Genomic DNA, 144,179 nt, shown 5'->3' with positions numbered 1-144,179 from the left:
AATATTGCATAAAAGAACTTAAATAGTGCAGTTAGAACTTAGCAAAAAACAAAACTAATTTTTAAATTTTATACAACAGAATTATTCCAATTAACAAAATTTGTCATTGACATGAAAATAATAAAGAATTTTTTCCGTACTGAGGTTGAAATTTTGGTGCTTCGAGTAACATCCATCGAACAAGGATGTTAGCCAGCCGAGGCAGACCTGGAAGAGGTAATTGGACTTACCTTTGATCCTTTAGCCCGTCTGGATGTTCTGCATACTCTTGAAAAAAGAATAAGCAGTTTCCTTTTGGATTATTTCACAAAATAAAATCCAAGTTTTTTATTTTTTTAAGATTTTAAAAATAACAAAATTATTATTAAAAATAATTGACACAGGTCACATTAAATGCTTAAATTCACTAAAGCGAATATATATATATATATATATATATATATATATATATATATATATATATATATATATATATATATATATATATATATATATATATATATATATATATATATATATATATATATATATATATATATATATATATATATATATATATATATATATATATATATATATATATATATATATATGACAGAAATTGTGAAATACGTACATGATCCAGCATTCAATTAGTTTGACTTGCGAAATATATATCCTGCAGAATTCGTCGAGAAGTCAATTATCTTTCAATTTTGCTGAGAAGTTCACTCAGAATTGCTGTTAGCCGTGTCATTATTAACGGCGACTTAGCTAACTGCACGCTTTGAGTCAGCGTGGAAAAAGTAATTGATTCTTAAACAGGTACGTTGTTATATTTCAAGTAACTAGTAATTACCATCAAGATGACGGAATCAACGGAAGTCCAGCTACAGATTTTAAAGAAATTAAATGAAACGTCAATAGAGCTTAAAAACCTGGATCCCCTGTGCGAAAATGTAGAAATATTATCTATAAAATTTTCGTCAATTTCGGAATCTCTAGTTCGTTCCCTAATGTAATTATAAACTAGAAAAAACCTATGGCTTTTTCATAATCGTTGGAATAGTAAGAGACAACCTGGCTACAATCTACGATCATGACATCATTAATCAATCTTTAACATGACTTAATGAAAAATGCACCATCATTTTCACCGTATCAGAAAACCTTACTGTAGAGGTTCCAAACTCCTATCTGCAAAAATGTGGAATTTGGTATTTTTAGCAAAATTCCTTAGAAAAATCAAATATCTTTGAAAAGACTACAATATAAAAAGACAAGTGATAAAAGTGAAGACAAGTGATAAAAAGGACTAAAATTCAGTTTTTTAAAAAGTGATTCTATTTTTTTATTATTATAAAAAAAGCACTAGAACTTTTAATTTCTGTTCAAATAAGCCATCTCGTAAAACTCTAGGACCTCTGGGTCGATCTGATCACCCTTGGTAAAAAAGAAAAAAGGCAAATAAACACGCATCCGTGATCTTTCTTCTTGCAAAAAATACAAACTTCTACATTTGTGCAGATAGGAGCTCGAAACCTCTACAGCAAGGTTCTCTGATACACTGAAACTGATTGTGTGCTTTTCATTAAGATTCTAATAATTTTAGGGGAAGTTTTGCTCTTTTTTGAAAATAATGCCAATTTTCTCAGGCTCTTAACTGTTGATGGATATGAGTAAACTTGATGAAAATTATATATTTTAAATCAGCATAAAAATTCAATTCCTTTGATATATTTATTGATACCAAATTTCCATTTCTTAGAGTTTCGGTTACTATTGAGACGAGTCACTCTTCTTATAACACTTTTTTCAAAGCTTTGAAGAAAAGCAAAAAAGGCTAAATACCCCTAACTACGCTTAAAAGCTATTTTAAAAAGAAACTCTTTGGAGATTTCCATGGAAATGACCATAGCAGAAGCTTTGAACCTGGGTGGGGATCAAAGAGGAGTCTTTGAGTATTTTGACCACAGGGAATTATTGTTGTGACTTTCTTAAATTTGATAATTTTTGTGAGCATTTGGAAATCAAAGCTTAAACTCAATAACTGATACTAAGTCTTCAAACATTTTGCTTGGCTTAAAAGTGACGAACAAGGAAGAAAATATCAACATCTTCCTGGAGATACGTCAGTCTGCATATTATTTCATTTATTTACATTTAAAACGAATGAGCTTTTCATTTTTTACCTAAGAAAATAGCTGGCACTTCATGTTTCTTCATACCGAATAAACCATTAAGTGTTTTCTGTTTCATTGTAATTTAAGTGTTCTCATGTGAAGGGTTCATCATGCATTTTTCAATTTGATAAATTTACTCCTTTTAGATGCAGTTGATAATTTAGCTGATATTAGGTATTTATGAGTTTATAATTTGGAATGAATCTCCCCCCCCCCAAAAAAAAAAAATGAATAATATCCAAAAGAGCAGCCAAAAGCAATAAAAAAAAGCAGCAGTTCAGCCTTAGCCTGCATGATATATTCTGTAAAGAAGCGAAAAAAAATTTAAATAAATTTTTTTAAATTGCTAAATTGCATTATTTTTTTTTATAGTTCATAAAAAGCGTTCACATAGTTAATATTCAAAGAGTTAATAGTTGACGAATCTACCTATAAATCTTGATAGAAGGTCTTGGTCCTTATAGCAAAGTACAAGGACTCCAAAGATGCTTCGTTTCTACCAGATTTCTACTTCTCTTGGTGAATAACTAATAAGACCAGTTTCCAGCCAGCGACTTGTGAAGTTTTGAACTCATGAATAGGCCCGAATCTGATGTAAATTTAAGCTCTGATCTGAGAAAGACTGATGAAAACATTTATGTTTGCGGTCAACATTGATCGCGCCGGTGGCACGCCACCGACATCTTATCGGTGGCACACCACCGACATCTTATCGGCGGCGTGGCGGCAGCGCGCTGTTCTTGGTCCCACCGCCGCCGGTCTTCCCTAATCGGTGCTGTGCCGGGGTCAAATTTCAAGGTCACTTGCTTGTTTGATTCACACACTTCGAATGTTATATGGTGAGTGAATGCCCGTGAATAGTTCAAAGGATTCGTTGGAGCCAGCTCACCTATTCCCTGCAATTTTAGGGACAACCTGGCAGGTACACCGGCATTACTGTTTAGACGGAGAAAGCTCCCCTCTTGCGTCGAATATGGTAGTTTACTTTGGATAATTATATTTTATTTTGAAAAGCTAAGACACTGAAAAATCTCCTTCTCTAAAAGCACTGTTCTGCAAAGTTAAATTTTGATTTTAAGATTCGGGCTTAAGGAAGTGGTAGCCCTTCTTATAGTTAGAATAACGCTAGATATTGTTTTAAGAACGAACAGCAATTAAATAAAGAGTACAAGTTTTTCTTAAATGGAATTAAAGAGTGATATTAACACCCAAAACCAATTGAAAATACCGTATTCTGTAAATTACGTGAGCTACTCCCTCCTTAACTCCCGTTCTTCAAGCAAAAGTTTGAACTTCTGTTCCCAATGCTTAACGAATGACTGCTCAAATACAAATAAATTGGAATTGGATAAAAAATATTTTTCACAATACCACAAGAAATGAAGTTCTTATTAATGAGCATGATTCTTCAAACGATAAGTCTTCAGTTCAATTTTTTTAAAAAGACAATCAGGTAATATGCACATAGTAAATACACATTTCTTATAAAAATGTTTTGCTACGAGGTTATATTAATATCTTGACCAGCACTCTATATTGTGTCCTAAACAATTTAGATTCTGTAGTGGCTATACTACAGAGCAAGTTATAATTCACTTTAAAAGTATTGCAAATTCAGCTCATGATCTTGAGCAAAAGTTTGTGCTGTTTTCTTCGATATTATTAAGACTTTAACACTATAAGCCATAGGATTTTGCATAGTAAGAGCCAGTTTTAAGGGATACACAAACATCTCAAGTTTTTTTTTTAAAGTTCCGTATTATATTGAATCCAGCTGTATTGACAATAATCTGTCATCAAAGCTGTGTATTGAATGTGGCTTACCCCAAGGTTCTGTCCTTGGACCTTTACTTTTCTCAGTTTTGGTGAACAAGCTATGGTATGTTTTTTTTAGCAATATCAATTTAAACCCTGGGGATTTAGGTTCATGGAATGAGAAAAGTAGCACTGATAGAGCTTGCAGTGTTATCATTTAACCAAATTTCTACTTGGCTTCGGGTGAACTGATTAAGGTAAAATCCAAAAAAATCAAGCATTTTTTTATATTTTCGAAGAATAATCGCTTAGACCCATGGATACAAGGAACGTATTCTAGTGGGGTGGGGGAGCTAACTTGAAGTAAAAATCAGTCCGATACGTGGGTGCGCTGGCGATGAAATGTTAATATTTAATGACTATATTGTGTCAGAGTTCCGAATTCTATATAACATTGTGGGTATTGCGTAAACTGGTACATTTATTCACATTTCTGTACCTTTTTCACTTTATTTCTCTATTATTTATCCTAAATTTTTTTAAATGTGGATTGGATGATAGAATTCCCAATCTATATAATAACATTCTGAAATTTTTGAATATAGATTGGAATATATTTACCATATATACAAATCCTTTTAAAATTCCTTTTTAATCCTTTTTAAATTTGTTTTCTTTTTTTAATAAAGGATTTTCTCAGCAGCAACATGCCATTACCCAATAACTGCATTATTTGCATTCGTCAGTGTTTTCAGGAGAGTACTATGAAATTCTACTTCAAAGGCCAGGAATCTTAGGGTGCCTTCTTCATATACAGAATATTTTCTCTTCGTTTTGGCTTTAATATCATTCTTTACTCTCATTTGAAAACCTTTTTTTTCTTGAATAGCTTTAAACTGGATTAGAAGATCAGAAGAATCAGTGATGGGGTACTGATCTAAGTTTATCTCAATTGGTCTGTTAGCAGTCAGGTTAAGCAGGTGCTTGGAAAATAAGTTCATTTGAAATTACAGGTCAGGGTTGCCACCGTCAGTAGGATTTTACTAGATCTAGTAAAAAAAAAATCTAGTAAATTTAGAGGATCTAGTAAATTTTCCGAAATCTAGTAAAAGAATTTGTAAAAAATCATGGTTTATAGTAAACAAAACTTTTTACTTTTCATGAATTCAGGGAAAACAACTATCGTCAAAATATGACAATTTAGAGTTTTTGTTTATTTGTTTAACGATTTTCATTTTTGCCTGTCTGTCTCAGAGACAGACAAGCAGTCACCTATTTTCATAATCAGATACTTCACTTCTGGCGTCTAAAGGTCGACAAAATCAGCTTTCTGTGTATCAAATCTTACCAACTAAAAATGAAGCTATAATGACACTTTGATTTGTGATGATTGGGAATCGATCATAATAAAAAAAAAAAACAACCACCCAAGGTGATCAGGTGAATCTCCTCAGTTGGAAAATTTTTATTGAGTAAAAAGGAGCCTGCTGAGAGAAATTAAAAGTAAGCAAAAATGGAACATTATATATATATATATATATATATATATATATATATATATATATATATATATATATATATATATATATATATATATATATATACTATAAGAAGGGCTACTCAATAAAAATTTTCAAACTGAGGAGTTTCACCTAATCACCTTGGGTGGTTGGTTTATTTTTTATTCTGATAGATTCCCAATATATATATATATATATATATATATATATATATATATATATATATATATATATATATATATATATATATATATATATGCGCTATGAAAATGAAAGAAAATATATATATATGCTATGAAATATATATATACATAGCATATATATATGAAATATATATATACATAGCATATATATATGCTATGAAAGCATATATCCTGCTATGAAAATAAAAGAAAAAGGAAAAGAGAAAAAAAGAAGAAAAAAGATTGTGAAAATCGTATTGATTATCCTCCTATAGTAAAAATCGATGCTTGATGGTACAGATTATTTTTTTAATCATTTAGTAAGAACAGATGCGATCTAGTAATTTTTTTCTCTCCGAATTAGTAAATTCTTCCGGTTCCGGATGGCAACCCTGTTACAGGTTTTTGGCAGAAGCAATTGCTCTACCTGCAACTCTATCTCGGTTTAGCACATTCCCAAAATGCTATGCCCATCTCTTTTTAACTCCTTCCTTATCACTAATTGTATCCCTTTCCTATCTTAAACTGGGGCAGGTCCACATTTGACTATTCACTCTCAATCTATTAACATCCCGGTTCAATATTTTACTATCATGCCATCTAGCTACATCTTCTGGATCCTCTTCGCTGCTATGCAGTATTCACGAAATCCCACATGAATAATGACGTCTTCAGAATCCTTATCTTTAGAAGATCGGAAGAACCAGTTATGGGGTACTGATCTAAGCTTATCTCATAATGTCAGTTAGCAGTCAGATGAAGCAGGTGGTTGGAAAATAAGTTTATTTGAAACTACAGGTTCATGGCAGAAGCCATTGCTCTACCACTGTTTAATTAAAGAGCCATATGCCTTCAATGTGTTACTTTTTATTATGTTTTATTCCGAGCCTCACTGTTTGGAAGGGATGTTCATAGAAACTTTGGAGGGGGCTCTTTCAATTTGAAATTCAAATTACTAATGTCCTTTTTAAGAGACAAAATTTACTTGAGGGCAGCCAGCCCCCCCCCCCCCGCCCAAGACATTCCCTTTTTGCTTTTGTTGAGAATATTCAAAAGGTCCAGTAAATACACGCGCAGGAATGACAAGACCCTCATAGCCTATTTTCTGTTATAGAAAAATATATATTTTTACAATGGAAAAAGATGGGCTTGTTAGATGCAGGTTATGCCATTGGCATGGAACTTTTGAGGATCATTCTCTGAGTCAAAGGAATCGAACACTTTGTTTTGAGAGAGAGGGGGTTGTGATGCCCGGAAATGGACGGGCGAACTTTTTGTCTTTAATCAATTTGAAACCTACAGCTTTGGTTTACTGGGTCAAGGGAAACATAGCGCACAAAATTTTCTGGGGTCATGACCTCCCCCCCAAAAAAAGAGGCCTAAAAGGAGACCAAAAACCTTTTTCCTGGTCAGCTCAAAACTTAAAACGTAAGTTCATTTGGTATGGCAATCCTAATGCATGAGTGAAAATAGAAAAAAAAATATTACCCCCCCCCCCCCAAAAAAAAACAGGAGCCGGATAAAGGACGAGAAAAGGACCACCAAAATTTTTTCGCGGTCACTTCATGTAAAAAGGGTGGTCATAGACTTTAGAGGGGATCACCTTATTGAGAATTGAATGTTCTAGTACCTTATTTGAGAGACTAAAGGCATAGGAGGGCTAACAACCTTCCTTCCATGCCTTTTTCCGCTGCCAGGTCCCTTTAGCTGTTTTGATATTATAAAAAACGTTTGGATTGTCATTTTGTTTAGAAATCAGAAATTCGTTTAGAAAATTACAAAAAAGCGCGGTTGATTGACTAAAAATTTCCAAAAAATGGGTAGGGGGAAGTCAAGTAAACTTAAAATTTTGACTCAGGAGAAGGTAAGGTAAGTGTAAAGGTACTATGTGCATCCAGATCATCCAAATATTACATTTGTAATATTTTTTGAATAGCTTCGGGAATGAACTTTCAGGCACTGTTGGGGAAAGGAAACCGAAAAGTTGGTATAAAGGGATTTCAAATTTTGTGTTTCGAGAGGGAAAGGGGCTAAACAACTTAATTATTTGATCTACCGAAACATTCTGGCACTATAAGCTTTTATGGGGCTTCTAATCTAAGCACAGTCAAGTAGTGAGGCAAATATAAAGACATTATGTGTTGCTAGATTATCAAAATGGCGTATCGGCGATATCTCAGGAACGGCTTAGGGTGTCTTGTCCTAACCCGACTATTATATAAAGAAAGAAATAGAACAAAAAAAGTTGGCAGCTTTTTTCTCTAGTACACTTTTTAGTCAAACCATTCATAATAAATACCCTTTCTACCGTGGAATAACGGTAATAAAGGATAATTAATATCCTTTCTATTCGTTCCTAAGTCCTGTCTGTAGACTCTTGTTCCTTTTCAGCTACTTAAACAGCCACTGAAAAATTTTCCTATAGCACTGCTTAAGTTATTTTGGGCTATTAATTACGATGTTTATCAGATTTAGCTATGCATCCACAGTTTTATCTGCTATCTTTGCGCTCGATGTGATTATTCACTTTAGTTTCTGTTTCTTTTACGTTAAGTCAGTTCATTAAAACTAATTTCTTTTAGTTTTAAATTTGAACCATCAAATGACATTATTTCTTCTCGTCTTAGGGTTTAATATGGATATTTATTTTTCTTTTAAAGTTTTTTTTGGGGATTTTTTTTACAGTATTTCCCGATATAACAGTTCTTATCCAAGTTCTATCATTACAGAAATATTGAAATTTTTTTTAATTTTCGACTGGCTGACCTAGAGGTGCAAATTTGGTGGAAATATGCTAATGGAGGGTAGGAGATACTCTCAATTGTAAGAGGGAAATACCTTACATTTGACCCTTTAGCTGGAAGACCTAGAGTTTTAAAATCGGGGGAAATATGGCATTTGGGGGAAATATGCTAACTTTTAGGAACAGTTTAACCAATCTTGCTTCACCATTGAAACTCATAGGAACGACCCTCTTAAAAATACTTCGGGTGGCCATTTAGCTATTTGTGGTAAATTATGGATTTACTAAGTAGAAGAAGAATAATAACAGAATTGATAATATTTAATTCTGCTTGAAGTTCAGCTAAGGCCTATATGCAGCAAGAGCTCGGGAGGTGCCTCCTCCGTCTCCCTGAAATCCTCTTATATTATTATAATTTTCCTTATAATTTCTTTTGTTTTCTATATGAAATGTTTATTCCTATGCTGTCCAAAAATATCAACCCATTACAAAATTTCGATCTGCTATGAATACGTTCACGCTTCCGGGAACGTAAGTAGTGGGGCCTTCAGTGATTCTATGACAGCCCACCCCCATTGAATCACGATCCGGACTCTTTTTTTTAAGTTCTAGGTATTAGGCTATTCCCTGGGAGCCCTGTTACGTCACGGCAGCCATGGGAAAATTAACATATTGTTGTTGGTTATTACTGTTGGTTGTTGGTTATGTTTGTTGGTTGTGGGTTATGTTTGTTGGTTATGATTAATGGTTGCTGGTTATGGTTGTTGGTCATGTTTGGCGGTTATGTTGGTTAAGTTTGCTGGTTATTAATGTCGATTTTGGTTATGTTTGTTGATTGTTGGTTATGGTTGTGGGCTATGGTTGTTGGTTGTTGGTTATATATGTTTGTTGTTGGTTATGATTATTGGTTATGTTTGTAGGAAGTGATTTTTGGTTATGTTTGTTGGTTTGGATATGGTTTTACACATGTTTGTTGGTTATGTTTGTTGGTTATGTTTGCTGGATATGAGTGTTGGTTATGTTTGATGCTTGTTGGGTATGTGGTTTGTTTCTTGATGATTATTGGTTGTTGGTTTTGATTGTTGGTTATGTTTGCTGGTTATGTGGTTTGTTGGTTATGTTTTCTTGTTGTTGGTTATGTTTGTTGCTTGTTGGTTATGATTGTTGTTTGTTGGTTATGATTCTTGGATTTGGGTTTGGATATATTTGATAATAAATAGAGCTACTAGCCAATACCACCCCTGTTTCTATTCCCCCACGATGTTTTTTTTCAAAACCTTAGTCGTTTGTAAGAAATCATTTCTAACCATGTTTCCAGGTGGTAAAAGCCATTTATATTGTTCGAGAGTCAGTTTCTTTTTAGCGTCTAGAGAGGACTGTTAGGATTAAAATGAACGAAGTGGACAGACAGAAAATTTTAGGTTATCTTGTTACTTTGGAGAAATAGTTAATTTTAGATGATAATTTTAAAAGATTATCAGTGCAGAAGAAAATCTTCACTAGGAGAATGATTGATAATATTATGAGAAATGAATCCCCATCGCTGGACTATTGCCTGAGACTTATGTCTTGCAGCCCCAATGCTTTTACTCAATTTATAGATATATTAATTGAGACGAAACAAAATGATATTGCACGTCTATTTGAAGAATACACAGAGTTTCAGTTACTTCTCCCATTTCTCTAGTGACCTGACAAGTTAAAACTAATAGCACAGAACATTCATTTTCCCCAATCATTTTCTTTTTGGAAGTGAGACATTCAACATCGAAAAGTTTCTTACACATGCCCATTATGCTTGTATACTTTGGGCAGCTGGTCATCCTGTGAGAACTGTACTTTTGCTGTTGACTATAATGCAAAGTGTAAATTATGCAATCCATGTAAATTGCATAGATGATATGAAGTGCAAATTAAAGACTCTAATTTATGTCGTGAAGAGATTTGTAACTCTCATAATAGAGGATTCTTATGGTCCAATTATCACAACAATAAATTTGATCAATGGGGAAATACTTACCCTGGCATGATTGCAAAAAACCCTAAACGTCAGTTCAGTTTATTTTTAAGAGACTGGTATCGTCGTGGCTTTAAATTGTTTTTGGCCTCAATTGCAGGAATAATAAAAGAGTTTGGTTTTTACGACATCGCTGTGAATATACTGACTACTTTGATTATAAGCCCACATACTTTTATTTGGCTGTTACAGAAAGTGATTCCTTATATGAGAACTTTGTATGTAAAATTGCTTCAAATAAGCAAATTGAAACATGTGAATTTTATAAAATGAATCAGAGCAGCATTATTAACTTTATAAAGAGATATAATAAAAATGAAGTTACATTATATTGTAGAAAGTGTGACCCTGTCTTTGCACCTCAAGATGAATACAAGGTGAGTCCTGATGAGCTGTTACCACTTATCATTTCTGATGATTACCCATACGTAAAAGAGGAAATCTAAATAAGGACACAATGTTTTGTATATATATGTGCGAACTTCATATTTCCCTTTTGGGGCACCAAAATTTATATTATAAAGGTAGGAAAGAGTATTTTCAACAAGAAAGTCGTTCAATCAAGGATTGTCGAAATAAATCTTGAGGAATTCTATGTAAGTATGTCCACGACATCGTAAAACAAAATATAATAGTGCATGAAAACCGCAGCTTTTCGTAGATAGATCTTGTACCTGGTTCTAATTTTCAATAATAGATTTTCCGCTCTGCTCAAAAAAATTTTTGATGCGAGGTGTGTAGAATGTATATGGTAGGCCAAGCGGATCAGAATATTCTATATTCTTTCTTGTTTGAAATATGCATAACCAATGCCCGTCTTTACAATTGATGGACAACTATTAACAGTAATAACGGTATGACCAACATGTTGACTATGCTCCAGGAAATCCAAAGGTATGCAATAGGATTTATATTTGGACATGTAATGATCCATATTGAATACTTTGATTATTTGATTCGTGTTCATGGTGCCAAGTCTAATCAAACGCTGCCATCAGGGGTAATTTCCCAATAAATTTGAAAAGATTTAGCAAGATAAATGCTATACTTTCTTCCAATGGCTCGGCAAAGGTAAACTCTAAACGTACATTCCACTTCTGGACAATACTCATATGTTGAGTACGGGAAAAATCCAATAGAATGATGCCATGAGTTTTCACAAACATTTCTTCACGTATACCATTTTTGAATAATTGTGAATCTCGATCTGGGGATTGCATTGTCAATTTATAAAGGGTCCTGTCGGATTTATTAAAGGATAAATTGTAGAGAGGAATTCCATCTACCCTACCTACAAGCGATGAAAGTCCAAACAGTTCAAATTTATGCAAGGAATCTGTCCAAAATCCAATAACGCTAGCACTTTTTACAAAAGTCAATGCCAATTTTGAAGCAATTCCGCCATTGATAAATGATGAATCGATATAGGTACGCGTACCTTTAGCAATATAACATAAATTCGTGATTGTTTGAGGCACGAGCAATATGATATTATTTCCAGAAGCTCTTAATTTTTTTATCGCCAAAGCAACAGAACTCATAACTTTTTGTTTTTGTACATTGAGTTTTGCCGACGTGAGAGAGACTGTTACAACGGGTGAAGTGCCCAGTACTTTTTGCATAATATAATTGGACAGTGCAAGTTGTAGCTTTATATTAATCTTTATGTTGGGAGGTAGCCATTGAGGTACCTTAAATACTCATGATTTAGTTTCCCAACTAAATGTAAATCTTTAGCTGTCGCATCTCTAAGAATATTAGTAGCGTCAGTATCTATTTTATATTCATAACTCCGTGCTTGTCCCCTCAGTAGCCTATCAGACGTTGAAGTAATCAACATGACTTTTATATAGCTTGCATAATTTAAAAGATAATTGCTCGTGCTCACCAATGTTTGATTTATGTAGACACTTATTTGTCTAAATAAATTGTGTAGTACACAACTTTCATAGGACAACCCCTCGGCTGCACTTGGGTTGTTGCGGGTAAAATTGTTCATAGTATTCATATTTTACACTGACATCTACATTCTCCGTATTGAAGAGATTTAGAGATGAGGTGACTGAGGGGTGAGAAACTTTATGTGGTAGATATGCCATTTTTCTAGGAAAAGAAATCCTTTTTAGATTTTTTTACTTTCTTTTTGATGCTTTACGCTTCCGGGCTGACTTGAGACTGATGAGTGTTGAGGTCTTTTGCACCTTTTTTAAACGTTTTCCCTTTTGTTTCAATCGCTCACCAAGGGATCGTGCGCTCAACCTGATATTTTGCGAAACGCTTTCTTGAATATCCTTCCCAGAGCCAAAATCATGTAATGTAGAGGACTCAAAATCCGCTGCAACCGGAGCAATATATTTTTTAGCCAAGGGTAGTGCAGAGCAAAACAACTTAGAAAACCAATTACCGAGACCGTAACCGGACATTAACGAACGACCCCTGTAATGGTCCATTCCATGTCCCAATTGCCGAGGTCGAAGAGTAGCAACGTAGCAATCAATATCAGGACATACAAACTGAGTTCTATTAGCCATTTCACTGAATGGGTCGAAAATGACATGTAATTACAGCCAATCATGTTGTTATTGCTAGAGGATCACCCAATTTGCTTCTTAATGTTAACTGACAGAGCTCCAAATACAAGGTGTTCACTGGAATGTATTGAAGGTGCTTTATATAGTAAAGCTGAATGTAGTCATTAGAGGTTTTTAGTTTTAGAACAAGTAGAAGGGGCACATTGGTATTACCAACTCTTTGATCTCTCAAAGAAGGAAATGTGAAGAAATATATAACTGTGCAAGGAGAAGACGGCTGGATACTCTGCGAAAATTACACAATTCATAACACTAGGTGCTTCCTGCACTTTTACCATGGATTATATTATGTTTAAAACCAAGAACTTCACGTAAATCTTCATTGAGAATAACATTTTTCTTGTGAATGGGTGAATTAATGTAGATTTTGCCCTCTTCCTTTGAATTAATTAAACAACTTTCCAAAAAATGAGTTTTTCAACGAAAAGTAAAGGCCATTTTAAACTTAAGCTGAGCAGATACAAATACCTGTTAAAATTATGACTCAAAATGACCAGAAATTACTATTACAGAATAAATGATACCGAAAAAGAACATAAATTAAATAAACAATCATAGGAAAAAAATACAACAAGTAATAAAATAAATTAATAAATAGATCTTAAAGCGAGCAATGCTTGGATTGAATATGAAAAACAAGCTTAAAACAAAAAAAAAATATGTTGCAATTGGAGTATAAGTGAAAATTGAAACGAACCGAAAATCAATGAACAATCAGTTCAAACAAATATATAATATATATTAATGTAAATGAATAAATAAATCTTAAAACGATCGAAACTTAAATTGAATATGCCCCTCGGCTGCACTTGGGTTGTTGCGGGTAAAATTTTTCATAGTATAAAACTGACATCTACATTCTCCGTATTGAAGAGATTTAGAGATGAGGTGACTGAAGGGTGAGAATCTTCATGTGGTAGATATGACATATTTTCTAGAAAAAGAAATCCTTTTTGGATCTTTTTATTTTCTTTGATGCTTTACGCTTCCGGGCTGACTTGAGACTGATGAGTGTTGTGGTCTTTTGCACCTTTTTTAAACGTTTTCTTAATGTTAACTGACAGAGCTCCAAATACGAAGTGTTCACTGGAATGTATTGAAGGTGCTTTATATAGTAAAGCTGAATGTAGTCATTAGAGGTTTTTAGTTTTTGAACAAGTAGAAGGGGCACATTGGTATTACCAACTCTTTGATCTCTCAAAAAAGGAAATGTGAAGAAATATATAACTGTGGAAGGAGAAGACGGCTGGATACTCTGCGAAAATGACACAATTCATAACACTAGGTGCTTCCTGCACTTTTACCATGGATTATATTATGTTTAAAACCAAGAACTTCACGTAAATCTTCATTGAGAATAACATTTTTCTTGTGAATGGGTGAATTAATATAGATTTTGCCCTCTACTTTTGAATTAATTAAAAAACTTTCCAAAAAATAAGTTTTTCAATGAAAAGTAAAGGCCATCTTAAACTTAAGCTGAGCAGATACAAATACCTGTTAAAATTATAACTCAAAACGACCAGAAATTACTATTACAGAATAAATGAAACCCAAAAAGAACATAAATTAAATAAACAATCATAGGAAAAAACATGCAAGAAGTAATAAAATAAATTAATAAATGGATCTTAAAGCAAGTAATACTTAGATTGAATATGAAAATCAAGCTTAAAACAAAAAAAATATTTTGCTATTGAAGTATAAATGACACTTAAAACGAACCGAAATTAAATAAACAATCAATGCAAACAAACATACAATAGATATTAATTTCTGGTCGTTTTGAGTTTGAATTTTAACAGGTATTTGTATCTGCTGAGATTAAGTTTAAAATGACCTTTAATTTCCCTTGAAAAACTCATTTTTCGGAAAGCTTTTTTCATTCATTTTTGTTCGTTTTTGATTGAAAAAAGTTTCAAGTTTTTAAAAATTCCTTATTTCAAAATCAAATTAAAAAAATCAAATGTTTGTCACAGTATGAAAACTGGTATCAGAATAACCGTATCAAAGTGAAAAAAGTTTTCCCCCTTTGGAACGAGCCCCTTTTTAAGTTTATACGACGACCCCTTCTATATGTACAGGCTCTGAGAAAAAAATAAATGAAGTTTGGGGGGAGGCTAGCTGCCCTCCGATAACTTTTTACTCTTAAAAAGTGAATTACAACTTTCAATTTCCAATCAAATGAGCCCTCTATCAAGTTTATTCGAGCATTCCTTCAATAATATAATATATGCCACCTGGCTATAACTTACAACACCTACCCTCTGGCCCTGGGGGGGGGGTGTTGGGTTTTAAGATTGACAAGGGAATCTTTCGACCATTCTATACTTCTTTCTATTCATTTACATTTTATTCAGCTGTCTTGCGTAAAAAGGTTGCAAGGCCATACCCAGAGGAAGGGTTTGGGGAGTTTGAGCCCCCCCCCCCCCAATGTTTGTTTGACTCGTAAAAACGTAACAAAAATGGATATAAACAAATTTTGAGTGCGTTTTTTTTAGTTTTTTTTTGTGTATAACCCTCCCGAAAAAAAATCTTCGAGTAAAACCCCCTCCAAAAAAAATCCTAGGTACGGCCTTGCTAGATGATAGAGTCAAATGAGAGGAAACTTACAAGGGTAAAGGGTTATAATAAGTACCAAATTCATCTCTTCATTACATCAGCCGAATTGAGAGACCAATTCAGAAAATCCATACTAACGAATGTTTTCGCTACTGAATACTCTCCTATAACAACCCACCAGCAATCCAAAATAGTAAAAAAAAATATGTGTGCGCTACAGAATGGTTATGAAATATGGTATGACTTCCCTACAATTTTATTTTTATTTTTGTAAAACTTCTAGAGGAAAGTAAGTATTTTTTGCTTTTTAATGCATTTGGAGATAAAACACGGTTTTTCTTTTGTTTTAGTCTTTTATTATAATAAAGAACGAATATTCTACCGATTATTCTAATATCATATATTTCTACTATATTTCTACATATTCTACTTTTAATAATCATATATTACGTTATAAGTTACATGACCGCAATATATAATACTGATTGTGTACTAATAACCATATATGACGTAATGAGTGACGTGATTTAAAAAATTGAAAAAATAAATTTTTATTTTGTTTTAGTTTTCAGTTCAAAATCACTAAAGTTATAATCCGGGTTGCAGCGGTGGCTAGCAACCTCCGGGTTGCAGCGGTAGCTAGCAACCTAGTAAGAGACGATCACGTCCAATGTTAATAAATATAAAAACCCATAGTTCCTAAAAAAGGAGTCAGATCAAAACAAAAAGTACACCATTAGAACCGCCTTGTCCGAAACCCCTGTATAGGAAACTTTCTGTCCCTTGGCTTGAACAGCAAGGGAAATATATTGGCTTGAAAATCAAGAAAATTGACTTAAACCACGTTATTCTCCCCAAACGGGAAATTTTTTTCTCTTTTTTTTTTGTATCCAGAGATAGCTTGGCACTGGAACATCGTAGAGGGTTGTTCAATAGCTCATTTTAAAGAAAATTAATTGGGTTAAAAATCTATAGTAACTAAAATAAATTATTTCTAAAAGAGAATAAATTTTTCCACCAAAAACTGCATTTTCGATGTCTTTTCACACTGCAGTCTTTCAAACATAATCGTATACCAGCGGCAAGATTTGAACCCACGCCTCCGAAGAGACTGGTGGCTAACACCAGTGCCTTGGACCACTTGGCCAGGCTGCCTCTCATAAATAAATATATATGTGAATTTGGGTTGCAGCAGTAGCTAGCAACCTAGTAAGAGACGATCAGTCCAATGCTAAGAAATATAACAAAACTCCTAAAAATAAAGTCAGATCAAAACAAAAGTACATCATTAGAATTACCTTGTCTGAAACCCTACTAGATAAATAATGAATGTCATCATAGTTTTATATTAGAGCTATGACGTGAATAGAAAAACACGAAATTATATTGTTGTTTCTGATGACGTCATGAAATAATATCATTGCGCCATGACGTCAATAAAATCATTACGCCGTGACGTCATAATTACTACTTAAGAACGACAAAGATGTAAATCCTCTCTTTCTGGATTAGATAATGGTTAGATCAAAGCAAGCTATACGCAAGTTGAAAAAACAGTACTACACAGACAACAGAGATAGTAACTTGAAAAGAAAAAAGCAAAGGTATTCAACCGACCAGGCGTATCGAGAAGTAATAATTGAGAGAGCAAAACAAAGGTATTCAACCGACCAGGCGTATCGAGAAGTAATAATTGAGAGAGCAAAACAAAACAGCAAGATGTGTTATCACAATGATGAAGATTATAGACATGCAAAAATTGAGACAGCCAAACAAAAGTTCAAGGAGAGTTATCACAATGATGAAGATTACCGCATCAAATATAAGAAAAACCAAAAGCAAAGGTATTCAACCGTCCAGGTGTATCGAGAAGTAAAAATTGAGACAGCCAAATATAATATAGAACGACCTCTTGCCTATATTAAACTTTATAGGCCACTTAACTGTAGTATAGGTTAGTAAAGTCCAGGTCGCAGCGGTAGCTAGCACCATCATCTGGGTTGCAGCGGTAGCTATCCTATATCCGGGTTGCAGCGGTAGCTAGCAACCTAGTAAGAGACGATCACGTCCAATGTTAAGAAATATAAAAACCCATAGTTCCTAACAGAGGAGTCAGATCAAATTCAAAAGTACACCATTAGAACCGCCTTGTCCGAAACCCCTGTATAGGAAACTTTCTGTCCCTTGGCTTGAAACAGCAAGGGAAATATATTGGCTTGAAAATCAAGAAAAGTGGCAGCTACTACAACATTCTGCCTAAACGGGATATTTTTTTCTTTTTTTTCTTTTTTCTTTGTATCCAGAGACAGCTTGGCACTGGAACATCGTAGAGAGTTGTTCAATGGCTCATTTTAAAGGAAAATTAATTGGGTTAAAAATCTACATAAAGGATCGATCTGAAAACTAGTAAATAACACACAACAACATGTAATTGAATAGCTTAGTTGCCTGATTTTCTGTGGTTTTTTAATTTAAAACACGAGAAAGAGTATAGTTGAAAACAAAGGTGGTAAAAAATTCCTTCGGTCTGGATTTGAACCAGCGACATGCGTCCGTTTGCCGTCCGACGACTCTAACACTGAGCTACTGAAGGCTTACACTATTATTTGACTAAACGTTATATCATGTATATCCGGGTTGCAGCGGTAGCTAGCAACCTAGTAAGAGACGATCACGTCCGATGTTAATATCCGGGTTGCAGCGGTAGCTAGCAACCTAGTAAGAGACGATCATCCGGGTTGCAGTGGTAGCTAGCAACCTAGTAAGAGACGATCACGTCCAATGTTAAGAAATATAAAAACCCATAGTTCCTAACTGAGGAGTCAGATCAAATTCAAAAGTACACCATTAGAACCGCCTTGTCCGTAACCCCTGTATAGGAAACTTTCTGTCCCTTGGCTTGAAACAGCAAGGGAAATATATTGGCTTGAAAATCAAGAAAAGTGGCAGCTACTACAACATTCTGCCTAAACGGGATATTTTTTTTTCTTTTTTCTTTGTTTCCAGAGACAGCTTGGCACTGGAAGATCGTAGAGAGTTGTTCAATGGCTCATTTTAAAGGAAATTAATTGGGTTAAAAATCTTTTGTAACTAAAATAATCCGGGTTGCAGCGGTAGCTAGCAACCTAGTAAGAGACGATCACCTCCAATGTAAAGAAATATAAAACCCCTAACTCCTAAAAAAAGATCCAGATCAAAGCAAAAAGTATACCATTAGAACCACCTTGTCCGAAACCCCTATTAAGGAAACTTACCGCCCTTTGGCTTTAATAACAAAGAAAATATATTGGCTTGAAAATCAAGAAAATTGACTTTTACCACGTTATTCTCCACGAACGGGATATTTTTTTCTTTCCGCTTGATTTTTCTTCTCAGCTAGCTGGGCACTGGAAAATCATAGAGAGCTGTATAATAGCTCATTTGAAAGGAAATTGCAACATCTAGTCACTTTTGTAATTAAAAATAAAATACTTTTTAAAGTAGAATCAATTTTGTCAAAAAAATTGCATTTTTGATGTATTTTCATGCTGCAGTCTTTTCAAAGATATTTCAATTTTGAAGCAATCAAACAGTTCATGGTAATGAAATCTATAGTAATAATAGCTAGGCTACTTGTCTCAATAGTAACCGAAACTCCTGGAACCAAAATTTTCTTTTTTGGCTTAATCGCTAAAATTATTATGTAAACTGCAAAAATATCTATGATGCCTAATCAGTAATAGTAATTTCTTAATTTAAACAACAAAAATACATGAAAATTTTATAATTAGTTTTACTTTTGTCTCCTGGAAGAAAATTTTTTTTCATCTCAGTTCAAAGTTATTATTGTATCCTGGAACCAAAATTTTTTTGGTTTGTAACCCGTAAAGTACGTATCTCCATATTATTGTCTTATAATTGCAATTATTTTAGTTTTCATTCCAGAATCGCTAAACTTATTATGTAAACTGCAAAAATATTTATGGTGTCTAACCAATAATACTAATTTTGTAATTCAAACAAGATAAATCCCTGAAAATTTAAAAATTAGTTTTTTTTATGCTAGGTTTTAGACACTCGACACGGGGTATTTTGTACTTAATAATTTTAAACCTTGAAAAAATAGGGTCTCACGCGAGTGGAAAAAAAGAAAGAATAACCAAAAAAACTATCAAAATATAGCAATCCAAATTTATACTAATAGAAAACTTTACTACACAAAAAAAAAAGCTAACATCCTGAAATATAGGAAAAGTCTATTTAAAAGAGATAAAAATGCCACCGAACTCAATAAAGCTCGAGAACGCGTAAGGATTGCTACTAAGATGTCTTGTGATCCAGAATTTAAGAAAATGAAATATGACAGAGCAAAACAGAGGTATGTTACGGATCAGGGGTATCGAGAAGGGAAAATTGAGACAGTCAAACAAAAGAGCAAGGAACGGTATGATAACGATATAGATTACCGAAACAAACATAAGAAAAAAGGTTCCTACCAGAATAATGGGTAGATACTGGGGTGACAAAAGCTGTAATGAAAAAATTAAATTCTCTGCGAGGTTGTACCGAAGAACGCATAAGGACAAAGGGAAAAATTACATTCAGAAATACAAGAAGATGGCAAAAATGCAGACTGATCTTTGTAAATTGAGAAACATTTTACGCATGTTTTATCGGGATCACGAAAAGTATTCAAAATTACAGATTAAAATTCTCTTTGAAAGAGCGAATGCTGTTGAAAAGTCGGCTAGAAATGCTTTGGCAAAGCTTCATAGCAATATCCAAAAGAAATGTTGTCAGTTTAATGAAAAGCTTCCAAGGTATGGACTGGCAACTGCGGAACAGTTTATAGTTTACATAAAGGATCGATATAGTTCATCATCAATAGTGTTAGTCAAGCAGTTATAATTTTTATTACATAAGGGATCTATATAGTTCATTATAAATGGGGACTATGTAAGTTTCATCAGTTGTATTGTTAGAGCGACCCGTCTCAATAGTATTAAAAACGGAATTTTTATATCAATAGATATATCAATAGAATCGGATTTTTATGCTGACTTAAAAAAATTTCATCAAGGTTACTCTAACCCATCAAAAGTTACGAGCCTGAGAAAATTTGCCTTATTTTCAGAAAAAGGAAAATACATCCCCTAAAAGTCATATAATCTTCAGGAAAAACACACCATCAGATTCAGCGTATCAGAAAACCTTACTGTAGAGGTTTTAAGATCCTATCTTCCAAAATTTAGAATTTAGTATTTTTCGCCAGAAGAAAGGATCGATACAGTAAGTTGAAATTTTGTAAGTATCAGCGATATCATGGTTTTATTTATATCTGAATTAAAAACTTAAAGAAATCGACCCCGGGTGGCCTTGCACCATCTACCTTTCGATTAATGCCCGATTGTGCAAGCCACTTGCACTATGATGTCATTAATTACAGTTGTAAAATTAACAATACGTTGCATAAAAGATGGATATAGTTCATTATAAATCGGGACTGTGTAAGTTTCGTCGTATGTAGCTGAAACCTAGTAAAGAACAAACCACGGCTCATAGTAACTAAAAGTTAAGATAGCAAAAACATTGTCTCTTGCTACTCCAACTAATAAAAAGCCGTAGGCTTCTTCCTGTTTGTAATCAAACAGTTCGTGGTAATCCGGGATGCAGCGGTAGCTAGCAACCTAGTAAGAGACGATCATGTCCAATGTCAAGAAATATTTTAACCCATAACTCCTAAAAATAGAGTCAGATAAAAAAAAGTACACCATTAGAAACGCCTTGCCCGAAACCACGACAAATAAAAAACTATATAAGAAATTTTCTGTCCCTTGGCTTAAAATGCAAAAAATCAAGAAAAATGGCAGCTACTACAGCATTCTGCCTAAGCAGCATCTGTTTTCACTCTCTCTTTCCTTTTCCACAGATAGCTTGGCACTGGAACATCGTAGAGAGTTGTTCAATGATTATATAGCATAGGACGAACCCCAGTTGCAACTGACGTCATTAGATAAAAGCTAGATTTAGTTCATTAAACCTGGGGATTTGATAACTTTCATCGGTTTCATGGCTGTAGAGATAGCTGAAACCTAGTAAAGAACAAACCATGGCATAGTAACTAGAAACTTTACTAAGTGCTGTGGTTCATCCTTTACTAGGTTGCAGCTACCCCTGCAACCATGATGGCTGCAACATCTGGTTATGACATCTTACATAATTTTTTAACAAATTTACGTTAATCCCGGTTGCAGCGGTAGCTAGCAACCTAGTAAGAGACGATAACATCCAGTATTGAGAAATATAATAATCGGTAACTCCTAATAATAGAGTTGGATCGAAACAAAAAAGTACACCATTAAAAACCGCCTTGTCCAAAACCCCCACTTAGGAAAATTTATGCCCCTTGGCTTGTAGCGATGAAGATTTTGTTATTTGTAGCGATGAAAAAATAGGCTGGCTATACTAAATGTGGTACTAAATACTGACCGCGTCAAAGGCAATATTATGCCCAAAGGTCATGAACTTACACCTTGTAGTTTCTCCGATAGCGCCGCTTGTAGCGCTAAAGATTGTGCAAACAAGGCCTGCGCCACGCTCAATTATTGGGTGAAAATAAAATGTACAGCCATGTAAACGTGACCTATTTATCTCGAGCTATCTGGAGATCCGATTCCCTGGGAGCGTTTACCTTGGATACAGGCGAACTAATTACCTTTTATTAGACTCGATGCAGACATATAAAATGAAATAAACACAGATAAAAAAGGCAATAGATTTATTGAACTTACATACTCAGGTGCACAGCAATGGGTCACTTCAAAATGACAATAACGATGACAACGATGGAAGAATATAAGAATTTTGTCTGAGTGGTTTTGACTCTGACTTTCCAATAATCTCAAAAAAGCACTTCTACCCCACTATCAAACATAGCTCTCCAGTCCTGCGACGTGAGAACTGGCTCACCATTGGCCCGAGTGGACCAAGGATGTGAACCCGTCGTCCAATAATCTTTCTTAACTATTTTTGATGATTTAGACGTTCACACGAATCCTATCGTTTAAACTTCCTTAGAAATATTGTGCTTAGCATATTTTTCCTTACTTACTCTTTTAGAGAATTCTAGGGTCTGGATAGTGCCGTTCTTCGTGTGGGAGTGACCGAACATTTTCTCTTTGCTGATTAAGATCTTCATTTTTGAAAATAGGTTTAACTTAGTTACATGAAATCGGAATTATCTTTAGAAAGAAGGAACTTTATTTCGGAATTTTAAATACATCGCATTTTACGCATGGTACATATTACCCTTCCCATCAGTTAATGACGCCCCGTCAGTAGTAATTGCTTGCCTTCGGTCATTTAAAATGTCCTCCATTTAATAAGTTTTTCTTTTGCATAATTATTTTATATTTATGTTATGGCTTAATCAGGAGTGCTAAAAATTTTCTCTATTACTTTTCTTTTTCTTTTTTTTTCTACATCCCTATCTAAAATTCATCTACCAGACTAAGATTATTCATGGTTCTAGGCTAGCTACTATACAAAAGTCTTTCTTTCTACATCTAACACTGATTACTTTTACAATTCTAATTAGGTTGTGGCTATTCTACCTTTACATTAGTTTTTCTGAGTTCACTTTTTTTTGATGTCTATGTGGCACACTACTTTCTATCTAGGCTACATTAAATGAATAGCTTGACAACGCTACACATAACTATCTGGACATTTAACACTAAATACAAAAATGAATCAAAAAACATAATATTGTGTTTACCATGTTCACTGGTAATTTTAAAACACCTTCACTATTGGGATTTTTGAGTTATCAAAGTTATTAAGAAGTAACATATGTAAATTTACATCTATTCCATCACCTTCGTGTCTTTAATGTACTCAATCTTTCTGTTTTAAATTATTGTCTTTCACTTTTTTTGTCTTGGTAAAAATTTTGAAGCATTTACATTATGGTTTCTTCATGGAACAATTCGAGCCTGATTGTGTTCACACGACAAGTTTTTTCTAATTGTCAACTGGGAAATGATGCTTCCCACTACAGGTGTTGGCATATGCTATCAGGGTTCATTCTCACCTGCCTTTTTTTGATAGTTCATAGGGTGCCTTATCATTAAGGGGTCGAACACTGAGAGTGCGTTTATTTTTTTCTCAGCATATCATTTTTAGGATATTTTGAGGCACATAGAGGATTGCTCTCGTGAAAAATTGTTTATTTATGCCTTTTATAAAATTGTTTGTTCATACCTTTTGTTACCTATCCCTTGCGGTGATTCCTAGGTTAGTCATGGAGTAGCTAAAGTTTTGATTTAAAACGGGTTGACGTCAAACTATAGTGACTCTTTAAACATATTGTCTTTAAGTTCGACTTCAAACATCTTCAAATATCATTTAACTTCAAATATTGTTAAATATCGTTTATCTTGTACTGATCGATGGGTTTATCAGAATTAAACTTCAAATTGTCTTTAACTTCAACTTCAAATATCTTCAAATATCATTTAACTTCAAATATCTTTAAATATCGTTTATCTTGTACTGATCAATGGGGTTCTCAGAATTAAACTTCAAATTGTCTTTAACTTTAAATTCAAATATCTTCAAATGTCTTTAAATATAATTTAACTTCAAATGTCGTTAAATACCATTTAGCTTAAAATATCATCACTATACTGTCAAATGATTCTGGGGTCCATAATGAGTATCAAAGGCGATATCTATGTATTTATATCTTGTACTGACCGATGGGGCTCTCAGCATTTATGTGATTATATAGTTCGTTAAAGCACTGGATACTGAGATTCAAATATAGTGTTACCTGATACGTAATATGGTTCATGGTCGAAGAAACAACGATCAAAGGTAACTCTTGTTTTCGTAGACGAAGCTGGGATGAAAATTGCCTGGAGTCTATGGTGAGTACTCTTCGTTGGTTGAGGTATGATGAAAATAGATGCTACTAGGTTGTATCTGCCCTGGGCAACTCATTGTAATGCTCTATATCCAATGTGTCCATCCACTTCCTGTAATAAAAATAACGAGGCAGAATCACACGTTCTTTGAAGTAGATACTCATAGTACAAATAAGTCACGTATTAATTGGGTATATGAATTTTTACGCTATGAGACAGAGTTAAATAAATACACTAATATTAGTACAAAAACTAAATTTTTATCGTTTTGGTTATAATAAAACGACATGATTCCCATTGTGAAATTCAATACATAGAAGTTTCTTCTAAGATGTAATGGCCTAACGGTGTCATAAAATATTAATTCTTCAACTTTAAGTGTGGTCTCTTATTATACTTTCTAATATACACTACTGTATACACTTTATTTTAAATTCTTTCAATACTTAGTTTATTTTACATTTGATTTAAAGTAATCATTTAAACAGAGTTTATGCTACATGGTTAATCTTTTGAGGTATAATTTTACAACATATTTCATGCTTACATTGTTCACGCAAGTCCGTGCTGTTGAAGAAACGCATGTTGCAGCGTCATAACCACACAGTTTTACGTAAACGATGCTGAAATGAGGGAATAAGACATAACAAGGACGAGTGGAGACCTCTATACCCACTCGTTTTCTATTGTTTTCCCTATTTTTTGGCTTAGACGTTCTCATGGGGCTCCGGGTTTAACCTCTGCATTTCAGCTGTTTCCCCGTGTTCTTCTCTTGGTTTTCGTCTTCTTAGTCTTAGGATTTTTTCGGAATTAGAAGTCAACATTGGTGCCTCATATTCGCCTTTCGAATAAGGTAATTAGATGCAGGATTTCCAAGCTTGTCCGCGTAGATTCCAGTTGATGCTTGGCAAAGAATATAAGCGTAATGAAGAACTGACATCAATATCTTTTTAGAAGGCTATTGTTTGAGCAAACCCTTCAGCACTAAATAAATAAATATGATATTAAAGTCTTATTAGAATCTATTAGGCGAAAAACACCTTAACATTAATAGGGAATTCCTTGTGGGTTTTTACTTGGTCGCCATTGGACATACACAAGGTTTCAATCCATATATCTTAACTGATCAAATGGTTTTAAAATTTTACATATTATTATTATTGAGATATAATTACACATCCGCCGTGAAATTCTACATATAAAACGTACCAATAGCCAACTATAGTTAAAGCTCGGATCGGATTTTTTGTATCCCTCCGCTTAAAAGTATTTTTGTTTTTTTTGCCCCTAATAGTGACTGATGGCCCATACATTAGGACTGCCTTTATACATTCTCCAGCTTATAATTTGTAACCCTAATGAGTCATACTTAGTTACCATTTGATGTATACAGGGTTTTCTTACGCAAACTTCAACCAATCAAATGATTTCAAAATTTAAGCATCACTTTTGAGCTTTATTCTGGTCGTGATATACCTCTATGACTGGTTGAGATATAACTTTAAAGCGTAGCTAGTAATCGTTATACAATTTAATTTTACATTATATTTCTCGAGTAAGAAACACATGAATAAGCAAACTTGCAGCACATAATTACACTGGTATCCTATTTTTTTTTGGGGTAGGCCTAAAATAATTATAGTCTGCACTAAGATAAAATATTTCATATAATTAGACGCTTCTGTACTGGTAATTTCTTGTTTTGGATAATATCCATCTTGGTTAGGACATGGGTCGATTTTTCATAGAAAATCCGAGGGGACCGCCAAAACCCAACAAATTAAAAGCTACATGGGCTTTGAGTTTCTCCCCAGGCTTCCCACAAAACTTGGTCCATCTATTTAGATTTGATTACATAACTTAATACTGAGTAGGGGATCATTTCCATAGTTCATTTGTAGAATATAAGTTGAAATCCATGGAGGAGTATGAATTCAAAGTATGAATATCACCGATTCACATTAGAATAGATGATATTGACTTCGAAAACACGACCTCCCCTCTCCATGATATAAGTTCCGTTATTGATCTCAATAACTGGGTACATTATAGGTTATCCAACTGATTAATTCGCATTTATAGGGGCATAGTTGATTTTTGTAAGGTAGCTACCTAGTAGGCAGAACGTGCAACACAGGACCTAAAAATACTATTTGTCACCATCGGTCGACCACGAGCTTCCTACTTTGGGCCTTTCTCGTTAGCCACTTATATCTTGAATTAAACTATATTGCCTTACGGTTGATCTTACTGCTTTGGGGGTATAATTTAGGAGTGCAATATGAGATATTGTTATTTTTATTAAAACTCTTAGTTCGACCTTTGGGTTGTTCCTCCTAGTTAACAGTGCCTCTACTATTTTCAATTTAACTTCACTTGAAATGTTTTTTTTTGGAACGGGGAATTGTCCTGGAATTTGGAGATTTGGGAGCCAGTTTTGCGGTTCGAAGTATGGCCGGAGTACGACAACGATCATATCATTAACCCCCACACTCCGAACCACCAGAACGCTCCGGCTTCTTTCAGTTGGATTGGATGCATCGTACTGGGATGGTACGTGTATCTTTTTGTATCCAAGGAAATTATTCGAATTAATCATATGCATTATTGCTTTTTAATTAGAATTTGTTTTCGGGAACTTATATATGTTGAACGGAATTTCTCTACAGCATTTTTTTTTTTTATAATTGTATAATGTTTACTTGTAAATTAAAAGTTTTTAAATTATTATTCCTTTATGACGCCTATCCATTAAAATCTTTTAATCCTGTGCTGATTAAGTGTAATTCCATCTATCGGGTTTTTTAACCGTTCTACCTGATTGTGTCGTTACATTCTCCTCGACTTCTTGCGGTTTTTTCTTTTTCGGTTTTTCTAATGAAATAAGATCAAATTTTTTATATTGTTTTTTCCTAAATTCTTGCCCTTTTAATTTCGTTTGTTTCCTGTGTGCGGCTGCTGAGGTCGGTCTTGATTGTCCTGTTTCTTTAACTACTCTAGGATCTGATTCACCGTCAGACTATTCGGAATTGGTTTCCGACAAATCTGGATTAGAACTTTTAGAGGTGGTACTTTTTGAGGTGTCACCTGCCCTTCCTTCGTAAATTTCTAGTACCACTTGGTCGATACAATCACTCCTGGTAAAAAGAAAAAGCCAAACAAATAAACACGCATCCGCGATTTTTGTTCTGGCAAAAAATGCAATAGACGAGGCCAACAGCAGCTGATCCAGATAAAAACAAAATAAAATAGTCATAGCAAAAATAAATATACAAAACAACCAAAACATGTTTAACAAAGTTGACTTGTCGAGTAGCAAGCCAATGTCACACGTCGAGTAGCAAGAACCTAACAAAAAACAAAAATAATTTTAAAATTTTCCAGTATTTTTCCAGTTTGAAATAAAAAATATAAATTATTGCTCTAACCCCATAAATATTTTTGCAATTTACATAATGAGCTGAAAACTAAAATATAATAAAAAAATGAATTTTTTTCTACGGAAATATAGCACAAACGATAGGCACTTTACAATTTGAGCCAAAAAAAGTTTGGTTCCAGGAAACAATTATAACTTTGAAGTGAGAGATGAAATTTCGTTGATTAAATCAAAGAAATAACAAAACTAATTTAAAAATTTTCAGGTATATTTCTGGTTTAAATTAAAAAATTAATATTATTGGCTATACACCATAAATATTTTTGGAGTTTACATAATAACCTTAGCAATTTTGAACTGAAAACTAAAAAATAAACAATTGAGTTTTTTCTACGGAAGTATAGCACAAAATACACGCACTTTAGAAGTTGAGCCAAAAAAAGTTTGGATCCAGGAGACAATTATAACTTTAAAGTGAGAGATGAAATAAAACTTTCGCTGATTAAATCGAACAAAAAAAAATAATTTTTAAATTTGCAGGTATTTTTTCTAGTTTTAATTAAAAAATTAATATTATTGCTCAGCCATCACAAGTTGCGAGCCTGAGGAAATTTTTCCTTATTTTCAAAAAAAAGGTAAATCACCCCCTAAAAGTCATAGAATCTTAATAAAAATCACACCATCAGATTCAGCGTATCAGCGAACCCTATTGTAGAGGTTTCAAGCTCCTATCTACAAAAATGTGGAATTTTGTATTTTTTGCCAGAAGAAAGGTCACGGATGTGTGTTTATTTGTTTGCCTTTTTTTTACCAGGGGTGATAGTTTCGACCCAGAGGTCCTACAATTTTGAGAGAGGGCCTATTTGAACATAAATTAAAAGTTCTAGTGGCTTTCTTAATCAAAAAACAAAAAAAATAAAGATAGTCATTTTTTACAAAAAAACTGCATTTTTGATGTCTTTTTATACTGCAGTCTTTTCAAAGATATTTGATTTTTTAACTAATCGCATACATTAAAAAACTATCATTCGAAGAACATACCATTGCATATATTGGACTTAGTTAGCTGCTCGATTCCTTGAAAATAAATCTTATTTGTCAACTGGAGGTAAAATAATAACTGAACATTTTGCTTCAATTGAGTTGCTACGCCATTTTTTTACGCCATTAATTTTATTTCGCCTCAGTTCAAAGTTATTATTGTATCCTGGAACCAAAATTTTTTGGCTTAAGCCGTAAAGTACGTATCTCTATATTATTGTCCTATATTTCCAATGATAAATATTCAATTTTTTTCATTTTAGTTTTTAGTTAAGAATCGCTAAAGTTATTATATAAACTGCAAAAATATTTATGATGTCTTACCAATAATATTAATTTTTTCATTCAAACTGGAAATATACCTGGCAATTTTAGAATTAGTTTAGTTTTTTGTATCTTGGAACCAAATTTTTTTTCGGCTTAACCCGTAAAGTACATATCTCTATATTGTCGTCCTATCAATGGCTCTGCCTTTTTCTACATATCCCTATAGTAGTACATATCCCTATAGTAGAAAGTGTTATTTGTAATATTATAAAAAGTACTTAGATATAGGTATGTAAAATGCAGAAATTCTTTTAGAAGTTTTAACAAAAAAATTGATTTGTGATTTGTAACTACAGTAATTCCTGTAAATTTTAATAAAATAATTAAATTTCATCTCAGTTCAAAGTTATTATTTTATCCTGGAACCAAAGTTTTTTGGTTTAACCTGTAAAGTACGTATCTCTGTATTGTTGTCGTATATTTCCAAAGAAAAAAAATCAAATATTTTTATTTTAGTTTTCAGTTCAGAATCTCTAAATTTATTATGTATTTATATTAAAGAGCGATCTTTACCCCTTAGTAATTGCTTTATCAGAGTTTCATCCGGGTTTTACATTAAGTTACAATAATTATAAAAATTCTGCTTAAACGGCATCTTTTTTTTTCTTTTTAACATAAAGGATTGATACAGTTCATCAAACAGTTTGTTAAGAGCGACTCATCTCAATAGTAGCCGAAACTTTAAAAAAATGGAATTTTAATATCAATAGATACATCAAAAGAATTGTATTTTTATGCTGATTATAAATATATAAGTTTCATCAAGTTTACTCATATCCATCAAAAGCCATCCATCATATTCATCAAAAGCCTGAGAAAAGTTTCCTTATTTTCAAAAAAAGGGGGAAACATCCCCTGAGAGTCAGCATAAAATCAGCATAAGAATCCAATTCTGTTGATGTAGCTATTGATATTAAAATTCCGTTTCTTAGGGTTTCGGTTACTATTGAGACGAGTCGCTGTTACTATACAGTTCGTTACCTCAAACTGTTTGATGTGGAAAAGAAAAGAAAAAAAATGTTCTCGATACAGAATGTCCTGGCTACAGCCAGGAGATTCTGCTTAAAAAATGATAATTTTCAAGAAAATGATGGTTTTTTCTTCCTTGAAAGAGTAAGAGACGAACCTCAAGCAATCAAGTAGCTAACTAAGTCCAATGTATGCAATGGTTTGTTATTCCAATGATCGTCTTTTAATGTAATTTATTTAAAATCAAATGCAACATCGTATGACGTCATATATACCACAGACCTCTTTTTCTTTTCCCTGTAGCATCAGTTACTATGAGATTGACTTCGGTCCTTACTGTAAAAAGGGAGAAAGACGTCGGAAGATAATTCTCAGAAGTACTTTAGATATGACTGGGAGAAATGAAATAGGACGATAATTACTTATCTCACGCGGATCGCCCTTTTTGTGAATGCGGAGAAAAAAAGGAAATAAAAGATGCCCTCGATGCAGCATATCCTGGTTGCAGCCACTTTTCTTGATTTTCAAGTCAATATATTTCCCTTGCTGTTCGAGCCAAGGGACAGTAAATTTCCTATTTAGGGGTTTTCTGATAAGGCGATTCTAATAGCCTACTTTTTGCTTTGATCTGACTCTATTTATAGAAGTAATAGGTTATTAAATTTCTGAGTATTGGACGTGATTGTCTCTTACTGGGTTGCTAGCTACCGCTGCAACCCGGAGTGTACTACTACTGTTAATTAATATTTTAGTCTCTATGGCCGGTGTTTGTTCTTTATAGTTAACCCCCCCCCCAAACAATACTGTATTTTACATAATAATGGATAATTATATAAAATGAAACTGTAGTGACAAACACCATTTATGATGAACTATATCGGTCCTTTATGTAGACTCTTACTATACAGTTCGTTACCACGAACTGTTTGATTACTAACCAATACTATAGTTAAGTGACCTATAAAATTTAGTATAGTCAAAAGGTCGTTATTTATTATAATGAATTATTCAAACTATTGCTCGGATACCATGGATATATTTGCAGTTTAAACAAGCTGCAAAGAACGTATAAGGAAAAAAATAAAATTATATTCAGAAGTCCAAAAAGATGGCAACAATGCAGGCTGATCTTTGTAAATTGAGAAACATTTTACGAATGTTTTACCGGGATTACGAAAAATATTCAAAATTAAAGATTAAAATTATCTCTGAAAAAATGGATTTTGTTGAAAAGTCAGCTAGAGATGCTTTCATAAAACTTCATAGTAATATCCAAAAGAAATGTTGCATGTTTAGTGAAAAGCTTCCAAGGTATGGACCGGCAACTGTGGAACAGTTTACAGATGTAATGGGAAATCTTATACATCACTGTGAATATATGGAGGCATAATTGTCCTTTACTTAGTTTCAGCTTAAATTCGATGATCGAGCCTTTATGTACTAACTACATCCAACGACTATGACGTCATTTATCAATATTGTATATAAAAAATTAAGTTTATCGTAAAAAATAATTCATAAAAAAAAATTATGTACAAATAGCACTAGATCTAGAGATTTCCTTTAAAATGAGCCATTGAACAACTCTCCACGATGTTCCAGTGCCAAGCTATCTGTGGAAAAGAAGAAGAAAGAAAAAAATATCCCGTTTGTGGAGAATAACATGGTTAAAGTCAATTTTCTTGATTTTCAAGCCAATATATTTTCTTTGTTATTCAAGCCAAAGGGCGGTAAGTTTCCTTAATAGGGATTTCGGAAAAGGCGGTTCTAATGGTGTACTTTTTGTTTTGATCTTTTTTTTAGGAGTTAGGGTTTTTGTATTTCTTAACATTTGACGTGATCGTCCAATGCAGCGGTAGCTAGTAATAACCTAGTAAGAGACGATCACGTCTAATGTTAAAAAATATTAAAACCCCTAACTCCTAAAAAAGAGTCAGATCAAAACAAAAAGTACACCATTAGAACCGCCTTTTCTGAAACCCCTATAAAGGAAACTTACAGCACTTTGGCTTGAATAACAAAGAAAATATATTGGCTTGAAAATCAAGAAAATTGACTTTAACCACGTTATTCTCCACAAACGGGATATTTTTTTCTTTCTTCTTCTTTTCCACAGATACCTTGGCACTGGAACATCTTAGAGAGTTTTTCAATGGCTCATTTTAAAGAAAATCTCTAGATCTAGTGCTATTTGTACTCAATTTTTTTTATTAAATTAATTATTTCTTACGAAAAACTTAATTTTTTATATACAATATTGATCAATGACGTCATAGTCGTTGGATGTAGTTATCCGGGTTGCAGCGGTAGCAATATTTTTAATCCTTTAATTTAGACAAGCAAAATACCTGAAAATTTTAAAATTACAAAATGTACAAAAATGAATATGAACAAGTTATTTATGCGTTTTTGAAGTTTGTATAATAAAGAACAAATATTCTACCGATTGTGTAATAACTATATATGACGTAATAAGTGACTTGACGTAATATCTAAAACCTATTGTGTACTAATATATGACGTAATGAGTGACTTGACGTAAAAATTGAAAAGATCAATTTATTTGATTTCAGTTCAAATAAATTTTTGAACTATTTTTATTTTTGTTTTCAGCTCAGAATCGCTAAAGTTATAAACTGCAAAAATATTTATGGTATCTGAGCAATAGTTTTAATCTTTTAATTTAGACTAGAAAAATACCTAAAAATTTTTAAATTAGTTTAATTTTTTGTTATGTTCTTGGTACTTGAATCGTGACTTAAACATTCAACTAATGGTTACATAATGTATTCAATCAAGCAAGCTACACGAAAGTAAAAAAAAGTACTACACAAAAAACAGAGATAACATCTTGAAAAGAGAAAAGTAAAGGTACTCAACCGACCAGGTGTATCAAGAAGCAAAAATTGAGAGCCAAACATAACAGCCAGGAGTGTTATCAGAATGATGAAGATTATAGGGAAGCAAAAATTGAGGGAAGCGAAAACCTCTGCGAGGCTTTACCAAAAAACGTTATTCTACACAAACGGCATCTTTTTTCTTTCTTCTTTTCCAAGGATAGCTCGGCAATGGAACATCGTAGAGTTGTTCGTAGAGCTCATTTTAAAGGAAATTAATTGGGTTAAAAAACCTTTTGTAAATAAAACAAATTATTTTTAAAACAGGATAAATTTTTCCACTAAAAACTGTATTTTTGATGTCTTTTCATTCTTCTGTCTTTTCAAAGATATTGATTTTTGAAGCAATCAAACAGTTCGTGGTAAAGTTGTATTTAAACTTTATATTCCATAGACAGCTTGGCACTGGAAAATAGTAGAAAGTTGTTCAATGGATCATTTTAAAGTAAATTAATCCGGGTTGCAGCGGTAGCTAGCAACCTAGTAAGAGACGATCACGTCCAATGTTAAGAAATATAAAAACCCATAGCTCCTAAAAAAGGAGTCAGATCAAAACAAAAAGTACACCTTTAGAACCGCCTTGTCCAAAACCCCTGTATAGGAAACTTTCTGTTCCTTGGCTTGAACAGCAAGGGAAATATATTGCCTTGAAAATCAAGAAAATTGACTTTAACCACGTTAGTCTCCCCAAACGGGATATTTTTTTTTCTTTTTTTGTATCCAGAGATAGCTTGGCACTGGAACATCGTAGAGGGTTGTTCAATAGCTCATTTTAAAGGAAATTAATTGGGTTAAAAATCTATAGTAACTAAAATAAATTATTTCTAAAAGAGAATAAATTTTTCCAATAAAAACTGTATTTTTGATGCAGTGACGTCATAATTACTATATAAGAAACGTCAAAACTGTAAATGGTCTCATTCATGAATACATAATGGCTAGATCAAAGCAAGCTACACGCAAGTTAAAAAATCAGTACTAAAAAATCAAGAAAAGTGGCAGCTACTACAACATTCTGCCTAATCGGGATATTTTTTTCTCTTTTCTTTGTTTCCAGTATAATAAAGATCAAACTCTTCCCTATACTAACTTGTATACGCAACTTCACTATAGTTAAGATTACAGTATTTATATTTTTTTTTACATCCGGGTTGCAGCGGTAGCTAGCAACCTAGTAAGAGACGATCACCTCCAATGTCAAGAAATATAAAACCCCCCAACTCCTAAAAACAGAGTCAGATCAAAACAAAAAGTACACCATTAGAACCGCCTTGTCCGAATCCTCTATAAAGGAAACTTACCTCCCTTTGGCTTGAATAACAAAGAAAATATATTGGCTTGAAAATCAAGAAAATTGACTTTTACCACGTTATTCTCCACAAACGGGATATTTTTTTCTTTCCGCTTTTTCTTTCTGCTCAGCTAGCTGGGCACTGGAAAATCATAGAGAGCTGTATAATAGCTCATTTTAAAGGAAATTGCAACATCTAGTCACTTTTGTATTTAAAAATAAAATACTTTTTAAAGTAGAATCAATTTTGTCAAAAAAATTGCATTTTTGATGTATTTTCATACTGCAGTCTTTTCAAAGATATTTGAATTTTGAAGCAATAAAACAGTCCATGTAATGAACTCTATAGTAATAATAGCTACTTGTCTCAATAGTAACCGAAACTCCTGGAACCAAAATTTTCTTTTTTGGCTTAATCGCTAAAATTATTATGTAAACTGCAAAAATATTTATGATGCCTAATCAGTAATAGTAATTTTTTAATTTAAACAACAAAAATACATGAAAATTCTAAAATTAGTTTTGCTTTTTGTCTCCTGGAAGAAATTTTTTTTTCATCTCAGTTCAAATTTATTATTGTATCCTGTAACCCGTAAAGTACATATCTCCATATTATTGTCTCATAATTGCAATTATTTTAGTTTTCAGTCCAGAATCACTAAACTTATTATTTAAACTGCAAAAATATTTATGGTGTCTAACCAATAATACTAATTTTGTAATTCAAACAAGATAAATACCTGAAAATTTTAAAATTAGTTTTGTTTTATGCTAGGTTTTAGATACTCGACACGGGATTTTGTGTGCTTAATAATTTTAAATCTTGAAAAAATTATAATAAAGAATTACAATAAAAAACGATCATTGGAATAACAAAAATTGCATACCTTTGGAATTAGCTGACTACTTGATTATTTGAGACTCGTCTCTTACTATTTAAAAGAAGAAAAAGCCGTAGGCTTTTTCCTGTGTGTAATCAGTTGATTATTATAGGCAGCGCGCTAGCACTGCCTGAGTAAAGAACGATGTGGGCACAATGTGTTTTTTTCCGGGTTTTATATAATAAAGATCGAATTCTTCCCTATACTAACTTGCATAGGCAACTTCACTATAGTTAAGATTATATAATATAGAACGACCTCTTGCCTATATTAAACTTTATAGGCCACTTAACTGTAGTATAGGTTAGTAAAGTCCAGGTTGCAGCGGTAGCTAGCACCATCATCTGGGTTGCAACGGTAGCTAGCAAACTAGTAAGAGACGATCACGCCCCATATTAGAAACTAATGTAACCGATAACTCCTGAAAAAAGATTAAGATCAAAACAAAAAGTACACTTTTAGAACCGCCTTTACCAAAACTTCTATATAAAAAACTTCCCGTCCTTTGGCTTGAATAATTACATAAAGGCTCGATTATCGAATTTAAGCTGAAACTAAGTAAAGGACCGTTATGCCTCCATAAATTCACAGTGATGTATAAGATTTTCCATTATCGGGTTGCAGCGGTAGCTAGCAACCTAGTAAGAAACGATCACGTCCAATGTTAAGAAATATAAAAACCCATAGTTCCTAACAGAGGAGTCAGATCAAAACAAAAACTACACCATTAGAACCGCCTTGTCCGAAACCCCTGTATAGGAAACTTTCTGTCCCTTGGCTTGAACAGCAAGGGAAATATATTGGCTTGAAATTATAATAAAGATCGAACTCTTCCCTATACTAACTTGCATACGCAACTTCACTATAGTTAAGATTACAGTATTTATATTATGCATCATTATAAACTATAAAAGGTTCAAATGTTCGAAGATTATAGAGTTAAAAATTTTCCCACCCCGGGAATCGAACCCGAGCCTGTTAAGTGAAAGTTAACTATCCTAGCCACTAGACCATATTGAACCATAAAGAAGTATGATTTAAGAGCCATATGCGTATTATTATTTCACCATACCAATTATAATAAGGCCAAAACAAAATCGTCGACTTGCAACTTTACTTTTGACACATTAGTTAAATCTTCATCAGGCTTAAAAAATGTTTTGCTAGTTTTACATGAAAGAACGAACCTTAGTCCATATACAATAAAGAACGACACCTTGCCCATGTTAACTAAAACATAAATAGGGATTATGTAATTTCCAATAGTATCATGGCTGTAGAGATGGCTGAAACCTAGTTACAATAAAAAACAATCATTGGAATAACAAAAATTGCATACCTTTGGAATTAGCTAGCTACTTGATTATTTGAGACTCGTCTCTTACTATTTAAAAGAAGAAAAAGCCGTAGGCTTTTTCCTGTGTGTAATCAGTTTATTATCATAGGCAGCGCGCTAGCACTGCCTGAGTAAAGAACGATGTGGGCACAATGTGTTTTTTTCCGGGTTGCAGCGATAGCTAGCAACCTAGTAAGAGACGATCACGTCCAATGTTAAGAAATATAAAAACCCATAGTTCCTAACAAAGGAGTCAGATCAAAACAAAAAGTACACCATTAGAACCGCCTTGTCCGAAACCCCTGTATATGAAACTTTCTGTCCCTTGGCTTGAACAGCATGGGAAATATATTGGCTTGAAAATCAAGAAAATTGACTTTAACCACGTTATTCTCCCCAAACGGGATATTGTTTTCTCTTTTCTTTTTTTTTTCTTTTCCACAGATAGCTTGGCACTGGAACATCGTAGAGGGTTGTTCAATAGCTCATTTTAAAGGAAATTAATTGGGTTAAAAATCTATAGTAACTAAAATAAATTATTTCTAAAAGAGAATAAATTTTTCCACCAAAAACTGCATTTTTGATGTCTTTTCACACTGCAGTCTTTCAAACATAATCGTATACCAGCGGTAAGATTTGAACCCACGCCTCCGAAGAGACTGGTGGCTAACACCAGTGTCTTGGACCACTCGGCCAGGCTGCCTCTCATAAATAAATATATATGTGAATTTGGGTTGCAGCAGTAGCTAGCAACCTAGTAAGAGACGATCAGTCCCATGCTAAGAAATATAACAAAACTCCTAAAAATAGAGTAAGATCAAAACAAAAGTACATCATTAGAACTACCTTGTCTGAAACCCTACTAGATAAATAATGAATGTCGTAGCTTTATATTAGAGCTATGACGTGAATAGAAAAACACGAAATTATATTGTTGTTTCTGATGACGTCATGAAATAATATCATTGCGCCTTGACGTCAATAAAATCATTACGCCGTGACGTCATAATTACTACTTAAGAACGACACAGATGTAAATTCTCTCATTCTTGATTAGAATAATGGTTAGATCGAAGCAAGCTATACGCAATTTGAAAAAACAGTACTACACAAACAACAGAGATAGTATCTTGAAAAGAGAAAAGCAAAGGTATTCAACCGACCAGGCGCATCGAGAAGTAAAAATTGAGAGAGCAAAACAAAGGTATTCAACCGACCAGGCGTATCGAGAAGTAATAATTGAGAGAGCAAAACAAAGGTATTCAACCGACCAGGCGTATCGAGAAGTAATAATTGAGAGAGCAAAACAAAACAGCAAGATGTGTTATCACAATGATGAAGATTATAGACATGCAAAAATTGAGACAGCCAAACAAAAGATCAAGGAGCGTTACTGGGGTGACAAAATCTATAATGAAAAAATTAAATTCTCTGCGAGGTTGTACCGAAGAACGCATAAGGACAAAGGGAAAAATTACATTCAGAAATACAAGAAGATGGCAAAAATGCAGGCTGATCTTTGTAAATTGAGTAACATTTTACGCATGTTTTATCGGGATCACAAAAAGTATTCAAAATTACAGATTAAAATTCTCTTTGAAAGAGCGGATGCTGTTGAAAAGTCGGCTAGAAATTCCTTGGCAAAGCTTCATAGTAATATCCAAAAGAAATGTTGTCAGTTTAACGAAAAGCTTCCAAGGTATGGATTGGCAACTGCGGAACAGTTTATAGATGCAATGGAAAATGTTCGACAACACAGTGAATATACGGAGGCGTACTTCTTAGAAAATTCGTATATTAATTTTGGAAGGAGCAATTGCAGTTTATGTAGCAGCAATAAAAATATATATATGCAAGCATACCTATCAACAGCGAAGGAAAAGCAATGTTTTTCAATTATGGCGAAAACGAGCCTGTTAGGGTTATTAGTAAATGTGTTTGTAAGACTAATGATTTAGAACAAATTCCTGGAACACCGACTCAAGAAAAAAGCATTTCTAACTGTGTTTTAAACAGTTCGTTTAGTTCTACTGAATATTTGGCAAAAAATTCTCTGTGTAGTAGAACAAACTGTCCTGAAAAGTACGAGACAACTATTGAAAAATGCTCTAAAACTAGATCTGACAAGGAAATTATGATGGCTGAAGTCACCTATAACAATCTGAGTAAACATTCAAAACCAAAAATTGGGCAGCAGGTTACTTGGCAATGTCACCCTGATATCTGCAAGCTCTATCCGACGGATATTGAATTATGTCAAATTCTTTTTGATATCCTTGAAAATAATATAGCATTAAAATTTTCAACTGACAAAGTGGTTAAGTTCTACCTTGGCGGCTTGGATTATTGTGAAATCAATTACAGGGACACAAGAAAGCATGGGCATTCGTTATACTGTAGCCCAAATGAGGGATGTCAGAGCTATTTGCGTTCTCTAAGGGCACTAGCTCCACATTTTCCTGTCTTGAACTGTTTCATTAATAGCGTATATAAGGCAGTATCAAAATGTAAGATTATACAACATATTAATCTACTAAAAGTCGAGGGCTCGTACAAGGAATTATAATAAAGAACGACCTCTTGCCTATACTAAATTTTATACGCCACTTAATTATAGTATAGGTTGGTAATTCAACAGATAGCATGGCACTGGAACATCGTAGAGAGTTGTTCAATGGCTCATTTTAAAGGAAATTAATTGGGTTAAAAACCTTTTGTAATTAAAACAAATTATTTTTATTACATTAAGAAATTTTAATTATGTTCCTTAAGAAATCATCATAAGTAAAAATTTCCTGTACGGAAATTGAACTCAAGCCTGCTGGGTGACAGCTATCCCAACCTCTAGACCATATAGGATATATTAAAATATCCGATTAATGAAGTTTATGTTAAAGAACAAATTATAAACATAATTAGCTGCCTGATTATTTGAGGATCGTCTCTTACTATTCCAAAGAAGAAAAAGCCGTAGGCTTTTTCCTGTTTGTAATTTATTTTATAATAAAGGATGAACTTCAGGCTTTACTAACTGAAAAGTTTAGTATTTTTATATAGTAAAGAACGAGCTCTAAATGATAGTTGTAGCTATAGCTGCAATCAAGTGAAAGACAAACCGAAGCATATAGTAACTAAAAGTTTTAAATATGTTTTGGAAAATCATAATTGCTATAGATGGCAAAACCTAGTGAAAGGCGAACCAGAGCCCATAGTAACTAAAAATTGAAAAAACGCGCTTTGAAAACACGCTTTGAAAACATTAAAAGACGATCATTGGAATAACAAACCATTGCATACATTGGACCTAATTAGCTACTTGATTGTTTGACGTTCGTCTCTTTCAAAGAAAAAAGCCGTAAGCTTTTTCCTGTTTGTTTTACATTAAAGAAATTAGCTAATTTCGGTTTTTAGAGTTTCGGTTACTATTGAGACGGATCGCTCTTACTATTTACATAAAGAATCAATAACGTTTATGATAAATGGGGCCTAAGCTGCTTTCAGTGGATATAGCTGAAACCGAGTAAAGTCTGGGTTGCAGCGGTAGCTAGCAACCTAGTAAGAGACGATCACGTCCAATGTTAAGAAATATAAAACCCATAGTTCCTAACAAAGGAGTCAGATCAAAACAAAAAGTACACCATTAGAACCACCTTGTCCGAAACCCCTGTATAGGAAACTTTCTGTCCCTTGGCTTGAACAGCAAGGGAAATATATTGGCTTGAAAATCAAGAAAATTGACTTTAACCACGTTATTCTCCCAAACCGGGATATTTTTTTCTTTTTTTCTTTTTTTTTCTTTTCCAAAGATAGCTTGGCACTGGAACATCGTAGAGGGTTGTTCAATAGCTCATTTTAAAGGAAATTAATTGGGTTAAAAATCTATAGTAACTAAAATAAATTATTTCTAAAAGAGAATAAATTTTTCCACCAAAAACTGCATTTTTGATGTCTTTTCACACTGCAGTCTTTCAAACATAATCGTATACCAGCGGTAAGATTTGAACCCACGCCTCCGAAGAGACTGGTGGCTAACACCAGTGTCTTGGACCACTCGGCCAGGCTGCCTCTCATAAATAAATATATATGTGAATTTGGGTTGCAGCAGTAGCTATCAATATAGAAATATATAAAACTCCTAAAAATAGAGTCAAAAATAGAGTCAGAAAAGAAATATAACAAAACTCCTAAAAATAGAGTCAGATCAAAACAAAAGTACATCATTAGAACTACCTTGTCTGAAACCCTACTAGATAAATAATGAATGTCGTCATAGCTTTATATTAGGCTGTAGAGATGGCTGAAAACTATTCTGGGTTGCAGCGGTAGCTAGCAACCTAGTAAGATACATTGAACTTAGTTAGCTACTGGATCTGTTAAGATTCGTCTCTTACTATTTCAAAGAAGAAAAAGCCGTAGGCTTTTTCCTGTTTGTAATATGGTTTATTTTGTTAATTATAGGAAATCCTGTGTAAGGGTATCGGACAAGGCGGTTCTAAAAGTAAACTTTTTGTACCGTGAGTAATATGTAATATGTACTTAAAATAAAAAAAAACTTATTTCCTTCTAATCCGGGTTGCAGCGGTAGCTAGCAACCTAGTTAGAGACGATCGCGTCCAATGTTAAGAAATATAAAAACCCATAGTTTCTAAAAAAGGAGTCAGATCAAAACAAAAAGTACATTACAGTAAGGACCGAAGTCTATTCGTAGCATTGATAGTTACTATAACTACCACTATAACTACCATAACTACCACTGGGTTGCAGTGGTAGTTATAATAAAGAACGAATATTTTACCGATTATCTACTTATAACCATATATGACGTAATAAGTGACATGACGTAATATCTAAAACCTATTGTGTACTAATAACCATATATGACTTAATTAGCGACGTGACGTAAAAATTAAAAAAATTAATTTTTATTTTATAATAAAGAACGACCTCTTGCCTATACTAAATTATATAGTTATAATAAAGAGTATGTTAGTAAATCACTGAAATAACAAACCATTCCATACATTGGACTTAGTTAGCTACTTGATTGTTTGAGTTTCGTCTCTTACTATTTAAAAGAAGAAAAAGCCATAGGCTTTTTCCTGTTTGTATTTATAGTTAAAAAACGAACTCAAGTCAAAAGAAACTGAACCCTGTGGTTCATTCATATTATCTTCATTATTTTAGCTAGAAGGTAAATAAGTAAGTTTATTTTTTAAATTTAAAATTGAAAAGATAGTGTTTTTAATTCAACATATTAAAACTTCTCCCCTACGGGGAATCGAACCCCCTTCTCCCAGGTAACAAGTAGGTATGCTTACCATTGGACTATCGAAGACTTGTAAAAGTTATTTTTTTTATATTTCTATTTTTTTTATATTTCTTAGCATTGGACTGATCGTATCTTACTAGGTTGCTAGCTACTGCTGCAACCCGGATTCACATATATAGTTATGAGAGACAGCGTGGCCGAGTAGTCCAAGGCGCTGGTGTTTGCCACCAGTCTCTTCGGAGTCGTGGGTTCAAATCTTACCGCTGGTATACGATTATGATTTATGTACAGAAATCAAATATCTTTCATAAGACTGAAGTATGAAAAGACATCAAAAATGCAGTTTTTTGTGGAAAAATTTATTCTCTTTTAGAAATAATTTATTTTAGTTACAAAAGATTTTTAACCCAATTAATTTACTTCAAAATGAGCCATTGAAAAACTCTCTACGATGTTCCAGTGCCAAGCTATCTGGAAAAGAAAAAGAAAGAAAAAAATATACCGTTTAGGCAGAATGTTGTAGTAGCCGCCACTTTTCTTGATTTTCAAGCCAATATATGTTTAGCTACCTTCTAGCCAAATATAAAAACTTTCATAGAAATTAATATAGGCAAGAGGTCGTTCTTTATTATATTTATTATAAAAACTTCAAAAACGCATAAGAAACTTGTTCATTTTCATTTTTGTACATTTTGTTTATTTCAATTTTGCTTTATTCATTTTATATTCGTTATTATGAGCCGGAAAAACATTTCGAGGGAGGGGGGTTCAAACCCACTAAACCCTCTGGATACGTCCTTTAATGTTACTACTTTAAAAACTATTTATTTTTAATTACAAAAGGCACTAAATGTAGCAATTTCATTTAGAATGAGCTATTATACAGCTCTCAATAACTTTCCAGTGCCCAACTAGCTGAGGAGAAAAAAAAGCGGAAAGAAAGAAAGATGCCGTTTGTGGAGAACATCGTGGTTAAAGTCAATTTTCTTGATTTTCAAGCCAATATGTTTTCTTTGTTCTTCAAGCCAAAGGACGGTAAGTTTGCTATATAGACGTTTTTGACAAGGCGGTTCTAATAGTGTACTTCTTGTTTTGATCTGAATCTTTTTTAAGGAGTTATGGGTTACTTTAATTTTTACTATGGGGCGTGATCGTCTCTTACTAGGTTGCTAGCTACCGCTGCAACCCGGATAAATTGCTTCTTCCCTCCCTTAGTGATAGATACCAAAATCCTTACTGTATTAAAAACAGGTTAGGTTAGGCTCTTTATTATAATTTAGGAGCTATGGGTTTTTATATTTCTTAACATTGGACGTGATCGTCTCTTACTAGGTTGCTAGCTACCGCTGCAACCCGGATATATAATTTTGTAATTAAAAATAAATAGTTTTTAAAGTAGTAACATTAAAGGACGTATCCAGAGGGTTTAGTGGGTTTGAACCCCCCTCCCTCGAAATGTTTTTCCGGCTCATAATAACGAATATAAAATGAATAAAGCAAAATTGAAATAAACAAAATGTACAAAAATGAAAATGAACAAGTTTCTTATGCGTTTTTGAAGTTTTTATAATAAATATAATAAAGAACGACCTCTTGCCTATATTAATTTCTATGAAAGTTTTTATATTTGGCTAGAAGGTAGCTAAACATATATTGGCTTGAAAATCAAGAAAAGTGGCGGCTACTACAACATTCTGCCTAAACGGTATATTTTTTTCTTTCTTCTTTCTTTTTCTTTTCCAGATAGCTTGGCACTGGAACATCGTAGAGAGTTTTTCAATGGCTCATTTTGAAGTAAATTAATTGGGTTAAAAATCTTTTGTAACTAAAATAAATTATTTCTAAAAGAGAATAAATTTTTCCACAAAAAACTGCATTTTTGATGTCTTTTCATACTTCAGTCTTATGAAAGATATTTGATTTCTGTACATAAATCATAATCGTATACCAGCGGTAAGATTTGAACCCACGACTCCGAAGAGACTGGTGGCAAACACCAGCGCCTTGGACTACTCGGCCACGCTGCCTCTCATAGCTATATATGTGAATCCGGGTTGCAGCAGTAGCTAGCAACCTAGTAAGATACGATCAGTCCAATGCTAAGAAATATAAAAAAAATAGAGTCAGATGAAAACAAAAGTACCTCATTAGAACCACCTTGTCTGAAACCCTACTAGATAAATAATGAATGTCGTCGTAGTTTTATTAGAGCTATGACGTGTATAGAAAACACAACATTATGTTGTTATTTCTGAAGACGTCATGAAATAATATCATTACGCCATGTCGTCATGAAATAAAATCATTACGCCAAGACGTCATGATTACTATATAGTAGGCCACAAAGAGACAATGGTCTCATTCATGGTTACATAATGGTTAAATCGAAGCAAGCTACACGCAAGTTAAAAAAAAACAGTACTACACAAAAAACCGAGATAGCATCTTGAAAAGATTTTATTATAATAAAGAACGACATCTTGCCTATACTAAATTTTATAGGCCACTTAACTATAGAGTATAGGCTAGTACAGTTATATTTAAGGTCATTACATAAAGGCTCGATCATCGAATTTAAGCTGAAACTAAGTAAAGGACAATTATGCCTCCATATATTCACAGTGATGTATGAGATTTCCCATTACATCTGTAAACTGTTCCACAGTTGCCGGTCCTATAATAAAAAACGACCCTCTTGCCTATACTAAATTTTATACGCCACTTAATTATAGTATAGGTTAGTAATTTAACAGATAGCATGGCACTGGAACATAGTAGAGAGTTGTTCAATGACTCATTTTAAAGGAATTACATTAAAAGGCGATCATTGGAATAAGAAACAATTGCATACATTGGAATTAGTTAGCTACTTGATTTTTTGAGGTTCATCTCTTACTGATTCAATGAAAAATACAGTAAAGAACGAACCTTAGCCCATGGTAACAGAATAAGAGTTGCATACACAAAGGATCGATCATCGTTATCCCGGTTGTAGTCGTTATATAAATAAAGAATAAGATGCCTTCTAAGCCAGTTATACGTAATTTAAAAAAAACAGTACTACAAAAAAAGCAGAGATAGCATCTTGAAAAGAGATCCGGGTTGCAGCCGTAGCTAGCAACCTAGTAAGAGACGATCACGTCCAATGTTAAGAAATGTAATTACATTAAAACATGATCATTAGAATAATCCGGGTTGCAGCGGTAGCTAGCAACCTAGTAAGAGACGATCACGTCCGGGTTGCAGCGGTAGCTAGCAGCCTAGTAAGAGACGATCACGTCCAATGTTATCCGGGTTGCAGCGGTAGCTAGCAATCCGGGTTGCAGCGATAGCTAGCAACCGATTAAGAGGCGATCACGTCCAATGTTAAGAAATATAAAAACCCATAGTTCCTAAAAAAGGAGTCAGATCAAAACAAAAAGTACACCATTAGAACCGCCTTGTCCGAAACCCTTACATAGGAAACTTTCTGTCCCTTGGCTTGATTAGCAAGGGAAATATATTGGCTTGAAAATCAAGAAAAGTGGCAGCTACTACAACATTCGGCCTAAACGGGATATTTTTTTTTCTTCTTTTCCACAGATAGCTTGGCACTGGAACATCGTAGAAAGTTGTTCAATGGCTCATTTTAAAGGAAATTAATTGGGTTAAAAATCTCTTGTAACTAAAATAACTTATTTCTAAGAGAGAATAAATTTTTCCACTAAAAACTGCATTTTTGAAGTCTTTTCATACTGCAGTCTTTTCAAAGATATTTTATTTTTGTACATAAATCATAATCGTATACCAGCGGTAAGATTTGAACCCACGCCTCCAAAGAGACTGGTGGCTAACACCAGCGCCTTGGCCCACTCAGTCACGCTGCCTCTCATAGCTACAAATGTGTATCCAGGTTGCAGCAGTAGCTAGCAACCTAGTAAGAGACGGTCAATCCAATGCTAAGAAATATAAGAACCCAAAACTCCTAAAAATAGAGTCAGATCAAAACAAAAGTACATCATTAGAACTACCTTGTCTGAAACCCTACTAGATAAATAATGAATGTCGTCTTAGTTTTATTAGAGCTATGACGTGAATAGAAAAACACGTCATTATGCTGTTGTTTCTGAAGACGTTATGAAATAATATCATTATACCATGACATCATGAAATAAAATCATTACGCCATGACGTCATAATTACTATATAAGAAACGTCAAAAGTGTAAATGGTCTCATTCGTGATTACTTAATGGTTAGATCAAAGCAAGCTACACGCAAATTAAAAAACAGTACTACCAAAAAAACAGAGATAGCATCTTGAAAAGAGAAAAGCAAAGGTATTCTACCGACCAGGCGTATCGAGAAGTAAAAATTGATAGTGACAAACAGCGTTATTATAATGATGTAGTTTATAGACATGCGAAAATTGAGACAGCCAAACAGAACATCAAGGAGCATTATCAAAATGATAAACTTTTTAGAGAAGCAACAATTGAGGAGGCTAGACAAAAGATCCAGGAGCGTTATCACGATGATGAAGATTACCGAAAAATATATAAGAAAAAAGTTGCTAATAGAATAATGGGTAAATACTGGGGTGACAAAACCTATAATGAAAAAATTAAATTCTCTGCGAGGTTGTACTGAAGAACACATAAGGACAAAGGGAAAAATTACATTCAGAAATACAAGAAGATGACAAAAATGCAGGCTGATCTTCGTAAATTGAGAAACATTTTACGCATGTTTTACCAGGATCACGAAAAGTTACAATAAAGAACGAACTAAAATTAGCGGTAGATTATAATAAATAATCTGGGTTGCAGCGGTAGCTAGCTACCTAGTAAGAGACGATCACACCCCATAGTAAAAAATAAAATAGCTAATAATTTCTAAAAATAGAGTCAGATCAAAACAAGAATTACACTATCAGAACCGCCTTATCCGAAACCCCTGTATAGAAATTTTACTGTCTCTTGGCTTGAACAACAAGGAATGTATATTGTTTTGAAAATCAAGAATACAGTAAAGAACGATCTCTTGCCCATAGTAACTGATATACGGCGGTTCCAAGGGTAGCTACAAGCTATCCAAATTGTAGCGGTATCCAGGTTGCAGCAGCAGCTGTAACCCGGAGTCTCTTTGCTTAACAACAAAGAAAATATGTCGGCTTATAAAATATTTTTTTTAAAATAGAACTAATTTTTAAATTTTCAGGTATTTTCCCAATTTTTACATAAGGGATCGATAAAGTTATCATAAATGGTGTCAGTCAAAAAGATTATAATAAAGAACGAACTCTAGCCTATATTAACTGAAATGTTTAGAATAAAGAGCAACTTTAGAGATTCGTGAATTATATTATCATAGGCAGTGCAATAGTGTTACCTAAGTAAAGAGCAATGTGGGCATATTGTATTATTTATCCGAGTTAAAGCGGTAGCTAGCAACCTAGTAAGAGATGATCACGTCCTATACTAAGAAATACAATAACCAATAACTCCTAAAAATAGTGTCATATAGAAACATAAAGTACACTATCAGAACCACCTTTTCCGAAACTCTTACATAGAAAACTTACAGCCTCTTGGCTTGAACAACAAAGAAAAAATGTGAACAACAAAAAATTTTCGGGGGGATATATCCCCGTTATCCCCCTGGGTTCTTCTCTGAGCTACAGAGATATAAGATAATTAGCTTGTTTATTATTTAGTTTTGTTAAAAAAAAATCTGGAGAGCCTAATTTGAAAAACCTCAATAGTCGTTGTAACAAGGTCCCTTCGGTAAAAGAATTAAAAGATCATTTGCATATAAATTCCAACTCACTGTAACCTAATACTGGTGAAATCATCCTTGCAAAGAGCAAGAGGCTCTATCTATCTACCCTCCCCCCCCCCCCCGTCAATGGGTTTGGCCTTTGTGGTCGTGCATATCATAGGCAGCGCGATATCGCTGCCTAAGTAATGAACGATGTGGGCACAATGTATTATTTATTTTTCTTTTTTCTTCTTCTCCATCCCCGGGCCCTTCGTATCTAAGGAGTTGTTATAGAAACTTCGAAAAGGGCTCATTCAATTGGAAATTGTTGTGGCTAGTGCCCTTTTTAATAGTCAAAATTACATAAAGGATCGATCCCTGGATATAGCTGAAGCCTAGTAAAGAAAAAACCACGGGACATAGTCCGGGTTGCAGCGGTAGCTAGCAACCTAGTAAGCGACGATCACGTCCAATGTTAAGAAATATAAAAACCCATAGTTCCTAAAAAAAAGGAGTCAGATCAAAACAAAAAGTACACCATTAGAATCGCCTTATCCGAAATCCCCGTATAGGAAACTTTCTGTCCCTTGGCTTGAACAGCAAGGGAAATATATTGGCTTGAAAATCAAGAAAAGTGGCAGCTACTACAGCATTCTGCCTGTAGTAGAACATTGGCTAGATGTCGTTCTTTACTATAAATATTTAAAAAAAATAATTTGTTTTAATTACAAAAGACTTTAAACCCCACTGATTTCCTTTAAAATGAGCCATTGAACAACTCTTTTCGATTTTCCAGTGCCAAGCTATCTATGGAATATAAAGTTTTAATACAACTTTACCACGAACTGTTTGATTGCTTCAAAAATCCGATATCTTTGAAAAGGCTGCAGTATGAAAACACATCAAAAATGCAGTTTTTTGACAAACTGGATTATGTTTTAAAAATAATTTGTTTTTATTACAAAATGTTTTTAATCCAATTAATTTGCTTTAAAATGAGCCATTGAACGACTCTTTACGATGTTCCAGTGCCAAGCTATCGGTAGAAAAGAAAGAAGAAAAATGAAAAAAAAAGATGCCGATAGGCAGAATGATGTAGTAGCTGCCACTTTTCTTGATTTTCAAGCCAAAACACAAACAATCACACAAAATCACAAACAGGAAAAAGCCTATGACGTTTTCTTATTTGGAAATGTAAGAGACAAACCTTCACTGGACAAATTTTCCAGTGAACATTGGCTAGATGTCGTTCTTTACTATAAATATTTTTAAAATAATCTTTTTTAATTACAAAAGATTTTTAACACCATTAATTTTCTTTAAAATGAGCAATTGAACAACTCTCCACAATTTTCCAGTGCCAAGCTATCTATGGAATATAAAGTTTTAATATAGCTTTACCACGAACTTTTTAATTGCTTCAAAAATTCAATATCCTTGAAAAGACTGCAGTATAAAAAGACGTGATCGTCTCTTACTAGGTTGCTAGCTACCGCTGCAACCCCGATTTCCTATAAACTGTTTGAAAGCAACCCGGAAAAATCACAAACAGGAAAAAGCCTATGGCGTTTTCTTATTTGGAATAGTAAGAGACAAACCTTCGAAGAGTCAGGCATCAAACCAAGTCTAATATGTCCCATGGTTTGTTCTTTTTTAGGTTTATGGTACCGATAAAAATTACATAATCCCCATTTATTTTCCAGTGAACATTGGCTAGATGTCGTTCTTTACTATAAATATTAAAAAAAATAATTTGTTTTAATTACAAAAGATTTTTAACCCCATTAATTTCCTTTAAAATGAGCCATTGAACAACTCTCTACGATTTTCCAGTGCCAAGCTATCAATGGAATATAACGTTTTAATACAACTTTACCACGAACTGTTTGATTGCTTCAAAAATCCAATATCTTTGAAAAGACTGCAGTGTGAAAAGACATAAAAATTCATTTTGTTTTTGACAAAATTGATTAAAATTTCTCACGTTAATTTTGATGGGTAAATTTAAACTTCATTAAACTTATATATTTTAAATCAGAATTAAAATATGATTCTTTTGATTTATCTATCGGTATCAAAATTCCGTTTTTTAGAGTTTCGTTTACCATTGAGCCGAGTCGCTCCTTACGTACAGTTCGTTACCACAAACTGTTTGAAATTCATCTACGTCACTAGTATCTCCGTCAGCCCGTTCTACAGGGACATGTACTACTATAACTGATACCCTGAACTCTTTAGTCATAAAATGAGCAATTATTATTCTATTATTAATACCTTCCCAGCCTAAACAAGACTTAGCAGCTTCCTTGTTCATAATGGGCCCTACTCCCTGTCCATGTACCCCATTCTTCCTGCCTAAGTAAACAAATTCTATATCACCTAATTTCATGCTTAAAACCCCTGGGATATGAGTTTCTGAAACTCCTAATAAGTCCAGTTCGAAATGTCTGAATTCATCAGTCAAATAGTCAATTCAAATTCAAAGTCAATTTATTTTTTAATGCCGTAACATTCCATGTTTCTAATTTTCATGTTTTTAAATCATTGAAATTATTTTGGCCTCAGGAAAAGCAATGATCCCTGTATGAATGGAGGTTTTGTGCAATCCTGGGCAATCAAATTATTCAATGAGGCTTCTTTTAAGCTGATTTTTAGTGTTTTCCAAGCAGGTATACTTGAATACCTGCTTGAGAATTTTAGGGACTGCCCTTTCCGGAACCTTAAAATAAAAATTCTGCTCTCTAAAAAAAAAGAAAAAAGGATTTAAAATTTCATTAAATTTGAAAATCTTGATCTCTGACACAAAAGTAGAAAAGTTAAATGATTTTTCTAAGATATTTGGGAAAGTATGTGTCGGCTTAGTTTTCTGTTGTTTACTCGGATCGGATCAACATGCCCTTTTAAGCAGGGCAGTGTATTAATAATTGTTTATCTTTATTTCTGTTTATTAAATAAACTATTGAATCTTGAACCATGCCAATGTTTGAATTATTTTTCTTATTTATTACTTAGTTATTTTAATTTTATTTAATTTTTCTAATATTATTTTTTATTCATTTCTCAATTATTTTACTTAGTTTTAACGTTCTTTACTGTAATTGATGAAACTTAAATATTTAAAATCAGCATAAAAATCCAATTCTTTAATATCAATGTATCTATTGATATCAAAATTCCGTTTTTCAGAGTTGCGGTTACTATTGAGACCAGTCACTCTTGGTACACAGTTCGTTATGACGAGGGCTATAATTCGTTCCTTAATGTAAAAGAGAAAAAATTCCGTTTAGGCAGAATGCTGTAGTAGCTGCCAGTTTTCTTGATTATCAAGCCAATATAAATCCCTTGCTTTTCAACCCGCATTATTGCAGTTACTATGGGCTACAGTTCTTTCCTTAATGTAACACTAGGTTGCTAGCTACCGCTGCAACCCTGATATATAATAATTCAGTTACTATGGAATATAGCTCATTCTTTAATGTAATTTAGTATGAAATGTGCAGTTTTTCGTACAAAAACTTATTCTATTTTTAAAAATAATTTGTTTTAATTACAAAAGGTTTTTAACCCCAATACTTTCCTTTAAAATTAGCTATTGAACAATTCTACGATGTTCCAGTGCCAAGCTATCAGTGGAAGAAAATATCTGTTGCAGAAAAAAGAAAAAAAAGACGCCGTTTAGGCAGAATGCTGTAGTAGCTGTCACTTCTTTTGATTTTCAAGCCAAAATATTTCCCTTGCTGTTCAAGCCAAGGAACAGATAGTTTCCTATGTAGGGGTTTCGGACAAGGTGGTTCTAATGGTGCACTTTTTGTTTTGATCAGAATTTTTTTGGAGTTATGGGTATGTATATTTCTTAACATTGGACGTGATCGTCTCTTACTAGGTTGCTAGCTACCGCTGCAACCCGGATAAAGCTCAGCTATCTCTACGACCATGATACAGATGAAGCTTAAATAATCTGTATTTATAGTGAACTATTTCGATCCTTTATGTAATCTTTGGAAAGAGTGCAGTATGAAAAGACATCAAAAATGCAGTTTTTAATTGAAAATTTTATTCTCTCTTAGAAATAATTTATTTTAGCTAAAAAAATTTTTTAACCCATTGGCTTGAACAGCAAGGAAAATATATTGGCTTGAAAATCAAGAAAAGTGGCGGCTACTACAACATTCTGCCTACACGGCATATTTTTTTTCTTTCTTCTTTCTTTTCCACAGATAGCTTGGCACTGGAACATCGTAGAGAGTTGTTCAATGGCTCATTTTAAAGGAAATTAATTGGGTTAAAAATCTTTTGTAACAAACATTTTTTTTCTTATCTTTGTTTCGGTAATCTTTATCATTATCATACCATTCCTTGCTCTTTGGTTTGGCTGTCTCAATTTGTACTTCTCGATACACCTGGTCGTGTTAATACCGTTGCTTTTCTTTTTTCTTATATTTGATTAGGTAATCTTCATCATTATCATACCGATCCTTGACCTTTTGTTTTGCTCCCTCAATTTTTGCATGTCTATAAACTTCATCATTGTGATAACACTCCTTGCTGTTTAGTTTTGCTCTCTCAATTGTTACTTCTCGATACGCCTGGTCGGTTGAATACCTTTGCTTTTCTCTTTTCAATATACTATCTCTGTTTTTTGTGCAGTACTGTTTTTTAACTTGCGTGTAGCTTGCTTCGATTTAACCATTATGTAACCATGAATGAGAGCACTGTTTGTTTGTGGCATTTTATATAGTAATCATGACGTCATGGCGTAATGATTTTATTTCATGACGTAATGGCGTAAAGATATTAGTTCATGATGTCTTCAGAAATAACAACATAATGTCAGAACATCCAGACGGGCTAAAGGAACAAATGTCGGCTGGCATGATCGATCTTAAATGATATATTCAAGAATATCCAGAACATCCAGACGGGCTAAAGGAACAAATGTAAGTCCAATTACCTCTGCCAGGTCTGCCTCGGCTGGCATATCTTGTTAGCTGGATGTTACTCGTTTAATTAAATGTTAATTGAATGCTGGATCATGTATTTCACATGATTACCTCTGCCAGGAGATGAACTTGTCATTCTGCTAAGAAGGATTTGAGTTCAAAACACTGTGTGGTAACGATCGATCTTAAATGATAAACATTGGACGTGATCGTCTCTTACTTGGTTGCTAGCTACCGCTGCAACCCGGATATATTCAAGAATATATAGAACATCCAGACGGGCTAAAGGAACAAATGTACGTCCAATTACCTTTGCTAGGTCTGCCTCGGCTGGCATGTCTTGTTAGCTTGATGTTACTCGTTTAATTAAATGTTAATTGAATGCTGGATCATGTATTTCCCATGATTACCTCTGCCAGGAGATGAGCTTGTGATTCTGCTAAGAAGGATATGAGTTCAAAACACTGTGTGGTAACGATCGATCTTAAATGATAAACATTGGACGTGATCGTCTCTTACTAGGTTGCTAGCTACCGCTGCAACCCGGATATATTCAAGAATATCTAGAACATCCAGACGGGCTAAAGGAACAAATGGAAGTCCAATTACCTCTGCCAGGTCTGCCTCGGCTGGCATGCCTTGTTAGCTGGATGTTACTCGTTTAATTAAATGCTAAGGCGGTTCTAATGGTGTTCTTTTTGTTTTGATCTGACTCTTTTTTGAGGAGTTACGGGTTTTTATATTTCTTAACATTGGACGTGATCGTCTCTTACTAGGTTGCTAGCTACCGCTGCAACCCCGATTTCCTATAAACTGTTTGAAAGCAACCCGGAAAAATCACAAACAGGAAAAAGCCTATGGCGTTTTCTTATTTGGAATAGTAAGAGACAAACCTTCGAAGAGTCAGGCATCAAACTAAGTCTAATATGTCCCATGGTTTGTTCTTTTTTAGGTTTATCATACCGATGAAAATTACATAATCCCCATTTATTTTCCAGTGAACATTGCTAGATGTCGTTCTTTACTATAAATATTTAAAAAAATAATTTGTTTTAATTACAAAAGATTTTTAACCCCATTAATTTCCTTTAAAATGAGCCATTGAACGACTCTCTACGATTTTCCAGTGCCAAGCTATCTATGGAATATAAAGTTTTATTATAACTTTACCACGAACTGTTTGATTGCTTCAAAAATCCAATACCTTTCAAAAGACTGCAGTACGAAAAGACATCAAAAATGCAGTTTTTTTGACAAAATTTATTATGTTTTAAAAATAATTTGTTTTTTTTTACAAAAAGTTTTTAACCCAATTAATTTTATTTAAAATGAGCCATTGAACGACTCTTTACGATGTTCCAGTGCCAAGCTATCGGTAGAAAAGAAAGAAGAAAAAAGAAAAAAAGATGCCGTTAGGCAGAATGATGTAATAGCTGCCACTTTTCTTGATTTTCAAGCCAAATCACAAACAATCACAAAAAATCTCAAACAGGAAAAAGCCTATGGTGTTTTCTTATTTGGAATAGTAAGAGACAAACCTTCGAAGAGTCAGGCATCAAACTAAGTCTAATATGTCCCATGGTTTGTTCTTTTTTAGGTTCATGATACCGATGAAAATTACATAATCCCTATTTATTTTCCGGTGAACATTGGCTAGATGTCGTTCTTTACTATAAATATTTTAAAAATAATTTGTTTTAATTACAAAAGATTTTTAACCCCATTAATTTTCTTTAAAATGAGCCATTGAACAACTCTCTACGATTTTCCAGTGCCAAGCTATCTATGGAATATAAAGTTTTAATATAACTTTACCACGAACTGTTTGATTTCTTCAAAAATTCAATATCCTTGAAAAGACTGCAGTATAAAAAGACATCAAAAATGTAGTTTTTTTGACAAAATTGATTATGTTTTAAAAATAATTTGTTTTTATTACAAAAGGTTTTTAATCCAATTAATTTCCTTTAAAATGAGCCATTGAACAACTCTTTACGATGTTCCAGTACCAAGCTATCGGTGGAAAAGAAAGAAGGAAAAAGGAAAAAAAGATGTCGTTAGGCAGAATGCTGCCTAATACAACCCTGCTTAACTCTTGATTTAGTAAGAAATCAGCTACTAAACTCATTTCCTACCTTAACCGCAGCAGTGTTATTCTCGTACATAGCACTAATCACTTTAATGTATTTGTCTGGTATACCATACAAGGGTAAAACCTTTGCTAAACCTCTTCTATCAACAGAATCGATGGCTTGCTCATAATCTATAACACTGAGGACCAAAGGTGTTTGACAACTCAGGCTCTTCTTAATTATTAACCTAAGATTGAAAATTTGGTCAACACATCCTCTACCTTTTGTAAAACCACACTGTTCTTCTCTTAAAACTTTGTCTACGGCATCTCTCAGTCTAAAGAGCATCATATTACTAAGTAATTAGCTACATACAGAGACCAGACTAATGCCTCGATTATCACCACAATCACTCTTATATTTTTCTTATAAAGTGGCTTAATTACGGTTTTCCAAAAATGGTTAGGTACTTCCCCCTTTTCAAAAATCATATTCATAATTTTCAGTAACTACTACTACTACTAACAACTCATCGCAGCACCAAGCCGCCTGAGCCCAATACAGCCACGCACGCTCCTCCTCCACCCCAATCTATTCAAAGCCTCCCTTTTTACACCCGCCCACGAAGTTCCCATTTCCTTTAAATCTTTCTTTATTACGTCCTCCCACCCCAGACGGGGACGACCTGCTTTCCGTTTAGCCCTAGATGGATGGCTGAAAAGAACAATCTTCGGCAATCTGTCATCCTTCATCCGCACAACATGCCCTAACCACCTCAACCTTTCTTTCATTATAGACCTAGAAAGCGGTATTGAACCACATTTTTCGTATAGCCTATTGTTTGAAATACGGTCAGTCAGCCGGGTACCCAGAACAATCCTTAAGCAATTTCTCTGGAAAACATCTAGCAAATCTTCATCCGCTTTTCGGAGCGTCCATGCTTCAGAGCCAAATTTGACCACTGTCATCACTGTAGCTTCTAATATTCTAATCTTGGTTTGCAGACTTATCTTCCAATTCTTCCAGATTTTTTTTAACTGTGAAAAAACACCCTGAGCCTTGGCTATTCTATATTTAACATCTTCACTGCTCCCACCATCTTTACTAATAATACTACCAAGGTAAGTGAAGCTGCCCACCTGATCAATCTTGTTCCTGGAAAGTTTCTCTCAAATTCTCATCCTGGAGTCTACTAACATCATAACTTCCCGGGAGGTAATTACCCTTCCGATATTTCAGCTTTAAATTAACCCTTGACACTACTAGACATGGTGATCTTTACTTTTAACATTAATAAAAGCGCTCCTATATACCCTAGTATCTTGTATTGATCCTGACAGTCTCTGGTTTACTATAACATCAAGGAGGCACACTTGTGCCTCTATAAAGAGGCGACCCACCACAATGTTAAGCGATTTCAGGTCCTAGAGGTTGCAGAGAGACGGCGGTAATCGTATTTTGTAGCCCAAGCTCAAACTAAGAAACTTGCAAAATTTCATCCTCCTCCGACTTTATCTTCATGGGGTAAACTGGGCCGGAAGTTTCGACCCTCCCACCACAGCCCCCCGTTAACGTTGTCCGATTGGGCTGAAATTTAGAAGTTAAGCTTTCCTAGGGCCCGGAAGCGTATCCTCAAAATTTCATCTCAATCCGATCACTCCTTCCCTGTTTTCAAAAAACCAAATATAGCCACTTAAAATTCATCATTTCTTTTTTTTTTCTTAGCCACGCCAACAGGCCCCCGTTGGCAACGGATCCGGTTGAATGAGGACTCATTCGAAGCAGAATTCGACCTGTTAGGGCCTTTTGATATTTTCAGACCGAAAAAATTATCCCCCGAATTTACATTTACGAAAAACCTTGTTTTCCTATAATAGCCCATGTTAATTTTTCCCACCACAACCCCCTTTTAACGGTGTCTGATTAGGCTGAAATTTAGAGGATAAGCTTTCCTGGGGCCTGGGAGCTTTTCCTCGAAATTTCAGCTCAATCTGATCACTCCTTCCCTGTTTTCCAAAAACCAAATATCAAGTTTTGCTTGCGTCAAAAAGATTCATCACCTCACTAAAAAACAATTTCAATTAAGTCTCTTTAGTGTAGCGGTGAGAGTTCTGGGTGTTAGGCGGAAAACCCGAGTTCGATTCAACGTTGGATCAAATTTTTTATATACTGAATTTAAATTTAAAAAAAAAATTCAGTTTCTTTTTTAAATTATTTGAAAAAAATTATGTTTTCTAAAGAGTTAAAAAAAATGAGTTACAAGGTCGACCCTTAAAACACCCTGTCGAGAAAGAAAAGAATAATACACAATCATCTAACAGTTAGTCAAGCAATAATAAGTAATAAACTGTACAAAAACGTGCAGAAATTATTTGAAAAAAACTACGTTTTCTAAAGAGTTAAAGAGGCTGAGTTACAAGGTCGAACCTTAAAACGTACAGGGATTAGGAGGCACAGTTGGGGGCTGCCGCCCTCAAACCCCCGCTTTCGCAGCCTTTAAATAAAAAAAAAGTTTTTTAAACTGAAAGTAAGGAGCGACATTAAATCTTAAAACGAACAGAAATTATTCCGTATATGAAAGAGGCTGTGCCCTCCTCAACGCCTCGCTCTTTACGCTAAAGTTTGACTTTCTCACAACTCTTTTTTTAAACAATAAAAACTTTAGCGTAAAGAGCGAGGCGTTGAGGAGGGCACAGCCTCTTTCATATACGGAATAATTTCTGTTCGTTTTAAGATTTAATGTCGCTCCTTACTTTCAGTTTAAAAAACTTTTTTTTTATTTAAAGGCTGCGAAAGCGGGGGTTTGGGGGCGGCAGCCCCCCAACTGTGCCTCCTAATCCCTGTACGTTTTAAGGTTCGACCTTGTAACTCAGCCTCTTTAACTCTTTAGAAAACGTAGTTTTTTTCAAATAATAATCAGTAAGGTTTGCTGTCTTACCATCACGTGAATACCATGTTAGCTTATGAGCCATTTTATGACCAAACACCGTATTGGTTATAACTAGATTGTTATACCTACAAAATTGCAAAAGTCAGTATCCATTACTGTTTTCTTTTCCTACACCAAATTTACCTAAGCTGGGATACCATCTATCCTTATTTCTACCAACCTGGGCGTTAAAATCTCCCAGTAATAACATCATATTTCTACCTGGGACCTTGTCTATTTGCTCCTGTAACTGTAAGTAAAATTCATCTGAGTCACTAGTATCTCCATCAGTCGGTTCTACAGGGGCGTATACTACTATAACTGATACCCTGAACTTTCTAGTCATAAAATTAGCAATTAGTATTCTATTACTAATACCGTCCCAGCCTAAACAATACTTAGCAGCTCCCTTATTCATCATCAACCCTACTCCCTATCTATGAACCCCATCCTACCTGCCTGAGTAAAAAAATTCTTTAACACCTAATTTCATGCTTCCTATCCCTGCGATATGAGTTTCTGAAACTCCTAATAAGTCCAGTTAGAGTCTTCTGAATTCGTCAGTCTAAGTGTCGATATGATCGTCATTTTCTAATGTCGTAACATTCCAAGTTCCAATTTTCTTGTTCTTTAAGTCATTGAAATTATTTTCGCCTCAGGAAAAGCAATGATCCCGAATACCAGTGTAGGACGGGGATCACATATCTTCTCAAGTCTACACCGAAATGCTTAAGCCGGCCTAGAACCGGACAGCAAGAAGTCTCTGGGACCTCCATGAATGGGAGCTTTGTCGCAACATGGTTTTCAGCACTTGGCGATGCTCTTCTATCAACAAGAGTCGAAATCCTGCACAGACAATCTCAAGCATATTCCCTCCGACTCATTATGTATTCATGCCTACAAATATTATGTAACTTATTTCTAATCTTAGAGCCACCATATTTAAGACTTATTTATCAAAATATCAGCACTTGGAGCCTTATTATTTTTTAATCCTTTTAGTACTGTCACTAATTCTTCCTCAGAGAACATATCTTCCTTCACATCCTAGGTATCACAAACTTTTTCATATTCCTCTATATCTTTTCCTGCAACTCTATCTCGGTTTAGCAAATTCTCAAAATGTTCTTCCCATCTCTCTTTAACTCTTTCCTTATGACAAATTGTAGCACCGTTCCTATCTTTAACTTGGACATGTCAGGATTGAATCCCCTTTCTCAGTTTACTAACGTACCAGTAGAATAATTTACTACCATTTCGTCTAGCTGCATATTTCAGATCCTCCGCGATTTTATCCATGGCCTCCACTTCACACCTCCGTAGTTCATATTTTAATGCTTTCTCCACTTTCTTTACATTTTTTTTGTTTTTATATGATCGATCACTCAGATAATTCTTGTACATGTCCTTTCTCCTTTCTATTAAACATAAAGCCTTTTTACTAATATTCTTAGCTGCAGTTCTAGCTTTCTTCCCTAAGACACCTTCAGCAATTTCACAAATTATTTTTCTAAAATTATTCCAACCATCTTCCACATTGTCAAATTTTAAACTCTCAAGTTTAGTAGTCAACTGTTCCTCGAAAGTTTCTTTCAAATTCTCGTCCTGGAGTCTACCAACATCATAGCTTCCCGGGAGGGAGTTACCTTTTTAAAATTTCAGCTTTAAATTAACCCTACATGGTGATCTTTGATCCTCATTGCCTACTAGATGGTGATCTTTACTTTTATCATCAATAATGGCACTCCTATATACCCTAGTATTTTGTATTGATACTACCAGTCTTCGGTTTACTATAACATAATCATTAAGGTTTGTTGTCTTACCTCACGTGCATACCATGTTAACTTATGAGCCATTTTATGACCAAACACGTACTGGTTATAACTAAATTGTTATACCTACAAAATAGCAAAAGTCTGTATCCATTACTGTTTTCTTTTCCTACACCAAATTTGCCTAAGCTAGGATACCATCTATCCCTGTTTCTACCGACCTGGGCCTTAAATCTCCTAATAAAAACACCATATTTCTACCTGGGACCCTGTCTATTTGCTCCTGAGACTGTAAGTAAAATTCATCTACGTCACTAGTATCTCCATCAGTCGGTTCAACAGGGACATGTACTACTATAACTGATACCCTGAACTTTTTAGTCATAAAATGAGCAATTAGTATTCTATTATTAATACCTTCCCAGCTTAAACAAGACTTAGCAGCTTCCTTATTCATCATGAACCCTACTCCCTGTCTATGTACCCCATCCTTCCTGCCTAAGTAAACAAATTCTATATCACCTAATTTCATGCTTAAAACCCCTGGGATATGAGTTTCTGAAACTCCTAATAAGTCCAGTTCAAATTATCTGAATTCATCAGTCAAATAGTCAATTCAAATTCAAAGTCAATTTATTTTTTTAATGCCGTAACATTCCATGTTTCTAATTTTCATGTTTTCAAATCATTGAAATTATTTTGGCCTCAGGAAAAGCTCGCGGATAACACTCCAGGACGGGAAACTCATATCTTCTCAAGTCTACAGCGAAGTGCTTAAGCTGGCTTAGAGACGGACAGTAAGAAATCCCAGGGACCTCCAGTATGAATGGAGGCTTTGTGCAATCCTGGGCAATCAAATTATTCAATGAGGCTTCTTTTAAGCTGATTTTTAGTGTTTTCCAAGCAGGTATACTTGAATACCTGCATGGGAATTTTAGGGACTGTCCTTTCCGGAACCTTAAAATAAAAATTCTGCTCTGTAAAAAAAAAAAAAAAAAAAAAACATAAAAATAAAACTAAAAATTATTTTAAAAAAAAAATCATGAAATTCGAAAATCTTGATTTTGACACAAAACTAGAAAAGTTAAATGATTTTTCTAAGATATTTGGGAAAGTATGTGTCGGCTTAGTTTTCTGTTGTTTACTCGGATCGGATCAACATGCCCTTTTGCGCAGGGCAGTGTATTAATAATTGTTTATCTTTATTTCTGTTTATTAAATAAACGATTGAATCTTGAACCATGCCAATGTTTGAATTATTTTTCTTATTTATTACTTAGTTATTTTACTTTTATTTAATTTTTTTAATATTATTTAATTTTTTATTTATTTCTCAATTATTTTACTTAGTTTTAACTAGTTGGTTTTACTTATTTATTTTCATACTTCAGCGTTGCAACATATTTTTTAAACGACTAAAAGAAAAAATTTTTTAAATCGGAGTTTTTGGGTATAAATAGAGCTAAAACTAGCCGAAAATTGTTCTTACTTTAATGTTCTGGGCATTTTAATAGTTGACATTCTATAATATTACAAACCGTAATATATATGAACAAGATGTAGATACAGCAACAGAAAAAAATGAATCAAATAATCACATATTTTAAGCTTTGAGTTGCTTGGCATGGTGGGCAAAATGGTCGGCAATGAAAGTGGCAATGAAATAATACGAATGATCATAGCCATCTTGGAGCCGATAGACAATTGGCACTTTGGCGGCCACACAAGCTCGGACAAAGTTGTCAGGAAGTAATTGGCCTTGTTCCAAAAATTGGTCACTCTTGCCCTAGAACATACATTTATCAACATTAACTTAATAGTTAAAAGTTCATTGGAATTAAAATTTAACATAGCATTAAATTTAATAACAGGAATATAAAAAAAATATATACAGAAGGAACTGCGGGGAGAACCGTAGGAATTTCATCATTTATGGGGGCAGGGAGACATCCACCACTTGAATAAAGTAGGACTCTGAATTCAAACAGCTTACTCACACTAGTAGAAAAAACGTTTACATGTCAATGCTACTTATTTGGAAAGGGTGGAGGGGATGGGGTCAATATTGGGGTTTATACGCAATATGATTCAAAAATTCAAAAAACCATTTGTTTCATAAAAAAAAATATTAGTTTATCGTATTAGTTATTTCTTATTTAGTTTATAGTAAATATAGTAATTAGTTATTTCATATTTGCTTTACAGTATATTAGTATATAGTAAATATTAATTATTTCATAGAAAAATCTTAGTTTATCGCAAAGGAAAACACGAAGCTTAACACTATAATGTTCCCTTTGTTTTCTCATGAAACCCTAGAAAATCCTAGAACATCGAGATAGGACTCTTTCGAGTGGAAAATCAAAAATGTAATTTTTTGTTTACATCTTGAATAAAATGTTCCCCTTTTATCAATGATAGGGGGTCTGAAACGAAAAAGGAGGGTTGGCCATCCCCCCCTCCATTCAATGTGCAACTTAAATGTAATCATAGCCATATGGTATTTAAACGGCACAGGTGGGGTATTTTTTTTTTTACAAAATTGAATTGGGTTCAAGGTCAGGGTATAATTGTGAGGTATTGAGGATACCTAGACCTACGAAGCTACAAGTGTGATTTATATTAAATTTAAAGAGCGCATTTTTATTTAACAAGTAAAAAATCCCAATGTTCGTGATTACGTCAAATTTATGATTAAAACAATTTTTCGGTGGATTAGTTAAAAAGGCGCAATCTATACTTCAAACACATTTAAAAACTAAATCACAGCTTCATGTACCAGGCCATGTGAAACATTTTTTTAAACGAAAATGTGTATCAAATCTTCTGCCAAATACGTTGCTCAGCTGATGCAGATAGCAATGTCTACTTCTTTTCATGGGTTTCGACACGGAATATCGATTAAAAACAATTCATACCATCAATTATTCGAGAAACGGGCCATTCTAGCCCTATTAAATAAAATTATGAAGAGTAATTTAAGAAAGCAAACATGGTTTTGAAATAATTCGACTATATGTTTAAATATACAAAAAATTCTTATTTTTTGTGGAAAAAACTCACAAGGCTGGTGACGGCAAACTTTTTCAGGCCTTAAAGATAGTCATTAGTAATTTGCATCCATTGCTATACTAGGATATGGCGAAGAGCAGCGCTGGGACATAACCAATTTTGAGCCCGATTTTTGTTCAAATAATTTATGGAAATTAGCCAATTAACCAAATTTGGGACATAACCAATTTGAGTTGGTGATGCTGGTGATTTGGTTGTAAATTTTTGACATTTGTTTTTGATGCTACAGAAGAAAACAAATCAAGCTATTTGAGTTGGTTGACAAGAAGAACATAATGCGTAGACTTGTTTTTTTTTTTGAAGGTTCCATCAGCATTTTTAGGAGAAATATTCGTTCTAGAAACCTTTTATTTCAATTTTTTTTTAAACAGTATAAATAAGCTCAATATGTTGAGCAATTTGTTCTTTTATAGGTAACAAATTCCTGGTAAATTATCTATCAGCATAAGCTGAGAATCTTTTTGATTGGTTTCAAAACTTTTATGGGTGGGCGAGATTTATTTATTATTTTGTAAGAAATTCGTTTTGATGTCCAAATGACATTGAAGAGAGAACAAAACTCACGCTTATTCAATAAGTTATTGTAATTATTTGCAATAAGCTCTGCTGAGCGAAGGCTGAAATTTATTATCACTGTGACTTTTCAAGCAGTGGCGTTATCAGATATAGTCGGACCTCTTTCAAATATTGAGCAGGAATAAAACCGAGGATTCGACTAAGAAAAAAGAAAAGAAAAAAACACCAACACGGGATACACAACAATCTTTAATAACAACTTAATCGCATCAGTCTGCGCTGACTATGATAATCACTAAGATGAAACCTTTTTAATCCGGTTTTAATCCCCTTTTTAATCCGGTATCCCCACCGGAATTCACACGGCGACGTCAACACGTCGTTCTTGCATGAAAAAATTTATTTCCAGAACTTAGCTTAAGATCTTTATTTACAGTTTAGAATCTAAAGGATATATTAACGCTTTCTATATAGTTTCATCCTGATACAACAGCTTATTCCTATAGAATTTTTAAAACACAACAGGGATGTGTTTTTGGATTTTTCAGAACTTTTGAGAATTATTCATTTTAGAATAGTGCTGTTTTGTTTTTTGAAAGTTTAGACATTATTAGGTACTTGTCTGATATAGCGCCGACAACTAAAGAAGTGAAGTTAGGTTAATCCAAATGAAGTATACGTAAGTGTGATAAAAATTTAATACTTTAAAAACAAATTTGGGCTATATATTTGCACGTTAGGGTGGGGGGGGGGAAGTATAGCGGGTCTGCATGTTAAATGTGTTAGGTAAGATAAGATAAGATATTTATTTCAAAAAATGGCTATCACAAGCCCCGAAGGGCCGAATTCGCATTTCGGGGTCATATAATAAAAAAAAGACATAAATAGCACAACAACTAAAAAACTGGCTAAACAATGCCAAAAACAACAATACAAATTCTACAAATTATGAAATAAGAACTGTTTTCTAACTTCATACTGTCCAAATAATTTACCCCCCTCCCCCCATTGTGCAAATCTATAGCCCAAATTATATATTTTCCATATATTCTGTTGCTTCTCTTTGTCTTGTCTCACGCTAAGATGAAAGAAACTAACGAAAGAAACCAGTTCTACAATGCGTCAATAGATGAACAACTTGAGTGGTCGGCGCTATAACAGACAAGTATCCATTATTATTATAATTGGAACTTGGAGCAGGCCCAGGCGTTTGCAACCTAACCTGGCATCTGAGATTCAATGTTTCGTCAGAATTTGTTTAACCACTCCGAATGTTAATCAGGCCAAACCAGGCCGAACCGTGTTAATCACGGCCGAATATTATTATAAGGAAAATTTATGTTCTCTAAGTTTGATTTGAATTGCTTATAACTGGTGTAGGTTCGATATGTCAGCTTCAGCTTTATTGATCAAGATTCTTACCTGATCAACTAGAATCTCAATTGGAGGTCCATTATAACTTTTAACAAGTTCTGTTGCATCCCAGTTCTTCCACTGTTCCTTATCATTTTCACCAAAGTAGCCACTAAAGGCTTTCTGCCCCCAAGGGCAATTTATTGGGTTTGCAATGGGGGCAAATGCAGATACCGTTTTGTAAAGACCTGGATTCTTTAAAGCACAAATCAGAGCACCATGACCTCCCATACTGAAACGAAAAAAAGTGAAATAAAAAAGCACCATGACCTCCCATACTGAAATGAAATGAAAATCCCATACTGAAATGAAATGAAAAAATGAAGAAGTGACTAATTATTCACATTTCCAATATCATACAATAATTTACATAAAATTAGTCAAACTTACGTAAAGAAAAGAAAAAAGTTAATGCAACATCAGTCAAAATTTATCAAACATTAGTCAAACTTAGATAAAGAAAAGAAAAGGAGTAAACGTTAATGAAACATTCAAATTTATGAAAGTCTTGATTTCTGATTACAGATTAAATAAAAAAAACAAGTTTTTTAAACTGAAAGTAAGGAGCGACATTAAAACTTAAAACGAACAGAAATCATTCCGTATATGAAAGGGGCTGTCCCCTCCTCAACGCCTCACTCTTTACGCTAAAGTTTTTTATTGTTTTAAAAAATAAAGTTGTGAGACAGAGTCAAACTTTAGCGTAAAGAGCGAGGCGTTGAGGAGGGGACAGCCCCTTTCATATACGGAATAATTTCTGTTCGTTTTAAGTTTTAATGTCGCTCCTTACTTTCAGTTTAAAAAACTTGTTTTTTTTTATTTAATTTCTGATCGTTTTTTAGTTAATGCAGCTTTTATTTGTATAAAAATTTTACTTTTCTTTTGCTAAATGGATGTCTTTACAAATTAACTTACGTAACTAACTTCTATATTAGTATATTTTTCTTGTGGCAAAAAATACAAAGTTGCAGATTTTTGCACATATGAGCTTGAAACCTATGTAATAGGGTTTTCTGATACGCTGAATCTGACGGTGTGATTGTCATTAAAATTATTTCACTTGTAGGGGATGTTTCCCCCTCTTTAAAAAATCGAGTAAATTTTCTCAGGCTCGTAGCCTTTGATGAGTAATACTAAACTTAATAAAATTTATATATTTAGGATCAGCATTATAAACACATTCTTTTGATACATTTATTGACATCAAAATTGCGTTTTTAAAAGTTTTGATTACTATTGAGCCGTATCGCTTGTTTTTTTATTGTTTTTTTTTATTACGTATATGTTATTACTGATATGAAGGGGTTCTCCCCTTAGTCATTACCACGCTCTTTACGTTAAAAGTTAAAAAAAATTTTGATTCAGAAACCCCTGAGTCACAAAGGCCGTTTAATTAGAATAGATAGCTCTTTTGAAAGCACTAAAAAAAAAACTGTAGCATAAAGAGCGAGGTACTGACTTGGGGGAGAACCCCCTCCCATACGTTATAATTTATGTTCGTTTTAAGTTCTAATATTCCTTCTTACATTTCAGTTGAAAAAACTTGTTTTTTTTATTTAATTTCTGATCGTTTTTTAAATAATGCTTGGAAATCCGGCGCCCCCTTCATAGACATGTCCCTTACCCCAAAGAAACATCCTCAACGGAAATCTTCTTCAGAGTAACCCTCTCCTCTAGGCCCCCCCTCCCGACAAAATCCTTCCTGAAAATGGTTGTATACTTCCCAATAACCAATAAATAATGCTGGCAAGTCTGGCGCACCCTTCATGGCAATTTCCCTTCCCCCATGAAAACTTCCTTCATGAACAGATCCTCCAACATAACCCCCGACCCCCCCTTCCCCCCCACAAAGCCCAAAAAAAACACCAGAAAAAATCAGGAAAATTCCCAAAAACCCAAAAAATAATTTTAAAATGGGTTAATTTAAAAAAATTTATCCCAACCTCAGGGACCTTCGGGGGATTAAGTCATCCTAAAAGACATATTTATCATATTTTCGACCATGCTGAACAAAATGGCTATCTCAAAATTTTGATCGGGTGACTTTGGGAAAAAAATAAGCGTGGGAGGGGGCCTAGTTGCCCTCCATTTTTTTTGGTCACTTAAAAAGGGCACAACAACTTTTAATTTCAGTTCCAATGAGCCCTCCCACGATATTCTAGGACAATTGGGTTGATACGATCACCCCTGGGGAAAAAAAAAGCAAAAAACAAACAAACAAACAAACAAACAAATAAACACGCATCCGGGATCTTTCTTCTGGCAAAAAAATGTAAAATTTCACATTTTTGTGGATAGGAGCTTGAAACCTCTACAGTAGGGTTCTCTGATACGCTGAATATGATGGTGTGATTTTCATTAAGGTCCTATAAATTTCAGGGGGTGTTTCCCCCTTTTTTCGAAAATCAGCCAAATTTTCTCAGGAGCATAACTTTTGATGGGTAGTACTAAACTTGATGAAAATTATATATTTGATATCAGCATCAAAATCTGATTCTTTTGATATATCTATTGGTATCAATAACCCGTTTTCTAGAGTTTCGGTTACCATTGAGCCGGGTCGCTCCTTACTTACAGTTCGTTACCACGAACTGTTTGACTTGTTGCAAGAAATGGTTAAAATTGTAGAAGAGCGGCTCTGCAGAATGAGACATGCTAGAACAGAGAGTAATCCCATAATATATAATCAACAAAACATTGGAAGAGGTAAAATTCTGATTTTATAATATGCAGTAAGTTTAAATAAATCAAATGAACACCTTTCATAAACGCCTTTTTCCTCCATGTTTCAAAATAATTTTTGATAATAAAATTTCAGATTTCAGAGATATTTGCAAATTTTATTTACAAAACTTTCAGAAACAGTGTTTTTCATGTTTGGTCGGTTAAAAATTCTGTGGATTTATAATATTTCTTAAACGTAGCAAATTCTGCCGGTTGTAGCATAGCTGTCTTTCAAATAAAATCAAATTAAATTATATTATCAAACTGATTTATAAAGTAAGGATTTCGCCGTTTTTTATGTTAGTTTTTATATAACCTAGAACTATATAAAGACCATTATGGGAGGGGGGAGGTATGGGGGAAGAATTGTCAAAAACGCCACAAAACTATGAAAATTAAGATAAAATTAGTAATCTGAAAGTGCCTCTTTTTTCGTTCTAGCTTCCTTCTGGAGAACGGCTATTCTAGAACTTTAACCAAATAATGTACTGGGAGGGCATTAAAAATGAGCTTTTACTTCACAATTCTTCGAAAAACTTTGAAAGGGAGACAGGAAGGAAGGGCTAAATAGGAAACGCAGAGAGAGAGAGAGAGAGAGACAGAGAAAGAGAGAGAGAGAGAGAGAGAGAGAGAGAGAGAGAGAGAGAGAGAGAGAGAGAGAGCATATTTCAGTCTAATGCAAAGAAGTGGCAGGGATCTAGCCTCTCGAATTTTTACTGAAAGCATGAACCTTTGGCCCGATTGAATTCTTGCCATGGCAAGAAAGAAAATTTTTACTGGTCCTTGAACCAGAGTCAAAAGAATTTGAGGCGAAGTAGAACTTTATAGTATAATTCAGATAGAATTTTCAGACTCTGTTCAACCACGCTTTCGTCTCTCTGACTGTTACATTTACTTTCGGGTGGGAAGCTCCACTCAAGCAAATAGGCTGCCACCAGTGACAATCTTAAGTTGGATTAGAATCTATCAGAGCCAAATATATGCAACGGTTTCTGCATTTTTCATAGAAAAAGTAGACAAAAACTTTAGAGATGCAAAACAGGAGCATTTTCCCGTAACTCACCGTAACTCAAAAGTATTTCACCGTATTTCACCGTATTTCATTCCCGTATTTCATCGTAACTCAAAAGTACCGCCAACTAGCCATTTCTGTTTGTGATTTCATTTTCAAATTTTTGGACTGGGGCAGAAGAGCGGTATTACAAATGTCCCATAAACTTTGATAGTTCACTCATTACTAAAGAAATTGGGGGTGTCCAAAGTTTCCTTTCTCAATAGAGACGACTGAAAGTTAACCCACAGCTAAAAATTTAACTTTTAAACTAAGAAAGATAAAGTTCCTTTTTAATGCTAATTAATAGTACTTGAAAAGTCGATGAATGTACGTTTCGATAGAATTTTTTGCAAAAAAAAAACCGTCGATGGGATGTATCAATTCAGAAATGTCGAGGGATAAAAACTTCTCTGTTCTGGTAAACACTGAACTGACTGTTCAGAACGAGATAAGGCATGATTTGTTGCAAAAACGACTAAGAGAAAATAAGTGAGCCTTTACTAATTGTTTCAAGCAGAATTATACAAAGATTTTGAATCTGTATGACCAGAGCTGGAGTTTGGTTTTTTCTCAGGGGGGGGGGGGAGTGGCAAATGCAGACTTTTCTGCCCTCACCGCACCATCAATGCTGTAAATATTACAATTTTTGCCCAAAAATATTATAATTTAGGCTTCTTTTGCCCCCCCCCCCCCCGGGCGCTTTCCCCTCTATACACCCTCCCCCTACATCCTGCCCTGTGTATGAGTAGAGGCTCGAAACGAAAAATAAGATTAGAGTTTCTTTTAAAAGTGACAAAAATATTATCAGCAAATAGATTTATTAAAGGCTTCTCACGTTTAAAACAATGCACTTCACACGTTAGTGAAAGTTAACATAAATTGAAATGTAACCTAACAAACTGTAGAATAAATAATAGCAAGTTATAGAGTTAAAGCAATGGTTAAAATAATAGCTACCTGTCATCATACGTGAAAAAGACTGTGACTAAAATAGTCCGAGTGAATAACGTGGAAGGAGGTAAAGGACACACGGGATTACTACCTATAACATCAGGATGACATTCTTGAGCAAATGAATATGGTAATATTCTTGGATTCATTCACGAGGCATAAAGCTGTGCCAGTAGAGGGGGAGGTGCTACTCCCATTGCCCACCCCTGCTGCCACCTACAACTTTTTTTAACACCATATATTGACCCGAGACCCACGTGGGGTATGGTTTTTGTCAGTGAGAATTTTAAAAACAAGAATTTTGTCAAATTTATGTATGTTTTCTTGGATTGTTATGTGTGTGGGTCGATTTATTTGATGTTTTTAATGGATGTTTTATTGTTTTTTTCAGTGAGAATTTGAAAAACAGGAATTTTGTCACATTTATGTATGTTTTCATGGATGGTTATGTGTGTGGGTCGATTTATTTGATTTTTTTAATGGATGTTTAATGGTTTTTGTCAGTGAGAATTTGAAAAACAGGAATTTTGTCACATTTTTGTATGTTTTCTTGGATGGTTATGTGTTTGGGTCGATTTATTTGATGTTTTTCATGGATGTTTAATGGTTTTTGTCAGTGAGAATTTGAAAAACATGAATTTTGTCGCATTTATGGTTGTTTTCATGGATGGATATGTGTGTTGTTCGATTTATTTGATGTTTTTCTCGGATGTCAACATCAAATTATGGATGTTTTATGGTTTTTGTCAGTGAGAATTTGAAAAACATGAATTTTCTCACATTTATGTCTGTTTTCATGGATGTTTAATGGTTTTTGTCAGTGAGAATTTGAAAAACAGGGGACTTTGTCACATTTATGTATGTCAACAGCAATTCATGTCTGTTTTATGGTTTTTGTCAGTGAGAATTTGGAAAAACAGGAATTTGCCAAATGTTATGACTTTCCCGGAAACAGTTAGATCACGTGTTTCCTTCTCAGCCAATCAACGAGTCGGATACATCTCCCTTCTCAGCCACTCAGAGACGTGCTTACATATGATTTTCCCCGTTACATAACAATTCACCCTTGAGATTTCGTATATAACGGACATGCACTGTGATTAAATTATCAGAAAGTATTTTGACGCTGTGTAAACAACAATGGATAAATTTGATGTATATATATATACATATATATATATATATATATATATATATATATATATATATTCCACCGGGCTCCCAAGGGACCAATCAGTCCTCAAGTGCCTCCCAGACCCCCAAAGGACCTCCCTGTGCCCCAAAGGCCCTCCACCGGTCCCCAAATGTACCCCCGGCACCCAAAGGACCACCCGGCACCCCCAAGCCCCCCCCCCACCCCCAAATGCCATCCCCGGCCCCCCAAAGGCCCATCGAGTTCCCAAAAGACCAACAGGGTCCCAAAGGCCCTCCACCGGTCCCCAAATGTCCCCCAGGCTCCCAACTGGCCCCCCGGACCCCCAAAGGCCCTCCCTCGGCACCCAAAGGTCCACCGGGTTCCCAAAGGACCAATCAGTCCTCAAGTGCCCCCCAAACCCCCAAAGGCCCTCCCTGTGCCCCAAAGGCCCTCCACCGGTCTCCAAATGTCCCCCAGGCACCCAAAGGCCCTCCCGGCGCCCCAAAGGCCCACCCAGACCCCCAAATGCCATCTCCGGACTCCAAAGCCCATCCCAGTAGTGTTTGGTTGTGGTTTACCTTGTCACAGTTACATTGTCTTGATATTTCAAAGTTCATTCTGAATTTCTATCGTTGAAATGCAAGAGTTAGAATATTTCAGTAGCGTTCTGTTGTGGTTTACCTTGTCACAGTTACATTTTCTTGATTTTTCAAAGTTCATTCTGAATTTCTTTCGTTGAAAAGCACGTGTTGGAATATTTCAGAAGTGTTTTTTGGTGTTTTACAATGTCACAGTTACATTCTCTAAATTTTTCAAAGTTCATTTTGAATTTCTTTCGTTGAAATGCAAGAGTTGGAATATTTCAGTAGGGTTTGGTTGTGGTTTACCTTGTCACAGTTACATTTTTCTTGATTTTTCAATGTTAATTTTGAATTTCTTTTGTTGAAATGCAAGATTTGGAATATTTCAGTAGCGTTCGGTTATGGTTTACCATGTCAAAGTTACATTTTCTTGATTTTTCAAAGCTCATTTTGAATTTCCTTTGTTGAAATGCAAGAGTTGGAATATTTCAGTAGTGTTTGGTTGTGGTTTACCTTGTCACAGTTACATTTTCTTGATTTTTCAAGGTTCAATTGAATTTCTTTCATTGAAATGCAAGAGTTGGACTATTTCAGTAGTGTTTGGTTGTGGTTTACCTTGTCACAGTTAAATTTTCTTGATTTTTCAAAGTTCATTTTGAATTTCTTTAGTTGAAATGCAATAGTTGGAATATTTCAGTAGTGTTTGGTTGTGGTTTACTTTGTCACAGTTACATTTTCTTGATTTTTAAAAGTTCATTTGAATTATTTTTGTTGAAATGCAATAGTTGGACTATTTCAGTAGCGTTTGGTTGTGGTTTACCTTGTCAAAGTTAAATTTTATTGATTTTTCAAAGTTCATTTTGAATTTCATTTGTTGAAATGCAAGAGTTGGAATATTTCAGTAGTGTTTGGTCGTGGTTTACCTTGTCACAGTTACATTTTCTTGATTTTTCAAAGTTCATTTGAATTTCTTTAATTGAAATGTAAGAGTTGGACTATTTCAGTAGTGTTTGGTTGTGGTTTACCTTGTCACAGTTAAATTTTCAAGATTTTTCAAATTTCATTTTGAATTTATTTCGTTGAAATGCAATAGTTGGAATATATCAGTAGTGTTTTGTTGTGGTTTACCTTGTCACAGTTACATTTTCTTGATTTTTAAAAGTTCATTTTAATTTCTTTTGTTGAAATGCAAGAGTTGGACTATTTCAGTAGAGTTTGGTTGTGGTTTACCTTGTCATAGTTAAATTTTCTTGATTTTTAAAAGTTCATTTTGAATTTCCTTTGTTGAAATTCAAGAGTTGGACTATTTAAGTAGTGTTTGCTTATGGTTTACCTTGTCACAGTTACATTTTACTGATTTTTCAAAGATTATTTTGAATTTCTTTCGTTGAAATGCAAGAGTTGGACTATTTCAGTAGTGTTTGGTTGTGGTTTACCTTGTCACAGTTAGATTTTCATGACTTTTCAAAGTTCATTTTGAATTTCTTTCGTTGAAATGCAAGAGTTGGACTATTTCAGAAGTGTTTACTTATGGTTTACCTTGTCACAGTTACATTTTCTTGATTTTTCAAAGTTCATTTTGAATTTCTTTCATTGAAATGCAAGAGTTGGGATATTTCAGTAGTGTTTGCTTATGGTTTACCTTGTCACAGTTACATCTTCTTGATTTTTCAAAGTTCATTTAGAATTTCTTTCGTTGAAATGCAAGAGTTAGAATATTTCAGTTGTGTTTGGTTATTGTTTAACTTGTAACACTTACATTTTCATGAATTTTCAAAGTTCATTTTGAATTTCTTTCCTTGAAGTGCAAGAGTTGGAATATTTCAGCAGTGTTTTGTTGTGGTTTACCTTGTCACAGTTACATTTTCTTGATTTTTCAAAGTTCATTTTGAATTTCTTTCGTTGAAATGCAATAGTTGGAATATTTCAGTAGTGTTTTGTCGTGGTTTACCTTGTCACAGTTACATTTTCTTGATTTTTCAAAGTTCATTTTGAATTTCTTTTGTTGAAATGCAAGAGTTGGAATATTTCAGTAGCGTTCGGTTGCGGTTTACCTTGTCACAGTTACATTTTCTTGATTTTTCAAAGTTCATTTTGAATTTCCTTTGTTGAAATGCAATAGTTTGAATATTTCAGAAGTGTTTGGTTGTGGTTTACCTTGTCACAGTTACATTTTCTTGATTTTTAAAGGTTCATTTGAATTTCTTTAGTTGAAATGCAAGAGTTGGACTATTTCAGTAGTGTTTGGTTGTGGTTTACCTTGTAACAGTTAAATTTTCATGATTTTTCAAAGTTCATTTTGAATTTCTTTCGTTGAAATGCAATAGTTTGAATATTTCAGTAGAGTTTGGTTGTGGTTTAACTTGTCACAGTTACATTTTCTTGATTTTTCAAAGTTCATTTGAATTTCTTTCGTTGAAATGCAAGAGTTGGAATATTTCAGTAGCGTTCGGTTGTGGTTTACCTTGTCACAATTACCTTTTCTTGATTTTTCAAAGTTCATTTTGAATTTCTTTCGTTGAAAAGCAAGAGTTGGAATATCTCAGTAGTGTTTGGCTGTGGTTTACCTTGTCACAGCTACATTTTCTTGATTTTTCAAAGTTCATTTGAATTTCTTTCATTGAAATGCAAGAGTTGGAATATTTCAGAAGTGTTTGGTCGTGGTTTGCCTTGTCACAGTTAAATTTTCATTATTTTTCAAAGTTCATTTTGAATTTCTTTCGTTGAAATGCAAGAGTTTGACTATTTCAGTAGTGTTTGCATATGGTTTACCTTTGTCACAGTTACATTTTCATGATTTTTCAAAGCTCATTTTGAATTTCTTTCTTTGAAAAGCAAGAGTTGGACAATTTAAGTAGTGTTTGATTATGGTTTACCTTGTCACATTTACATTTTCATGATTTTTCAAAGTTCATTTGAATATCTTTCGTTGAAATGCAAGAGTTGGAATATTTCAGTAGTGTTTAGTTATGGTTTACCTTGTCACAGTTACATTTTCTTGATTTTTCAAAGTTCATTTCGAATTTCTTTCGTTGAAAAGCAAGAGTTGGACTATTTCAGTAGTGTTTGGTTATGGTTTACCTTGTCACAGTTACATTTTCTTGATTTTTCAAAAGTTCATTTCGAATTTATTTCTTTGAAGTGCAAGAGTTGGACTATTTCAGTAGTGTTTGGTTATGGTTTACCTTGTCACAGTTACATTTTCTTGATTTTTCAAAGTTCATTTTGAATTTCTTTCGTTGAAATGCAAGAGTTGGACTATTTCAGTAGTGTTTGGTTGTTGATTAACTGGTCACAGTTACATTTTCCTTATTGTTAAAATTTCATTTCGAATTTCTGTCGTTGAAAAGCAAGAGTTGGAATATTTCACTAGTGTTTGCTTGTGGTTTACCATGTCAACGTAATTTTTTAATTATAATTCAATTTTAAGTTTTAATTGATGTCTTTTAAATGAAAGAGTTTGACTATTTGAGTAGTGTTGTTGTATGTATTAACTTTTCACACTTACATTTTCTTGATTTTCCAAAGTTCATTTTGAATTTCTTTCGTTGAAATGCAAGAGTTGAAATTTTTCAGTAGTGTTTGCTTGTTTTTTACCTTGTAAGAGATGCATTTTAATGATTTTTTCAAATTTCATTTTGAATTTATTTAGTTGAAATGCAAGAGTTTTAATATTTCAGTATTGTTTGTTTTTGGTTTACCTTGTCACAGTTACATTTTCTTGATTTTTCAAATTTCATTTTGAATTTCTTTCGTTGAAATGCAAGAGTTGGAATATTTCACTAGTGTTTGGTTGTGGTTTACCTTGTCACAATTACATTTTCTTGATTTTTCAAAGTTCATTTTGAATTTCTTTCGTTGAAATGCAAGAGTTGGACTATTTCACTAGTGTTTGGTTGTGGTTTACCATGTCACAATTACATTTTCTTGATTTTTCAAAGTTCATTTTTCAATTTCTTTCGTTGAAAAGCAAGAGTTGGAATATTTCAGTAGTGTTTGATAGTGGTTTACCTTGTCAGAGTTACATATTCTTGATTTTTCAAAGTTCATTCTGAATTTCTTTCGTTGAAATGCAAGAGTTGGAATATTTCAGTAGAGTTTGGTTGTTTTTTAACTTTTCAAAGTTACATTTTATTGATTTTACAAAGTTCATTTTGAATTTCTTTCATTGAAATGCAAGAGTTGGAATATTTCAGTCGGGGTTTGTTGTTGTTTAAGTTGTCACAGTTACATCTTCTTGATTTTTAAATGTTAATTTTTAATTTATTTAGTTTAAATGCTAGAGTTGGAATATTTCAGGAGTGTGTGTTTGTGGTTTAACTTGTCAAAGTTACATTTTCTTGATTTTTAAAATTTCATTTTTAATTTCTTTCGTTGAAAGCAAGAGTTGGAATATTTCAGTAGTGTTTACTTGTGGTTTAAATTGTCACAGTTAAATTTTCTTGATTTTTTCAAATTTCATTTGAATTTATTTAGTTTAAATGCAATAGTTTGATTAATTAAGAAGTGTCTGGTTATGTTTTACCATGTCAAAGTTAAATTTTCTTGATTTTTTAAAAGTTCATTTTTAATTTCTTTCTTTGAAATTAAAGATTTGTATTTTTTCAGAAGTGTCTGGTTTTATTTTAACGTGTCACAGTTAAATTATATTTATTTTTCAAATATCATTTTGAATTTCTTTCTTTGAAATGAAAGAGTTGTATTATTTCAGAAGTGTTTGGTCGTGTTTTAACATGTCACACTTAAATTTTCTTGATTTTTCAAAGATCATTTTGTATTTATTTCCTTGAAATGCAACTATTTCAATAGTGTTTGATCGTTGTTTACATTGTCACAGTTACATTTTCTTGATTTTTCAAAGCTTATTTTGAATTTCTTTCTTTGAAATGAACGAGTTGTAATATTTCAGTAGTGTTTGCTTATGGTATAACTTGTCAAAGTTACATTTTATTGATTTTTCAAAGATAATTTGAATTTCTTTCGTTTAAAAGCAGGAGATGGAATATTTCAGTAGTGTTTGGTTTTGGTTTACCTTGTCAAAGTTACATTTTATTGATTTTTCAAAGTTCATTTTTAATTTATTTCGTTGAATTGCAAGAGTTGTAATATTTAAGTCGTGTTTGGTTATGGTTTACCTTGTCACAGTTACATTTTCTAGATTTTTAAAAATAATGTTGAATTTATATAGTTTAAATGTAAGAGTTGGAATATTTAAGTAGTGTTAGGTTGTCGTTTAACATGTCACATTTCCATTTTATTGATTTTTCAAACTTAATTTTGAATTTCTTTCTTTTAAATGCAAGAGTTGGAATATTTCAGTAGTGTTTGTTTGTGGTTTACCTTGCCACAGTTACATGTTCTTGATTTTTCAAAGTTCATTTTGAATTTCTTTCGTTGAAATGCAAGAGTTGGAATATTTCACTAGTGTATGGTTGTGGTTTACCTTGTCACATGTACACACATGTATACACATGTACACACATGTGCTTATCATGAGTGCTCATGATAAGTTAACCTAACCTTTTCCGGTGATTATGGTTAGGTTAGACTAGATTCAGTTAGGTTAGATTAGACTAGGTTAGGTTAGCCTACGTACGCTTCACTTAGGTTAGCTTAGGTTAGGTGAGAGACATGCGAAAAGTTAGGTGTATGAGTAGGTTAGGTTAGGTTAGATTAGGCTAGGTTAGGTTAAGTTAGGTTAGGCTAGGTTAGCCTACGTACGCGCACGTACGTAGGCTAACCTAGCCTAACCTAACTTAACCTAACCTAGCCTAATCTAACCTAACCTAACCTAATCATACACCTAACTTTTCGCATGTCTCTCACCTAACCTAAGCTAACCTAAGTGAAGCGTACGTAGGCTAACCTAACCTAGTCTAATCTAACCTAACTGAATCTAGTCTAACCTAACCATACTCACCGGAAAAGGTTAGGTTAACTTATCATGAGCACTCATGATAAGCACATGTGTGTACATGTGTATACATGTGTGTACATGTGATAAGGTAAACCACAACCATACACTAGTGAAATACTCCAACTCTTGCATTTCAACGAAAGAAATTCAAAATGAACTGTTAAAAATCAAGAAAATGTAACTGTGACAAGGTAAACCAAAACCAAACACTACTGAAATATTCCAACTCTTGCAATTCATAGAAATAAATTCTAAAAGAAATTTTAAAATTCGATAACCTTTACATGTGACAAGTAAAAACACGAAAAAAAACTCCAGAAATAATCCAACTCATGCTTTTCAACGATAGAAATTCAACATGAACTTTGAAAAATCAAGAAAATGTATACTTGAACATGTAAAACATCAAAAACAACGGCTTAATGTTAACAACAAGTTCATTTAAACATAAGAAAATCAATATGCACTATGAAATATCAAGAAAATATAACCGTGAAACTTGAAAAAATCACAAAAAACACCAGACATATTCAAAAACCTGATTTTCCACGAAGGACATTCAAATGAGCTTTGAATAATAAAGAAAATGTAACTTTGACACTGTAAACCACAACCAAACATTACTGAAATATTCCAACTATTGCTTTTCAACGAAAGAAATTCAAAATAGGCAGTTAAAAATCATGAAAATTTAAGTGTGACAAGGGAAACCACAACCAAACGCAACTGAAATAGTTCCAACTCTTGCATTTCAACGAAAGAAATTCAAAATGAGCTTTGAAAAATCAAGAAAATGTAACTGTGACAAGGTAAACCACGACCAAACACTACTGAAATATTCCAACTCTTGCATTTCAATGAAAGAAATTCAAAATGAACTTTGAAAAATCAAGAAAATGTAACTGTGACAAGGTAAATCACAACCAAACACTTCTGAAATAATCCAACTCTTGCATTTCAACGAAAGAAATTCAAAATCAACATTTAAAAATCAAGAAAATTTATGTATGAAATTTTAAACGAAAACAAAACACTTCTGAAATATATCAACTCTTGAATTTCAACGAAAGAAATTCAAATTAAATTTGAAAAAATCATGAAAATTTAACTGTGGCAAGTTAAACCAAAAGTAAACATTACTGAAATATTCAAACTCTTGCATTTCAACGAAAGAAATTCAAAATTAACATTTAAAAATCAAGAAAATGTAACTGTGACAAGTTAAACCACAACAAGACACTACTGAAATATTCCAACTCTTGCATTTCAAGGAAATAAATTCTAAATTAACATTGAAAAATTAATATAATGTAACTTAGACAATTTAAACCACGATCAAACGCGAGTTAACTATTCCAAATCTTTCATTCCAACTTAAGAAATTAAAAATAAACATTAAAAAATCAAGGAATTGAATCTTTGGCGAGTTAAACCATAACCAAACGCTACTGAAATATTCCAACTCTTGCATTTCAACGAAAGAAATTCAAAATAAACTTTGAAAAATCAAGAAATGTAACTGTGACAAGGTAAACCACAAGCGAACACTACTGAAATATTCCAACTCTTGCTTTTCAACGAAAGAAATTCAAAAATGAACTTTGAAAAATCAAGAAAATGTAATTGTGACAAGGTAAACCACAACCAAACACTAGTGAAATTGTCCAACTCTTGCATTTCAACGAAAGAAATTCAAAATGAACTTTGAAAAATCAAGAAAATGTAAATGTGACAAGGTAAACCACAACCAAACACTACTGAAATATTCCAACTCTTTCATTTAAATGAAAGAACTTTATTATGAAAATATAATAAAAATGAAAATGTAACTTTTTCTAGTTAAAGATCTAAATAACCCTACATAAATAGTACAAATATTACATTTCAACAACCAAAATTAAAAAAGGAATATGAAAAAATAGAGAAAATGTAACACTGTAAAGTTAAACCACAACCAAACGCTACTGAAATATTCCAACTCTTGCATTTCAACGAAAGAAATTCAAAATGAACTTTGAAAAATCAAGAAAATGTAACTGTGACAAGGTAAACCATAACCAAACACTACTGAAATATTCCAACTCTTGCATTTCAACGAAAGCAATTCAAAATTAAAAATCAAGAAAATGTAACTGTGACAATGTAAACCATATCCAAACACTAGTGAAATAGTCGATCTCTTGCTTTTCAACTAAAGAAATTCGAACTTAACTTAGAACAATCAGGAACTATTAAATGTGAAAAGGTCAACAATAACCAGACACTACTGAAATAGTCCAACTTTTGAATTTCAACGAAATAAATTCAAAATGAACTTTGAAAAATCAGGAAATGTAACTGTGACAAGGTAAACCATAACAAAACATTACTGAAATAGTCCAACTCTTGCACTACAACGAAAGAAATTCAAAATGAACTTTGAATAATCAAGAAAATTTAACTGTGACAAGGTAAACCATAACCAAACACCACTGAAATAGTCCAACTCTTTCTTTTCAAAGAAATAAATTTGAAATGAAATTTGAAAAATGAAGAAAATGTAACTGTGACAAGTTAAACCATAACTAAACACTACTGATATATTCAAACTCTTGCATTTCAACTAAATATATTAAAATGAACTTTGAAAAATCAAGAAAATATAAATTTGACAAGGTAAACCATAAGCAAACACTACTGAGATATTCAAACTCTTGCTTTTCAACGAAAGAAATTCAAAATGATCTTTGAAAAATAATGAAAATGTAACTGTGACAAAGGTAAACCAAAAGCAAACACAACTGAAATATTACAACTCTTTCATTTCAACTAAATAAATTCAAAATGAACTTTGAAAAATAATGATAATTTAACTGTGATAAGGTAAACCACGACCAAACACTTATGAAATATTCCATCTCTTGCATTTCAATGAAAGAAATTCAAATGAACTTTGAAAAATCAAGAAAATGTAACTGTGACAAGGTAAAACACAGCCAAACACTACTGAAATATTCCAACTCTTGCTTTTCAACGAAAGAAATTCAAAATGAACTTTGAAAAATCAAGAAAATGTAATTGTGACAAGGTAAACCACAACCGAACGCTACTGAAATATTCCAACACTTGCATTTCAACAAAATATATTCAAATGAACTTTGAAAAATCAAGAAAATGTAACTGTGACAAGTTAAACCACAACCGAACGCTACTGAAATATTCCAACTATTGCATTTCAACGAAAGAAATTCAAAATGAACTTTGAGAAATCAAGAAAATGTAACTATGACAAGGTAAACCACAACCAAACACTACTGAAATATTCCAAGTCTTCCATTTCAACGAAATAAATTAAAATGAACATTGAAAAATCAAGAAAATTTAACTGTGACAAGGTGAACCACAACCAACCACTACTGAAATAGTCCAACTCTTGCATTTCAACATAGGAAATTAAAAATGAACTTTGAAAAATCAAGAAAATTTAACTGTGACAAGGTAAACCGTAACCGAACTCTACTGAGATATTCGAACTCTTGCATTTCAACACAAGAAATTAAAAATGAACTATGGAGAATCAAGAGAATGTAACTTTGATAAGTTAAACCATGACAAAACACTACTGAAATATTCCAACTCTTGCAATTCAACGGAAGAAATTCAAACTGAACTTTGAAAAATCATGAAAATTTAACTTTGACAAGGTAATCAGTGACCAAACATTCCTGAAATATTCCAACTCTTGCATTTCAACGATAGAAATTCAAATGAGCATTCAAAATGCGGTAAAATGTAACTGGTACATATTATACCAGAACCGAACACCACTGAACTTTTCTAACTTTTTCTCTTCAATGAAAGAAATTTGAAATGGCCTTTGAAAAATCATTAATATTTAACTGTGACAATGTGAACCATAAGCAAGCACTACTGAAATATTCCAACTCTTGCATTTCAACGAAAGAAATTCAAAATGAACTTTGAAAAATCAAGAAAAAGTAACTGTGACAAGGTAAACCATAAGTAAACACTACTGAAATATTCCAACTCTTGCATTTCAACGAAAGAAATTCAAAATGAACTTTGAAAAATCATGAAAATGTAACTGTGACAAGGTAAACCACAACCAAACACTACTGAAATAGTCCAACTCTTGCATTTCAACGAAAGAAATTCAAAATGAGCTTTGAAAAATCATGAAAATGTAACTGTGACAAGGTAAACCATAAGCAAACACTACTGAAATAGTCCAACTCTTGCTTTTCAACAAAGGAAATTCAAAATGAACTTTGAAAAATCAAGAAAATGTAACTATGACAAGGTAAACCACAACCAAACGCTACTGAAATAGTCCAACTCTTGCATTTCAACAAAAGAAATTAAAATGAACTTTGAAAAATAAAGAAAATTTAACTTTGACAAGGTAAACCACAACCAAACACTACTGAAATATTCCAACTCTTGCATTTCAATGAAAGAAATTCAAAATTAGCTTTGAAAAATCAAGAAAATTTAACTTTGGCAATTTACATCATCCCAACCAACATCTTACAGAGTTAAACTAGTGCATTACACCGACTTAAATTCGAATTTAACCTTGATAAATCAAGAAATGTAAAATTTGAAAGGTAATCAAAGAGCCAACACAAATGAAATAGTAAATAGAATGCTGTTCAAACACGGACCTTCCAACTGAGCTTTGAAAAATCAAGAAAATGTAACTTTGACAAGGTAAACCACAACCTAACTCTACTGAAATAGTCCAACTCTTGCATTTCAACAAAAGAAATTCAAATGAACTTTGAAAAATCAAGAAAATGTAACTGTGACAAAGTAAACCACAACCAAACACTACTGAAATATTCCAACTATTGCATTTCAACGAAAGAAATTCAAAATGAACTTTGAAAAATCAAGAAAATTTAACTGTGACAAGGTAAACCACAACCAAACACTACTGAAATAGTCCAACTCTTGCATTTCAATGAAAGAAATTCAATTGAACCTTGAAAAATCAAGAAAATGTAACTGTGACAAGGTAAACCACAACCAAACACTACTGAAATATTCCAACTCTTGCATTTCAACAAATGAAATTCAAAATGAGCTTTTAAAAATCAAGAAAATGTAACTTTGATATGGTAAACCACAACCGAATTCTAATGAAATATTCCAACTCTTGCATTTCAACAAAAGAAATTCAGAATGAACTTTGAAAAATCAAGAAAAATGTAACTGTGACAAGGTAAACCACGACAATACCCTACTGAAATATTCCAACTCTTGCATTTCAACGAAAGAAATTCAAAATGAACTTTGAAAAATTAAGAAAATATAACTGTGACAAGGTAAACCACAACCAAACACTTCTGAAATATTCCAACACTTGCATTTCAATGAATGAAATTCAGAATGAACTTTGAAAAATCAAGAAAATGTAACTGTGACAAGGTAAACCACAACCGAACGCTACTGAAATATTCCAACTCTTGCATTTCAACGAAAGAAATTCAGAATGAACTTTGAAAAATCAAGAAAATGTAACTGTGACAAGGTAAACCACAACCAAACACTACTGGGATGGGCTTTGGAGTCCGGAGATGGCATTTGGGGGTCTGGGTGGGCCTTTGGGGTGCCCGGAGGTCCTTGGGGGGCCTGGGGGACATTTGGAGACCGGTGGTGGGCCTTTGGGGCACCGGGTGGGCCTTTGGGGGTTTGGGGGGCACTTGAGGACTGATTGGTCCTTTGGGAACCCGGTGGACCTTTGGGTGCCGAGGGAGGGCCTTTGGGGGTCCGGGGGGCCAGTTGGGAGCCTGGGGGACATTTGGGGACCGGTGGAGGGCCTTTGGGACCCTTTTGGTCTTTTGGGAACTCGATGGGCCTTTGGGGGCCCGGGGATGGCATTTGGGGGTCTGGGTGGGCCTTTGGGGCGCCGGGAGGGCCTTTGGGTGCCTGGTGGAGATTTGAGGACCGGTGGAGGGCCTTTGGGGCACAGGGAGGGCCTTTGGGGGTCTGGGGGGCACTTGAGGACCGATTGGTCCTTTGGGAGCCCGGTGGAATATATATATATATATATATATATATATATATATATATATATGTATATATATATACATCAAATTTATCCATTGTTGTTTACACAGCGTCAAAATACTTTCTGATAATTTAATCACAGTGCATGTCCGTTATATATGAAATCTCAAGGGTGAATTGTTATGTAATGGGGAAAATCATATGTAAGCACGTCTCTGATTGGCTGAGAAGGGAGATGTATCCGACTCGATGATTGGCTGAGAAGGAAACACGTGATCTAACTGTTTCCGGGAAAGTCATAACATTTGGCAAATTCCTGTTTTTCAAATTCTCACTGACAAAAACCATTAAACAGACATGAATTGCTGTTGACATACATAAATGTGACAAAGTCCCTGTTTTTCAAATTCTCACTGACAAAAACCATTAAACATCCATGAAAACAGACATAAATGTGAGAAAATTCATGTTTTTCAAATTCTCACTGACAAAAACCATAAAACATCCATAATTTGATGTTGACATCCGAGAAAAACATCAAATAAATCGAACAACACACATATCCATCCATGAAAACAACCATAAATGCGACAAAATTCATGTTTTTCAAATTCTCACTGACAAAAACCATAAAACATCCATTAAAAACATAAAATAAATCGACCCACACACATAACCATCCATGAAAACATACATAAATGCGACAAAATTCATGTTTTTCAAATTCTCACTGACAAAAACAATTAAACATCCATGAAAAAAATAAAATAACACGACCAAAACACATATCAATCCAAGAAAAAATACATAAATTTGAAAAAAGTCCTTTTTTTCAAATTCTCACTGACAAAAACCATACACCCCGTGGTTCTCGGGCCAATATATGGTGATAAAAAAAGTTGTCGGTGGCAGCAGGGGTTGGCAATGGGAGTAGCACCCCCTCCTCTACTTGTGCCGAGTAAGTATTAGACATAAATCCCCTCTTAATCAGTGTTGTAGCTTGTGTTAATTGCTGAATAACAGCTAAATCATTTTTTGGGTAAAAAAGTTTTGGTAATTTTTTGACGTTTCGTAAAAATGACATTTTTAGGGCAAATTTTTTGACCATGATATGAGAGGGATAGCAGTAATAAAATCAAAGCTGAACGCTGATCCATTATTTAAGGTCAATTTAGCACTGATTCAATACCCGTTACAGGAAATGCGTAGTTTCTTCCAACCGTCTAAGACCTACTGTTAGGGAGACCATGTTCTATTCTAATCGTCTTATAGGTGAAATAAAAACAGAGCAAAATATATTCTCAAACTTCTGTATAAGATTCCTTATCTGTAGAATCTTTACGAAACTTATTCCAATGTCAATTAAAACGAACTTAATATAGATTAAAAGCTGAGAAATGGCCTACCTATGACCCATTATTGACATTCTTGAGGTATCAGCAGGGAAATTTTTTGCAACAACCTCTGATAGTTCCTCCGTAACAAAAGAGTACATGCGGTATTTCTTCCATTTATCTACAGTTGCATCAACATAAAATCCAGCACCGCTACCGAAATCCCAACTATCATCTTCTCCTTCAATATTCAAGCCTCCTAGAAACAGGACAGAAACAAATAACGCAAAAGTTAAGACCTTAGTTCTTTTGACACAGGCGGGGAAATAAGTAAAAGAAAGCATGTCACAGATCAAATTAAAGTCAGAATTATGCGACTTGCGCATCAGATGATTTAAAAAATTCAGCGATTGGTGTTAATATTTGGAGAGAAAAAGAAGAAACATTACAACAAAATATTTTACGAAATCACAAACTACTAATGAAAATATTAAGTTCTGATTATTAAAAAATAAATAAATAATAATAATCAAGTTTGAAAGTTTCTGAACCCATAGGCGTTTCTGAAATCAATAGATATATCCAGATACGTCCTATTGACAACTTGAATGCATCTAGTGTCTTATGATTTAGTATAAAATCCCCCTCCACATTCCCTGAAATTTTCAACTTAATAACCTTAGCCTTTCATGGAATATTACAGATAAGCCTTTTGACAACCTGGATGCACTATGCCATTTTTACAAGCAGGATGCGGTTAAAATTTTTTGATTAATTCAACGGTTCAAGTTGTAGTAGTAGAAGTTGCAATCAGAGTCACAATTGCAGTGGTCCTAGCAGTACTAATAGTCATAGTCGAAAACTGTAGCAGTTGCAGTCGAGAGTTGTCGCATTCGCGGTCGCAATCTGTCGCAGTCGGTGTCAAAAGTAGTTGCAATCGCAAGTAGCCACAGCAGCAGCCGAGCCGAGCTGCATTCGTATTTGCAATCATAAACAGTTCCACTAGCACTCACAGACTGTCACAGTCGCAAGTATTCACAGTCACAAATAGTTGTGATTGCGGTCCAAGCAGTGGTAGTAATAGTGGTCCCGAAAGTTTCAAATTAATACCCTTAGAGGTTCCTAAGATATTGCAGATATACCCTTTTGATAACATGGATTCAAAAAGCGTCTTTCGATTTTGTTTAGCATCAATCCCCCAAAAAGTCCCTAAAGTTTCACCTTAAAACCCATAGCCTTTTTTGGCATACCAAGAATCAGATCAAACATTCCCCCGTTCCCAATGATAAATCCTGTTCGTAAACATTAGGCGGACTCCATAATTTGCAACCTTGTCCCCAGAGGCTGTGGGGGGCATAGCATCCCCTGATGCATAGTTATTAGACCTTCAGACCTGAACAAAAACGGATATTTTATGATCATGGTTGCAGCAGTAGCTGCAACCTAGTAAAGAGCGAACCCCAGCCCATAGTATTCCAAAATTGAAAAAACACGTTTTGAAAAGAAAAGAAAAATAAAGTGCCTAATGAGAAAAAACTGTCTGATACTGATTCAGGAATGGTAACTTCGATTAATCTTAAAAGTAAAATGGTATTGCAAAAACAAATTTATGATGATTTCGAATTGCCTCAGATCCCTCGAAAATCATATAGCATCGAAAAATTGTACCATTGGAGCCAGAATGGTCAAAAATCTTGTATACGATAATTACAGTCCCCCACCTTGTACAACAAGGAAAACTACTTTTTTGCATAGGTAGCACTAATATATCTCCCTTCTTTTTTTTTTTACCAGGGGTCCAGGGCTAGTGGGTTACCAGAATATCATAGAGAGATATTTAATGGACCCTTCGAACGGAAATTAAAAGTTCTAGTGCCCTTTTTAAGTGACCTAAGAGGTTGCGGGGTAGCTAGGGCAGTCACAAACAGTCATAGCCGCAAATAGTCACAGTCCCAGCACTTGTGACAATAGTGGTCCGAAAGTTTCAAGTTAATACCCTTAGCAACTCCTAAGATATTACAGATACGGCCTTTTGATAACCTGGATGCACGTAGTGTCTTTTGATTTTGTTTAGCAACCCCCCAATATTCCCTGAAGTTTCACCTTAATACCCTTAGCCTTTCTGACACACCCAGGATCAAACATTCCCCCTTCCCAATAATAAATCTCGTATGTAAACCACTAGGATAACGAGGTCATTTGCCCTCCAAGCCCTTCTAAACATGCCCTGAAAGTTTCAGCTTAATACCCTCAGACGTTTCTGTCTAATTAATGTAAATTAATTTATATTAATAGATATTAATGTAAATTAATAAATAAATCATAAAACGAGTGAAACTTAAATTGAATATACAAATCAAGCTTGAAACAAACAAAAATCACCACAACAAGAATTTGGGTATGACCTCCTTCTCTCACTGTATAAGTCTAAAGCCTACTGCGTCATTTTGTGACAAATATTTTCTTTTGTACTTATCTCTGAAAATAAACTTTAAAATTATAGTAATATTTTGAACTGATGAGCTTTCAGCAATTAATATCATTATACATCAAACATTCAGTTTAATTTATTAGCTCTTTTTAAAGTTGTTAAAGACGAATATAGTTTCACTACAAACAAGTGTTTGGATTCTGCCTCCTTTCCTAACTGTAAATAAAAACCAAAAACCTACTGCGTCATTGGCGCCTAACTGAAAACGGATTATATTACAAATATTTTCTTTTCCAGTTCCTACAACATTGAAAATAAAAATATAATTACAGCGAAATAAATTATTGAACAGATGGATCTTTCAACAACTAATATCATTATATATCAAATATTTAATTTGATGTTGTTAATACTTTCCAAGACTGTTCAAGACACATATAGTTTTCAGTAAAGCGCTAATGACACAGTAGGCTTTAGACTTTTACAGTAAAAGAAGGAGATTATACCCAAACTCTCGTTTGTCGTGATTTTTGTTTGTTTCAGGATGAATTTACATATTCAATTTAAGTTTCATTCGTCTTAAGATTTATTTATTAATTTACATTAATATCTATTGTATGTTTGTTTGCATTGATTTTTTATTTAATTTCAGTTCGTTTTAAGTTTCATTTGTACTTCATTAGGAAAATATTTTTTTCGTCTTAGGCCTAAGCTTGATTTTCATATTCAATCTAAGCATTGCTCGCTTTAAGATCTATTTATTCATTTATATTATTACTTGTTTTGTGTTTTTGCTATGATTGTTTATTTAATTTCTGTTCGTTTTGGGTTTCATTTATTGTTTAACAGTATTTTCTGGTCGTTTTGAGTTTGAATTTTAAAAGGTATTTGTATCTGCTGAGGTTAAGTTTAAAATTGCCTTTACTTTTCTTTGAAAAACTTATTTTTTCGAAAATTTTTTTTTAATGAATTTTTGTTCGTTTTTGATACAAAAAATTTCGAGTTTTTAAAAATTCCTTATTCCAAAATCAAACTTTAAAAAAAAATCAAATATTCATCAAAGTATCAGAACTAATATCAATGTAAACAATATCAGGTTGAAAAAATGGGTTTTTGTCAACCTCAGAGTTTTTATTATCTGATGTTTGAACTATTTTTAACAAATTTGCTATTTCAAAATATTTATCGGATGGGCTTGGTGAAAAAGGGCGTGGGGGGACTAGATTAAGCTTCGATCTATTTTGACTCTTTAAAAGTGAACTAGCACTTTCTATTTTCAATTAAATGAGCCTTCTCTGAAGTTTATACGAGTATCCCTTCTATAAAAACCATATAAATCTCCAGAGTATAAATTACAACGCCTGTCCCTCGGCCCTCGGAGGTTGTGTCGACCCTGGAGTTTCGATATCTGATGTTTGAACTATTTTTAACATAATGGTCACCTCAAATTTTTATCGGATGGATTTATCCATCCGATACGCCCAAAGGCATGGAGGGCGGGAGGGGCTAGCTGCCCTCCGATCTTTTTCACTCTAAGAAAATGAACTAAAACTTTTAATTCCCATTCAATGAATCCTCTCTGAAGTTTATACGACTATACCTTCCATAAGAACCATATATGCCCCCAGAGCAATACTTACAACGCCGACCCCGGCCCTGGGGGGGGGGGTTTTGTTAACACAGGTGTTTATCTCATATAATATTTGGTCTTTTTTTAACTATATGACCATAATTCAGTCGTCTTTATTACACAATATTTGAATTATTTCTAAAAAAATTATTCCCTCAAATTTTTTATCAGATGTATTTGGGGGGAAAAGGGCTTGGGGGCCAGTTGCCCTCTGATCACTTTTGACGCTTAAAAAGGGCTGGACTTCAATATCCAATCAAATGAGCCCTCTCCGAAGTTTATACGAGCATCCCTCTCATACGAACAATATATTCCCCAGGGCATAACTTACAACGCCTGCCCCCGGGCCCTGGGGGATTGTGGCGACACCTGAGCTTGTTTATCTGACTTTTGAGAAATTTTTAACTTAATGTATATCTCAAAATTTGTATTGGATGCATTTGGGCAAAAAGGGACGTGGGGGGCTAGTTGCCCTCCAATATATTTTGACTTGAAAAAACTTAACTAGAACTTTCAATTTCCAATCAAATGAGCCATCTCTGAATTTTTACGAGCATCCTTTCAACAAGAACCATATATTCCCCAAGGACATAACTTACAACACCTGCCCCCGGGCCCTGGGGGGCTGTGTCGGCCCCTGAGTTTTCGTTATATGGTCTTTGAGCTATTATAAAAAAAGCTATCTCAAAGTTCTTATTGGATGGGTTTGAGGAAAAAAGGGCGAGGAGGGGGGGGGCTAGGTTCCCTACAATCTCTTTTGACTCTTAAAAAGGGAACTAGAACTTTCAATTTCCAATTAAATGATGCCTCTTTGCAGTTAATACGAGCATCCCTTCCATAAGACCCATATATGCCCCCAGGGCATTACTTATAACGCCTGCCCCCGGGCCCTGGTGCGTTGTGTCAATGCCAGAATTTTTGTTATATAATCTTTGAACTATTTTTAACTAAATAGCTATCTTAAAATTTTTATTGGATACAATTGGGAAAATAGGGTTTAGGGGGGGGGGCTGTTTACCTTTAAATATCCTATGAAGCTTAAAAAGTGAACTAGAACTTTCAATTTCCAATCAAATGAGTCCTCCATGAAGTTTATACAACAATATTTTCGATAAAAAACCTTATATGCCCCTAGGGAATAACTTAAAACATTTGTCCTGAGGGCTGTGGGGGAGTTGTCATCCTCAAGGACCTAATTTCCAGAACTTAAAACTACGTTTGATAAAATGGCTGTCTCAAAAATTTTGATTGGATGTGTTTTGGGGAAAAGATGGGCGTGAGAGGGGGGTTAGCTGCCCTCAAATCACTTTCGACTATTAAAAAGGGACTCGCCCTTTGAATTTCCAATCGAATAAGCCTTTTTTAAAGTTTCTAAAACACCACCTTCTATAAAAACCTTATATGCCCCCAGGGTATACCTTAAAACCCTTGCCTTGAGGATTGTGGGGGAGTGTCCTCCTCAAAAAAAATATTTTCTATGTGGAAATCAACTACGCTGAACAAAATGGCTATCTCAAAATTTTGATTGGATGTGTTTGGGGGAATGATGGGCGTGGGGGGGGGGGGGCTAGTTGCCCTCCAATTACTTTAGACTATTAAAGAGCACTAGCCCTTTAAATTTCCGATCGAATGAGCCTTTTGAAGTTTCTACGACAACGCCTTCTATAAAAACCCTATATGCCCCCAGGGCATAACTTAAACCCCTTGCCCTAAGGGTTGGGGGGGGGAAGTGTCCTCAAAAACATATTTTCTATCTGGAAATGAACTACGCTGAACAAAATGGCTATCTCAAAATTGTGATTGGATGTGTTTGTGGGAATGATGGGCATTGGGGGGGGGGGCTAGTTACCCTCCAATCACTGTTGACTATTACAAAGAGCACTATTCCTTTGAATTTCTAATCGAATGAGCCTTTTTTGAAGTTTCTACGACAACGCCTTCTATAGAAACCTTATATGCCCCCAGGGCATAACTTAAGCCCCTTGCCCTGAGGGTTGTTGGGGATTTTCCTCCTCAAAAAATATTTTCTATCTGGAACTCAACTACGCTGAACAAAATGGCTATCTCAAAATTTTGATTGGATGTGTTTGGGGGACTGATGGGCGTGGGGGGGGGCTAGTTGCCCTCCAACCACTTTTGATTATTAAAAGGGCACTATCCCTTTGAATTTACAATCGAATGAGCCTTTTTGAAGTTTCTACGACAACGCCTTCTATAAAAATCTTATATGCTCCCAGGTCATAACTTAAAACCCTTGCCCTGAGGGTTGTGGGGGAGTGTCCTCCTCAAAAACATATTTTCTATGTAAAAATCAACTACGCTGAACAAAATGGCTATCTCAAAATTTTGATTGGATGTGGTTGGGGAAATGATGGTCGTGGGGGGGGGATATTTGCCCTCCAATCACTTTCGACTATTAAAAAGGGCACTAGCCCTTTGAATTTCCAATCGAATGAGCCTGTTTTGAAGTTTCTACGACAAGGCCTTTTATAAAAACCTTATATGCCCACAGGGCATAACTAAAAACCCTTGCCCTGAGGGTTGTAGGGGAGTGTCCTCCTGAAAAATATATTTTCTATCTGGAAATCAACTACGCTGAACAAAATGGCTATCCCAAAATTTTGATTGGATGAGTTTGGGGGAATGATTGGCGTGGGGGGCGGCTAGTTGCCCTCAAATCATTTTCGACTATTAAAAAGGGCACTAGAACTCTCAATTTCTAATCGAATGGGCCCCCTCTGAAGTTTCTACGACCATCCCTTCCGTATGAACTCCTTTGGGGAAAAAAAATAATAAAACATTGGAGCCGTATGGCCTTTACTATAGGCAACGCTACAGCGTTGCCTCTGACTAGATGCTCATAGTTTCTTTCGATTTAGTTCAACATACCCTTTAACAATCACGCTTATCACCCTAGTTTTTTTTTCTAGTAAATTTTTTGGAAATCAAAAATTTGATTTCCAAAAAAAATAGCTAAGGCTGTATCTAAAATAAATATTCACATTAGAATACATATAAAAGCATATAGTTTTACATATATAGTAGAAATGAAACACTCAATTTTGTAAAGTTTAATTACTTTTATTTACTTTTCTCTCTTTTAATTACTCCAAAAATAATATCCCGCTTAAATCGAAACATTATGTTTCTTGCTGGATTATTCTTTCAAACTTAATACTTAACGGGTTATTTCACAATAAAAATTATTTATACGTTGACTCGAAGTCAAACATTTACATATACATTAAATCACTAGTTAAAACTTAAAGTAAATTAAAACATAGTATATATATATATATATATAAGCAATGTGTAATAGCTTACACAAGTATTGTTTTTTAATTCGCAAAACTAGATAGGATATTTAACTACTGTTTAAAACTTAAAGCATTAAAAAAAAATAATGCACGGCATAGATTAGCATTGGAATTAATTCCAATTATTATTTTGTTAATTGCTTATGAAGTATTAATGCAGAATACTTCTTGAATGATATAAAAATAAAAAAACACAAATACTCAACATTTAATTCACTATATTTACATGGATAGTTTAGGTTATATATATATATATATATATATATATATATATATATATATATATATATATATATATATATATATATATATATATATATATATATATATATATATATATATATATATATATATATATATATATATATATATATATATATATTAACCAAAGTTATGTTGGTACTTAATTGATAAAAACAAATAATAATTATGTACCCTAATAATTTATTTAATCACTGCAATATTTTTCTTTTTACAATTTTTAATTAAGTCCGTCAAGACATATGATAAGTCCTGACTGCAATTAAAATATTTACAAAACAAAAGCAACTCCAACAAATAGATTTATGCACTATAACTGATAACTGTGATTAGCCTCTATACAAGGCCTTGGCAATAGTTCACACAGCGTGATTTTGCTATCAAACTTTTCAGACTTTTGAGACTTCTAATTCTTTTTGAATTTTTGGTAGCCTACTTGATACAGTTTTATAACGTTTTTGTCTGTAATCTCTCTTTTTTCAGCTCTAATGTCCTTTTGGTATAAGGCTCCCTTTACAGTTTAGATCTGATAAGCTAAAAATTTTTGCTGTTCACCTTATACCTCTTATGCCATTATCAAATGACTTTGCCTGTACTCTGAAGGTTTGCTTACCAGGGCTGCCTTCTGGTAGCTCCTTATAACGTTTCCAGGTCCTCTTGTCATGGGCTACAGCTAAAAGGACTATTCTGAACCTGCACACACAATAATTAATTAATAATTTATAGTATTGCCACACTTTTTGATTTGTGGCCACAATTTTCTCTTGGGCTATTCTTTTTTCAGAAAAGTGGCCCTTCTGCAGAAAATGCCTGGCCTTCATGGCACACAGTAATTTAGTTTTAGACATACAAGTGACAATGACTATTTTCATTTTAACTTCCCCACTTTTTGTGGTCCTGTATTTTGTTTAAACTTAAAATTAAGTCATTACTAATATTTTGTGTATTATTTTATTTTTTCATGCATTTTTATTCGTTTTTCTCAAAACGACTCCCACATAAGAGAGCATCATTTTCTCCTGTCTACTTGGAGCATTTCTTCAATATTTCTGTAAATCTCGGCCCGAGTTAGCCACTGTAACGGTGGCTCCGTAGTATTGATGCTACTTATTTTGTACTTATTTAGTACAATTTTCATGCTAGTTTCATACTAGTTTCATACTAGTACAATTGTTCGGAAAGTTCAATAAGTACGTATAACAGAGTTTAACTGACTCCGTTCAGTTTCTTCTCCTTTTAATTTTGTATTGCTATATTTTAAACCTTAACCTTTCTATTTTTTTTGTATTATTTACTTAAATGAAGCCTAAGGTTTTTTTTCAATTTTTATTCCATTTTTTTCAGTAAAATAGGTCTTTTCTAAGCCTATATTTATACGTTGCATGTTTTTTTTTCAAAAACCTTAACAGGTTTTTATGCTAATTGCCCTTCTATGGTCAAATTCATTATCTCCATATTTTTAAGAGGTGGGGGGGGGGGGTGTCTAATTTTTGCAACCTTATTTTTTGAAATTATTTAAATTTTTCTGTCCAAAAGTGTTTGCGTTAGAAAAGTACTGTATTTTTTTCAGCTGATTTTTAGAACATTTTTAATTAAGTTTTGCCCCGTATTTGCTAGTTCTCATTTCTTCATAAAAATGTAAGTTTTTACGATATCCTGATTGCCAATTTTATCCTAGCTTTAATTACTATTTTATTTTCCAAAGAAAGAGACAATAATTCCCTTGGCAAGGCTACATAGCTTTGAATGCGATTTCCACTATCTGTGGTTTATTGATAAGCTTAAATCTGGGAACGTTGTATGAATGAATTTCTGTTCATTACTGCAAGTTCTTTTGTTGTGTCCTGTTATATTTTATTTTCATAGAAAAAGTGGAAGTTTCTGTTAGGGTTCAACGGATTGGGATTTGGGTGTTTGGGTTGGCACAGGTGAAAACCAATTGTTTAAACTAGGATTCTCCTGTGCCAATTCGTTTTCTCAGATCCAACACATCGCTAGAGTTAAAATTATTATCTTGAACTATGAATTGTGGTTTGCTTGTGACGATGGGGTTAATTTTTTGGCTTATTTTTAATGGATTTTGTCGTTGGCTTACTCCTCCTGGTAAGTTTTAGGTTAGAACATATTTTTATATTATTTTCGGTTCTTTTCACTTAGCACCCATTTTTTCATTCTAAGCTTATTCTAAGTTTCGCTTAAATCTTTATAACGCTTAATTATTGTCTTTAATTTTTTTTTCACCTAGTGTAACTAATAAAAAAAAATATATTATACTATAACTAATTTTAATAAGATTACAGCTAGCTTGTACATGTATTGCCCAATTAATGTAAACTCTTGCTGTTTTTCCTATTATAATTATTTTAAAATTCTTCAAAAACAATTTTTTTTTAATTCTACTGGAAGTGTCACCTCAGGCAGAGATCAGTAGATGCATTGCATGTACTTAACAACGAGAAACCAGCAGTGATTGAACTTGCTCCAAATTTGCTAGCTTCCAGTGACCCTATTTCCGTAGTCAAGCCTCCTTCGTTTTTTTTTTCACAACCCCCAATTATTTTTTTTAATATGCATATCAAAACAATTGTATTTTAATGCTGATTCTAAATATATAGTGTTTATTAAGTTTACCTTAACCCGTATAAAGTTAGGAATTTGAACGTTAATTATTGTAATGTAAACTGTAACGTCCTGTGTAATTGTTTCCGTAATATTATGTCTATTTAGTTCCTGGATACAATCTACTTGTAGTCTAATTTGAAAATAAGAGACAATTGGCTTCACTCTATTTGATTTCTACTATCAGACCGTGTTTTATCTGATATACACTCTATATGATATTCGACTAAACTTTACTGATTTATAATCAGACTAGACTTGAGGATGATTCGTCATTGAGTAACCGTAAGAGCGGACCAGAGTTATCAATATTAGCTATTCCAAAAGGATGTATTGCCTTCTCTGTTTGTCCTAAAGTGGCTTATATTCTATGTAAACAAGCATAACAGTTTTCATACACTGGTAGCTTTACATCCACATGGCTCGAAAGCAGCCATGGCTTAAAATTCAAATTAGAACTTTCTTCGGACGCATTTTGTGTGGCTAATTCAGAATTTGAACTTTTCCTAACACCATTATTCAGATGAAGGTCCTCAATGACCTGGTGTCTGCAGGAAGTAAATTACTTATCATTATGATTCTTCTTAGACTTAGAACGGCTGCAGATACAGTTTTAAAAAGAAGAACAGTGTGTTTTCAGGAAGGTTAGAAGCAGAGGCAAATCTCCAGCATTTTGTTTGGGGGGGGGGGGGCAAGAGGAGTCCATATCTGGATAGTCAAAGGGCATGAAACGTATAATATTTTCTCTCTCCACATTATGGCTTACGAACTAGAGGCTGGATTAGTCATTAATTGTGGGCATTTCTTTTTTATTTGTCAGAGTCTAGTGTCTGGTCCTTCAGTAGGGGGCGTGGTTCACCCAACCTTGAGAGCCCCCGTACTGAGGGACCAGACACTAGACTCGGACAAACAAAAAAGAAATGACCAAAATTAAGTGACCAACCCAGCCTCTAGTACCGAGAGATATCATAAGTCATTATTCCCTTATTTTACTCGGCATTTTAATTATATCACCTTAAGAAGTATTTAAGGTAGTATATTTCAGGGATTTGTCTGTGAGTGTTTTTTAATATATTTTTATGTTGTGCATAATTAACTTCAATGTGTATATGACGTACCTTTTATAAAAAATTTTATATTCATTTATGATGCAGTCTGTAAAATACACTGTAACTACTATAATTACGAGCCATGTGACCTGGCACTTGACATATATAAATTTTATTTATGACTCATTTTAATATATAGACCTTGAAACAGCACTTGCTGCTTTAAATTTTTGTGTTGCTGTTAATTTGTTTTTTGTTTTTCATCCTTGTGTTGATTGTCTTTTTTTTTTGTTACGCTGACATGCTAATGTTAGCTGTATCTACTATAGTACATTAATATCACCAAACTCATCAAACACCTTATCGCTCTTAATAACTTAAGCTAAATGGGCGCCAAGTGACTTGCTGCGTCTAGTCGCTGATTTTCTTTCCTAGCGGGAACAGTACGTTTTCGCTCTTAGCAAAGACGATTCAAATTCTGCATTTCTCCCAATCACTTGCGGTGCCCCTCAGGGCACTAAATTAGCCAGAATTATTTTACTCGCTGTGATTAAATTCATCCTACGTACTTTCAATGACGGATATAATTTCGTTGATGAACTCAAATACCTACTAGAAGGCCAATCAGCGATCCCCCTTTTTGATCCTAGTCTACCTACGGTTTATCAGAATGAATGTGAGCGAGCTATCCTTACCCTCAATGAGCAGAAGTGCAAGGTGTTGCATTTCAACCCTCTTAAATCGGACTTTCAAGGTGCCCCTACCTTGTTTAAAATAGTTGGCAGTGAGAAAATTCTGGGGGTAATTTTCTCCATTGACTGCAAGTTCAACAACCACTTAAGTGACCTTGTGCAAAAAGGGTATGCAGCACTGCAGTCACTGATTACCATGAAGCGGTTCCGGTTCAGTGTGAATTCCATGAAGCATGCCTTCAAGACTTATATCCCACCCATCATTGAATATGCGTGCCCAGTGTGGGGTCCTGGTGTACAGTTGAGTGCTGGGATATATCAAGATATCGAAGCTATCCAAATTCGGGCTTGTAAGATTATGCTGGGTCAAGCCTTCACTACTTATGACAATGCACTTAAGGTTCTTGGCCGACGCGGACCAGGTCAGGGTGGTGCCTGGCCCGACAAGTATGTAAGCCGCCCGATCATGAAAACATCTGAATATTGGCGCGTGGAATGTTCGCAGCTGCAAGCTGGAATCCACGCAACTGCTCCTTGCAAGGAAGCTGCAGAAGTATAAAATCAACGTTTGTTGTCTGTCAGAAACGAGACCTAATGATGTTCTGTCCAAAAAGTTGACCGTTTCCGAATCTGACTCATTCCAGTTCTATAACTCGGGTCCCAATGATGGTTCCGGCCAGCAAGGAGTTGGGTTCCTAATAGACGGTCCTACTGCATCATGCGTCACCTCTTGGGAGCCAGTGTCACCAAGGATCGCCATGATCAGACTGAGAGGCCAAATTAGCCACATAACCATAATCGCCGTGTACGCTCATATAAGGGACAGTAGTGACACGGTCAAAGATGCCTTTTATTATGACCTACAAAGAATCATCGACAAGACACCAAGGCGTGACATGCTCATTGTAGCTGGAGCCTGGAACGCCCGGCTTGGCAGAGTAGACCCCGACACAGCAGCAGTTATTGGCCGCCACACCGTTGGTGACAGATGCATCAATGGAGAAAGGCTCTTACAGCTAGCCAGATACAACAACCTATGCGTCACAACACTCTTTGAGCACAAGAGACTCCACCTCGTTACATGGCGTTCGAACGACGGCGTAACAACAGCCCAGATCAACCCCATCTTAGTCAGCAGAAGATGGAGGAGCTCCTGCACAGATGCCCGGGTATACAGAGGAGCAGACTCAGGATCTTTAAATGGATCCGACCACTATCTCCTCACTTGCAAAGTCCGTCATCACCTTAGTAGGCAGAAGCGACAGAAGGCAGGGAAGCACTTCGATGTTTCGAAACTAAGATGCCCGGAAATCAAAGCCGACTTCGAGTTAAAGCTAAGGAACCGGTTCGAAGCCTTGAATCGTCTCTCACTCGTCGATGAAGAATGGGTGCAGATAAAAATTGCGACAGATACAGGACGTAGCTGAGGAGGTGCTTGGCCACACAAAACGAAAACAGCGAGCCTGGATCTCTGACCACACCATAGAACGAGTTGAGAAGAAGCGAACCCTCGTGGGAGGTGCAAAAGAACCCTTAAAAGTAGCCCGCAAAGCAGTTAAACAGTCACTGAAACAGGACAGAGAACAGTACTGGTCAGATCTGGCGAATGAGTTGGAACAAGCGTCCGGAAGCCACAACAGCAGGAAAATGTTGAAACTACTGAAAGAAGCGACAGGAAAAGCTCCTGTAACGGTTGACACACTGAAAGATAAGTCCGAAGAACTCGTCCGAACAGAAGAAGGACGCATGGAACACTGGCGAGAGCATTTTTCTGAGCTACTGAACCCTGTCAAACCCCCGCGCGATCTACCTGCCTTCTCGAGTGCTGCTAGAGAGCCCTACGCAGTAAACCTCGATCCGCCAAGTATTGCGGACGTACAAAAAGCGTTGAAGTGCATAAAAAACAATAAAACTCCTGGAGAGGATGGGATCCCTTCTGAAATGTTCAAGGCCTCACCAACTCTACTATGCCACCTAACCGACCTGTTTGTCCAGGTGTGGACAACGAAGACCTTCCCAAAAGACGGGAAAGTATCAGTCCTCGTTCTGCTATACAAAAAAGGAGATAAGGCCATTTGCGGAAACTATAGAGGTATCTCCCTGATCGACCATGCCATGAAAATCTTCTGTGTCCTTCTTTTGAATCAATTCAAAGACGCACGTGACAAGTTAACCCGTCCTGAACAAGCAGGTTTCAGACCAGGCAGAGGCTGTCCAGAACAGATATTGACGATTCCCCTCATCCTTCAGCAGTACAGCAGGTTTCATCTACCTCTTCTCATCGCCTTTATTGACTTTGCAGCTGCCTTCGACTCTCTCATCAGAGAGGAGCTATGGAGAATTATGGCTGAAGACGGTGCGCCACAGGAGATCATTGAGATACTCTGAAATGCTTGTAAGGACACTGCGACTTGCGTCCGTGTTTTCGGCAATGACACCCCTAAGTTTCCAGTGGAGTTTGGGGTAAAGCAGGGAAGCCCCCTTTCGCCTATATTATTCAACTACGCGATAGACTGGATCATGTATAATCCAATGAGAAACCACAGCGGAATAGTTTTCGGACAAATAGCTGGTTTCCTCTAGCCCCTGACAGATCTGGACTTCATAGACGACATTGCTGAGCTCGAAACTACCGCCGACAGCTTACAAGACATGATTGACGACACCTCTGAGGTCTCAAAGCACATTGGACTAGTCATCAGTGGCGCAAAGACTAAAGTATTGGCTCTCAACCAACCTGCTCCTTGCCAAGTTACCCTCGAAGGTGAGCCAATAGAAAGCGTTGGGGAATTCAAGTATTTTGGCTCTATCATAAAACCAGATGGCGGAGCTGAAAAGGATATATCTGCCCGCATAGCAAAAGCCTGGGGAGTCTTTACTAGTCTGAAAAAGCATTATGGACCAGACGGGAGATCTCAACCAAAACAAACGTCAGAATCTATGGTGCAACTGTTCGAGCAGTACTACTGTATGCTTGCGAGACATGACCGATCAAGACTGAAGTTGCGAGAACTTTGGACGTGTTCGACCACCGCTGCCTTCGTTACATCCTCCGCATTAAGATATGGGACAGGATTTCCAATAGTGAAGTAAGGAGTCGCTGTGGCCAATCAGAAGAGCTATCGCTTATCATTAAAATACGTCGCCTGAAGCTCCTCGGCCACACATTGCGCCGTCCCGAAGGCACGATATGTCGATACGTCCTTGTCTGCGAACCATCCCCCTCCTGGAAACGTAAACCAGGAGGACAAAAGAAGAACCTGTGGCAAAAATTCAAGAAGGACCTGGAACCGTGGGGAGGATTCAGGAGACACAGTCGGAGATGGGACAAAGACTGGCTGAAGATAGCCGGAGAAGCTGCAGCCGACAGGTCCAAGTGGTCGTCGGAAGTCATCCCAAGATCCTTTGGTGCCGGGCAGGACAGTTCATCGTCTGGTTCCCGCCGAAAGTAAAGTAAAGTAAGTAAGTTATGTCCTGTACCCGGAGACAATAAAAGCTCAACCCAGTGACGTGCCGTACGACTCGCTACCAGCATTTCCTTGTCCCCTTTTTTACAGACATGGTCAACAAATTCTACGAAAAGTAATACGGTTTTATTCATTTTTTGTTGTCATATTTGTTATTTAACTTCGTCGTATTTGTAAAAACCCTTGGTATTAGTGCTTTTAGCGCTAAAAAGAGTAAGTTTAATAAAATATGTCTAAGTCTATACCTCCCTCTGATCACTTTTGAAGTTTTAAAAAAGTACATTAAAACTTTCACTTTCTAATCAAATGAGCTCCTTCTAAAGTTCATAAGTAGATCCTTTCCATACGGACTGGCTCCAGAATAAAAATAATACAGCGAAGCCTTATGAATCTTTACTATAAGCAACGCTAGATTTTCTCACCTCTGATTTTCTTTTCGGATCATTTCTTAACATAATTTTCCATTAAAATTTTTCTTGTTTTAATTTTTCAGCATCGATTTCGTAAAGGACAAGTTCCAAGCCACTAATCCTGAATCAGATTTGATAAGGTTCATAACAGGATTAAGTGTACTATCGTTGACACGGACAGCCCATGTAACAAAACCCTTGTGCATCTGACCCTAGGTGCAACTGAATTCTCTTGTAACTCAACACCCGAGCAACTCAACCGTTGTGAAACGGAACCCTCGTGCAACAAAGCCCCCGTGAAACTTAACCCTCGTTTAGGCGAACCTCTTGCACCTGAACCCTTGTTTAGCTGAACCGCGTGCAACTGAGCCCTTGTGCAACACAACTCCTGTTTAACTGAACACTCGTGCAACTCTACAATTGTTCTTGTAACAAATGTTAAAGTACTGGTAAAGGGTAAGTTACGCTACTAGTCATAACAGAATAGCTACAGGTTACAATTATAGGCAAACACAAGCAGCCTAAAATCGTTTGGAACATTTTGGAATTGGGATAACTCCCAGTAGTTAATCTTGCATTTTGCTATAACCCAAAACCACTTCCTAATATCATACCAGGTAGTTGGGTTGAAGCAGGGGTGTAAGTATACGGATGTAACCCAGCTTAAACTATGTCAGGAGGCGTGATTCCTTTAAAACCTTGATATGGTAGCTCCTTGATTTCCTCTACTGAGTAATACCAATACCAAACTTGAATTCAACACCTCTGAGTTACTCCGATTGCAATCCTAACCAGAAAATAGGGCAAAATATGCATGTAGTAGTAGAAACAAGCAACCTACATTTATTCACTTTAAGATCTGGCAATAAGTTAACTGAACAAAAGACATCTTCTCCCTTGACCGTGAAAAAGAGGGTGTGAAACAAAGAACAACAAATCACATGAAACTATATATAATTAAAAAAAGAACAGCAAAGAACAGGTGTGAACAACAAAGAGGGTGTGAAACAAAGAACAACAAATCACATAAAAATGAATATAATTAAAAAAGATGTGATAGGAGGAAAATTGTGTGTGTGGAATTTTCTATGGCTGGTCACCCATTTTAGCCAACATCCGGGAAGAAGTGACTCATCCTTCTCCCAACAAAGCTTATGCATTTTTAATAGGTGTATAGCCTAGATAATTTCGGAGACCACACTGCCTTTCCATGACGATAAATAAAAGTTCAAATAGGGATAAAATCCTTTTAATAGACAGTGATGTAATAAAAATTTACAAAAATACCAGATATTTCGGTCACATATACAGTGACCGTCATCAGTAGTTTTACTACTGATGACGGTCACTGTATATGTGACCGAAATATCTGGTATTTTTGTGAATTTTTATTACATCACTGTCTATTAAAAGGATTTTATCCCTATTTGAACTTTTATTTAGGTGTATAGCCAGAGTGACTTAGTTTCGCATTTAATCCAAAACGTAATTATTAACCAAAAGAAATTTACCAAAGGACGTGAAAAAAGGACAAGGAAAAAGAGACACTTATCAGATGGATATTTAGGTGTTCTACACCCAACACCTCCATATCCTTTCTACACCCAACACCTCCACCTCCTTTCTACACCCAATACCTTGTTTCTAGGACAAATGGCCAGTACATGTCCGTCTTGGTCAAATATGAATTAATTACATCTCTTCTTGTCTATCTGAGATTTGGTTCCTCTTGATTTTTTTGGTACTTATGCATTATACCGCCAACACTCAAGAAGTGAACTGGTATAAGGCACCCTTATACTGGCACCTGGCCTTTAGCCAGGATTTGTAAACTCCATTTGACGTAGTTTTGTTTAACCCTCATTTATATGTAGACCAGTAGGGTTAACTTTTGTTGTTAGTTCATTCGGATTATATTGAATACTGTCCTGGCAGAGAAAGAAATAACAATATTATTTGGAAAGTTACAATCACAAATTGCAAATATTAAAGGCATACTTGCAAAGCCTATTTTTGGCAGAATCCTTGCCAAAATCCTGGCCAACATCCTTGACAAATACCAGGCTTAACTTATAGCCAGTCTGACTAGTGCAGTATTGGAATCAAGATACAGAGATTCAACCATGTTCAAAATATTCTTACAGATTGAATAAGTTAAAAGAATTTTCAACGCAGCCTATCAATGCACAGAGATATGCTTTCCAGAAGTCTATAAATGCTCAAATTATTGGCACATGCCATTTGTTTACTTATTCCAATTGGAGATGTAAGCTAAATATCCAGTTGCAACAAGAACAACTTTGGCAAAAGTCTTGTTGCTTAATTCTTAACATCAAGACCATTTGAGTCTGGATTCTACTAAGTAAAATCTGACACAGGACTTTGACTCCAAAAGACTGAATGGTACAACTGCTCATTTAAATATGAAGCTTCCCATGAATGGAAAAAAAAATAGTCTTAAAAATTTCAGGAATCTTTACCTGTGGTTTCTATGATATTTTACAAAAGTTACTTTTCTTTTTATTTGTACAAAAGTATTTGAAGGGATAAGATACTTGTAAAGATAAACACCATTTTTGTCATAGTCTATTAACATAGACAGTGCAAAAGTCAGCAAGGGGCGCAGCTTTTGTCTTTGAATGACAGGCACCACAAAACGTATCAATACATATGGCACCAGAAACCATATCTATAGATATGGTATTAAATGTCATGCTAAATGTTATGTTTCTAACTAGGCTATGCTTTTTAAAAACCAGTCATCTAGACTACTTCTATAGTCATCTAGGCATCTAGACTCTTAATTAGAAAATAAGGATAAAACATTTTGTTTTACTTGCAAAGCAGCAGTTTTCACTAAATAAGATTGCTTTCCAGCGCGTCCTAACTTACTATAGGCTTTGAAGTAGCCTACTAATAACTCGAAAATAAATGAAAAAAGATGTAAAACATACTTGGGCTTGTATCAGGACCAACAACAATTAACTTATGCTGTGCAGCAAGTCTTTGAAAGCCAGATTTCTCAATAAAGTTCTTTTCGGTGCAAGTTAACCCAGAAAGCCAGAATACCACAGGAAATTTTTCTTTTGACTCATCTAATGTTGGAGGAAGATATACAGAGAAGCTAGTTTTACTTCCTAGCTCTTTGCTGAAATAAAGAATAGACTACTAAAATCAAAAGCAGTATCAAAATCTTAAGTCAAACTTTCTGTGAAATCTTTTTGATGAAGCATGCTCAATTTATGCTTCCTATGCCAGGACAGATCCATAGCTTTTACATATCCAATCATCAAAGAATAGATAGAAATACAATACACCAAAAAAAAGAATAAAGAAATAGAAAAGGTTGCAAGTCAGATAAATTACAAAAAAAGCACATCAAGTTTTTAAAAGAATTTTTAGATTTAGGAGTCAATGCCAAAGATGGTACTTAAAACAGGTCAATCTTATGGTGAGATTAAAATTTTTTTAGCTTAGACGATAAAATGCAATCAAAAGTGTATTTTTCAACCACATTTTTTGGAGGGGAGTTTTAATGGTCAAGGGAGGGAGAATGCATACATAGAACCTCAAATTTTTCTAATGCACTGTTAAAAACAATACAGATATCAGTATGCTTGGATACAAGGAAATGGGACCTCAACCTCCCTTTGGAAGCAGCTATATTATGTTTAGGTTACCATGCTTAGAATAATTAGAATTTAATTAAAATTAAAAGAAAATTAGTCATTAGCTGCAGGATCTAGAGTATAGAAACATTCTAGAAAATTAGGTTCAAACTTTGAACTATGCACAAAACTTTGTCAATTTTTACGTTTTAAACTGGCAATACTTCAAATTACAAAGCAACTGAGACAAAATTTCTTTTAGCCTACATATCTTTTAGCATTTTCAAATTTTAATTTAAATACATTTTCTGCATATCTAATTGAAACCAAGGCTAACCACGAGAAACAGGAATCATGAGTAACCAAATGGCCATCTCAGACAAAAAAAGGCAATTTAAGTAAATAAGGCATTTCGACTGTCAGTATCTGCATTGCTAATTCAGACACTCTGTTTCAAAAGTTGAAATACTGAAAATTATCTCCAAATACACTACAGGGTATCAAAAATGAAAATTAGAGTGGTTTCTAGCTGTACTGAATTAGCAATGAACAAAAATACTATTAGTAATCATTCAAGAGCACTCAGATCCAGAGTTGATCCAGCTCTAAAAGGGTGCCTGTATAAATCTAGGGGGGGGGGGGGGCAGGAAGCGTCAAATGATTTGCCCACAACCACGAATTGCACTCCCGGCCAAAGGCTTCAAATCAGGAGATCAGCACCTGCATAACAGAGACCATTGGTCAACAGGCAAAAAAGTTGTTTTTTTTAAGTAACTCTTCTGAAGGAAACATGCTAATAAAAGTAGCTACATTATTTTTCTTCTTTCATGCTCTGTTTCAATGCAACAGTAATTACCCTACCAAAGTACCCCTCCCCCCGGTATTACCATACATACTTGGATCAGGACACAAGGTCTTCAGCTCTCCCTGGCACTATGAATTGATAGGAGGTTAAGCGCCTAGCCCCTTTCTCTTTTTTTCCTTTTTATTCTCTCTTTGTTACTTGTGATACCCAAGTTTTATGTTCGTTCGATTTTTTTTGTTTCCTCTCCCTTTTAACATGTTATCTTTTAAACCTTTTTAACGGTAATTTGATTTCACTCTTTTTTAGTTTTTACCTTTTTAACTTTCTGACATTTTGCTGCTTAATTTTTTTGTACTAATGAATGGTTTTGCCATTCTGATATTGTCGTTTTTGGCATTGTTTTGCCAGTTTTTTAGTTGTTGTGTTTTTTTTATGATTTTTGTATTTTGGTTTTATGAGTCAGAAATGCGAATTCGGTCCTTCGGGGCTTGTGATAGATGTTTTTTGAAATAAATATCTTATCTTTATCTTTACTTGGTTGATTAGGAGCACTATGGAAATCTCCAGCCATTGTTTGTTCCATCTTCAACTAGGCAAAAAAAACGACTGCCAATGAGGTTTAACCCTACCTTCACTATTTACTTGCTCACTATGCCTTTTTTTCTGACGTGTCAGAGGTTTACAAGAATACAGCCCTGCTTCACACCAAGATGAATATCAAAGTATGAGAAAGTTCCCCATTCACATGCACAAACCCAGTTATAGTATGTTTGAATGAGATGCATAAGCTTCTTAGGAACACTGTCTTCTTGCATTGCAACTTATATGTCATCATAAGCAATCAAAGCCAAGTATCATATCATAGGCAGCGCAATAGCGCCGCCTAAGTAAAGAACAATGTTGGCACAATGTATTATTTATTTGTTTCTTTCTTTCTTTCTTTGTTTAGATCAGGGCACTTCGTATCGAAGGAATTGTCATAGAAACTTCAAAAAGGGTTCATTCGATTGGAAATTGGAAGGGCTTGCGCCACTTTTAACACCCGAAAGTGATTGGAAGACAACTAACCCCTCTCTCATGGCCACCATTTCCCCAAACACATTCAATCAAAATCTTGAGAGAGCCATTTTACTCAACCTAGTTTTAAGTTCTAGAAATTATGTCCTTGAAGACGACAAACCCCTCAGGGTAAGGGTTGTAAGTTATGCCCTGGGGCGTATAAGGCTTTTATAGATAGCGTTGTCGTAAAGGTTTTTATAGATAGCATCAAAATTTTGAGATAGCAATTTTGTTCAACATAGTTGAAAGATGTAGAAATTATGTCTTTGAGGAGGACACTCCCCCCACAGCCCTCAGGGCAAGGGTTGTAAGTTATGCCCTGGGGACAAATAAGGTTTTTTATAGAAAGCATTGTCGTAAAAACTTAAAAAAGGGCTTAATAGTGGAAAGTGATTGGAGGGCACCTAACCCCCCTCTCAAGCCCACCATTTTCCCAAACACAAGCGATCAAAATTTTGAGGTATCTATTTTCTTCAACGTAGTTGAAACTTTTGGAAACTAGGTCTTTGAAGATGATAACCTCCTCAGCGCCCTCAGGGCAAGAGTTGTAAGTTATGCCCTGGGGGCATATAGGTTTTTTTTTTTTTATAGAAAGTGTTGTCGTAGAAACTTCAAAAGGGGCTCATTCGATTGCAAATTCAAAGGGCCACTGCCCTTTTTAATAGACGAAAGTGATTGGAGAGCAACTAACTCCTCTTTCACGCCCAGCATTTCCCCAAACACATACAATCAATATTTTAAGATGGCCATTCTGTTTGACGTAGTTGGAAGTTCTTGAAATTATGTATTTGAGGATGACAAACCCCCCACACCCCTTAGGGCAAAGGTTAGGGCAAAAGTTATGCCCTGGGGGCGTATAAGGTTTTTATAGATAGCGTTGCTGTAGAAACTTCAAAAAGGGCTCATTCAATGAGAAATTGAAAGTGATAGTGCCCTTTCTAAAATTCAAAAGTGATTGGAGGGCAACTAACTCCCCTCTCACGCCCACCCTTTCCCCAAACATATCCAACCAAAATTTTTAGATGGGCATTTTGTTCAACGCAATTGAAAGTTCTGGAAATTAGGTCTTTGAGGATAACCCCCCCCCCCCTATAAGTCCTCAGGGTAAGGGTTGTAAGTATTGCCCTGGGGGCATATAAGGTTTTTTTTAGATAGGGTTGTTGTAAAAACTTCAAAAAGGGATCATTTGATTAGAAATTGAAAGGGCTAGTGCCCTTTTTCTAGAAAGTGATTGGAGGGCAATTAACCCCTCTCTCACGCCCACCATTTCCCCAAACACATCCAATCAGAATTTTTAGATAGCCATTTTTTTCAACGTAGTTGAAAGTTCTGGAAACTAGGTCTTTTAGGATGATGGGGGCATATTTTTTTCTGAAAAAATTCTTAAAAATTTTTTCATTTTTATAAGTTTAAGAAATCAAAATTAATTAAGATTTTAAGGAATAAATATCAGCATATGTATATTAAACTGACAATGCACATTTTTTTTTCAATAAATTCATTTGAATTTTTTCAGTAAAGTACAAATTATATTCTGGCTTTTAGAAAGCAGAGGGGTTTAGAAACCTACTTACATTAATTTCTGCTCGTTTAGAGTTTTACTCTGTTGTTTATTTTAATTTCTGTTTGTTTTGGGTTTCATTTATTTATTTATACTGATTTGTGGTAGTTGTACGCTTGGTGCATTATTTGATTCCATTTTGTTTATTTTTGGTTTAATGGAGTTCTTTACTTTTTTGAAAAACTTATTTTGTGGAAGCTTTTTTAATTAATCACTGAAAATAGCCATTCTGATCTCATTATGCTTCATGCACTGTAGTTGCCTAGAATCTTTTCGAACATTAAGAGTTGGCCAACACAACCTATTCCAGGTTGAAAGCCCATTTTGTTCAGACATGTGGTGGTTTTCCTGATTGAGCTGAAATGATTCAGAAGGACTACAGAAAACATATTGGCAGCAATATTTTTGAGCAATATTCCCGAGTACTTCTTGCATTAGGCTTTGCACCCTTTAAAAAAGAGCATGATCAAGGGTCTTGTGCGACCATAGCCAGAATTAGGGATGTGTGTTGCAACAACCCTGAACTAGGGTGATCAGCAAAAAATAGAATATGTCAAAAGACAGGCAAAAAAAGTTGTTGATGGATGCAAGAATCTTGACTATCTGTCTCGATTGAATATACTGAAGCTCCCAACACTTGTGCAGAGGCATCAAAGATGGGATGTCATAATGACTTATAAACTTTTGAATGCTGACTCATCCTGTCAAAATCTATTTCAGATTGATGAATCCTCCAGGACAAGGGGGCAAATTAAGAAGCTGTCCCAGAAGAGGCCAGATACCAGAGTCCGCAACCACTACTCCAATAGAGTGATTACCCATTGGAAAAATCTCCCTCATACTGCTGTCATTGCTAAGTCCGTAGACGCCTTTAAGATTCCTGATATCAAGAGTTGATCCATTAAAAAGGACAAGTACCCTTTTTAATGGATCAGTAAAAGATACCCAGTAAAACGGAAAAAGGGGAAGTACCTAACGATTTTAGAAAAACCTTAGTTAAGCCACTTTATAAGAAAGGTGATAAAAGCGAGTGTGGTAATTATCATGGCATTAGTCTGGTCTCTGTAGGTAGTAAATTACTAAATAATATGATGTTTTATACACTGAGAGATGCCGTAGACAAACTTTTAAGAGAAGAGCAGTACGGTTTTAGAAACGGTACAGGATGTGTCGACCAAATATTCACTCTTAGGCTAATAATTGAGAAGTGCCTGAGCTTTCAAACCCCTTTGGTCCTCAGTTTTATAGATTATGAGCAAGCGTTCGATTATGTTGATAGAAGGGCTTTAGTAAAGGTTTTATCCTTGTATGGTATACCAGACAAATACATTTTAGTGGTTAGTGCTATGTACGAGAATAACACTGCTGCGGTTAAGGTAGGAAATGAGGTTAGCAGCTGGTTTTGTATTAAATCAGGAGTTAAGCAGGGTTGTGTTCTATCCCCCTTTATATGGATTATTTTGATGGACTTTGTTTTAAGGAGCACAGGAAAGGCAATGGGAGACCACGGAATCAAGTGGGGAGGAAAAAGTCTCCTGGACATGGATTATGCTGACGATTTAAGCATCCTAGATGAAAGTGTGAGCAAAATGAATTAAGTTTTAGAGGTTTTGCGAGTTCAGGGTGCTAGAATTGGTTTGAAAATTAATGTTAGGAACACTAAGTCACTAAGGCTAGGAATAAGTGAAGATGAAAAGGTGACGTTGGGTGATTAAACTATTGATCAGTTGGGTAGCTTCACTTACCTCGGTAGTATTATTAGTAAAGATGGTGAGAGCAGCGAAGATGTTAAATGTTGAATAGCCATGGCTCAGGGTGTTGTTTCACAGTTAAAAAAAAAGTCTGGAAGAATAGAATCAGAATCATTTTAATGAAAACAGCTGTCATAGACACATTAAAAACATGCACTAAAAGGCGCTGATTTTTACATGAAAACTTTTTTACATGAAAACACTTCTCTACATTTCATTAAAAGCACTTGTAAAAAAAGGAACAAAGGAGTTACTAAGTCTGTTTGTGCGGCACGAGACGGGCATAAGTTTGCTTTTGCTTCTGGTATTTGCGCGGACAGGCATTTTAGGTGGTAATATTGTCCTATGTATAGGACTAGACAATAAAAACTGGCCAAAACGAATCATCAGCTGAAAACGGCGATTGCGAAGGCTTGGTATTTCAAGTGACTTCAGAGCGGAGCTGTAATCTACATATTTGTCGCAAAGAATGATCTTTACAGCTCGTTTCTGGATCCCCTCCAAATCATCACTTAAATAATCTATGTGATGAACTTGTGGGCCCCAGACGGGACACGCATATTCAAGGATGGGTCGAATAAAAGTGAGGTACGCTGTTTTCAGCTGATATATTGGAAAACCTAGGCGGCGCATCACCACTAGTGTCCGCATAGCATAATGTCCCTTCTTAACCAGCTCTTGTACATGAATAGAGAACGAACAGTCCACACTAAAGGTGACGCCCAAGATAGTCGCACACGAAGCAGAAGGGAACAAAGTCGCGGGGCAGGTAAAATCGCGTTTAAGTGGGTTGAACCTCAAAACCTTTGATTTATTCTCACTAATTTGAAGACTGTTCGCAGTACACTGTGATTTAAACTGATCGAAAAAATTTGGGCCGAACTGGGCTACAGCTTGCGAATCCTTTACGTGGTATTTAAGAAGCGCAGACAAATCATCGAAGAATTTAAAACGATCGTCAAAGTCAGAAACTACATAGTTGATAACAGCCAGGAAAAGAAGAGCTGCTAATTTGGTTCCTTGTGGGGCGCCACATGTAATTTCCACCCTTTCTGATTCAATATCATCAGGAAAAAGGGCGTACACTTTTTGATACCTGTGACGTGAGAAATCAACTACTAATTGGAGGATGTGCTTACGGGCACCCTTTGACTTGAGATTCTGGGCGGCAAGAGGGTGCTTAATCAAATCAAATGCCTTTCGGTAGTCTACCAGAAGTAAATCTACAAACGAGCTTCCAAACTCCAACCATTCAACTACTAGGTGATAAAGCCGTACTAAATAAACAGACGTGCTGCATCCCTTCAAGCAAACATACTGGAAGGGGTCAAGTGACGGTGAAATGTCCGTGAGAAGTTCACGATATATGAAAGATTATGCAACTTTAGCAAAGTTCGGTGTGATCGAAATAGGTCTTAACTGATCACATGTCTTAGGTCCTTTAACTTTGGGTATTACGCGAACATAGGCTCGCTTCCAAGCATCGGGAAAGGTTTGTTCACTAAAGCACTGATTGATGATCGATGCCAATGGTTTGATAAATAGGAAGGAAGATAAGTCTGCAAACCAAGATTAGAATATTAGAAGCTACAGTGATGACAGTGGTCAAATATGGCTCTGAAGCATGGACGCCCCGAAAAGCGGATGAAGATTTGCTAGATGTTTTCCAGAGAAATTGCTTAAGGATTGTTCTGGGTACCCGGCTGACTGACCATGTTTCAAATAATAGGCTATACGAAAAATGTGGTTCAATACCGCTCTGTAGGGCTATAATGAAAGAAAGGTTGAGGTGGCTAGGGCACGTTGTGCGGATGAAGGATGACAGACTGCCGAAGATTGTTCTTTTCGGCCAACCGTCTAGGGCTAAACAGCAAGCAGGTCGTCCCCGTCTGGGGTGGGAGGACGTCATAAGGAAAGATTTAAAGGAAATGGGAACTTCGTGGGCGGGTGTAAAAAGGGAGGCTTTGAATAGATTGGTGTGGAGGAGGAGCGTGCGTAGCTGTGTTGACCTCAGGCGGCTTTGTGCTGCGGTGAGTTGTTAGTAGTAGTAATAGTAGATCCATTAAACCATGGAAAACAGAGTGGGATGCAATTGAGTCAATTTCTCCCCATCACCACTAACCAGCAACTCTACAGGATTTTCTTTTCCTTATTTCGCTGTACAATGCAATTTAAGGTATTTAAGCCAAATGATGAATGAAACTTTTCTTAAACCACAATGGCCTGATATAACATAAAGAAAAAAAAAACGAGCAAAAATGGGGTTTTTAAAGGTCAAATGAAAATACTGACAAAACACAACAAAGTTAATATTTTGAGGGGACACACACCTCTCTTCTTCAGTGCAAAACGAAAAAAATTTATTCAATGAGAATACTACTACTAGGCTACTACTAACAACTAACCGCAGCACCAAGCCGCCTGGGGCCAACACAGCTACGCACGCTCCTACGCCACCCCAATCTATTCAAAGCCTCCCTTTTTAGACCCGCCCACGAAGTTCCCATTTCCTTTAAATCTTTCTTTATGACATCCTCCCACCCCAGACAGGGACGACCTGCTTTCCGTTTAGCCCTAGATAGTTGGCCGAAAAGAACAATCTTCGGCAATGGGTCATCCTTCATCCGCACAACGTGCCCTAACCACTTCAACCTTTCTTTCATTACAGCCCTAGAGAGCGGTATCTAACCAGATTTGTCGTATAGCCTATTGTTTGAAACACGGTCAGTCAGCCAGGCACCCAGAACAATCCTTAAGCAATTTCTCTGGAAAACATCTAGCAAATCTTCATCCGCTTTTCGGAGCGTCCATGCTTCAGAGTCATATTTGACCACTGTCATCACTGTAGCTTCTAATATTCTAATCTTGGTTAGCAGACTTATCTTTGTATTCTTCCAAACCTTTTTCAACTGTGAAAAAACACCCTGAGCCTTGGCTATTCTACTTTTAACATCTTCACTGCTCCCACAATCTTTACTAATAATACTACCAAGGTAAGTGAAGATATCCACTTGATCAATCTTCTCGTTACCCAACACCACCTCTTCATCTTCACTTATTCCTAGTCTTAGTGACTTAGTCTTCCTAACAGTAATTTTCAAACCAATTCTAGCACCCTGAACTCGAAAAACCTCTAAAAACTTCATTCCTTTTGCTCGCGCTTTCATCTAGGATGCTTAAATCATTAGCAAAATCCAAGTCTAGGGGACTTTTTCTTCCCCATTTGATTCCGTGGTCTCCCATTGCCTTTCCTTGCTCCTTAAAACAAAGCCCATCAAAATAATCCATATAAAGGGGGATAGAACACAACCCTGCTTAACTCCTGATTTAATACAAAACCAGCTGCTAACCTCATTTCCTACCTTAACCGCAGCAGTGTTATTTTCGTACATAGCACTAACCACTAAAATGTATTTGTCTGGTATACCATACAAGGATAAAACCTTTACTAAAGCCCTTCTATCAACATAATCGAACGCTTGCTTATAATCTATAACACTGAGGACCAAAGGTGTTTGAAAACTCAGGCACTTCTCAATTATTAGCCTAAGAGTGAAAATTTGGTCGACACATCCTCTACCGTTTCTAAAACCGTACTGCTCTTCACTTAAAACTTTGTCTACGGCATCTCTCAGTCTGAAAAGTATCATATTACTAAGTAACTTACTACCTACAGAGACCAGACTAATGCCTCGATAATTACCACACTCACTTTTATCACCTCTCTTATAAAGTGGCTTAATTCAGGTTTTCCTAAAATCGTTAGGTACTTCCCCTTTTTCAAAAATCATATTCATAATCTTCAATAACTTATTTCTAACCTCAGAGCCTTTCTCCTTTCTATTAAACATAAAGCTTTTTCACTAATATTCTTAGCTGCAGTTCTAGCTTTCTTCCCTAATACACCTTCAGCAACTTCACAAATTATTTTTCTAAAATTATTCCATCCACCTTCTACATTGTCGAATTTTCAACTCTCAGTTTATTATTCAACTGTTCCCGGAAAGTTTCTTTCAAATTCTGATCCTGGAGTCTACCAACGTCATAGCTTCCCGGGTGGTTGTTACCCTTCCTAAATTTCACTTTTAAATTAACCCTTGACACTACTAGATGGCAATCTTTACTTTTAACTTCAATAGCAGCACTCCTGTATGCCCTAGTATCTTGTATTCATCCTGCCAGTTTTCGGTTTACAATAACATAATCAATAAGGTTTGCTGTCGTACCATGACGTGGAAACCATGTTAACTTGTGAGCTATTTTACGACCGAATACCGCATTGGTTATAACTGGATTTTTATATCTACAAAATTGCAAAATTTTGTATTCATGAATATATTCTATTCATACGATAACTGCATTTAAACGAGAGGTCAATCTATCTCTAGTTCTGTAGACCTGGTCGTTAAAATTTCCGTGTAATAAATTCATGTTTCCACCAGAGAGCTTGTCTACTCTCTTACTTAAATGTAAGCGATATTCATTTGAGTCCCTAGTATCTCTGTCAGTTTCTACAGGGGTGTATACTACTATAACTGATACCCTGAACTTTCTAGTCATAAAATGAGCAATTAGTATTCTATTATTAATACCTTCCCAGCCTAAACAAGACTTAGCAGCTTCCTTATTCATAATGAGCCCTTCTCCTTGTCTATGTACCCCATCCTTCCTGGCTGAGTAAACAAATTATACATCACCTATTTCCAGACTTCCTAACCCAGGGATATGAGTTTCTGCAACTCCGAATAAGTCCAGTTAGAATCGTCTGATGTCGTCAGTCAAAATATTGGTATGACGGTTATTGTTTAATGTTGTAAAATTCCAAGTTGCAATTATCATGTTCTTTAAATCATTGAAATTATTTTGGCTTCAGGGAAAGCAATGGTCCTGGAAAACATTGTAAGAAGGGGATCACATATCTTCTCAAGTCTACACCAAAGTGTTTAAGCCGGCTTAGAACCGGACAGCAAGAAGTCCCTGGGACCTCCATGAATGGAGGCTTTGTGCAATCCTGGGCCCATCTTGGTCACAACATGTTTTTTAGCACTTAGCGATGCTCTTCTGTCAACAAGAGTCGAAATCCTGCACAGACAATCTCAAGCCTATTACCTCCAACTCATTATATATTCATGCCTACAAATATTATGCTACTACGGGGAGGCAACCCATAATAGATAAATTAGCTAGGAAGTGGTTTTTCAGCCCAAAGACGCCCATCAAAACATACCAAGCCCAGAAGAATTGTCCATTAGTTAGAATCCCGTGCGAATGCTGTGTCATTTACTAGGCTATAATTTCCTCGAGGGGCGCCACTCCTCAAGTGGGAATAGAGTTGACCGCAAGGTCCCCAGTCTTGCAGGTACCCCGAAAAGGTCAAGGCAGCATTTTGCAGAGGCAGTTGTCCATAGATCTGGATCTTACGCCCTGCCACAGTTGTCGGGTAGTATTGACATTTATATTGCTTGGTGAAGGAAAAAAAATCTTGTGGTGTTCGTTAGTGTCTGACGGTTCCATCTGTATTATTTTTGTTCACAACTTATTATTCATCCACGAGCAAGGACGGTTTTTAAGTATGTATCTTATAAGGCCCATCCGCCTTATATTCAAAGGAATATTTTTTCTATTTATTTTGGTAGTCGAATACTTATTTTGGGAATGTCAAAGAAAAAACCAACAAAATAAAACGCGGAAAGTTAATGTGAAAAAAACAACACAGCAACAAAAAACCAATGAAAAAACCGAAAATTACAAGATGAATAAAATTCAATAAAAGCCAAAAATTATAGGAATTAAAACCAAATACCTAACAACCATAAAAGTTCGTCATTCACCAATATCCGCGATTTGGAAAAAAATCCAAAAATTTGAACCGCCATTAACGGATACTAACGAATAACTGAGAAATAAAAGAAAAAAATGATTCACTCAAAACAAAACGAACCAGCAATTAAATGAGTTGAAGAACTATGTCATCTGATTTCTGATTTCAATAATTGCGTTGCTTGCAGACACTCTTTGAGACCTAAGGAGTTTTTGACATGTTTGATTATGGCATTGGGAAAGTGGTACAAGGTTTATATCTGGGACTACTAAAGTATCGGCTTCTCTTTTGAGAAAAACCGAAATACGACTCATTTATTCTTAAATCACCTGAATCCCTGTTCAAAGCTAGAACTAAATTTTGGTATCTGTAAATTTCAACAGCTTCTCTGTAGTGTTGGACAATAGGCTACCTTTGTCATGTAAAATTAGGCTAGCTGGATTAAATAAAATTGTATGGTCTGGGTTTTCAAAATATGCTCTGCAAGAGCAGAGTCAAAATTTTCTGTTTTTTCCGCTTTTTAAGTGTGTTATTAATTGAGGTAGAGTGCTGAGTTAATCTATCCGTAAGTCGTTGATCAATTCTTCCAATATACCAAAGACCACACGAGCAGGAAATCCTGTAGACACCAGAGTTTTCACCTATTGGGATAGGGTCTTTACCTTGATAAATTTAGGAACTGATAGTTTTTCCTGGTCTATAGTGAGTGTAAATATTATTTTTTCTTTGATTTTTTTGAAAAGTGGTCTGAAACCCCTTTAACATACAGGAGACCAAGATAAACTGAATTTTCCCTTTGATTTCCGTTTTCTGTGTCACTATCTGATAATCTCTTAATGCGTTTTGCAATTACAGAATATATTAAACTAATTGGATAACCATTCCCAAATAAAATATCTCTAAGGTGGTCAAGCTCTGAAACCAGGAAGCGTGATGAACAAACATGCAATCCTGTGTCAACTAGAGATGTGATAACTCTTCTTTTCACAGCAGTAGAATCATTAGAGGAATAATTTAAGTAATGGTCACTATGTGTGGGTTTTCTACTGACACCAAACTCGAAACATGAATCATTTTGGTGCACCAGAACATCTGAGAAAGGAAGACCCCTCTCTATCTCTGATTCTGGAGTAAATTTAAGTTTTGGATCCGAGGAGTTGAGCAAGTGTAGGTAAGACCCAAGAGACTCATCACCATGCTCCCACAAATAAAAATATCATCTTTAAAACGAACCCAAAATTCGGGTTTACAAAAACTTTGCAAAATAGCCCTTTCTTCAAGGTCTTCCATGAAGATATTAGCCTGTATTGGCGAAAGCAGGCGTCCATTGAAAGCCCATATTTCTGTATATAAAAATGCCTCTATAATGGAAGTAAAAGAAGTTCTGTTACAAAGGGTTGTAAGTGAAAGAAGTGTCTGATTCAAAAGTGTAGACTTTACTGATATTGATCAGTTAGAACTAAGTTTATGCTCCAAAATCAGTTTGGCCTTTTGAGGATCACAATTGGTATACATTGAATCTGCATCAAAACTGCCAATTCTTGTATTTCGGACAGTTATTTCTATAAAAAATATTTCCACATTCAATAAACAAATCTAATCCAAAAGTTTTTATAGTTTGTATTTTATGTGGATTTTCTCTGCAATTACATTTCCTGTTCCAAAAAAATAGTGCTGAATCTTTTGGCAACCATTTGAATTTGAGCTATCATGGAGTTCTACTTTCAATCACTAGCAATGACAACAACAAAGCTATGTTTTTCACTGCAGAAAATGCTTTTACTTCAAAACAAGTTTCAATGGATTCAAAGCCAGTTCCATGGATAGTTTAATAAATTTTGTAATTGCAAAACGGATTTAAAGATTATCAGAAAGTGACAGAGAAAACGCAATTCAAAGGGAAAATTCAGTTTATCTTGGTCTCCTGTACATTAAAGGGGTTTCAGACCACTTTTCAAAAAATCTAAGAAAAAATCACATTTACACTTACTATAGACCAAGAAAAACTATCAGTTCCTATATTTATCAAGGTAAAGACCCTATCCCAATAGGTGAAAACTCTGGTGTCTACAGAATTCCTTGCTCGTGTGGTCTTTGGTGTATTGGAAGAATTGATCAGCAACTTACAGATAGATTAACTCATCACTCTACCTCAATTAATAACACACTTAAAAAGCAAAAAAAAAACAGAAAATTTTAGCTCTGCACTTACAGAGCATATTTTTGAAAACCCAGACCATATTACTTTATTTAATCAAGCTAGCTTAATTTTGCATGACAAAGGTATTGTCCAGCACTACAGAGAAACTGTTGTAATTTATAAATATCAACATTTAGGTCTAGCTTTGAACGGGGATTCAGGTGATTTAAAAATAAATGAGCTGTATTTCGGTTTTCTCAAAAGAAAAGCCAATACTTTAGTATTGGCTTCAGATATGAACCTTGTACCACTTTCCCAATCACATTATCAGACACGTCAACAACCCCTTAGGTCTCGAAGAGTGTCTGCAAGCAACGCAATAATTAAAATCACTCAATCATATGATGTAGTTCTCCAGCTAATCCAATTGCTCGTTCGTTTTGTTTTGAGTGAATGAATGTTTTTCTTTTATTTCTCAGTTATTTCCTAGTATCTGTTGACAGCGGTTCAAATTTTTGGATATTTTACAAATTGCAGATATTGGTGAATGACTCACTTATATGGTTGTTAGGAATTTGGTTTTAATTCTTCTAATTTTTGGCTTTTATTGAATTTTATTCATCTTTTAAGTTTTTGGTTTTTCATCGTTTTGTTGCTTTTTGTTTCACATTGACTTTTCGCGTTTTATTTTGTTGGTTTTTTCTTCGGCACTCTCATTGAATATATTTTTTTGTTTCACGCTGAAGAAGAGAGGCAGTTGTCCCCTCGAAATATTTGCTTTGTTGTATTTTGTCAGTTTTTTCATTTTGCATTTAAAAACCCCAGTTTTGCTTGTTTTTTTCTTTCTTTATGTAATGAAAATTTTCAGTCACCTCAGAGAATCTTTTCGAGTACTTTTTGGATGTGCAATATCAGGCACCTCAAGCTTGATTTTGTAGAATTCTGCTGATATTGTGTAAATTCCTGCTCAATAGTTTTTCAATTTCCTTATTGCTGTAAAAATTTCTTCTTTTTTAAAAGGCTATAGTTTAACACTTCAAATTATTCTTTAGTGAGAGGTAGGGGTGCTGTAGGGGATATAGTGGGTAGTAGTGGATCAACTTAGGGATTGAATTTTCTGAAAGTGACGCTTCCATTGGTAGGATTGCTATATTTTCTTTGGAAGTAGCTCAACTACTGTTTCCTTATAAAATATTAGCCATTCAAATCCTCTAAAAACCATTTTTCAAAATATTTGACCCTGTAAATTTTTGTCATTTAAGTGACTGGAGGGAGCAAACAACTACCCCAAACTCCTCTTACCTTCTTTCTGGATAGATTCTGGAAGTTAACAGACTCACTGGAGATTCTTAGTGCAGTATTCAAAGACTACAAGGAACCAAAATGACATAACCCAAAGCATTATTGAGAGATCTTAAAAATAAAAGTACATGGGGTAATTTTGTACCCACCCAACTAGATAAGGGAAGACCTTCCATAGAATTTCAGAAGGATAGTCCCTGGATAAACTAAATTTTCATCAGTGATAAATCGACAAATTCAGGAGGAGCACTTAGATCCCACGAGTTGCAATCTTTCATGCTAATTTTTTAAGTATTTTAATTTAATAGCCATGTAATAACTTGAAACCAAGATTCAAATCATAAACATTTCCAAGGTTGTTGTTTTCAATGAATTTACAGGAAAATTTTAGACTTCTAGAGCATATGCAACTTTTCTTATGAGGGATATGTCAACAGAACCTCTATGGATTGTATATCAATAAAACAAATGTTGAACTCTGTAAGTTGTGGCAATGAGCCTGTATTATTAATTCAACTAATACTATGAATAGCCTACTAGTGAGTAAGTTTTAAGGTATTACAGTAAGTAAACTATTAGAAATATTAGAAATAATTTTCTTTGAAGTAAAAGCATTTTCTGCAATGAAAAACATAGCTTTGTCTTTGTCATTGCTAGGGATTGAAAAGTGAACTCCATGAGGGCTCAAATTCAAATGGTTCAGTCATTGCTAGGGATTGAAAAGTAAATTCCATGAGCGCTCAAATTCAAATGTTTCAATCATTGCTAGGGATTGGAAAGTAAACTCCAAGAGGGCTTAAATTTAAATGGTTCAGTAGCATTGGTTCAGTCATTGCTAGGGATTGAGAAGTAAACTGCATGAGGGCTCAAATTCAAATGGTTCAGTCATTGCTAGGGATTGAAAAGTAAACTCAATGAGGGCTGAAATTCAAACAGTTCAGTAGCAATAGCAAGTTCAGTGCTATTGTTTTGTAATGCCAAAATTTATTGCAAAGAAAATGGTAAATAAGGAACCATCCTCATTTCTGACCTACAAACAGACTGAACAAATCACTCAATGCCTTTTTTTGCTCTTTCTGAATACAAGAATTGCCTTTGCTGCAAATTCAATTCAAACCCAACCTTCTCAACCCTACCCAAATATATAGTTAATAATATATATTTCCTATGTGTGTATTGATTCTCACTTTTGTCACTATCAACTCAATTTATAGGCAAACCAACTCCAACAAGAATGATGCTGACAAAGGTATATAAACTTTACCTAACATAAGAGAAAAAAGTATCATCTTTGACGGTTTATAAAGATCTTAAAAAAGAATTTACAAAAAAAGCAATTATTATATTTGGAAAGAGCATAAAAAAAGGCATCAAGTACTTTGTTCACTATATTTGTAGGTCAGAAATATGGACTGCTCTATATTTAAAATGAAAACACACATAAAAAATAAACACTAAAAAATGCTTTGGATCAGAATTCCCAATTAAAGGTGGAATTATTTTTTATAAATAGGTGCCTTTTGAGAAAACTAGAAACTTTTGAAAAGTTAATTTATAAACTAATGATATGTTCTTAATCTCTTTTCAAAACCATTGCTAATGTTGATAACTTTTTTGTGTATTAACAGAAATAAGACATTGTGTGGCCTTTTTAACATCTCAAGATGCAATTTGCTCTCAAAGTGCTGTTGTTTTGTAATGCCAAAATTTATTGCAAAGAAAATGGTAAATAAGGAACCATCCTCATTTCTGACCTACAAACCGACTGAACAAATCACTCAATGCCTTTTTTTGCTCTTTCTGAATACAATAATTGCCTTTGCTGCAAATTCAATTCAAACCCAACCTTCTCAACCCTACCCAAATATATAGTTAATAATATATATTTCCTATGTGTGTATTGATTCTCAGTTTTTGTCACTGTCAACTCAATTTATAGGCAAACCAACTCCAACAAGAATGATGCTGACAAAGTTATATAAACTTTACCTAACATAAGAGAAAAAAGTATCATCTTTGATGGTTTATAAAGAGCTTAAAAAAGAATTTACAAAAAAAGCAATTATTATATTTGGAAAGAGCATAAAAAAAGGCATCAAGTACTTTGTTCACTATATTTGTAGGTCAGAAATATGGACTGCTCTATATTTAAAATGAAAACACACATAAAAAATAAACACTAAAAAATGCTTTGGATCAGAATTCCCAATTAAAGGTGGAATTATTTTTTTATAAATAGGTGCCTTTTGAGAAAACTAGAAACTTTTGAAAAGTTTATTTATAAGCTAATGATATGTTCTTAATCTCTTTTCAAAACCATTACTAATGTAGATAACTTTTTTGTGTATTAACAGAAATAAGACATTGTGTGGCCTTTTTAACATCTCAAGATGCAATTTGCTCTCAAAGTGATGATTGAATTTAAAAAGATCATAAGAAAGGCACTAAAATTCCAGTTTGGCTAAATTCACTATCTTGGAAAGGTGATAGGTTAGGAAAATGATGCTTTCAGTATAAATCCAGGGTCAAAAACATACTCTGGGAAGGTACTGCCAAGCCTCCATGTTAACCCTCTTTTGATTTCAAAATTTGCCTACTTGAGAGGTACCTCTTGAAATTTTACCTATTGAAATTTTGATAAAACAACATGTTACCTTAATTTTCAATTAGGCCTATTAATTTTTTTTTCTCTGGTTTTAGTCTTTAAAATGCAGTTCCTGTTATTTAAGTAGAATTTTAAGCCATAAGGTAAAAAACCAGTATGCAATTGAGGAAAATTATGTAAAACTCAAACCCTTACATCTTGTTACCAAATAGGAATTGAGGAAGAATTGTATATATCAATGAATTGCTAAAATATAAGCTATGCGTCCATATGATTATTATTAATTTATTTTAAAGATCAAACATTTGAAATTATTAATTTATTGACTTACCAGAAAGGACCTCTTTTTGGAAATACCAATTATCCAATTTTGATGTATATATTAGTCCCCAAAGCCGCACCACACCGACATGACGGCGGCGAATGTGTGATTTAGTATTGGCGGCAGCGCGCCGCCAGGCGCGCCAAAAATTTTTTGGTGGCCCGCCGCCGATTTTAGACCGGCGGCGCGCCGATTTTTCTGATTAAAAATAATAATAAAATTCCACTTCACCAAGCACGTTCAACCTCGATTTTAGTAATGATTTTTAAATGGTTGGCTAAAAACATACAAGAACAATATGACAAAACAGGAATTTGTTGGGCCGTGCAGACAGTGTTTCTGTTCACCGTCAATCAGACCAAGTAGAATCCTCATTTTTAGCCACTAGACCCAGGGAAACCTATGTTGTGTATATGTTTAACATTGCATTGTTCCTATAAAATCCCGTGTTTAGTCATTTCCTTCTTGTTAATGATTTGGGCTAATGTGTGTATAACTTTCAAAGTTTGAAGTTCAAACATCTCCTGTTCATTAAATACATACATAAAGAAAGTGAAAAAAACAAATAACAACATCAAAAAAACATTGTATACAAATCAGATACCATGGCTTAACAACACCAACAATTTAAAATCAGCGGTTACATCACTTCAGTTACAATTGATGTAACAAAATTGAGTTTGTTCACTCTGCCTGGAGCCATTGATCTTTTTGTAGTCACAATCAGTCCTGTCGTGCTAAAAAGCCGTTTAGCTGGGGCACTTGTGGCCAGTACAGCCAGAACTTAACAAGCGTAAATTGCCACTCGCAGGATCTGATACTACTATTGGACCTTGAGGTCCCACAGAATGCTGCGAATGGGCTTCTTCTTTGTATCTGCTGAAATAAGTTGTTTTTATAAGGGAGAACAAACCTGCACCTTTACCATAGGGCTCCTGCACTCTACACTACAGGAGGAACTAAACTGCATCTTTACCCTCTTTTCTTATCAACATGGAATAACTTTACTGAAAAAATATAAATGGTTTTACTTTTATAACTTTAATAAATAAAATAATATTAACATTTTGATTACTAAATATCAGTATATGTTTATTAAACTGACAATGCACATTCTTTTATATTTTTTTCAGTAAAGTGCAAATTATGTTCTGGCATTGGGAAGGCATAGGGGTTTTGAGCCCAACTTATGTTAATTTCTGCTCGTTCTGAGTTTGACTCTGTTATTTATTTTAATTTCTGTTTGTTTTAGGTTTCATTTATTTATTGATGCTGATTTAAGGTAGTTTCACGCTTGGTAGATTATTTGATTTTATTTTTGCTCATTTTTGGTTTAATGGAGTTCTTTACTTTTCTTTGAAAAACTTATTTTGTGGAAATAGTTTTTTTTATTAATTTCTGTTTGTTTTATATTGACATAGCCTTTTCAGGGAAAAAGATAATAATACTTTAAATCTTTTTGTTTTTTTAAAGACTTAATAGTTTGGCCTGCTATTTGTATGCTGGAAAAAAAATTTCAGCAATTTTTAACAACATAGACCCTTTTAAAAATCTGGACACAAATAGTAGTGTTTAATTTAGTTACCTCCTCTAGTTGATCTGAAATGGAAAACTTGATAACATTTGCAAAAATTTTTTTTTTAATTTCTTTGATAGCTTGAATACACTTATGCCATTTTGTTTTGGTCAAATTTTAAGAGCAGAAGAAGCCCCAAAAGTTTGAACATAATACCCTCAGTTGTTCTTGGGAAACTGCTGAGATGCCTTATTGGGAATTAGCATTAACACAGTGCATTTTTTTTTAATCTGAAGGCAACATTTACTTTTTAAACATAAAGGCAAATGGGAGGGCGGGCATGGGTGGGGGATTAGTTTCCCTTCAATCACTTTTGACTATTAAAAAGGACATCAGCCCATTCTATTTTCAATTGAATGAGCCCTTTTTGAAGTTCCTATGACAACTCCTCTGATATGAAGTGCCCTGGCCAACAACAACAAAAAAAATGATACATTATACCCACATCAATCTCTACTATAAAAATGTCAAGCCTTTCAATCACTTTTGATTATTAAAAAGGGTACTAGGCTTTTCGATTTCCAATCAAATGATCCCTTTTTGAGTTTCTACAACAATGCTTTCCATAAACACCGTATATGCCCCCAGGGCATAAATAAAAACCCTTACCCTAAGGGCTGTGAGGGTGGTTGTCATCCTTTAAGACCTAATTTCCAGAACTTTCAATTACGTTAAAAAAAATGGCTATCTCAAAATTTTGATTGGATGTGTTTTGGGAAATGGTGGGCGTGGAAGGGGTGTTAGTTGCATTCCAATCATTTTCAACTATTAAAAAGGGCACAAGCCACTCTAATCTCTAATTGAATGAGCCCTTTTGGAGTTTCTACAACATTTTCTTTGATATGAAGTGCCCTTGTCTAAAGGAAAAAATAATAAATAATACATTGTGCCAACCTTGTTCTTATACACCCCCGGGGCAAAACTTAAAACCCTTACCCTAAGGGTTGTGGGGGAGTAACCTCCTCAAAAAACATATTTTCTCTCTGGAAATTGGTTACTCTGAACAAAATGGCTATCTTAAAATTTTGATTGGATGTGGTTGGGGAAATGGTGGGCATGGAAGGGGTAGCTGCCTTCCAATCACTTTTGACTATTAAAAGGGGCACTAGCTATTCCAATTTCCAATCAAATGAGCATTCTTCGAAGTTTCTACAACAACTCCTTTGATACAAATTGCCCTGTTATGGAAAAAAAAAATACTACATTGTGCCAACATTGTCTTTACTTAGGCAGCTCGATTCGCTGCCTATGATAACATCCTGAATTGCCTAATGCTCTTTTACCTACCTCTTTAAATCTGAAAAATCAGAAAGAAAAATGAACAGAATTTTAAAATGGAAGGTAGAATTCTTCTTCTAATTCACAGCAGGCGGGCTATTCAGTTGGTACTATTTAGCCCTCTTCTCTTTGCTTCACTCTGTGGGCTACAGAGCTACTGTCTTGGTTGTCTCTTATTTATTAGATATTGTCAGATATCTTTCAGTAGATCTTTTGACTCAAGGAGTTCGAATATAAGATGATAGATATCGATTTCTGTGCTCTGTGTGCAGGTATAGTTGGCTAGGCTCTTGGCTGATAGTGAGATTTTGTGGTGTTTAAAATATTTTAACAGTTTACAAAGCAAGGTATGTTGTGCAGACGTCAGCATATTACATTCAAATAGGCAATGGTCAAATGTTTCATTATTCATATTACAATGCCTGCAAAGAGGGGACAGGAGAATTGAACCACTTGAATTAGAAAGCTTATATGAAAATGCAAGAAAATTTATTCCATTTGTTCCAGAACGAATTCTATGATAAATTTTAGAAAGATAGTTATTGGGAAAGGGGGAAAGGATAGGATTATTCTTATTAAAATTAATATCTGATAGCCTCCATCTGTAAATATCTCTAATTGGGATTGGTCTCCCACTTGGCTGGTCAATATTTATAGCATTTTTTGCTATGTCACCAACCTGAAGATTACCACTTATGCCAGAGTGGCTAGGAATGTACTGAAAATAAGTTTTTATGCCACTTGAAGCAAGGCTATCAATAATACTGAGACAATGATAAGTGTCAATGTCCAACTTATATTGGGGTGCTGAAGCAAGCAACTCAAGGCTTGATAGGGAGTCGGAATAGACGATAACATTATTCAAAATCGCAATTAAAGGTTGGTTTCGATTCAGGTGTTCTAATGCCATGATTATGGCATTTAACTCAGCAGACATTATAGATAAATTATTAAATAATCTCTCTCCCATTGCAATTTTCAGGTGGGGAAGGAAAACACCACTTGCGACCTTCTCATTCACTTTTGACCCATCAACAAATATTTGGAAGTGATTTTTATAGGTTATTGTATTAAGTTCTGCAATTGTTTTCTGGACAAAAGCAATGGGGGTTAAATCTTTATTCCATTTTGAAAATTCAGTATTTATTATGGGAAATGACCAATTCCATGGAGGGGAATGGGGGAAAATAGGTACAATAGACTTTGCTGGTACAGGAAACTTCTTTTGAGTATTGGCATACTCATCTGCAATACCTCTATACATGGCTGGATTTCTTAACCAATTATGTAATGTGTGTGAGCTATTTCATTCAATTTTTGTAAGATGTTTTGTCAAGAGAAAGCTACGTCTCTACCTTATTGTTGTTAATCCACTCTCAATAAGCAGAAACTTGTTGCTTGTGGGTTTCCTAAGACAAAATATGAGAAGTATTATATCATTTTGTGTTGTTTCAATTTTTTGCATCTGGGTCTTTGCACATGCACCATAGACAATGAGCCCATAGTCAATATGGGGTCTTATATGTGATTTATAAAACTGGAGTAAGGTTTTCTCCTTACAATCCCAGGGTGTGGAAAGAAGTCTTTTTAGTATATTTGCTTTTCTATAACATTTTTTTATTCTGTTTGAAATGTGGAGGTGGAAATTAAGTTTTTGGTCAAGCATGAGACCTTGGTAATTAATATGATTATCTTCTGGAATAGTTGTTTTATTTAGTTAGTTTTGCATTAACATGGTTTCGCTTCCGGTGAAATTGGATTATTTTTGACTTGGTGGGTGCAATGGGTAAATCTGAATGTTGAGAGAATTTTTCCAACTGGAAAAGTGACTTTTGCAGATTTGACCGTGCTATCTGAAAGGTGTTGCCAGATGACCATAGCACCAGATCATCAGCATATTGTAGATTCGTGTGGGGTAGGTTCATGTCCCAGAGATATAGGACAAATAGGAGGCAACTGAGGACTGCTCCCTGAGGTAGGCCTTTGGATATTGTCTTTTGGGGTGAAGAGGCTGAACCAACACAAACAATGAAACTTCGCACTTCTATGAAGGATTTAATAAAAGATACTAGCTTAGGAGGTACTCCAAGGTTTGCAAGTTTATTTAAAAGGATTTGGTGGTTCACATTGTCATATGCCCCTTCAAAATCTAGGAAAGCTGCCACTAGGATATTATTTTTTGAGAAAGATTCATTTATTGCATTTGTTAGCAAAATGAAAGCATCTGCTGAGGAGTAGTATTTCCTGAATCCAGTTTGAGTGTGTGGGATCATGTTATTTTTCTCAACAAACCAGAGGAGTCTGTGATAAATAATTTTCTCCATTATTTTCCCCATCACAGGTGTAATCATTATGGGCCTATAAGACTCAGGGTTATCTTTTGGTTTATTTTTCTTTAGGATTGGTAGGAGGGACGAACATTTCCATATATTGGGGAAGCTAGAAGATGCCCAAGCGTGATTATAACAATTAAGCAGTTCTTGTTTGTATGAAGGTGTGAGATTCTTTATCCATGTAGGGTGTATATTGTCATAGCTGCTGCTAGTTTTGGTCCTAATATGATGTATTGCATTATTCAATTCCTGGATTGAAAATGGATTAGTTATGTACTCGGATCCTGGGCGCGGTTGGTACCTTCGGTTCATAGGAATGGTGGACAGTTTGCTTTGATTATTTGATGTTAGCTTATTAACAAAAAGAGTTGCAAATAGGTTAGCCTTTTCATTATCATTATCATAATGGGTATTATTATGTATAAGCTCATACAGGAGTGGATTGGGGGAAGTCTTTTTCCCACATACGTGGCTTATGACTTTATGCATAATTGGCTCATGCGTTTCTCTGGAGAGATTATTTGCAAAATTATTCCAGTATTTATATTTAGCATCTATTATAGTAATTTTTTTTAATATGTAGTAGGTGTTGGTTTTTTTATGAATTCTGTCCTAGCTGCCTTTTTTATCCTCCATTTATTTAGGCACTCATTTGTCCACCATGCTTTAGGAATTTGTTTAGGGAATGTTTTCTTAGGTGTTGTCCTGGGGATAGCATGATTAGCTGTATTTATTAGTAAAGATGTCAAGGCTTCAGCATGTGTGTCAACTGTTGTGTTAGAAATGCATGAACTTTGGGTGAAACTTGTAATTTCATCATTTAGCTTATTTTGGAACATAGACCAATTTGCTTTAGAGTTGATATATTTGGAGGTATGAGATAAAGTTTCAGCAGGTTCATTTAGGGAGCAAACTATAGCAAAGTGGTCTGTACATAGACTATCAATTTTATTTATGTAAATTTTGTTCAAAAAATTTAAAGACACAATTTGTAGGTCAATTGTGGAGAATTTGCCACTTTTGGGGTTGAAATATGTATTTAGGTTTGGAGGGGTAGCAACAGCTAATTCATTATTATTTGAAGTCATATGCTCAATAAATTTACCAGCTTTATTTGCTGGTTTATTCCCCCACAAAAGGCTTTGGGCATTGAAATCACCACAAATAATGATATTTTTTAACATATTAGAATTATTTATATAATTAAAGAAATCCTTGGCATCTGTAGTTTGGCCATTAGGGTTATAAAAGCTTATTATGTAGGTTTTTAAATTATTCAGCCAAACACTTATACCAATTACATCAACATCATTTTCAAAATCTGGAAAATTGCTGCCACAAAATTTTATATTATTATTAACTAATAAAGCTACACCGCCTCCTTTTCTCTCTGAAGATCTATCCTTTCTCAGGATAGTATATCCCAGAGACTTAATTTGTTGATTTTGGGTTAAATGAGTTTCCTGGAGGCAAGCAATATTAATGGAATGATTATTCATACATGATATTAGTTCATTTAGCTTATTTTCTGTGAGTGATCTTACATTCCACTGGATTATTGATAAATGTTGTGCTGTTGATTTATTCTTCATATGACTGTGTATCAATGTTCAGCTTTGTTAAAAGTAAAGCAAGATCTTTTTTTGCTTGAATGAGCATATCATCTGGGATGTGGATTTTTGCCAATTCTGCAATAATTTTTGTTTTCTGTAGTTGATGTACGTTCATGGCCTGAACTGCATTACAGTTTAGAATGAATAAGCATATATTTGGGGATTGCATTGTTGGTAGTGCATCCTGTTTGTTGGTCAAGGGATTGATTCCTGGTAGTGTTTCTGGTTTGTTTCTTTTTGGGAGGGGGGGGGGGGGGCCAGGCTGACCTCATCTCACCGGACAAGGGGGCTTGTTGGCTTGGTGATTCCTTCTGATCGGGATTTGCGCGAGGGGGCTTAGAAGATGGTGGTGGCGCTGGGGTGCGCGCTGCAGTGGGGGCATTTGACTTCGGGGTTTTAGTTGGTTTCATTACAGGCTTTATTTGGTATTGTTGGGCAGCATTTGCTTCCATTGCTGCAAAGGGATCTGGGATGGCCTTCTCTGTTGATATTTGGAGTGTTAGAGCTCTTTTCTTGTATGCAGGGCATAATGATTTATTTGTAGATTCATGTGGGCCTTTGCAATTGATGCATGTAGGCTGGGTGTTGTTGCAAGTTGTCAGCTCTTTAGGATGGAAAGATTTACAATTACTACACTCTTGGAGAATTTCATTGCATTTGTTTGTTGTGTGTCCCAGTTTGAAACACTTCTGACACTGGATAGGCTTAGGTTTGTATTCCTTGTGTGGTTTGATTTGCCCAAATAGGAATAATTTTTCTGGGATATCAATTTTATCCTTCAGTATGAATAAGAAGGATCTACTAGTTTTTAGGCCATTGGAGTTAGGTTTTCCAAGCTGGGTAACATCCTCAACTGGGATTGTGTTTCCAGCCCTATCTGAGATGCCTTCTTTTAACTCCTGAGTAGATATCTCTGGGGGAACATTATAAACTACTATTTTTGTTGGTGATTGTTTTGGGTTCCAATTAGATGCAATAATTGGGGTATTCAGAAGGGATTTTAGGTTAATTATTGTATCTGCTGATTTCTGATCTTCTACAGCTATTAGCAGAGATCCATCACGGTTAATGTTAAGAGAGAACATTGCTTTTAGCAATTTAAAAATTGCAACTCTTATTGCAGTGATCATTTTTATTTCAAAGGGGGCAGTTGGAGTAATTTTAAGGTAAATTGCTAGGTTTTTTGAGGCTGGATCTTGAGCAGGGAGAGGGGAAATGCTTTTAATTGGGGATATTTTTTTCTTTTTTTTACAGCTTCAAGAGAGGACCTCATGAAAACCATTATAATCACATAAAGTTACATTATGACCTACAGTTATCATTGTCCTATTCTCCGAATTAAAGTTATTATTAGAAATTTCAGAAAATGTGCTTGACCAGCCAGGATGGGTATCTTTTACTATGACACTTTCACTGGAATTTGAGTTGGGATCTGGGGAGACGTTTTTTTTTGGAGGACTTATAAAAATTTCCTATTGGAAAAAGCTTTAAACACAAAATAAAACAAAAACAAGAAGGGAAAATAGATGATATCAAACCGTCGGCACTATACTATGGGGAGGATAAACACCACAGTATAGCCCTGAGGATGACTTGAGCAGGATTGGTTTGGTACAACTGCTGATTAGAAGAGATAATAATCACAAGAAAATATATTTCGATTTTCTTATAAGGTTGCTGTTGTGAAGAAAATTTCTTCAAGATTTTTGTTTCAAGAAAAATTTCTTCTTCTTCTTTCTATGAACCAACATGGCAAGCCTAAGATGACAGTATTTATTTTTAAGAAACAGATTAGCTGGGATGACAGTTGAAGCCCGGAGGTTGATATCAATAACCAAAAAAGAGAGAAAAAATGGTGGCGTATTAGTGAGGCCACCACTGATAGAATCAGCAGTGGTGTCAGCTTGCTGATGCAAGCTTGGTGGCACGCCACCATTTTTTTTTAGTGGTGCACCACCAACTTTTTGGCACAGCTTTGGGGTTTAGTATATATACTTTCAGTGTTTCAGTTATATTCATATATTAACAGAGAGCTGATTGTCTTCTGAGTTTAAAAATGTAACTTTTATTGCTTGGCATTTATAAACTGTAACTCTATTGTAGCAAAATCTAAATATATTGCTATTTTAATTTTAATCACAAATATTAAATTTGATTTTTCTCATCAATTGCTTGTTAAAACAGAGACCACATTTTCAATTTACGATGACAAATTACTCCCACTAGGCTAGCTCTAGTCAGAGGCAATTACTACAGCAAACTCACATTGTGCTGTAGTAAAACAAATCTCTACTTTTCCAGAATGCCAAAGAAAAGTGGTCTTTCACAAAAAGAGGCATTTTACAATATCAGTAATTTTTGTTTATTTATTTAGGAAATGTAAATACAGATCTTTGAAACCTTGTAAATGGGGATTAAGTAAAGTTGTGAAGCTGAAAAAAGTTCTCTTGTACTTCATTTAAGCAGATCAGTTTTGTAAAGTTTCACTTTCATAGCACAAAGATTTTTCAAGGTCATAAAAGGTCACTACCCTCTAAAGGGAGAAGGAGTGGATGTAGATACTTCACAATACCTTCCTGGGGCATACTTTAGTCTGTAGAGCCATCTGTGAAAGTTTCATTTTCCTAATCTAACCCCTTTCCAAGAGAGTGAAAAGTAGTTAAACTAGAATTTTTCCAAAAATGCAGCACAAAATATATCAAGGTCATACCCTGGATTTATTTTGAAGGGGTTTTATTCAAAGATTTTTTTTTTGGGGGGGGGATACAAAAAAAAACTAAAAACATGCATACAAAATTTGTTTATATTCATTTTTACAAGTGTAGGGGAAATGCACAACTAATAAGACCATCACATGGTGGTGCGAATGAAAGAGGTATTCTAGTGATCACAAGCCTAGGGTAATAGGCCTAGGCTATATGAGAAAAGTGTTGATGAAGAGATTCATTAACCATGGCCTAGTGCAATTATTTTCTTATTAAGGCTCAGGTTTCCTTGTCAAAAGTGACCATAATGCCATATTACTATTGATACCTTTCAAAGTAACAAATCAGCTGTTTTCCAGCAAATGATTTTGTTGAAGAGCTAATCTGAAGTTCCATGTCTTTTCTATTTAAAATATTGTCTATTACAAAGCAATGTTGCCAATATACGAGCATAATAAAGCGGTGCCGGTCGGGCAAGGAGTCGTATTTTTGCGGTATCCCTCCAACCAAACCTGGGAAATATTTTCGGTGAATAATACACTGTAATTCACCCATATCGTTGATATTTAAAAAAAACTCATCTTTAATTTTATAATCAATTAATTTCTTCTAAATATCTTGTACTAAAGTTTACTTTTTTTTAAAGTGGCAGATTTTACCCTGAAATTTTGCCCCATAATGGCAAAATGGGAGAAAATGGCAAAGGGAAGCGAAACTCGAGAATCTCCCCCTCCCCCCTCATATAGAAGGGGAAAATACAATCCTCAACACTAAATTTAAAAGTTTCTTGCCGATTTCCAGCATTCTTGTCCGTCTTTAATCACTAATGGGGGAAAACTTGACCTAAAAATAGGGAGTATTACTATCTAGCTTTTTCTATACATTAGAAAATTAAAAAGAGATACATTATAAATTCGCCAATCCCTTTTTGTTTCTTTTTTGCGGCAAATTTATCACTAAACTTAACTCTAAAATTGAAAGTTTCTTGCCAATTTTCAGCATTCTCGTATGTCTTTGATTACTAATAGAGGAATACTTTGTCTGAAAATAACGAAAAGAAATATTTAGTTTTTCTTATTCTCAAAAACATAAAAAAATTCACCAATTACTTTTTGTTTCTTTTCTGTGGCATTTTTGTCAGAAAAGCAGTGCATGCTATCGTTTTTTGTTCTATTTCTCTATTTTTTGACCCCCTGACTTACGGGTTTTGAAAACGAAAAAAGCAGTTGAAGTACTCGTGTGTGTTTCGAAGAAATTGGATAGTCTAGAAGGACTCTAACGGATGTCAATGTTAGACTTAAAAATTGTTGCCGTCTCAGCCAACATGCAAGACAACATTCCTAATCGCCGATGTAATCTTCCTTTTTTTATTTTAGACCTTCCGCACCACCGCAGCAATTTTTACACTACTAAAATAGGCTTTAATTTTTTTACTTTCCTAACATAGGCTTTAAAGAGTTAAACATACAAATTGTGTTTAGAAAATACAATTGTGCCTAAAAAATGTATTTTTTTTTTAGAGAAAAAACTACAAATGATTGTGCATTGTCAGTTTAATATACATATAGTAATACTTAGTAATCCAAATGATAAAGTTTTTTGATTTATTAGAGTTATGAATGTAAAAATATTTATATTTTTTCAGTAAAGTGTAAATTATATTCTGGCCTTGGGAAGGCATAGAAATTTAGAACCCAACTTATGTTAATTTCTGCTCGCTTTTAGTTTGAATCAGTTATTTATTGTAATTTCTGTCTGTTTTGGGTTTCATTTATTTATCGATGCTGATTTGTGGTAGTTTCACGCTTGGTAGATTATTTGAAATTTTTTTGCTCATTTTTTGTTTAATGGAGTTCTTTACTTTTCTTTGAAAAATTATTTTGTGGAAAAAGTTTTTTTAAATTAATTTCTGTTCGTTTTATGTTGACATAGTCCTTTCAGGGAAAAATAAAATAATGCTTTAAATCTTTTCGTTTTTCTTAAGACTTTATAGTTTGGCTTGCTATTTATATGCTGGAAAAAAATTTTCAGCAATTTTTAGCAACATACACCCTTTTAAAAATCTGGACACAATTAATACTCTTTAATTTAGTTTCATACCTCCTCTAGTTGACCTGAAATGGAAAACTTGATATCATTCGCAAAAAAAACTTTTTACTTTCTTTGATAGCTTGGATACACTTCGCCATTTTGATTTGGTTAAATTTTAAGAGCAGAAGCAGCCTCGAAAGTTAGAACATAATACCCTCAGTCGTTCTTGGGATACTACTGAGATACTTTATTGGGAATTAACATTAACACAGTGCATTTTTATTCATTCTTAAGAAAACATTTATTTTTAAACATAATGGGCAAATGGAAATGGAAGTCAAGCCTTCCAATCACTTTCGACTATTAAAAAGGGCACTAGGACTTTCGATTTCCAATCGAATGAGCCCTTTTTAAGTATCTACGACAACGGGAAAAAAACAGCACGCCGCGCCACGCCACCGGTAAGACGCCTACGGCGCGCCACCGGTAAGATGTCGGCGGCGCGCTGCCGGCGCGATCAATGTTGACCGCAAACATTAATGTTTTCATCAGTCTTTTTCAAATCACAGCTTCAATTTACAACAGATTCGAGCCTATTCATGAGTTCAAAAATTCACAAGTCGCTGGCTGGAAACTGGTCTTCTTCGTTATTCATCAAGAGAAATAGAAATATGGTAGAAACGAAATGGCTGTGGCGTTTCAGAACCCTTGCATAATACGAGTAGTTGAAATATCTATTAGCTATGTATTCTTAACATAAATAATTATCAAAATTAGTAGTTTTTTTCATCGAGCATTACTGCATACAAAATTTCAAATACCGTATCACAAAATTCGTCAGTTATGTGGGTAAAAACTTTGAATATAACTTTGGACTTAGAAGCTTAATTTTTTCATAATGCCCTTTGCCTATATTTGTTTTGTCACATTTAAAACAGTTGAAATGGGCGACTTTGATATTGATTGTTTTTTTTTGCTCTTTTGGATTCCTTCTTCTTCTTCTTCTAATTCACAGCAGACGGGCTATTCAGTTGGTACTATTTAGCCCTCGTCTTTTTGCTTCACTCTGTGGGCTACAGAGCTACTGTCTTGGTTGAATCTTATTTATTAGAAAAATTCTCAGATATCTTTCAGTAGATCTTTTGACTCAAGGAGTTCAAATATAAGAAGATAGATATCAATTTCTGTGCTCTGTGTGCAGGTATAGTTGGCTAGGCTCTTGAATGGTAGTGAGATTTTGTGGTGTTTGAAGCATTTTAACAGTTTACAAAGCAAGGTATGTTGTGCAGACGTCAGCATATTACATTCAAATAGGCTATGGTCAATTGTTTTATTATTCATATTACAATGCCTGCAAAGAGGGGACAGGGGAATTGAACCACTTGAATTAGAAAACTTATATGAGAATGCAAGGAAATTTAGTCCATTTGTTCCAGAACGAATTCTATGATAAATTTTAGAAAGATACTTATTGGGAAAGGGGGAAAGGATAGGATTAATCTTATTAAAATTAATATCTGATAGCCTCCATCGGTAAATATCTCTAATTGGGATTGGTCTCCCACTTGGCTGGTCAATATTTATAGCATTTTTTGCTATTTCATCAACCTGATGATTACCACTTATGCCAGAGTGGCTAGGAATGTACTGAAAGTAAGATTTTATGCCACTTGAAGCAAGAGTATCAACAATACTGAGACAATGATAAGTGTCAATGTCCAACTTATATTGAGGAGCTGAGGCCAGCAACTCAAGGCTTGATAGAGAGTTGGAATATATGACAATATTATTTTAATTTGCAATCAAAGGTTGGTTTTCCTTAAGGTATTCTAATGCCATGATTATGGCATTTAACTCAGCAGACATTATAGATAAATTATTGTATAATCTCTCGCCCATTGCAATTTTCAGGTGAGGAAGGAAAACACCACTTGCAACCTTCTCATTCATTTTTGACCCATCAACAAATATTTGGAAGTGATTTTTATACGTAATTGTATTAAGTTCTGCAAAATTTTTCTGGACAAAAGCAATGGGGGTTAAATCTTTATTCCACTTTGAGAATTCATTATTTATTATGGGACTTGACCAATTCCATGGGGGGGATTGGGGGAAAGTGGGTGCAATAGACTTTGCTGGTACAGGGAACTTCTTCTGAATATTGGCATACTCATCTGCAATGCCTCTATACATGGCTGGATTTCTTAACCAATTATGTAATGTGTGTGAGCTATAAGATTCAATTTTTGTAAGATGTTTTGTCAAAAGAAACCTACGTCTCTCCCTTATTGTTGTTAATCCACTCTCCATAAGCAGAAACTTGGTGCTTGTGGGCTTCCTAAGACCAAATATGAGACGTATTATATCATTTTGTGTTGTTTCAACTTTTTGCATCTGGGTCTTTGCACATGCACCATAGACGATGAGCCCATAGTCAATATGGGGTCTTATATGTGATTTATAAAACTGGAGTAAGGTTTTCTCCTTACAGCCCCATGATGTGGAAAGAAGTTTTTTTAGTATATTTGTTTTTCTATAGCATTTTTTTATTGTGTTTGAAATGTGGAGGTGGAAATTAAGTTTTTGGTCAAGCATGAGACCTAGGTAATTAATATGATTATCTTCTGGAATAGCTGTTTTATTTAGAGTTAGTTTAAAATTAATATGGCTTTGCTTCCGTTGAAATTGGATTATTTTTGACTTGGTGGGTGCAATGGGTAAATCTGAATGTTGAGAGAATTTTTCAAACTGGAAAAGTGACTTTTGCATATTTGACTGTGCTATCTGAAAGGTGTTACCAGATGACCATAGCACCAGATCATCCGCATATTGTAGATTCGTGTGGGGTAGGTTCATGTCCCACAGATATAGGGCAAATAGGAGGCAACAGAGGACTGCTCCCTGAGGTAGGCCTTTTGTTGTTGTCTTTTTGGGGTGAAGAGGCTGAACCAACACAAACGATGAAACTTCGCATATCTATGAAGGATTTAATAAAAGATACTAGCTTAGGGGGTACTCCAAGGTTTGCAAGTTTGTTTAAAAGGATTTGGTGGTTCACATTGTCATATGCCCCTTCAAAATCTAGGAAAGCTTTAACTAGGACATTTGTTTTTTAGGATGATTCATTGATTGTATTATTTAGCAAAATGAAAGCATTTGCTGAAGAGTAGTGTTTCTTGAATCAAGTTTAAGTGTGATGGACCATATTATATTTTTCAACAGACCAGGGGAGTCTGGGAGAAATCATTTTTTCCATTATTTTCCCCATCACAGGAGTAATCATTATGGGCCTATAATACTCAGGGTTATCTTTTGGTTTATTTTTCTTTAGGATTGGTAGGAGGGACGAACTATTCCATATATTGGGGAACCTAGAAGATGCCCAAGCGTGATTATAACAATTTAGCAATTCTTGTTTGTATGAAGGTGTGAGGTTATTTTTCCATGTAGGGTGTATATTGTCTTAGCTGCCGTTAGTTTTGGTCTTAATATAATGTTTTGCATTATTCAATTCCTAGATTGAAAATGGATTAGTTAGGAAATCGGATCTTGAGCGTGGATTGTAATGTGGGTTCATAGGAATTGGGGACAGTTTTTTTTGATTATTTGATGTTCGCTTATTAACGAAAAGGGTTGCAAATAGGTTAGTTTTTCCATAATAATTTTCATAATGGGTATAATTATGCATAAGCTCATACAGGAGTGGGTTGGGGGAATTATTTTTCCCACAGATGTGGCTTATGACCTTATGTATCATTGGCTCATGCGTTTCTCTGGAGAGATTATTTGCAAAATTATTCCAGTATTAATATTTAGCATCTATTATAGTCCTTTTTAGATTAGATTCTGCTTGTAATTTTTTTAAATATGTAGTAGGTGATGGTTTTTTTTTATGAATTCTGTCCTAGCTGCCTTTTTTATCCTCAATTTATTTAGGCACTCATTTGTCCACCATGCTTTAGGAATTTGTTTAGGGAAGGTTTTCTTAGGTGTTGTCCTGGGGATAGCATGATTAGCTTAATTTATTAGTAAAGATGTCAAGGCTTCAGCATGTGGGTCCGCTGTTGTATTTGAAATGCACGAACTTTGGGTGAAACTTGTAATTTCATCATTTAGCTTATGTTGGAACATAGACCAATTTGCTTTAGTGTTGATATATTTGGAGGTATGAGATAAAGTTTCAGCAGGTTCAATTGGGGAGCAAACTATAGCAAAGTGGTCAGTACATAGACTATCAATTTTATTTATGTAAATTTTGTTCAACAAATTTAATGACACAATTTGTAGGTCAATTGTGGAGAATCTGCCGCTTTTGGGGTTGAAATATGTATTCAGGTTTGGAGGGGTAGCAACAGCTAATTCATTATTATTTGAAGTCATATTCTCAATGAATTTACCAGCTTTATTTACTGGTTTATTCCCCCACAAAAGGCTGTGGGCATTGAAATCACCACAAATAATGATATTTTTTAACATATTAGAATTATTTATATAATTAAAGAAATCCTTGGCATCTGTAGTTTGGCCATTAGGGTTATAAAAGCTTATTATGTAGGTTTTTAAAATATTCAGCCAAACACTGATACCAATTACATCAACATCATTTGCAAAATCTGGAAAATTGATGCCACAAATTTTATATTATTATTAACTAATAAAGCTACCCCACCTAAGTAGCCTTCTTGTATTAAAAACTGGTTTTTAATTACAATTTAAAAAAAAATGCATTTTAACCCTCTCGCGGGCGAATTTCCAATTTTTGAGATAAACTGACAGGACAAAGTTCTTTCCTATGTAGAAAAATACATAGATTTCAGATATGTATTCAGAAACTGACAAAAAAGGATAAAAAGGTAAAATATGCTACTGTCCACATATGGGGACGCCGCCCAGAAAACACTCTTTCGAAAGGCTTATCCGACACTGTGAAAGTTCTTGAAAAATTCAGGGCACAATACGACTTTGCATTTTTTGCAGAGGAATCTCGTTTTACTCGTGGAGTTCTTGTCCTGGCATCGAGAAGCGTTATTTTTGTCAAACTTGCCAGGCCAATGGCCACTCAGACCATCAAGTCGGATCTCATTTGGGACAGCAATGACAGTCCTTTTCTTGACAAAGCCCATTTTTGAAGGCCGACCAGGGCTTGTCCTCATCCGCACCATCCCTTTGTTCGTCATAGCTACTGCAACAGACGGTATGAAATGGAGGAGATCAAGTGTGACGACAAGGCAGGTTTTTCTGTAGAGAATCCAAGCGTTGACAACAGCAACATCAAGGAAATGGTGGAAAAGGCGCATGTACCAACTTTGTTTCGAAAGTCGTTTTTGTAAAGTGAAGTCAGCGAATCCATCAAATCCACGCCTCCCATACACTTATTATTTTCCTTCACTGCGTATGGCCTTACAACCGCAACTTTCGATTTCGCTGTGCTGCACCATCTCTGGACACTGTCAGTTGGGGCATAACCAGCAAAGGATGAACAAACATTTACGAGATTGTTGTCTTTCCAGCGTAAAACCATCACTCCTTCAGCAGACGTAGCAAACGACAAGGTTCCTCACTTTTTCTTTTTCATTTCGACTTCTGGTATTAGCTTAGGTTCAGCTTTTTCTTTGCTAATGCTTCCACCAGAGATAACGAGGTAAAAAAGTTGTCCAAATACACTTTAGCGTTTGTGTTTTTGAGGTCACGAGTGAGTTTCACAACCAGGTCTCCTCCTAACCCGTACGCTGGTCGGTTGCGGTTGGCACCGCTGCCTTGATATGGCTCAAAATCATACACATATCCTGAGACTCCAGCCCGAACCCAAATTATGAAACCCCACTTAGTTGGTTTAGATGCCATATACTGCTTGAGGCTGCTTCTTCCCTTGAAGGTGACCATCATCTCGTCTATTGAACTGTATTCTTCGTCGGCCACTGCTGCTTTGAAAGAGTTGCGCAACATCTCCAAAAATGGGCGGATCTTGTAGTATTTGTCACCATCAGGGCTACTTTGCTGAGTAGCGAACTGTAAACATTCTCTAATTTTTTTGAACCTTTTGCTTGAAATATAATCAGCAATCTGAGGTAGCCTCAGGGTACTTGACCAGTAGTTTTCAATTCTTGGGTATCGAAAATAACTCATTATCAGAAGGCATCCAACATAGATGCGTAGTTCTGCTGATGTCATATTCAACTCAGACCCTTTTTTTTACAATGCGTAAGCGTTAGACTCCCTGACGACCATTGGAAGAATTTCGTTGGAAAGAAGTCCCTCAAAGAAATCGACAGGATCCGACTCGTTGATGAGATTGAGCAAGACCCGACCATCTCCGGTGAACGAAGGAACCGACTCTGCTAGAGGATTATCGACATTGGCTCTCCAAATACGTCGTCTGGCCTTGACCGGTTTAGACTTCGGCTTGTCTCGTGGAACTTTGGTTTTAGCTGCAATCCCACTGTTAGACTGTGAAGCAGTGACCTGTAATCTTCCATCTGAAACTGAACTGTTGACAACAGGGTCTGCTTGCGACATCGCAAAAGAAACAGAACTATTGGTCTTCATGCTTGGGCTTTTCCTTTTCCTCGTATAAGTTCTAGCAACACGCTAGACAAACGGTTCCGTTCGATCAGGTTCCGCTACCTCTTGGTCTACACTGTCTTCGTCTGTAGCTCTCTCTTGCGTATCTCTAGCCGCTGGGCTAAATCCGGTAGCAAGTTGGACGTCCTCTTCTTCACATGAAGGCTGCCAAGTGAGATCTCTGCCATCTTCTTCGTCGGAGGAAAGATTTGATTGGTCTGAATCGATTCCATTGTCACTATCGTCTTCAAACATGATTTTCATGATTTCTTCATCATTCCTGATTTTTCGCCGACTCATCTGTAAAGAACAGAAGCTTTACTAGTTTGCGAGCACAAGGTACAAGCGGGGACAAATGAACAGTAGTGTTACCTGTGGCATTCTACGGAAACTATACGGAACGAAAACTATGAAAAAAGTTGACGGTAATGGGCAATGCCCTCATGCGGGGACAGAAAGAAAATATATGGGTTTACTGTATGAAATATTCAGAAATCGAAAAAATTACTCAAAGATAGTATTAAGGGTATGAATTCTCTTAGAAAAAAATCCTAACTTTCCTAGTTCAGCGATAATGTCTACAAAATAAAGAAAAAGTGGAGTTACCTTGCAAATCCTTGATAAAACTCAAATTACAATTTTCTCCAAATTTGGCAGGAAGAAAGCACAGCTTATCCGGTAGATGGCTCTTCAGGGACGTTTATGGAAAACTCGGCAATCAGATGGCACCGATAAACATATGTTAAAAGCTCAGCTTTGGGTAAAGAGGGGGTTACAATTAAGTGTCCTCAAAACCAACCAGCGCCCGCGAGAGGGTTAAAGTTTTTTTTGGCTTCTTTATAGAATATATGTCATGTAGGCTAAGGCTGAACTGCTGCTTTTTTATCGCTTTAGGCTGCTCTTTTGGATATTATTCATTTTTTCTTTTGGGGATTCATTCCAAACTATAAACTGATAAATACCTAATATCAGTCAAATTATAAACTGTATCTAAAAGGAGTAAATTTACCAAATTGAAAAATACATGATGAACACTTCACATGAGAACACTTCAATTACAATGACACAAAAAACCCTTAATAGTTTATTGGCTATGAAGAAAAATGAAGTGCCAGCTATTTTCTTAGGTAAAAAATGAAAAACTCATCCGTTTTAAGTGTAATTAAATAAAATAACATGCAGACTGAAGTAGCTCCAGGAAGATGTTGAAATGTTCATCATATTTTGTCACTTTTAATCCATGCAAAAGTTTAGGACCCTTAGTATCAGTTATTGAGTTTAAGCTTTCATTTCCAAATGCTCACAGGAATTACCAAATTTAAGAAAGTAGCAACAATAAGTCACATGTGGTCAAAATACTTAGACTCCTCTTTGATCCCCACTCAAGCTCAAAGCTTTTGCTATGGTCATTTCCATGGAAATCTCCAAAGAGTTTCTTTGTAAAATAGCTTTCAAACATAGTTAGGACTATTTAGCCTTTTTTGCTTTTCTTCAAAGCTTTGAAAAAAGTGTTATAATATTCCAAATGTTACATTTGTGCATGTTTTTGGTAATCATTTGTGGTGTGATCGAATTTTTTAAACCACTGTAGACACGTAAGAACATTGCAACATCTAGTACCCTGAGGTCATAAGACTGTCAAAGACTCCTCCTTGAACCTCCCAAATTGAAAGCTTTTATTATGACCTGGCCATTTAATGTAACTTGGGCACTGGACCAAGGGCGCCATTGTTACTCGAGCGCAACGTTAGGTGGGGATGTCGATATCGCTTTCGTCACACCGATTAGTTTTAGTGTGAATCTGCCAGGTACATATGAATGAATGTTTTCAAAGTAAACCCGTTTCATCAATAGGAAAAAAACCGGATTGGACGCATATGTCCCTTTCCCTTTGGACGATAAACCCATGCAAGTGCTGTATCAAGTATAACTCACGAAAATCTTGTTAATTTTGTCAACTTTTCAATTTTTTGGTATCCCTGCTTTCAATAAAAAAATCAAGGTACTATCACTTAAATATGATAACTCCCTATGCCCCCCTTCTGGATACCATCTTGATAGGATACCGCCTCAGCTTTAAATAAAAAAAAATATAATTAACTTATTGGCACCCCTGCTTTAAAAAAAATCGCGGTTTTATCATTTAAATTTGTTAGCAAAATACCCCCCCCCCCCCCTCTGGATACCATCTTGATAGGATTCCGTATCTGCTTTAGATTAAAAAAAATGAACTTTTTGGGATCCCTGCTTTCAATGAATAAAATTTCTAGCTATTATAATTTAAATTTAATACATCCCGACCCCCCACCCCCTTCTGGACACCACCTTGATAGGATGCAGTCTCAGCTTTCATTAGAAAAATGATTTACTTAATAATTAACTAGGTCACTATATGGTTCAAAAAAATATGCAAAATAACGTTAAACAGCTTAGTGGTCCTTGAAAAAAAAATTGAGGGTATGAGTAAAGGGGTACAAAGACAACAACAAAAAATTCAAAATTATTCAGATATACATCAAATTATTGGAAAACTGAGTGATAGATTCGCCATGGCATTCCATACGATCCAAAGAATCGAATTAAAAGGGAGCACACACAAAAGCCGAATAAGGCCAGTAGCCTATGAGAAATCGCAAAATACCCTGGGTCTATCAAAATATTTCAATGGTTTCCCAGGGAATTTGATATCATTTTCTTCTGTCTCCACTTTAAATGAAAAAAATAATTATCTTTTTGGCATCCCTGCTTTCAGTTAAAAAATGAGGTATTATCATTTAAAAATGATAGCCCCCTATCCCCCTCCCCTATAGGCATAGCTTAATTAAAGATTCCTTAACTTAATTCCTTAATCCCCTATAGGCATTGTACATAGCCTAGTCTATAGCTAAATTTTGTCTCAGCCGAAGGCTGTTTTTTTTTGGTGGGGGGGGGGAAAAAATTTTCCAGAAAGAAGATTCTATTTTCTATTAGATGTTCAATAATTGAGTATTAAACATTAAGAAAATCTTATCTAAAAACAGCAAAAAAAAAAAATCTGCAAACTTACAATTCAGCTGTAGAAACAATCTGTCGGCTGTCATTTTCAAAATCCAACAAAAGGCTGAAGCTGTATTGCAGTGAATGCGTTCAATAATTCTATTCAACTTGAAAATAAAATTCTTGACTACGAAGGATGTAAGAAATAGCGATTGGGAAACCGCATTCGAAATGATTTAAACTCATTTCATAAAGACGATACTTTTTTTGGTCAACATATGAAGAACTGTGTATATTGCAATATTTGCAATAGCATATTACATCGGTCTGGTTTTTATGCAAAGTAACAAAAGAGACGAAAATTAATGAACAAGAGATCAGTGAAGAATTCTGGTATACAAAGTAATATTTGGCAGGGAAAGTCACTGGTGATAAATCACTAGGGGTGGCACCGTGATTGCGTGATTTTCGAGGTTTTGGAGAACCAAATTTTTTTTCGGGGTGACGCATAAATTTTCGGGGAAATACCCAAAAATTCAGGGATTGTGCAAGCTCTGCTTGATTTCTAATCAGGAAAATCGAAATACTAAACCACACGAGAAGGAAAAGCTCCGACTCTGCGGTTGACGCAATAAAGAAGTGCCGTAAAAATAATTTAAAGTCGACCGAACACCGCCGCCTCTGCCGGAGGCGGCGTGCCTACGGCGCGCCGGTGGCATTACGACACTTCGGCGGCGTTCGACCGGACCTCTTGTCGGCGGCGTTCGGTCGATCCGCCGGTGCGGCGCCGGGGTCTATCTCCAACTACTTTCAACCGTTAAGAAAGGTACTAGCCATTTCAATTTCCAGTCAAATAAACTTTTTTGAAGTTTCTACGACAACACTTTCAATAAAAACCTTATATGCTCTCAGGGCACAACTCACAACCATTGCCCTGAGGGCTGGGGGGGGGGGGGGCACTGACATCCTCAAAGACCTAATTTCCAGAAGTTTCTACTACGTTGAACAAAATGGCTATCTGAAAATTTTGATTGGGTGTGTTTGGGGGAATGGTAGGCGTTTTAGTTACCCTACAATCACTTTCGACTATTAAAAAGGGCACTAGCCCTCTCAATTTCCAATTGAATGAGCCACTTTTGAAATTTTTACGACAACTCTATCTATAAAAACTTTGTATGCCCCCAGGGCACTATTTACAACCTTTGCCCTGAGAGCTCTGGGGGGTTTGTCGTCCTTAAATATATAATTTCTAGAACTGTCAACTACGTTGAACAAAAGTGCTATCTCAAAACTTTGATTAAATGTTTTTGAGGAAATGGTGGGCGTGAGAGGGGGTTAGTTACCCTCCAATCGCTTTACTATCAAAAAGGGCACTAGCCCTCTTAATTTCCAATTGAATGAGCCCCTTTTGAAGATTTTGCGATAACTCTATATATAAGAACTTTGTATGCCCCCAGGGCACTACTTACAACCTTTGCCCTGAGGACTCTGGGGGGTTTGTCATCCTTAAATACATAATTTCCAGAACTTTAAACTACATTGAAAAAATGGCTATTTCTAAACTTTGATTGAATGCTTTTGGGGAAATGGTTGGCGCGAGAGAGGGTTAATTACTCTCCACTCACTTTCGACTATTAAAAAGGGGAATTTCAATTTCGAATCAAATGAGCCCTTTCTGAAATTTCTACAAAAACTTTCTATATAAAACTTATATGCCCCCAAGGCATAACTTACCTCCCTTGCACTGAGGGCTCTGAGGGGGTTAGCATCCTAAAAGACCTAATTTCCAGAACTTTCAACTACGTTGAACAAAATGGATATCTCAAAATTTTGATTGGATGTGTTTGGGGAAATTCTGGGCGTGAGAGGGGGGTTAGTTGTCCTTCAATCACTTTCGACTATTAAAAAGGGCACTATCCCTTTCAATTTCAAATTTGATGAGCCCTTTTTGAAGTTTCTACAAAATCGCTTTCTATAAAAACCTTATATGCCCCAAGGCATAACTTATAACCCTTGCCCTGATGACTGTAGGGAGGGGGAGGGTTTATCATCCTCAAAGACCTAATTTCCAAAACTTTAAACTACGTTGAATCAAACGGCTATCTAAAAATTTTGACTGTATGTGTTTGGGGAAAAGGCGGGCGTGAGAGGGGGACTGTGGGGGATGTCCTCCTCAAAAACATAATTTCTATCTGGAAAGCAACTACGCTGAATAAAATGGCTATCTCAAAATTTTGATTAGATGTGTATCGGGAAATGGTGGGC

The 144,179-nt window shown here is 34.9% G+C and overlaps 2 protein-coding genes across 2 annotated transcripts in view; both read right to left on the bottom strand.

Moving 5' to 3' along the window:
- LOC148941103 (transketolase-like protein 2) overlaps positions 1–11,313 on the bottom strand; it is a 15,861-nt gene extending 4,548 nt beyond the window's left edge. The window contains exons 1-2 of the mRNA XM_089104580.1: positions 11,203–11,313; positions 2,840–3,058 (exon numbers count right to left, since the gene is read on the bottom strand). Coding sequence (XP_088960706.1) covers positions 2,840–3,058; positions 11,203–11,313 — 330 coding nt within the window. The remainder of the gene's footprint in view (positions 1–2,839; positions 3,059–11,202) is intronic.
- A 49,446-nt stretch (positions 11,314–60,759) lies between these two features.
- On the bottom strand, positions 60,760–130,775 carry LOC148941102 (S-formylglutathione hydrolase). The gene is made up of 5 exons (XM_089104648.1): positions 130,675–130,775; positions 102,822–103,015; positions 84,064–84,250; positions 64,293–64,515; positions 60,760–61,068 (listed from the first exon to the last, which is right to left on the bottom strand). Exons 1-5 carry the CDS (start codon positions 130,740–130,742, stop codon positions 60,886–60,888), a joined length of 855 nt encoding a protein of 284 aa, XP_088960774.1. The 5' UTR covers positions 130,743–130,775; the 3' UTR covers positions 60,760–60,885.
- Positions 130,776–144,179: the final 13,404 nt, after the last annotated feature.

The sequence above is a fragment of the Artemia sp. Qi Xiang Cuo genome, chromosome 18 (assembly GCF_049724085.1).
Source record: "Artemia sp. Qi Xiang Cuo chromosome 18, ASM4972408v1, whole genome shotgun sequence".
NCBI classification, from domain to species: Eukaryota; Metazoa; Arthropoda; class Branchiopoda; order Anostraca; family Artemiidae; genus Artemia; species Artemia sp. Qi Xiang Cuo.
This window is presented reverse-complemented; position numbering and strand designations above follow the sequence as displayed.

Excerpts from the sequence above, each read along its gene's own strand:
- LOC148941102 (XM_089104648.1), bottom strand. The coding sequence starts at position 130,742 with ATGGAACTTCAGATTAGCTCTTCAACAAAATCATTTGCTGGAAAACAG. Across the intron at positions 84,251-102,821 it reads TGGTCCTGATACAAGCCCAA|GAGGCTTGAATATTGAAGGA; the intron begins GTATGTTTTACA and ends TCCTGTTTCTAG. Across the intron at positions 64,516-84,063 it reads ATGTCAATAATGGGTCATAG|TATGGGAGGTCATGGTGCTC; the intron begins GTAGGCCATTTC and ends TTTTCGTTTCAG.